This window comes from Siphateles boraxobius, unplaced genomic scaffold, assembly GCF_051911475.1.
Source record: "Siphateles boraxobius isolate OS27281-9 unplaced genomic scaffold, OSU_SipBor_1 46, whole genome shotgun sequence".
NCBI lineage: Eukaryota > Metazoa > Chordata > Actinopteri > Cypriniformes > Leuciscidae > Siphateles > Siphateles boraxobius.
In genome coordinates this window covers 3,203,836-3,348,014 of record NW_027509097.1, presented here as the reverse complement: position 1 = coordinate 3,348,014, position 144,179 = coordinate 3,203,836, and the positions used below count along the sequence as shown (strand labels likewise).

At 38.7% G+C, this 144,179-nt stretch overlaps 1 protein-coding gene and 2 long non-coding RNA genes across 3 annotated transcripts; 1 reads left to right on the top strand and 2 right to left on the bottom strand.

Moving 5' to 3' along the window:
• Positions 1-29,978: 29,978 nt before the first annotated feature.
• Positions 29,979-86,746, top strand: cdh10b (cadherin 10, type 2b (T2-cadherin)). The gene is made up of 12 exons (XM_077200315.1): positions 29,979-30,222; positions 37,029-37,367; positions 57,857-58,151; positions 63,782-63,901; positions 66,491-66,658; positions 67,909-68,096; positions 68,818-69,071; positions 73,590-73,726; positions 74,177-74,295; positions 74,486-74,594; positions 75,561-75,812; positions 85,513-86,746. The coding sequence occupies exons 2-12, from the start codon at positions 37,170-37,172 to the stop codon at positions 86,001-86,003; spliced, it is 2,331 nt and encodes a 776-aa protein (XP_077056430.1). The 5' UTR covers positions 29,979-30,222; positions 37,029-37,169; the 3' UTR covers positions 86,004-86,746.
• Positions 54,579-55,675, bottom strand: LOC143710249 (uncharacterized). The gene is made up of 4 exons (XR_013194498.1): positions 55,595-55,675; positions 55,158-55,277; positions 54,838-54,985; positions 54,579-54,704 (listed from the first exon to the last, which is right to left on the bottom strand). It is a non-coding gene; the product is annotated as an uncharacterized LOC143710249 (long non-coding RNA).
• Positions 79,388-127,736, bottom strand: LOC143709705 (uncharacterized). Its single transcript, XR_013194390.1, has 4 exons — positions 127,369-127,736; positions 98,928-99,052; positions 80,045-80,087; positions 79,388-79,944 (listed from the first exon to the last, which is right to left on the bottom strand). It is a non-coding gene; the product is annotated as an uncharacterized LOC143709705 (long non-coding RNA).
• Between the last annotated feature and the right edge of the window lie 16,443 nt (positions 127,737-144,179).

Genomic DNA, 144,179 nt, shown 5'->3' with positions numbered 1-144,179 from the left:
GACTGGGCCTCTACACGAGGCACAGTTGACACGAGGCATTTGGAACAATGCCTGAAATCTGCTCTTTTAGAAAAGAGAGTCGCAGCGGCGAACACTCTTATTGCTTGTAAAAGGATATAGTGCGCCAGATGGCACATCAGAACAGCGGGCTGAAGGCGGTGTCGAGTTGAAACAGGAGCCTGCGTCATCAGACTGCTTTGCAGCTGTGCTTGTTCCGCTTAAAGGCTTTTCGACGGCAGTGAAGAAGGCTTCTAATCCGAAGGTCAGCGAAGTGGAGATTCAATCTGGTTTTATGGCGAGAATGGGGCCTTATATAGCTATAAGCCACACCCAGGGCACGAAGCGGCCTGATTGGTTCGCGCGCATGAGCCGCCTCGCCATAGGTTCGTGCAGTTGCCGCAGCACAGCCAATGACCGCTCTAGACGCTCAGCCTAGTGTCTGCTGTGCTTCAAAATTTGGCTTCAATATTCTCAAGAAAATTTTTTTTTTCCCACAGCGTAAGCTACTTACGCAATACGAGAGATGTTTCGAAAGGGAACAAAATATTAGGAACATAAGAAGAGTCAATTATTTTCATGAAGAATTCAAAGAATGCAAAGAATAAGGGAGTTCTTATAGTACAACTAGTAGAGCCTGGCAACACCAAGATCATGTTTTTGATCCCAAGGAAAAAACACTAATGAAATGAAAAGTAAAATGTATGCCAAATTCATACATAAATGATTTGAGTTTCCAACTACTTAAAGGGATACTGTAGGAAATTACATAATTTAAATTTTTAGGTTAACTATCCCTTATAAAGCCGGTCAATGATGTGATCAAACATTTTCTATGTTTCCATTAGAAAAAACTAAAAACATATAAACATAAATGATTTCAAAATGTGTGTCTGATATGAAAATGTTTTTCAGGTGTATACATTTATACAAGTTATAAAAAGCGCCAACAAAAATATGTTGATGATAATGACGACAACGCTTTTGGGAACATTGTTCTTCCACTATCCCTCAAAATGTAATTTTAGAGTTTCAAAACTCAGGTGGTTGATACAAAGCAAATCACAATGGCATTCACAGAATAACTTTGAAATAGTCATAATAGCCTTAATTTGGAAAGCTTTTCAATTGTCCAGGAAATGCATGTTTTAATGTGTTTATTGAATTTAGTGAATTAATTTTCTCTATTATTCAACATAAAGCCCTTAACATATTATTGCCTTATTTGTTGTAGCTCTGCAGTAGATACCAGCTTTTACAATGGGCCATGAAAGAATGGGTGTCTACATTATAAAACACTGCAGCAGTCTGGAAGTTAAATTATCACTTTGTCTGTTCGAGAAATATTGCACAGTTGTGAAGTTATAACTGCAGGTAATTCATCCATTCATATTCTGCTCTCTATATTTGGCCTTCATTGTGCCTAGGAAGTTATTACCTTCTAACAGGACTTTGCATATTTGTTTAAAGTGAAGATATAGGAAACATGATTAACCATGGAAAAGATTTAATGTAAACCAAACCAAAAGCAAACTTTTGGAGGTGAAGGAGGAAATAGGAACACCAACAATAAGAATTTCATTGCATTTAAAAAGCAACATAGCATTTAGTATTTCATAGATGTATTCATATAGAGAAGCACAGTTCACAGACATCATTTAGAAACACAGAGATCATTAGTCTAGGTGTTGATTTAAAAGGTGCTGTGAGTGAACTCGGATGTTTTTTACTAAACAAGCATGGGCTGCTACCCTGACTTTATGATGTTTACAGATTGAATACGGCTGTTGCAGATGAGAAAGGGTTATTTTATGCTGAAAAAAATAAAAAATAAATTATGGAATATTATATCACACATCTGTTTTTGTGCTCAGTGTTGGTTTGATAACAACTTGTGGGTAATTTTCTTTCACATGATCCAGTCTGTCCAACATTATGAAACATTTTAATTAAGTGATTAATTAGTTTGGATTTTCTAAATGAACCACTGTAATCCATATGGTGCCCAATTTATCCATGCTAAGAAATAATGAGATCCATTTTTAAATAGTGTGACAGTAGCTCAGCTCAGTGTTCAAAATAGTGTAGTTTTTCAGTAACTAGTATTATGAGTGTTGTGCACACAACCATTCAGCTGTGCAAACCGAGTCAATGATAACACATTCTCCTAAATTGTCCACAAATAATTGGTATGTCCTTTTCATTTCAGTTAATGAGTTCATAGATTCTGTTTGATACAATAAGATGATTAGTTTTTAAAATCAAAATCGATAAGTAAGTCTTGATTGGTTTATTAAAAAATACAATTTCATAAAACTATGTGAATCAGAATACACTAGCATCATTGGAACAATATGGCGGCAAAGACATCATAACATGGAAGAATTCAGATGTTTGAAACCTGTTTATGCAGCCAAACATCATGAAAATCATTCCAATCCGAACTTCCAATCTTAAAAAAAAACAAAAAACTGAACTAAATTTTTCCAACCGTGCTGACTGATAACAGCTTAATTTACCAACCAAATGTACACAGACCAAACTACCAACAACAAAAGCTTAGCCTTCTAAATACAGTCTTTCTACGTTTCGACACAACTGGAGTTGACTGAATTACCTCCGCCTTCCCTTTTAGCAGACCACAGATATCAATACATGATAAGCGATCCACCTCAGAACACAAACCTGCCGATTGTTTTCAGCATCTTTTATTTAGGGACTCATCCAGTGTTTCTGTGTGAAGGTAGGACTCGAAATCCCGCACTTCCATGCTTTATTGTAGTTATGATGTCAGGCCCTGTTGGGAATTCACTCACCTCTGTGGTTTTGAGTACATCAGATAAGGAATGAAAATTAATAATTCATTTTTTTTCATTGCATTGATTGCAATTGATGCTGTTATCTCGGATATCCAATACCATTTATGTCAATGATCAATCAGCTTGATGATCAACATCTCATATGTTCAGTCATGACATTGTGGGTCACAATGGGAAAACGAGATAACCTAATCCTCTTCCTTCCTGTACATACAGGAACTCTACATCCACAAATGCGGACATGCGGATTGGATGTCAACATTCATTTACAGCGTCCCTATACCTCCCTTTCTTTTTCCTCTCTTCCATCAGTCCTACACAGATTGTGAAGTAGTATTTTCATCATAAGCAGCAACAAGGGAAATAATCTAGTCCCAGTGAAGGTTACTGGCAGTAATAAAGGAGGAAAAACCCTTAGTCTGGAAATGAAGCATTTTCTAATCAAAGACTCCACACACCTCACTACTGTGCATTTAACTGAGGATGTGAGAGAGGGCAATGCAATCTCATAAAGAAACAAACTTCAGTAATTTTTCTCCTGAACCACCGCCATATTTAAATGTTGCTCTAGTGCCGGATCAAAGGAAATTATTTCATCATTTATTCACATTCATGTTGCTCAATATCAGTATGATTCTGTCTTTTGTGTGTGTTTTTTTAAAGAATATTCAAAATACACCATAAAAGGGGTCCATTATAATTGTGCACCACATTACAAGTCCTCCCTAAACTCCCTAAACCACTTCTCAACAATATAAAAATATAATACAAAAAATATAAAAAAACCACAATAATTTTAGTTACTAAACACTATATATAGATATTGACACCAGAAATCCGCACAGAATAAACAGTTATGATGTCCAAATAGTTAAATTGGTCCAAAGACCAATTGTCCAAATCAGTGTATCAATAAAACCTGCATTTTCTGTAAAGCTGCTTTGAAACCATATTTATTGTAAAATGCTCTACACAAAAAAAATTGAATTGATTTTAATTATCCGTCTTCTGTGTACATTTTATTTCAAGAATGTTTGCAGATCAAGTCTTCAATGCAGTTGAAGTTCCAAAAAGGACAAATGCACCACAAAAGTAGTCTATTGCAATACAGTGCAACAGTCAGGTTCCACAGGTAAAAGCTCAATTCATTTTCTCCATAGAGAAATAGATTCTTAATGATAACTTAACTAAGTGTTAATGTGTTAACTCTTGATAATGATAACTAATGATAAACCAGTTTAAAGACAACCTTACAATTGACAACAAAGTTGTTAATTGAGAGTAGCTTCTGCCATCAGCACTCATCATTTCAACTTATTTTTTAAAATATTGTTTAACAGAGGAATGTTTGTTATACATACACACACACTGGAACCTTTGTATTTTTTCAGATTATAAAATACTTTTTTTTTTTACTTCAAATCAAGGTTTGTGATCTTATGATTCACCTCGTGGCTGGTTGGCTTGGTTCATGGATTATAACACTTTAACAAAGACTTTTTAAAAATGCCTATGGGAAAAATTTATGGAAAAAATACTTGGAACCTACGCTGCTGAAAAATGTGGATGAGAACTGTTGCGCGCTTTATTTTGTGTCCTCCCTAAACCTGACCACTTCTCAACAATTAAAAAATAAACAAATATATTGACTAGGGATGCACCGATATGAAAATTTTGGCCGATACTGATAACCAATAATTCTTTATATTTGAAAGACGATAATCAATAAATCAATTAAATAAACTCAATGTTCTATGAACCTAAAATGATTTGTAAACAATTGCAGTAAAATTTTTAATTCATAAAATACATACATTTTACTTAATTGTTTGTCTGATCCTCACATGAAGCTATCTACATCTTCAAAAGACTTTGAATATGGCACACCAGTCATGGCCTACATTTATGGTGCAACAATGGTGTAATTTTGAATTAAGTAATTACTTTTTATACCGGTTATAAGTGTAGAAACTCAAACATATAATAGCATAATATAGGGTTATAATAATAATAATAATAACAAAGTTACTTAATACTGTTAATCCTAACACATACTGCAGTTGAAACCAGTTTCCTGTTTTGCATCATGCACAAAAAAACATTTAGCTTATAAAACTGCCCTATGGGAAATGGGTGTTTTTGTGATGTGTCTAGGCATGATCTCTGGCTTTTACTTAATCAAAGGATACAGTAAACATACATCCATCAGTCATAACCTTGCCATAAGTGTCAATTATTTTCCAATGCAATCCTCTGATTGCATCCCATTTTAGAGGACAGAGAAAGCGAGAGAGAGAAAGGAGAGAAAGAGAGACTAAAATGTAAATTTGACCTTTCTTCATTCTCCAAATCTGATCTGAGGTCAGTGCTTTATCTCTTGTAACATTTATCTGCATTCAGTAATGACCTTCCTATCATGCTCTACTGGAATACTGATGGGACTTAAACTTCACTAGCTGTCAGAGGCCATGAATACTCACACTAAACATGATCATGTCCTGCAGTATGTAGAGCTGTAAAAAATACTGACTAGTCCCCATTATGTCAGCAAGCACACAGTTTTCAGTATCTGGTAGCCTAATCTTCAGCAATCCTTTCCGCTTTTCTCTATGAACACTAATGGTGCTGTTTCAGCTCATTGCAGATGATGCCATTTTGTCTTGAGGCTTAATCTCTTATCATTTATTTTCCTCACTCTCTTTCTCTGCAACTGTGAGTAAAGGATGTATTTCTGAAGTATGTACTATGACAAGAAATCTAAAGATGTGTTATATTTTTTGTAAAAATGAGGTGACGGAACAAGTTTACAAATGCGGGGCCATCGTGTTGATGCTGCTGGTCAAGTCAGGTCAAGTCACATTTATTTATGTAGCGCTTTTTTACAATACAGGATTGTTTCAAAGCAGCTTTTCAGAGATAGCAGGAACATAATGCAAAAAAGTTTGTTTCCAGAAGAAAATAGCATCACAGTCAGTGATGTTTCATTTTTGTTTAAATAAGTTGGTAATTTATATATATATATATATATATATATATATATATATATATATAAATTACCAACTTTTTTTAAAAAAGCACGATAATTAAACCGTTAATCTATTCTCAAAGTTGGGTTGGGATCATAAAATAGCTTTTTCGAATATCGTTATATTTTCGCGCAATTCCATGTGTAGCCTAGTAGTATATTTGACATAATTGACACCACGCCTACTGTCCTAGATCGCGCTGCAGGGTATTTTCCTGTCAGGGACACATACTTTCACATGTTACGTTGGGCGACGTTCCTCTCGTTACTTTATTTTAATGCAATTACATGTTGTTAAATGAGTTTATTCCAAGCGCGTTGTATCTTTTTATGGGCATGGGCGATGCTCAATTTACAAATGAATCACTCTTTTGAGTAGATTCTGTTCAAAGACTTCATCAAACAAGTTGGCAGATCTGTCTAAATCGGTTCGCGATTCAGTCTGAATCTGTTCAGTTCCTCACACACTGAATCGTCTGAAGCGCTTTCAATCACACTCGACTCGGATTCGTAACAGGAAGATTTAAGAACATCAAGCGCGTTGGATGAAGTGGCAATGGATCTACAGTTTAGTCTAGTGAAAGCAAATCTGCAAATGCATCATATTTTTGCCAGCGATGAAGATCTTTATTAGTTGAACATCTTCGTAAGCTGTCTGTGAATGAATGATTCCACAGGACGAGATTTCATTTCATTCAGGTAATACATTTTAAAACCAAACAGATTATTACGCCACGATAGCACTACTAAAAAGTATGACATTATCCGTTTTTTGGAAATACACATTAATTTATAGGCTACAAAAAAAAAAAAAAAAAACGCTTCAGAGCGTCGGCGCACTGGCAAAGGTTAAATACAGTAAGCTACCATTGTGTACAGTTTATGAATTGAACACCCGCCATCCCGCGGTAATGTGTGTGTGTGCATTGCGCAGGGGCATAGTCACACAAATAGTTTACATTGATTGAAACTAATTTGTTTAAAAAGGAGGAGGCTATTACAGGTGTTCTGACGATTCATGCTACCCATCGAGATGTGCTACTTACTGGTTATGCGCATGTGCAGACTAATTTTTCTTCTGCTTTCCACGCCCATAAATCTAATCGGCAGAATTCAAATGAGCCATTTTAATCTAGATTAATCTAGATTAAAAAAATGTATCTATGCCCACCTCTAATATATATATATATATATATATAGCTGCTCTGGAGTAAACCTTGATGTCATTGTCCAACTCAGTTCAGTTCTTCTATAATAGTGTCAATGCAGAAAGGTAAATATTATTGTTGACTATTGAATTAATTGTTACATTTAATGTCCCCAACTAAGCAAGCCAAGCCAATGGCAACAAAGGTGAAAAAAGGCGACAATGGCAAGGAACCAAAAGGTGACAGAATGGAGAAAAAAAACAAAAAAACATGGGAGAACCCAGGCTCAGTCGGGGGGGGCAGTTCTCCTCTGGCCATTGAATGAACAGTGTATGATTATGATTCAAGCAACATTATAGGTCAGAAGTCATATTGGTTTGGAACAATCAGAATAATATCCAGTTCCAGCTAGTTAACCTAGGCTGCCCAGTCACGGAACTAATTAATATGCCTGAGAAAAATCCTTTATCCTCTATAAATGCTGCCTTCAGGTGCTATCGGAAATTTCCTACTTCCCACTTCTGAAATCATGATTACGAGCCTGTTGCATTCAAGTGTTTTGTTGTCAGAAAGAACAGGAAACATGGAGGACATCGGATTTATTCTCACCTATTTATTGTGAAAATCGTATTAAAGCCGAAATTATATTTAGCGTCCCATTCGTTGACAGCACGGTTCATATGGTTATCTAGACAGTCAACTTGCTGACGATTCTGGAATTTCGGTCAAATACAGGCTATTTACGCTGTGTATAATACACTATGCATCAAATGTTTTTCATATATGTAAATATGCACTACTTTAATGACAAGACAAGGAGATATCTGTTGTAGAAAAAAAAAAATTTAGAATACTATTCAGTCACAGCAGTAATCGTTTTCCCCTACGCCATGTTTAAATAATATATCTCTATATAAATCAAAATATTGTGATTCTCAATTAGTTCATTCAATATCCAGAATTGTGCAGCTCTAACATGAAGGAATTAAAATGCTGAAAATAATTAATTATGGAATGCCAGTAAATGAAGCACAGACCTAAACAGGTTTTCTGTGAAATCACAAGTGCCTTGAAAAAATCTATATAAATCCAGCATGCTTGAAAAGCAAGAATTTGTCCAAAAGATTTGGTTAACTATTGCTGTTCTCCATCCTTCAAATGAAATAACACTCCTACTGGGTTTAGGGGCCATTTGGAAGAGCATCAAGTCTAACATTATGCATCGTAATGACAAATAATCTACACTCTGGTCAAAATTGAAGTAAATTGGTAGCTAATTGAAGCTGAGTAGATGACTGGAACCCATCCAATTAGATCTCATTACTTCAGCATTCTCTTCATTTTGTCCTCATTGGTGTGCAAATTGGAAGCTAATGATTGTAAGTTTTCATATGGCAGGTATGTTTAAAATAATAAACTCAACTTGGTTTACAGGACTAGCATATGCAAACAAAAGTTTGACTACTCAAGACTACAGTATATTCCCAAAGTGATAGACATGCTTGCTGATGCAGTAGATATGTTGATATGAATTATCAATCATTATTTTCTTATACCCTGAAGAGAACATTCTGGACAAGCTACTGCCAAAATGTCCAACATGACAATTTCCATGAGACACATGTCATCATAAAGCCATGTCATTTTCCCGAGGCTGGTTGGACTGCTCTTGATACGCTCTCTCACAGCAGACTAATAGTGGTTGACAGAGTCAATGAAAATAGATTTGTTTTTCTGGCCATCTAACCTAACTTAAGAGATGTTAGTCATTCTTACTGACTATGGTAAGGAATTAACAAATCTGATTCTTTTGTACAGTATAGGGCTCGACAACTTGTCAGGGAAAAGTGGATTTTAACTTGCTGGACAAGTAGCTTAAAACTGTAGTGACAAAAATAACTAGCCTAAGCATCAAAACGCGAGAATCATCCTGATTATATTTACTTTTAGTGTAAACAGCAAATGATAATGGAAAGTGTATTTCTGGTAACAAGGCCATATGATAGGCCTATAGTTAAGTAACATTACACAGCCAAGGGAGCTGTTTTATCATCACAATTGCAAATGTTACATTGATTTTATATAGGGATGTCCCGATACCACTTTTTCACCGATACCAATGCTGCAGCTTTGGCTATTTGCGATAGCGATATGAATCCGATATTTTTATTTTATTCTATTTTATTCTTGAACTAATACTAGGCCTAATAAAATATATGGAATCACTTTGCTCAATTAGCAACCTAAAAACATCTCACTCAAATGGAGAACAAATACTTCTCCAGTATATAGTCCACAACAACATTTGATTATGAAAGACTGCCACCCTTTATTCAAACACAAAAAATTAAAAATACATGCAGGCAGGCTACTTCAGTAGGCTATTTAAAGCTACCAACAGGTTTAAAGTTAATCATTAACAAGCTTTAAAATTACCCATTGATCCGTATACTTTTGCGTTCATTCGTTTTTCTTTGTTAACCCGTAAAACGGAAAATTAACGGTTGTTGTATTTTTAAAACGCAAAGTTGAACACCAACTTTTTAATTTGAACTGTATGCACACCAAAAGCTGCGCAAACAAATAAATATTGACGTAAGTTATATATAAATAAGTTATTTTCTGTATGACCAGAAATGATAGAGTATTTTAAGTTGTTTCCACTGTTGAAAGGAAATCCGAAGTGTTCGCGCCCGCGCTCCTTGCCATGCAGTGCGCGCTCCACACTCTGCACAAACCCTTGCTTGGATATGCGTCAAAATCTTGTGTAGCCTACAGTTTACAGCCTACGGTTTATAAACTGAGGAGACGGATTGCAAAACCGTGTTTATAGTACACCGAAGGTAGTGGGATACAGTGTCTGTTGTGAGTTTAGGAGGCATGTCAGCCAGAGAGATGATGTGTGTGTGAGAGTGAGTGAGTGACTACTGCTTGCTGAACAGAGGGTCGCCGAAAGAAGGATCTGACATGCCGGTGTTTCGGCTACAAAAACCCGCTGAACTGATCCGAAACCAACCCAATTTTTATCCACCCGCCCAAACCCATTTTTTTGCCATATATTGCAAAACCGAAAATAGGTATCGGATCATATTTTTTTCTCCCCTCCGATCTCCGATCTAGCGTTCTGGGCCAGTATCGGCATGATACCGATGCTGTGGATCGGATCGGGACATCCCTAATTTTATAGTTCAGTTAATATTAGGTTACTTACATTTTAGACACAATATTGAATGTTTTTGTTCCATTTCACAGACGAAAATGGTTCCAATGGATTGCAACACACAGTGCAGTGTTTTTTACTGAATGATACAGCCTTTTCAACTTTTTCTTACATTCTAACTTTTATTTAAAGCAATCTCATAACATTATTTATTGCAGTTGTAATTTTGCAGTGGAAATTATTTAACTTGATTGGTTACAGACAATTTTGTTGATCAAATGTAATAAGTTGACATTGTAACTGTCATGGTGTGGTTTTGGCAGAAGATGAGGCAAAAGGCTCAATACAATTACTTTTACTTACAATTAACTTAATGCAGGATAACACATGCTAAATAGGACTAAGAACAGACAAAGACTGGCTGAACTGAAAGGAACTAAATACAGACACTGATGAACAGATTAACAGAACCCAGGTGACACAGATGGAGCCCGATCGCATGAAAGTGCGTATCTATTCAACGAATGTTATTTCTCGTGCCATTTATACACCAAAAATAGTTTTTGCGTGCATATGTTACACAGTTATGATTCACACTTTATGGCGTGTAATACGCACGCAGTCCCCACCCTAATCCTACCCAAGGGGTTTTCAGTGGGTAGCATAAGCATGCTAAAACCATTTTTGCCGTATAATTGGCACGAGCAATAACATTCCTGGTATAGATACGCACTTTGATGAGATTGTCTTGCACAGATGATAATTAACTAAACACAGGTGGAACAGATGAACTGAATGACAGTAACCATAGAGACAGACGAGTGGTGAGAAAACAGAACAAAGACATGTGACTGATGAAAACAAGATACACAACGGCAGATGAACATAACAGTGACAATAACGAGTTAGCTCAAAGGGGAAATATTAATAATAACTCATAACTTGTTATGATTAATTATGAATATTTGGGTCAGTTAATTTGGTTTCACTTTATTTTGATGGTCCCTTTAACACATTCTGTTGTCTATAAGAAACATTGCACCTTCATGTCTACTAACTCGCATTAGAGTATTAGTAGAGTATTAGTAGACTGGTAGGGTAAGGGTTAGAATAAGTTGACATGTAGGTGCAAAGTTACTTATAGTCAGTAGGGTGTCTGTTGGAGGACCATCACAATAAAGAGTTTGCAGATATGAAGCAGATAGTCCACTAATACTCTAATGAGAGTTAGTTGACATGTAGTTGCAAAGTTACTTATAGTTAACAGAATGTTCAAAAGGGACCATCAAAATAAAGTGTTACCGTTAATTTTATTAACTTGATGTAGCTAAATTAATAGTAAAATCAATGAATCAGTGAATCACAACAAACTCTTTTGATTATTCATTTATTCTAAGAAAAGGGTATCTTTCATGGCCACAGAAAAATAATTATTTCTTAGTATGTATAGTGCTTAGAGCATGTAACAAGATCAAGATCGTAAAATGAACTTTGTTGCAAGCAGAGAATCAGAACCAAATATGTATTGTGCACAAGCTTTATTAACTACATCACAAACATGCATACATACATCACATACATACATACATACATGCATAAGTAAAATGGTGAGTGACATAATGAAACTGGAAGCAGGAAATTGAACTATGGAAAAGATCCATTTATCTATGAAAAGAACCATCATCTTATTATTCACAGAGCACCTAATAAAATGTATACTTGCATGGCCTTTGCAGTGAAACATTTCGTGTGAAGTTCCTGAAGAAGGATTGTTGATGGTCCCATAAGTCTTAATCGATTTCTTTAGCGTTGACTGAAAAAGTGGTGATGAACTTGTGTGGTTGGTTTGACACTGTTCCCCTGGCTAGACTGCAGATTGTGGCCTGCCGGCCCTGGTCCGGAGAGGACACGCAGAGCAAACAGAAGAAGGGAGAATGTCGGAAGAGTTGATGGTGGGAGTTGCGACAGACTTCTTCTGCATTGGATGAAGGTGTTGTGCCAAACTCCTGAGGTTGTCCTTGATTCTGTTGCGGTTGAGAGAGTCCTCTCTCTCCTGAATGAGCACATGCCCTGGTCAGGCCCCGCAGGACAGCAACCCGAACGTACAAGAAAAGGCCAAAGAGATGGAAGGGCTTGTGTAGAAGCCATTTAAAGCCTGAGAAAGGGCCCACCTTTCAGGGTTGGCTCAACCAATAAGAAAGAGGGAATTTCAAAGCGGGAGATTTCTTTGTTGGGAGGATTTATGACGCTATCTCAAGTGTGGTTAGACATATGTCTTGGCGGTTGTGTCCATTTATACTCAGATAGATATAACAAACATAAGTTTATGTTAGGTTTCCATTTCAAATCACATAAGTACTAGCAAAACAATGAATTTGGGTTTGTAAAATACACACTGATGTCCATGGAAGCGGCAACAATAATCCTTTAATTACACGACACGTTTTATTCATATACGATATACACTGAACAAAATTATAAACGCAACACTTTTGTTTTTGCCCCCATTTTTCATGAGCTGAACTCAAAGATCTAAGACTTTTTCTATGTACACAAAAGGCCTATTTATCTCAAATACTGTTCACAAATCTGTCTAAATCTGTGTTAGTGAGCACTTTTCCTTTATCGAGATAATCCATCCACTACACAGGTGGGGCATATCAAGATGCTGTTTAGACAGCATGATTATTGCACAGATGTGCCTTAAGGCGTGCATACACTGTGCAATTTTCGTCCGATTTTGAGCCGAATTCTGACTCGTGCGACTCTTTTTCGAGTCGGGCTGATTTTCAGCTTTGTCCTGCGTCGTTTGTCATGCAGTGTTCGTGCAGTGTACAGGGAGAAAAGAGAGGCGATTAACTTCTCCCGATGAATTTCTGGCATGTCACGCTCCTCGTTACTATATCGCACAGTTGAAGCAGAGCTAAGAACCGATTGCCCTAAACTCAGTGTTTTTTTTCCCTCACTGTGCCTGCGCGAAAACAGAATTTTAACCATTTCAATATGCAGCAAAAAATAAAATAAAAAAAAACGAAAAGAGGGAACTCTTTAAGTTCTGTAGTTCAAACTAGAAACACATTACTGTTGCTTACCTCCAGTTTGTCCAGTTGTTACCCATGTCTTCCAAGCTACCTGCGATGTAACACCGTGCCTCTGTTTAACAAATTAATAAAAATGTTTTTGAAATAAACCTGTTTTTAATTTTCATTGATGACTAATTACTGCAGTGTTGGGACATAATAGACTGTTAATATAATTATATGCCTATAATTCATTGTAATCGACCTAAATGTTTTAGACAATTTTCAATGAGGATCCTCATTGGAAATTGTCTAAAACATTTAGGTCGATTACAATGAATTATAGGCATATAATTATATTATTATTATTTTATTATTCCTCGAGGAGTAAGCTTCTATGTAATATTTTATTATCCTCACAGCTCTTTGCGGTTATTGTGTGGCAAATAACCATGCATTGCGTGGCAAATTAATTATAATAGCAGATCAATTTAATAATAAAATTAGCCTTCCCTAATACAATATTACTAATAATAATTTAATACATATATTGGAAGTGCTAAATCACCTTGATATTGATAGCTGATACTTGTTTTGACAATATGGATACATGATATCGCCTAGGCACAACCCGGCACGGGGGTTTATCGCACATATTGCACACGTGTAGTGTGAGCAGTCAAGTCGCAGCTCGACGTTCGGACCGTATAGTGTGAGCACATAAATCCTGAGCTTTGGCTTTAAATCGTATGCGATTTACTCGTTCAGTGTGAGTAGGAACCTTGCTGAAATCGCACAGACATTGCACAGTGTATGGCCGCCTTGAGGCTGGCCACAAAAAAAGGCAACTCTAAAATGTGCAGTTTTATCACGCAGCACAATGCAACAGATATCGCATGTTTTGAGGGAGCGTGCAATTGGCATGTTGACCGTAGGAATGACCACCAGAGCTGTTGCCCGTGAATTGAATGTTCATTTCTCTACCATAAGCCGTCTCCAAAGGCGTTTCAGAGAATTTGGCAGTACATCCAACCGGCCTCACAACCGCAGACCATGTGTAACAATACCAGGCCAGGACCTCCACATCCAGCATCTTCATCTCCAAGATCGTCTGAGACCAGCCACCCGGACAGCTGCTGCAACAATTGGTTTGCATAACCAAATAATTTCTGCACAAAGTGTCAGAAACCATCACAGGGAAGCTCATCTGCATGCTCGTCGTCCTCATCGGGGCCTCAACGTGACTGCAGTTCGTGGTCGTAACCGACTTGAGTTAGAATATTTTAAACTTACGTGTGAAAAGGTAAAGCTGTGTTGTCAGCAAGTCGTTTCCCATCGTGCTTTTGATCAGCGCAGTCAGAGGAGAGCAACTGTGCCTGACTGCAGAACCGTCACAAAAGAGTAATACGGCCCACACACAGACACATCTATAAACGGCATGCATTTCATGGTGATCGGTTCTGTGCAGATTTTGTTGATCTTAAACAAACCTTTGACTTGAAACGGCCCTGTGCAGACTGATCGGTTTTGACATCAAAGTACAGCGAGAGTGCTCTTATCACTCTCACAGTACCTTGATGAAATACACCTATTATTTTTGAAAGCATTTGTTGATTGAACGATTTAGTTTAAAACTGCCATGTGTTCATGCCTCAATGAGCCAGTGATTTGGAAAGAGTCGGTTGAGTTAATGATTACATAACTTACTTTAAAAGGTCACTTGATTCTTTCCAGAATGGATCAGTCCTTTTTTAACGATCCGGTTAAGTAATGATTCAAAGACTCACTTACAAAGACAGCTCTTGTCGCAATATAGTGGATATTTTTTCACTGAAAATCCCCATTTGTTGTTCATAAAAATGAATGAAAGACATCACCAGTTCTGCATAATAAAATGCAAGTTTGAAAACAAATAATGGTTGTGTGAATGTGTGGTTTCCTGAAACCGATACAGTGTGAAAGACTTTACACTCACACTCACAGATTCAGTAACACTCATAGTAGCTCTCTGTCCGCGCGTGTGGTAAAATGATGAGAAGCCTCAAACCGGGTTATTTACAGGTAAACATGGCAGTGATATATGAGTTCCATCTCACACACTTACGACTCTATTCCACATTATGATAGATCACCTCCTCCAGATTCACATTGTCCTGTCAGTTATGACAGTAAAAAACGAGGCGCACCAAAATAAAACAAACCACAATAATCCACATATTCCAGTCAGCTATAACTGTAACAAATGTGGTGTGCTAGGAACACAGTCTTGATCCACAGTGAAAATTTAAAAATACTGCCGACAATATGTTCCTACTGTCTTTACCTCACTTTGTCTTTTTCCTGCACAGTGTGGAAACTCAGATGAGGAGCCCTTTGTAATAAAGACAGTTCTGAGACAACAGCTGTTATCAGGATTGTTGATTTGTTGCTATAATGGTGAGTGTTGCTATCCACAGCCCAGTTTTCACAATGACAATAAATGAACATTTCTCTTACAGATAATCACAACAGTCAACTTCATACAAAAAAATCTCTGTTACTTTTGTATCCCTCGTTCCCTGAAGGAGGGAACAGAGACGTAGTCAACGTGTCGACTGATTGGGATCACACTTAGGGAGCCTGTCCTCTTCGAGTACTGTTAAAATGAGCCAATGCACATTGGCGTGCGAGATATGCATCTCACAATTCGCCTGCGGCGCGGCTATGAATACGGAAGTGGATGCACGCACCAGTTGTTTTTCGCTGAGGAGCCGAGTCAGCGGTGTCCAGCAATAGTGACGACAGGACTACATCTCTGTTCCCTCCTTCAGGGAACGAGGATTACATACGTAACCGAGACGTTCCCTTTCAGTCACTCATGTACGATGTAGTCGACGTGTCGACTGATTGGGATCCTAATTAAAATGCTTCTAGTGCAGCCACGACAAAGTGCCTGGACAAAAGTTCCTTCTGATCAAACCGCATTATTTGAGGCGGAGATGGGACAGGGCTTAGGCCAGGGAAGTCACTGCTGTTCCGCAGGATCACTGGGAAAGGTGCCCTCTCAATGGAAGGAAGGGACGCTGCGGAAGCCACATCCTGCCCGAAGGTTGGTAACATGTGGAGAATACATATATGGACTGGGCGGATGACCGGGTAGTACAACATATGGAATGTCACTGGGGTGGATCTGGCTTCATGTGAAGGGAGCCCACGGGAAGCAGCGGTTCGACACATAGCCTAGTTTTCTAGCAAACTTGATAGGCGTCGCCCAGCCCCCAACTCTATTTAATATCTGTTCAACGAGGCACTCTGTGTCAACGCCTAGGAGGGAGCAATAGTCTCACCTAGGAGGAGCTCACCACCCAGGTGGGCACGTGCATCTTGGGAAAACTTTCTCATCAAAATGAAGGCAACCACATTTGGGCCAACCTCTGCTTGGAAACAGACTTCCTTTCTGCTGGTCTCCAGAACAGACAAGAGCTGGTGTGAGGTCCAGGCTTTGCACTCTGAGCAATAAATAGATTCCGTGTAATAGAATCGCCAATAACTAGGGCACATTCAACAGGATTCTCAGTGGGTGTTTCCCTGAGTGGGGAGAATCTGTTTGCTATGGTAATCTGAATGGAACGGCAGTGTTTTGTCCCGCGACTACAGCGTCTCACCGTCACCCAATTGCCCTGCTGCACGGGGTCTACAGCCGGAACCGAACAATGTACAGTGTTCACTAAGCTAGTCGCATCCAAAGCAGTATCTAAAGCCCTTGCACTCTTACAATTAACCTCAATTAAAGTTTGGATTTGTGTCCCTAGTTCTGAAATCTTCTCCGTCAGCCTGACTATCTCCCTGCATTTATCACATGTAAATCCTGTGCTGACAGAGAAGGCTATGCTATACATGTTACATGAAGTGCAAGTGACAGTATAAATGCAATTTCGCTGACGCTTGCCACCTGGCTTGGCAGCGCCTGGAGTTGGCTGGGCTTCCCTACTGCGGCCGGCTCCATGCTGAGGCCTGGCTGGAGGCTGCTGGAGTGGCAGCAGGGGAACACCCTCGGCGACGAACAGGCGGAGGAACTGCAGCGGGCCACCGGGGCAGGATGTGCCAGATGGCCTCCGTCTGGGCTTGGGTGGCAGAGAACTGTTGGGGGCAGTTCTCTGCCGCGTCGCCGACCAGCCAAACCTGGGAAATTGGGGAGACCAGGAACCAAACCTTGTCCGTATCCGCCATATCAACCAGGCTGAGCCACCGATGGCGTTTCTGAACCACTAAGGTGGACATCTCCAGACCAATCACGCACAACACTCATGCGAGGGGGAGGTTGGATGCAGTGCGGTGCTCACCTATGAGCGCACGGTCTGGGCTTCCCCTGTAGCAGCGCCATGGGACGCAAAGAGGAGGACGGCTTACCCACAGGCTTGTAAGCTCTGTCCGTCGTAACGGACGATAACTCACAGGCCTTAGGGGGGAGAAGAGGATCCCCTTCCAAAAGGCAGCAGCCGCCAGACACAGGTGCACCTGTTTGACCACTTGTTTGACCACTCCACTGGAGGATAGCTTCGCAACCCTTCACAGCTACTCCGTCAAGGATAGTGAGGGGGAAAAAGCTATTCAGGTAGTTTCTGGCAGAGAAAGGTGCCGTCCACAAACTTTTAAGCTCTCCATGCACTTCGGGAAAGAAAGGCACTGCTGAGTCGTCATCTCCAGAGGCCAGCTCACCCTACGTCGAACGTGAGTGACCGAAAGGGAACAAACCTCTATCCTGCACAGAATGACCATGACATTACACCAAGATAATGTTTGTTTTCTATAGACATAATAGGATGTCAATAACATCCCAGCTAACAAAAAATAGATATGTTTGTTTTGCTAACGTTACCATTTAGTTATGAAAACGTTATTTTTAAATGTCTTCTGAACATTCAAAATGTCATTTTTTTTAATTGCTTTACAAACATTCATTGGTTATACGAAATTTAACAGACTATTTAATTTTGTTATTTTTTGTCAATCATTATGGAAATATTATGTTCTCTAACCATTCTAATACAAGTAGTAAAATCTTTAAAATATTAGACGGATGTCCAGCTAAAATGCTTCAGAAAACGTTAATGTTTCAAGAACATTATTAAAGACCAGATCATTTTGAACGAAAATGTTATTAATGTTACTGCAAGAATATTTGCTTATAATTTGAGACAACCTTTTCAAAATATTTGCCAAAGTTCTGAGAACATTCCCTGTTTGCTGTGATAATATCTTTGAAATATTATATGTATTTGACAATCAAACAAGATCATGGTATTTTTCACAGTACCATAGATTTACCATCTCTAATAACTTTTTGTAAGGGGCATTTATCTTGTCAGGCCCACCAGTTGCTCAGCAGTGTCAAACAAGTCAATAAATATAAAATTATTCTTGAGATTTTTTTTGTAATTGCTATGTGCAAAAGCTTTTAAAAGACTAAAAATACTTCTTTTTTTTTTGGTCCACTCTGCCATCTTCCCTTCAAATGTGTTTGATCTCTACAAATAAGCTGGTCTGACTAATTACGGAGTCAGGATAGTTTACAGTTGAGGTAGGTGTGTGTCGGCCCCTTTCAGTCATTGTCCTCATGTGAATGTGAATTGACAGCTGAAGGAAGGTTGAAATGAAACATGCCTCACCGCCGCTGACGGTGCTGAAGATGAGAGGTGAGGAGCTCAGAGAAACATGCAGAGACACCAGAGCGCCATTCATTTTTCCAGCAGCGCTTGTCCTAATGTTTCTTCTGCAAAACTTGAGGAGAGCAGACATTAGTCAGGCATAATCTCCATGAGAAGGCCTGATTCTCTCCTGGTGTCACATAATCACTGTAGTGATGTGCTGTACACCAAAACATGGCTCTGGTAAAGTTTTAACGAGGGCAGCCTTGTAAGCGAAACAACACTTGAGCATGTGATTTCTGAAAGGTGTGTTTTTGTGTTGACATCTGCAACATTGTTTGAATCGCACTTTAATTGAATCACTTGCGTCAGTGAGAATCAGACAACCAATCTTAAAGGACATACAAGCCATTTAAATAAAACATCTGTCATGACTTGCACATCTTTAAACAACTTTAAGTTTGAAGTTTATCTCATCTCATAGCAACATTCAATTCAGTTCAATTCACATGTTTTTAAATAGGCCTGTATAGGCCTATACATACAGACATACATACTAACATATGTCAAAAAGACACTTTAGGTAATTTTAGAATATCTTATTTTAAGCCAGAGGCATTCATAACTTATTTTCGATCCCAGAAACCCCCTGGAGCACTTGACAGCCACTGAAGCATCTGGTGACGACACTCCAGAAATCTCCCAGTAGCCAACAAAGACAGTGGCTGTCCTTTAGGGTCTATCGCCATGCCAACCATGTCTTTACAGGATTATCTCAGCATCTGGGTTGGTTTACTCACATGGAGGCAATCCTCTCTATTAATCCACACAAGTTGAGCAAACCAAAGGTTAAAGAGCTAACTGCAGATTCACAGATGATTTTCCCTTAACAGATTTACAGTGTGCAGATTTATTATAAACCAATTTTGAAAAAGGCCTATCGGTTAACGCACATTAGTCCCGACACATTGAGCAGTAGTGCTCAGGCTTTCAAAATCTCTTGATCATGTCTCCTATAATTCAAGAAAAAGTTTTAAAAAAAATTCTATTAGATAATTTTGACATTGAAGGCTGACGTGATTCTGCACATAAGTCCGTACCATCATACAACAATTTGTGATTTATAATGGCTCATAACCAGCCACTTATGCTGTGTTCAGGACAAGGTTGTGAATAAGGAATTTTAAGCTCAAATGGAAATCCTGTTTGTAAACCATTATACCTCTTAATTTTACTTTCATTGTATGTATGCGTTCATTTATTTGTTCACAAATTATTTTTTCTATTATTATTTACTAATTCATTTCATATTAATGTTATTTTAGTTGTATATACTAGTATAGTATTTATTAATATTTGAATTAGTTTTTTATTAATTTAGAAATGTGCTTTTGTCATTTTTATTAATTTTTCTTAATATTTCTGTGTATCTTTCATTTCTTTTTTATTTTTAATTTCAGTTTTAGCAATTTTAGTTCTACCATAAAGACTCGGGAGATATAATGATGTAACAAAGCATTCATTTATTGACAGCCCAGCAAGCAATTATTTACAAAGTTCTATGGTGTAGGCCCTGTCCGTAGTTCATAATCCGAGGGTAGCGGATCTGCATTTCCTGCCTGAAGACGAAGGCAGGGGCGCAGCCGACCCCCAAAAGTTGGTGGATTATGGATCCACCGGGACGGGGCCAGCCCACCCCCAAAAAACAGTAACAGAAAGTATGCCCACCGGTCGTGAATCCTGTGGTTCCTGTAACATAGAAAAGGGAGTTACCATAAAATAGCATGATGAACACTAGATGTGGATATCTCGTAGGCATATAGCTTGATTAGACAAGAAAGCCACTTTAGTTTTTGTAAAAACTTTGACATGTAAGGTACTACATGGAACCGTGGAATTATTATTTTTTTTTTTATATATATATTCATGCATTTAGCAGGACTTTTATCCAAAACGACTTGCGTAGATTCGATGTTCCTTTAACATGATTACCAATTCCACTCCCAAGGACACCCAGAGATAAGGTATTGTGTGGCATTGGACCATACAGAACAGTGCCACATTGGGCCATAAATAGACAGGCCTCATTAGACCACACCGAACAGTGCCACATTGGGCCATACATAGACTGGACCACACAGAACCGTGCCACATTGGACCATACATAGACAGGCCTCATTGGACCACACGACCATGATTGACCACAGAGACGTGGCCTTGATGAGCCACACGGCCATTATAGACCACAGAGACAAGGCCTCGATGATCCACAACGGCCGCTTATGCCACATAAAAGACAAGGTAGGACTAGACTAAACACGTAAAACGAAGGACAGCCAGCCACTTTTATTTATTTATTTAAAAATTAAGCAATGAATGCTACAAGGCCTTGGTAGACCACACAATACCTATGCCCCGAAGGTCCACTGGCCAACCATAGGCATCTTTTAAAGGACAAGACCAAGCCGCTAAGGCCACATTTAGACAAACAACACAGAGACAACGGCTTCTAGGCCACACTGAACCTATGCCCCGAAGGGCCATGCGGGACAACGACGACACCTTGCACACGGTCTCTCTCTCGCTTACCTCTCTGCCGTGCGCACGCGTGGTTTGAAGCACAATATCTGTCTCGCATGCATGCTCGCTCTAGATAGATTACGGGATATTTTTACTAATTTGCGGTATAACTAGTCGATCATGAGTGGCTCAACAGGGTAGATATATAGATAAACTCATCGTTCAGGCATTTGACTAACCGGGTTGACACTTCAGTGTGAGAAATCGGGGGTGTGGCGTGAGACCGTGAGAATTGGGTCAATTGCGTGAGTCTCACGCTCAATGCGTGAGAGTTGGCAGCCCTGCCATGAGCCCAGACTAAGACAAGGTCGCACAGAGAAAACGGCCACAAGGGTTAAGGGCCAAAAGGCCACACGCAAGACAAGGCAACATTGTGCCACAAGGCCTTGAGACAAGGCCCGCTGGGCCACAAGGCTGCTAATGCCTCACGGATACAAGGCCAACGAGACACAGCCACTAGGCCACACAGAACCAATGCCATAACTGGCCACAAGACCACGGGACAAGGCCACAGTAGGCTACACGGTCACAGTAGACCACACTGAACATATATCATACTCTTGCATTATCATACATTTATTTTTTATTTTGTTCAAGACCATAAAGGCCACACGGGACAGGACCACAATGGCTACTACTGCCACAATGAGACAAGGCCACACTGAGACAAGACCACTAGGCCACACATAGACATAGACACCAGGAAAGGTTGTGTGTTACAGCGACTGAATATATTTTATAATATTGTATATCTAAATGTTAAGTATAAAAGGTCCTTAATAATATATATTTTAAGTAAATATGGTGTAAAATAGTTGTTTGTGAAATTACAACACTTATGTAAATATGTAATTTACTGCCATTGTAGAGATATACTACGCATAACAGCCAATGACCAACTTGCTCTCTTTTAGCTCAGCTTCTTTCCTTTTCTGATATAGTCTTTTTTTATCATAAATGTATACATTACCAAACACTGGTGAGTGATCAGATGTTATGAGGAGTGCATAAAAAGCCAGTTTAATAGTTTAATATTCTGTTACTCTTAAGCTTACTTTATTTCTATTCAGTTACGCAGTTGTTGGTGAGTATTTTTCAAACTGCCCATGTGACCGTGAGACGACGCTGATATTATTAGATTACCACTGCACTGTGGAATATCAGTAACGTGAATCTTTGCTTACACTTTGGAATATCAGTAACGCGAATCTTTGCTTACACTTTGTTTCAAACATTAAGGCGAGCTATCCGGCCCTGTTGATTAAAGCGTTGCAGTCTGCAGATCAGCAGTTATTAGGAACACGCCACATCAACGTAGTCACCAATTTTAACTCTGCCGCTGGTGTAGGAAGCAACTGAGTAGCCAAGTTTAATATTTACCTGAATACTTACCTTACCAGAACCAGGAAGTACGACCATATTAGCCCGGTTCTGTCAACACTGCATTGGCTCCCTATTAAACATCGTATAAATTTTAAAATATTGCTGATTACTTACAAAGCACTAAATGGTTTAGCTCCCCAGTACTTGAGCGAGCTCTTAACGCATTATAGTCCTTCACGTCTATTGCGATCTCAAAACTCCGGCCAGTTGATAATACCTAGAATATATAAATCGACTGCTGGCGGTAGATCCTTTTCCTATTTAGCACCAAAACTTTGGAACAATCTTCCTAACATTGTCCGGGAAGCAGACACAGTCTGTCAGTTCAAAGCTAGACTAAAAACACATCTCTTTGACCTAGCATTCACATAACACTCTATAGCCTTCTATAATTCAATATTAGGCTTCTTAGATTAGGTCAGCCGGAACTGGGAACACTTCCCTCATATCCTGATGTACTCGTTACATCATAAGAAGAATGGCATCTACGCTAATTTTAGTGTCTTTGTTTATCCCGAGGTTTTCCCGCAGCCTGGTGGATCCAGGCCGTTTCCAGATCTGACGAAGGACTTTCGCCTGGACCCGATGACAATGCAGTGCTGAAGTACCAACTAGCCTCTACCTATGGAGGATCCCTATACCACTCTACAGATAACGCGTTGTGGAATTTTTCGGTTCGCGTACCTACCCAAAGTGATAAGATAAAATAAAAATTCTGCATCAAAATTTATAGACAAGTAGTTTGTTTAGGCATGGTTTGTAAGGAATTACAAACCTGCGCACATATATTCAAACGCACATACCTATAGAATCAATGGTTAATGCGCATGTGAACGCCATCAGCGTCTATCACAGGTTCACGTTTAAAGTCTGTTTAGAGAGAACGGTGTCGTCTTAGCGGCCCCTAATTTAATAACAAATGATCATTTAGACGGAAGTGAATCAATCAAAACTAACTTTAGCTGGAAAAAACATTTTTAAAGAGCCACTATAAAACCAAACCAATCTCTGTTACCTTAAATTATATGTTTATCTCTGTAAAGCTGCTTTGAAACAATCTACATTGTTAAAAGCGCTATATAAATGAGGATGACTTGACTTGACTTGAAGTTTAATCATGGTAATTCGGGACAAATTCATCGTCGGAATTGATAATCGTAAACAATATGCGTTTCATTTTATTTGAATATTTTTCATTTTAGTTAACAACAACAACAACACGGAATCTGAGTGAATCTGCTTCACATTATTGGTTAAAGCCTTTAAAGGAGAACTCCGGGCAATTTTTAAGTTAATCTTGATCGTTAGACCTTTGTGAGTACTGACTATAGAAAAAAAAACGAACCGGATTGGTGCTTGCTACGCGGAGCTGCGACCGCGAATGCCCAGAGCTCCCACCCAGCTAAAACGTCAGCTATGGGGGCATCGACATAAAGAGCGTTTTTGAACCTCTTAACAGACACAAAATGCAATTAAAATGTCTGTCCAACATGAACAGGGACCCTACATGTGAACAATATGCGTTTAGCAACTTAGCCATTGTTTCAACTCACCTAAATAGTCTTTTAGACGGCAAGCTGTAGTCTCGCGCTGCAGTCCCGTGCTGTAGCCGGAAAAGGTAAACAATGTCCAGGTGGGAGAAGCGTTGATCATGTGCGACGAGTTATGATCAGAGTTGCTTACAAGTGAAGAAGATATGGTTCATGTTTGTGCCTTTCCGAATTGTGACAACAGAATGCGAAAATATAAGAGCGTATATTTTCATCGTCTTCCTTTCCATGACCTCGAGATTCTGCAGTTTGTGGCTAGTTGTATTTCAACTTGATGTGCAAACTCCCGTAGAAGTACTACGCGCTAAAGATTACCGCATTTGCAGTGAACACTTTGACAAGGATGACTACACACACTCAACACAGCGGGGCCGTTTGAAGAAAAATGCCATTCCATGTACGAAGACTCGTCGCACATGATCAACGCTCCTCCCACCTGGACATTGTTTACCTTTTCCGGCTACAGCACGGGACTGCAGCGCGAGACTACAGCTTGCCGCCTAAAAGACTATTTAGGTGAGTTGAAACAATGGCTAAGTTGCTAAACGCATCTTGTTCACATGTAGGGTCCCTGTTCATGTTGGACAGACATTTTAATTGCATTTTGTGTCTGTTAAGAGGCTCAAAAACGCTCTTTATGTCGATGCCCCCATAACTGCCATTTTAGCTGGGTTGGAGCTCTGGGCATTCGCGGTCGCAGCTCCGCGTAGCAAGCACCAATCCGGTTCGTTTTTTTTTCTATAGTCAGTACTCACAAAGGTCTAACGATCAAGATTAACTTAAAAATTGCCCGGAGTTCTCCTTTAAGCCGATTCAAAATAGATAACTGATGGTTTTTTTTTGTGATTTCATATTAGAACCAGCTCATAAGACTCTCTTCTACTGTAGTGGTTAGTGGTTTGCTCTGATGATCGGTTCTGTGAGGTATGCACAATAGAGAAGCATATTGACTGAAACCTACAGATATTATGGCCAATCATGAAAGTCGACATTGCGCAATCAACCATATAATATCCGGCTGCATTTTTACTATAGGCCTATATAATTTTTGGGGTTGGTGCTGTTTTGCCTCCTCGGGGCTATGAGGACAGCCCAATAGAAATATGTGTTGTCTATTTATTGTCTCTGTATTATTCTGAGGCTCCCAGTGATTCTCTTTCATTACATCCAATTCAGACTGCAAGCACAGCTCAGCTAAAACAATTTCTTTAGCCATGGACATGTCGATTCAGTAGCAGCACGGCTGAGCAATCCAGGAACCACAGTCCGTGTATTTTAGTGCAGCATTTTATCCTAATGTAGTAGACCTTCGTGAATAATTAGATTATATTTCCTTAATATATGGTACACCATGTAACTTTTGGCCTTTAGTAGTTAAAAAAACAAACTATGCATTTTGCGGAAGAACACTGTTTTGGTTTTGCTTCGGGTCTGTGTGACTGTTTATGAATATGATTACACATATGGCAACTTATCTGTTCTATAAAATAGCTTAATCGCCTGTTGAGTAATAAAACATTTCAAATCCCCCAGTTCTCGACATCTCCGAAGAGCCATTGATTCTCATTTTATCACGAGGTTTGCCACATTGTTTTTTTTTTGCCAGCAGACTCTCCTGTGTTCTGACTGAAAATTTGTTTAAAGTGAACGAGAACTGACAGCCTGTGACATACACAAAAGTTCACAAACTTCATATGACTCATATGCACTCGCTTTATTCATCAGAGAGCGGTGAAATCCAAAGAAAGCTACTGTGAATGCCCTTTTGCTCTTTTTTATGGTCTTTGACATAACTATGTATCAGTTTCACTCAATTCACATCACTGTCTTGTGGGCGTGATCAATAATGCTCATCTGTGGTTGGCCACTTCAGAAAAAAAAGGCTATATATATATATATATATATATATATATATATATATATATATATATATATGTATATGTGTGTGTGTATATATATAAAGAGAATATAAAACAGCTGAAAGCACTGCTGTATCCACCCTGATGACTCAAATCATCTCTCTGTCTCTGGCATTTCTGTTTGTTTATGAAAATAAATGTGTGTTTATGTGAGGGGAAGTTAATGGTGCCCCTGGAGTGTCCAGTAATAAGCATAAAGGTAGAGTAAATGTAATTGGGAGAATGTAGTAATAAGTGTAAGTATCTCTGCGTGTGTGTGAAAGTGTTTATATTGCCATATGAACTCTGCGTTAGCGCTCTCCTACTTCATCAGTCATGGTCATGTAATTCCTGTGGTCTCAATTTCTCATGCACATCTGCATTACTGTGCTGGCCACATGGTACCTTTGTTTTTAATGGTTTATTTTGTATTGTATTTAAGGCCCAATAATGTGTCATTAGTCAGAGAGAGTAAATTTATGACATTTTTAAAAAACTTTGGCCCAATACTGCCCCCTACTGGAGACATTACACACAATGACTGTAACCAACGACACACTGAACTTCTTACACTTGAACATCAGCAGTGATGAGATGAATTGGAACAAAAAAAGTAGAGTCTGTTAAAGCTCTGAGATCTACTTTTGGCAATTTAGAAAAACCTAGATCACTACATGATGCAAAATGACAGTGAATCCGTGAAACAGCAGCAGTGCCCCATGTGGCGATTTATTCCACTGAATACAAAGAGATTAGCTGAAAAATGTCTGATTTCAAATATATAACAGTTTTGAGCCTAATCAAAAGCAAATGTGTTCCTTATAAAAACGGCTTGAAGCCAAGACATACAAACTGATAGAACATAGAAATCTTTTTTTTTTTTTTTTTTTTTGGCACAAGTAATCTCCAGAGCTGTGTAGGTCTCCCAGCATTCCTCTCAGGATGAAAATAAACCTTATGTTTATCTCTGTAAAATACTTCCAAAAGGCTTTGTCTTTCCCTTTTATCACAGCTATGGGTTCATAAACAACACAAGTGCATACACACATTCTGTTTAAATTACAGAAGATGAGGACTTGGCACTACCACAAAGCAGTGTTACGGCACACAGACTGTGTTCATTGAGCCCATCACTGCCCTCAGACCAACCTTTCTTTCTTTTTAGATGCATTTAAAACACAATCCTCACTGAAGTCTTCTGTGTGCCTTTTGTAGATTTACCCTACTAACACTGAGTCCTAACCTGGCTTCCAGCAATGAGTAATTTGTCAGTCCTAACCAAGTGTGATATTGCCGCACAACTACTGCCGTATTTGCTTTATATATATATATATATATATATATATATATATATATATATATATATATATATATATATATATATATTTCTTAAGTATATTAAGTATTAATAAGTGATATATGATTGCATTTATTTGAAGAAAAATACATAAAAAAAAGAGTAATACTGTGAAATATTATTACAATGTAAATTAACTGTATCCTATTTTAAGAGATTTTAAAAGAAAGTAATTTATTCCTGCGATGGTAAAGCTGGATATTAGTCAGCTGAATATTAGCTGAATAGAGTCTTCTGTGTCATCATCTTATATTTATTTTTTGAAAATTTTCATTCTCTGATGAATAGAATGTTTAATGGGATACAGTAGTTCACCCAAAAATGAAATTTCTATTATAATTTACTGTCATCAACCCTGTCATTCCAAACCCAAAAGAATATCATTCATCTTCGAAACACAAATGAAGAGCTTTTCGCTGAAATCTGAGCGCTGTCTGTCCCTCCATCGACAGCTACGCAACTACCACTTTGACGCAACAAAAAGCGATCGCTTTAAATGATGAACAGATTTAATTTAGGTTTTTATTCACATATAAACATTCAACTCACACATCAGTTGTGGTAAATGGAAGCTCAAGCATGTTCGCTTGATGTACGAGAACCAATGAGGTTAATTCTCGTGTTTGCGCATCGCATTTGAGCTTTCGCAAGAACCAATGAGGTTCATTCTTGTGTTACGCATCGCGTTTGAGCTTTCGCAAGAACCAATGTGGTTCATTCTCGTGTTAAGCAGCACGTTTGAGCTTCTGGAAGAACCAATGAAGTTCATTCTTGTGTTACGCAGCACGCTTGAGCTTTTGCAAGAACCAATGAGTACCTTCTCATGTTACGCATTAAGTTTGTGCTTCTGCAAGAACCAATGCGGTTCATTCTCTTGTTGCACAGCACGTTTGAGCTTCTGCAAGAACCAATGAGGTGTGTCAAGCAAGTACTGAGCATTTGTTTATTTGTTAATAAAAGCCTAAATTCAGTCTGTTCAATCTCAATCTGGACTAAACAGCTAGATTCATATGGATTAATTTTATGATCTCTCTGAACAGTTTGATGCGAAAAAGTGGTAGTTGCGTAGCTGTCAATGGAGGGACAGAAATCTCTCAATTTTCAGGTAAAAATATCCTCATTTGTGTTTCAAAGATGAAACGACATGAGGGTGAGTAATTGATGACAATTTTTTTTCATGTTTGAGCCATACATTTTCACATTGATTCAAGACGGATCTACAACTTTGGTACGGGTCAATATATGTCAGTCTTTCATGATTTTAAATCTCTCTGTCAAATGCTCTGGTAATATATATCTCTTAAGTTTGTCTTTGTGGCATTTAAAAAAAAAAATCCAGCTTTTCTCCATCGGTTCGTTTACTGTGAGGTGATGGACTAATACGAACCGGAGGAGAGAGCTGGTAATGACACTCCCGCTGAGTGCCTGGACATGGTCCACCCCACCCCCATCTCCTACCTCACTTTTGCCTCTCTCCTGGTGTTGATTTACTTATTATGGGCTCTTTCTCCTTCATTCCACTGTCATTGAACCCTGATTAGATCAAGCTCGGATCGCTTTGGACAGTTAGCATCGATGAGTCCATCTATCAAGCGACTTCCATAAGCTGTGGATCGCTACCGCCATCTATTGCCTGCGGTTCTAACGCCCATGGCCCTCATATCCTTGACCTCTTCCCTCTCGCTTTATATCTCTCTCGGCCGATGGCAGTGTATCTTCCTAACCCCCCACCCCCCCCACAATCTGTGGCAAGCGAAGTCAAAACCGCAGCTCCAGGGGAGTAAAGCCTCTTCTTCTCTCTCTACCCTTCTTTTTTCTGCTGTCTTTCATCGGCGACGACTGAGTGGCAGCCAATCATGGGCTCAATCCTGTTGCCACAATCTCCCTGACACTCAAAAAGAGAGGGAGAGAGAGAGAGCGAGCGAGCGAGAGAGAGAGAGAGAGAGAGAGAGAGAGAGAGAGAGAGAGAGAGAGAGAGAGAGAGAGAGAGAGAGAGAGAGAGAGAGAGAGAGAACAGATGAAAGAAAAAATAATACACCGACAGACACAAAAGGAGGTAAAAAGACAAGTAGAAATCAAAAAGCATTGGGAAAATTTAAGACAAAGGGACTAGAATAAGAAAAGAGAGAACAGTCAGACAGCTCTCTCTCTCTCACAGAGTAAGCTTCAGGACAATGTTCAGTCTTACAGCGAAAACTAAGAGGGAAGGTGACAAGCGTGGAGCTTATGCTAAGGAGATATAGAAGTTGCCTGAAAACCCAGCGGAAAACAATGGAGTATAGACAACGAAGGTAAAACCCTCTCTCTCTCTCTCTCTCTCTCTCTCTCTCTCTCTCTCTCTCTCTCTCTCTCTCTCTCTCTCTCTCTCTCTCTCTCTCTCATCAGTCCCTCCCTCCCTCTCCCTCTCCGGCTCTGTTGCTCTTGTGCTCTCTCGGTCCCACTCTTGCTCAGACGGATGAGGAGAGTCCGGAAAGAGAGCAGTCATGTACGTAATTTTCTCTCTCGCTCGCTGAATCTAAAGGTTATCATTAAGACAAATGTGCCCTGCAGAGTGGTTGCCGTGGAGATCATTTTATACTGGAGGAACTATTTGATTAAAGAGTGGCTAAGACGGATTTAAAGCAACTGAGAAAGACGTGGCAAACGCGAAAAGAGAGTGTGAGTACACTGTTGATTAGTTTCTTTTGCAGGTGGTTTCAAATAATATGCGTATGATCTAAAGAGATAGTTTAGTCGCTTTTGAAATGACTCAATGCCATATTTACAGTCAAGGACTTTACAGGATTTATTGAGGCTTATTGAGTTTATATTGTAGAAAAAATCCTGGGTAGGAACTGTTAAAACTGTTTTTGTGCTGTGTTGTTGAATTGTTGAACATCTCTAGACGCTGCATTGCTTCTACTTTCAAAAGATGTTTACTATTCTTGTTTGCCAATACAGAGGCAAAATGATGTCATTTTAGATTAAAAGGCTTGTTTCATTATTGCTTTTATGATAATTTTTGTTATTTAAAAAAAAAAACTGTATTTCTACACCCAGGTAAGATTGTTATAGGTGCATTAAAAAATAAAACATTAAGTAAAAGATTTGTCTAAAAAACTTCATACTGGCTGGCTGCACTCCTCTGCTCTGCAGTAATTTTATTTGACAATAGCTGTTATGAATCCTGCAATTAAACAAATGCTTTTGCTTGATTCTGATAAGCAGATTATTGCTTTGACCTGTGTGTCATCTGGCAGCTATTTTACAGGCAGCCTCAGTTTGAAGATAAACGATGTGCGTGTGTGTGTGTGTGTGCGTGTGTTTGCAAGAGATAGAGTGAGAGATGTACTGAAATATTTCATAAATATGTATTGCATTGGACACAGCTAGAGTCTACCCCACTGCTCATGCCTAATCACTCACTCACTGTTTTTTTCAAACACACACACACACACACACACACACACACACACACACACACACACACACACACACACACACACACACACACACACACACACACACACACACACACAAACGCACACACACACACACACACACACACACACTAGGCTTTGCTGCTGTTAAATACAGCCGATCAACTGGATCTCGGTATTGGAGGTCATTAGTGAGTGTGGTCATTATTGTCCAACACAAATTAACCTCTAGAGTGCTTGCTGCATTTCTGCGTTCTAAATTAGCCACACTAATAGCATTTCTTTCAATGCAAAACGATTCACTTGGAAACACACAAAAGCCTGTGAATAGAAGATCTGTCACTGACAGCATACACATTTAGGAGACAAATGTCTTGGGAGATCTTTCTTTCTGGAAAGATACTTAATTATAAAGATTATAATATCTCTGTATTTTCTCCATGAGATTAAACAATACAAATGGAGACCCTCTGCTTCTCAGATTTTTTCCCCTCTGAGAAAAACTTCCTAATAGTCTCTCATGGAAGAGATCTCAACAATGTCTAAAACATTGCTCAGATTTGCGAGATTTCAAAGTCAGAAATTTAGATATGAACTTATGAAATTTTGAGCTATTCACAAAAATTGTATAGCTTCACTCTATCACATCAAGAACTTTAGAGGTGCTTCGTGTATAACACATTTTATGGGATCGTTTTATGGCTTTAGTTAAATTATTTAATTGTGTTTTAATGCATTGTTTATTAAAATGTATGAATTAAGCAGCTCGTAAGACACATTATTGTTAGAATTTTTTTTTTTTTATTATTATTACCTGTTAAACATTAAAGTATTGTGAAATTATTTAAGACATTTCTCCTTATACATATAACCTTTTTGGAATTAAGTGTTCTTTTAAAATTTAGTCAAGAACCCATGGATCCACATAAGAACCTTTTTCTCTAAGAGTATATTTTGACTGGATGACAAAGGTGATGCATAAAGTATTTTCACTTTCTAAATAAAATCTGCCCTAAAATTAATATAAAATTGATATAAAAAATAAAAAAGGCCAATCAGAATCCACTTCCGAATCAGAATTAAGTCTTCAGTACAAAATCATTAGCATTTATTTTTACCCTTTTAGACTGAAGACATATGATATACACAGGGAAACAGAGCGAGACTCAGATACAGAACTTTCAGTGTTATCTGAGAGAGAGTTAGCTCCACCAAGTGGCTCAAAATTCTGTGCTAAGCAGCAATGAAGATCAGTCTTCCTCATGTTGATCTTGAATCTTTTTAAGGCGTCATGACTTTACTTTCACAAGCAAACATTTAAAACCCTACAAATCCTGCTGCCACAAGCCCCAGCCCTAAATTTAAAGTGATGGAAGGGCTCTGCCATATTAAATGTTAAAACAAAACAGACTTAGCCTCCATCTTTATCTGACAATGGCAGAGAGATTGATGCCCTGCAAGTAATCTGGACAGACCAGGAGGCTGCTTCGATTGTGAGATATCAGACAGGCCTTGGGCAATATTTCAATCTTTTACACCACATACAGTCTATGTATTATTAAGCAATTAGTTAATCCTGTTCCCAGAAGTTCTCCCGTCAAACTTATGAGCTGCATAAAGTCTCTATCATTTAAAGCTTGAGATGTCAAAATCTCAAGGTCAAGAAAAAAAGAAGCACCAAAAAACTTTACCCGAGCAATAATAAGCACGACAAATGCACAGACACAAGCTGCCGTATCCCAAATATGGCTCCAGACATCCATCAGAACACAGTCAGGTGTGGACAGAAATAACCCAGTTTCCCTAAATGATCCGTGTCTGATATGGTCTTAGGGGGAATATTCTAAGGAGAGAAAGAGGAGGGGGTGGGCGGGGGGGTGGGGGGGTGTAGCATGAGTGAACGAAGCCGTGTTGAACTCTGGCAGATGTATTCCCTAAAGACAACGCTGCCCCAGACTGCTTTTATAAACCTTGGGAGAAATATAGCAGTACCTTGCAGACAGGACAACGGCAATTACATAGACTATGGGTCTGTGTTTGCGGTAGCGGTCTGATCCTGCAGACTTTAGTGGTGTATCACTGTCAATCAGGCCTGCAAATTACAAAACGTGAACTTTGTTGTACGCCTGCAAAATACCGCTCTGCACAGGCACAAAATGTTTTGCGTGTCACACAGATCAACTGGGTCATCCGTTTGCAGATTTCAGAAGGACAACGCGCCATCCTCCCTGCCAATTAATTCATAATTATATAGTATTACCTCATTATGCCTCGACTAGCATATCCACACACTCCTAAATTCACATATACACACTAATTAGACACTCTTAATAGGACAAGTGAGAAGATTCTTCCTCCTCGCTCGACTCCCTCGCGCATCCCTCGTTCCTCCCCTTATATAGTATCAGGGATCCTCCCTTACAGCCTCTCATAAACAAGTGTTCAATGCACTAATCAAAGTGAGATAATTACGTGACAGTCCTAAACGTCTGGCAAGAGATTTTTTTTTTCTTTGTTGTATGGTAACAGGCAAAATACTAATAAAAAAAAGATTCACTGGCCTAATGCTTAATAGGCATGCTGTATCAAAGATTAATATCCAGAATGCTATTAAACCTCAAGGACAGCCTTGAATGATAATTAGAAAATGCAATCATGAGAATCACCACGCATAAATTGGTGCACACAATTGCGGGCATTTTTTCCCAGAACGTTCTTGCCATTGCAGAGGAAGGGCTAAACTAACATGAATTATTATTTTTATTTTTTACATTTTCTGGCACCCTGTCCTGCAGTCATCATAGTCATCACAATTTCCTGTCTGGGCCTTTTTACAAGTGTTAACATCTCCCCGGCAGAGCTGGATATAAACAGCACTTCTCACTCCATGAATATGTTGTGTAAACTTCCAAAAACCTTGTACAGCGTGTGATTGGATAACTCAACTCGCCATGCCTAATGAAAGCAAAAGCAGCCCGAGGAGGTAAACGTCAATTATTAAACAACACTTGTGAACAATGAGAACCACAAGTCGTTTGTGCAGTAAACATATGTGTGGATACGAATTTGTAATGGCTTAAATCTCATTTCTCAGATTGTTTAATAATCCCATGTTCTCTCATGTAATCTCAACAGCATCTTAAACTGTGCTTAATGTTGCCAGCATACCAAAGTCTCCAATAAAAAGTTTAATCAAATTCTTCCAAAACAAAAGTAGCTATCCTCATTTAAAGCTCTACTAATATATTTTAAGAAAATACCAAAATTGGGCATTGAGACCTAACTCTATTGAGAACTCTAACATTAAGAACATTAAATCTGAGGTATGCAAGAGTAACGTCTGAACATCAAGGGGAACATCATTTCATCAGTTCTACAATTTTAACCACACATGTCTGAAAAAGATTTAAAAAAAAAATCTCAAACTGTGCTCACATTTCACACTTTGAATATACCAACATCTGCAAAAAATAAATAAATAAAAAGAAATGGTTCTGATTTACTTATGCTATGCTATGTTAATAATTGTCTATTATGGCTATTAATTTCTTCTAAGGGATTTTAGGATAATCATCCGAGACAAAAAAAAAATATATATATATATATATATATGTGTATATATATATATATATATATATATATATATATATATATATATATATTTTTTTTTTTTTGTCTCGGATGATTCTCCTAAAATCCCTTAAAAGAAATTAATATATATGTATGTATATATATATATATATATATATATATATATATATATATATATATATATATATACTTGAATGAAACGTAACTGAGAACTCTATTAAAGGAGAATAATGTCAATTCTAAAACAGCATTCAGAGATTTTAGCCACAATTAATGTCAGCAAACTTGAGGAAACTTAAATAATAATAATAATAGTAATAATAATAATAAACAAATACATAAAATACATAAATAATAATAATAATAATATGTTTCTCCTATTTCTCAGATTTTTCTTTTGAGAAGAACATTAAGATACTAGACCAAATTATTATGAGTTATCTGTGCTGCTTTCCACATTCATTTTATAACTCTATACTCTTACTGTATGTGAAAAAAAATATATTTGTGGCTATTTATTTAGTTTAATGTTTTTTTTTTTTAGGGACAATCATCTGATAGAATAAACAAAGATACTTGAATGAGACATGAGTGAGAACTATGTTAAATCTCCTGAGCTATAAAAGGACAACATCTGACTGGATTAATGTAAAAATTTTAAACAGCGCTCATGAATTTGGATCCGCAATACATTTCAGCAGACTTCAGTAAAATGCATGCAATAAAGTACATAAAATAAATGTATAAATAGTAATAAATGTATTCTGGTTCTCAGAAATCTGCAATAGACTAAACTGATTGTGCTGCTATCCACATTCATTTTGTAGCTATACTCTCTTACTGAATGCGAACAATTTGTGCTATTTTTATTTTTCCGAAGCAATTTTGGAAAAAAGAGAGAACTTGAGAAAATAGAGATGACATTGATAGATAAATGACACATCACTGAGAACTGAATTAAATCCATCAGTGCTATGAGGAGGGGAGCGCCAATTAGCAGACTTCATCAGGTTTTGAAAGAGCGTTGCAATAAACATGCATAAATCAGAACTCATTTTTATTACTCTTTTGTCCATCCTCGCCCTTGAGCTAAGACCATGGATGGAAAACGTGTCATAGAAACCTTCAAATCAATCAAGTCGGTTGTGGACCATGACACTGACAGATGAATATTTATCTGTCCGTCAAGGTCACGCGAGACTTGGGCAGGTTTTTCTATGCCAACTGCTGATTACATGCTTCTCTATGACCCTTACTCCAAAATCAAATGTGGGCGGCACTTTTCCTACACATACACAAGCCGTCTCAGTTTTTGCAAAAGTGTGATTCATATACTGGATGTGAAAGGCTCAGAAAAGTCATGTTTAATTCATAAAGACCTCTGCAGACCTACCTAATGTCAAAGTTCTGACCTACTAGCTAACCATGAGCTGCATTGAAACATATGTCTGAATGGAAGATTGGGCCACAAAAGGCCTCCTCTGCTGGGGCTGACAAAATTCATTACTCGCATTAGCGAAGCCAGTGATTCCACAAATTACAAGTAGTCTGCACACTTTCAAACACTGCCTAGTGAATAATTCCTAACTTCATCCATATCTCATTAAGTAAATTATTGGATTCGTATTCACAAGACAATGTCATTTACATGCATAACTTCAGTCACATCAAATAGAACCAGAGCCCTAATTTGCTCTTAGACAAAGAAAGGAATGGCTTTGTTCGCTGAGATGGTCCCGTTGACACTGTGTGTGTTTTATTTCTCTTTTTTTTCACCCCCCTTTGCCTAGCTTAGCCTCCACTTCTTTTCTTTTCTTTGATTCGGATCGTTGAACAAAAACGCCACAACATTATGAATCTGCTCCTCGTTTGCTTGCAAGACCCCTGGAGACGTTTGCCGTAATGAATGCCTGTCAGGCTAACCTGGCTCCTTGGCCTTTTCCTGCAGACGCCTGGAAAATGGGCTTTCGTCAAATGAGGGAAGAAAGATTTATTAGGATTAACTTCCAAAAGCCAATAAATTATGCATACTTCCTCCAAATTACCTATCAGAACTAGTCCTAGAGGAGAGCGTGCTTCTGTGAACCGCTGCTTTTGCTTCTTTTATGCTAGTTTGTGACATAGAAGTAGAAGTCCTCAGCATTTTTCAGCAGTTCGAGTTTGCTATCGACTTGCTGCGTTTTGGCGGTAACTGCAAATCTATGCCGAGTGAGGAAAGTAAATGTTTAGAGATGTTCAAGCTCAAGAAATTCATCAATTAGAGACCACCAAGTGACTGCTGTGTGCTAAAATCACTTAATCAATTAATATTAATGATTCGTTTTCTAGTTAGCCAACATGACTTTTAGTCAGCTAACATACATTTACAGAGTGTTGTTGTAATATCTGGCACTTGACCCAGAGGTAAATTTGCAAATGAAATGCTTTCTTAAAGATCTTTTCTCTCCTTCACAGGCCCCAAGAAGACATAATTGAAGAGAATTAAGGATAAGATGCCCCATTTCGTCGGTCCCACTATTCAGCAGTATCTTCAACACAGAGCTCTGTTTCTTAATTGATTCCTTGTCAAGGACTCTCCAGGAGTGATCGGATACAATGATAATCAATCAAGTTACTTTCCTCCTGTTGTCCTGCTTGCTGGGCTGGAGCAGTGCACTGATCCGGCCGGTGCCTGGAATTAGCACGTTGGATCGGGATGGACAGACTCTACACCGCACTAAACGAGGATGGATGTGGAATAGTTTCTTTCTCTTAGAGGAGTGGACAGGAAATGGAAAACAGTATGTCGGAAAGGTAAGAGCTGTTACTCTTAGGGTTGAAGGAGCTGCAAATGTTGGGTACAGGTATTATATATATAAGCAAAGTTTTATTTATTTTTACCCCCTGTGAAAAAATTACTTGGTACAATGGACACAATCCCATGATAATGCATTGGTTGTGTTTCAAATGCCTTACAATGCAATTTAAGTGGAATATAAATCAAACAGTACCACTAAATTAGCATGTTTTTACCATCTTTATCATGGTACTTTTTCGAAGCGCCATTTTAGGCTGTTAGCACAACAAAAACATATAAAGTGTATTTTATGAGTGTACTTATAAAGTGACTATATTTCAAGCCATGTGTGTGTTTCCTTTATTAGTTCAAACAGTAGAGCATTGTGCTAACAACACCAAAATTCTGGAATCGATTCTTAGGGTTTCTTTCAATTTATACAATGGATTAAAGCAATTGCCAGATACAAAAATGGGAATCAAACCTGTGACTGTGGAGTTGCTAGCATCATGGGAATTAAAGTATAAAATATGAGCAGTTTCAGTCAGTCTGACCATTAACACACAACACAAACAAGCACAAAGTGTCAGTTACGAACATGACTCACGAACATCAAATTAACTCATACCTAGCGGATGATGCTTTCAGCATGATAGCTAATGATGTATTAGAAGAAAATCAATGATAAAAGGCTATTACGATGAATCGATGTGTGGGATACAAAGAGCCATAATAACCCTCTTTATATTAATGACCACATCCTGATGTTCCAAAACAGAAATTATTGTGTGCGTATTATTATTAACTCAAAGGCTTACAATATAACTGTGACCTGATAATAGCAGCTGATGTCCTGGCTTTCAACATGCATGAAAGATGCATTTTAGCTAAGATCAACTCGGGACATGAAACAGTTGAGAGTCAAACCTAGACGTGCCAGTTGTTGAAATGTGGGCCTACCAGTGCAACATGATTCGGTTAAAATCAAATGAAACTCGTATGGTGTCAGATCAGAGTGCAAAGCTTGTCAGGCCACCGGCATCAGACAACAGAGACAGCAGTAACAACCCTGCTGCATGCGATGAGGGGGCTGGCGCAGCCTGTTGACGGACAATTTTACGTCAAAGACTTCAGCTTTCATCATCGCATTCACTGTCCACAAGTTAGTGGGATGCTTTGGTTGGAGAGATGAGTGGTAACATAGACAGATCAACATCTCTTCCCCTTATGGTGCTGGGTTGTTTTTGTAGATAATACTGCAAGAAAATAAACATGCGAGCGCACGGAAAAAGAAAGGCGAGCAAGCAAGAGTGGGTGAGGAGAAAACAATAAATCAATCAAAAACGAGAATGAGATTTCGCCCTCATAGAGTTGCATTTTACGTGACAAGGCAACAAAACAGCGCTGACTGGGAAGAGTCCATCGGATGAGGAAGTGTCAGACTCAGCAGTGTCCTGGCCTCTTTCCCAGAGCTTTGATGCTTCTCTCTTTTCTCTAGCTCTTTTTCCTTCTATCTCTCCCTCTTTTCCTGGCTGCTGCGTTTCTCTGGCTTGACAGCAATCACATGCTTTTGGCCCGCTTCTCATCTACCGTCCACTCCCGTTCCCAATTAAAGTGCCAGAAAGACACAGGGCTCCCATAAATACTGTAGGAGGGCAAGGGAGAACGAAACGGCCACATGCTGGTTAGGGGAGACCACAATGGAGCGACTTGATCATCGATTCCATCCATTTCCCACCATTTCTTACTAGTGTGTGTGTGGGTGACGTGTTAGATCTTTTGTAGTCCAATAGATGGGTACTTAGAGCCCCAGCGAGAAGCCATCAAAGCCATTGATGTTTCTCCTCATAAAGATAATTCAGCATCCTTTACAGAGCATGTGGTATACTATATTTATGTCTATCCAACCAAGGCCTCCACTGGCCCCCCGACACAGACAAGCCCTAAAAGAGGATTTATTTTCCAGTGTGGAGCCAGAAATAATCCATAAAATGGGAAGAATATTTCCAATAAAACAACAGTCCACTCATCGCTTGCTTCAGAGGTCTTGTAGTCTATAACCATTTGATGAATTCATAAGAAACATCTACATATGGTACAACTAGACAGTTCAAGCTTAGTTCAACAGTAGTTTTAAAAGAAGTTAGCTACACAACAAGATACAAACAACAACTATAGTTAACTACATAAAAAATATATATGTTTTTGGCATTTATATAATATAAGCTGTGGAGTTTTCAAGTTTAATTGGTGGTGTTTCACTTGAGCAGTATTTATATTCAATTCACATTTATTTATTTGTATGGCGCTTTTCACAATACATATCATTTCAAAGCAGCTTTACAGAAGATGCATGAGTCCACATTACAATTTAGAGTGATCTGTTCACAAGAAGTTCTGTATTTCAGAAATGTACATATACAAAATCACAGTTAGCAAAATTAGGTTTTAGGTATTAATTTAACAATGTAAACATTCAATGCCGAAACAATAATCTCATTGAAGTAATGAATACTTTTTTGTTCATAAATTATTATGACATTTAGAAAAATGTAGCATTGCATGTTGATTCAGAGTTTGCGTCATCTGAAGTCTTCGCAGGAGTTGTCGCCGTCTCTTCATAGGTGTTGGGCATCTGCAATCTTCATAATAGGCTTCATCCAAACTGGAGCTGACACACTCTCTAGTTACCTCAAGATGGGCATCCCGAGATAAAACAGAGAAACAAATAGAAAATAATTTGCGTTGCTGCTGTTCATAACATTAAGCAAGACTAATCATGTGCATTTGAATTGATATAACTGTATAAGGTTAGGAGATGCATTATATGAATATAGGCTAACGAGATGCGTCTTTAATCTAGATTTAAACTGGGAGAGTGAGTCTGAGCCTAGAACAGTGAGTCTGAGCCCTGGAATCATTGCTTTATACGACATAAAGCAATGATAAAAATATACATTTACAAAAAAAAAACAAACACACCAATAAAACCAAAAAATACCCTTTATACAAACAGAAATAATGAGCCATATATTATTTTACCTGTATACACACACACCCCTAATAGTCACTGAATAATTTGCACAGAACTAACACTGCAACTAGGATGAATATTAAACTGAGAGATTCAATATTAGCACTAATGCTCCACAGAGCAAGTATACTATAATTTATAATTTAGTTAGTCCATGATATGTGAAAACAGCTACTGCCTTGAATTAATATGAAGCCGCATCAGGCAGAAATGCAAAATAAACAGGATTAAAGAGCCAGTTTTCTAAATGTAATTTTGTGATGACTCAAGCTTAAAACTACTGAGAAATATTTCACATTTTAACAGCACATACAATATGTGTATAATAGAGAAAACTCACAAACCAGAAACATCCTTCTGGCCATCCACTGGTCATTATGACCGCCCAGGCACCGTGGCCCTGTTGTGCAGAAAGAAGCTCAGAAGTGCTGAAGCCCGCCATGCATTTTGCCGCTTTTGTGTCATGAGTTTGATGTGGGGGCAGCGGCTCACATGGCGTGCCATCAGCGCTATTGATGTGAACAAAATCCTATTAACCTTCTCCAAGCCCCATAATGCATTGTGCAAATAAACCCATTCCCGTTTTCCCGGTGAGTTCTCTTCTTCTGTCTACCTAACCCTTTTGATCCTCTTCACGTTAATACTCGGCGCTTTAATAAAACAAAGAAAGAAAAAAAAAATAGAACGCCATAATTTTGATCATTTTTGTAAGCATTAATAACGAGAAGGCAGTAATGGCTCACATTTGAATGTTTAAATATTTAGCACAGGTTCATTAGGACTTGTCAGGATTATAAACTCATCTGAGCATGGAAAACCACATCATGAAGCGATAGAGGGGAAACTCAACTGCGTGTTAATCTGACAGTTGTAGCACTATTGCAAGTAATTATGTGATGTATTACATCAATTCTAAATATTACGTGTTGCAACATAATTACATGATAACATAATTCTGACATATATATATATAAATCTCTTCTAGCCTTAAACGACATTCTTACCGAACATTCATAACATATAAACACAACACACTTTTATGTTAGATGCGATCAATCACGATTAATGGATTTGACAGCACCATTTTTAATATCAATTTACTATACTTCTACTGCATTTTTACATTGATTTTTTATAGTAGTTTTTCTTATTTTCAGATATGAACTTGTGACCTGTCACTCCTTAACTAAAATATTACAACTGTATCAATATCCAGAACCATAGTTTTTTTTTGTAGTAATAATAATAAAAATTAGAAATTATTTTTAATAGAAATTATGTTTATAATTACTTCTACTGCAATTGTACTTTTTGTTATTTTCGTTCTTTACTCCTATTTTTATTTTCTTGTTCTTTGTTTTGACTTTTTACTCTTTAACTATATTACAAATGTACCAATATCTGTGTAACTCCATAGTTTTTGTAGTAAAATACTATTAGTAATAGTAGTAATATTGATAATTCATTAATTATTCATATAAATACAACCTCAGTGACAGCATTAATAGTCAAAGCAAACATAATGAAAATGTAAACATTTCAATTGTTTTCAGTTATTTACATGTTGATGGCTTTTTGCACTAGTGCAATCCCGGTCTCATTATACGTCCACCAAGGACAGTTTTGTTGATTTTGCATACTTCAAATAATACTCTGAACACTCAGGGGTCGTCTAAAAAATGCAAACAATATTCAAAATACAAAAAATCTGCTATAAAGCACACTGAACGGGCTGGACAAAACCTGATACAGATCTTGCACTCCCCCCACCCCACCCCCCCCCACACACACACACACAATTTCTGTCACAGCAAAGTCAGGCCTCACAGGAACCTCCAGCTATCTTAGTAGTTGCAGTGCGTGTCCTTATCCACTCAAATGAACCAGCAGAGTCCGCAGCCAGCAGAGGAGATTAGAAGAGAGAGAGAGAGAGACAGCTTCGCTGAGTTTGGGTTCATACGCTTTTCAACTCCTGAGAGAGTCTGCATGCGTAAAACTCCACGAGTGACAGAAAAAAAAAGTGTAAAAACTACAGAGTGAACCGCATGGCCTTATGATTAACGCCTAACATTGAAATCACAAAAGGGGCGACCGGGGTGGGACGAGCAGCGAGAAGGAGATTGCACTGCAGTGTTTGTGTCGAGTTAGTCAACTTGAATGTGACTCGGTCCTACTCTGAGTGAGCTCAAGATATACACAAAGAAAGAAGGGGGGGTACATAATTATTCTATATCCGTTCTGGGCCCAGGCTCTCATTTTCACAATCTCCTCTCTGCAGTACTAAGCAAGTGTTCACCACCGACCTGACAAGAATTGTCAATGATTTCTCCCGTGCTCGACTGACAATCCCTCTGTGTGTGTGCAGGGGATTTAATTCCTAAAGCTGCTCCGAGTCAAAGGCTAATTTTGTGCTATGCGAATTAGCACAGGCAAATGAAAGCAAGGCCGGGATAAATCCACGCTGCCTTTACTTCATATTCAACTGTCAGCTCATTATAATCAAGAACATCCTTCAAAAAATAATGGAAAAAGCACACGTTCGCTTGGAATGCTGGCACGCTCCATGTGTTTCTCCATGTTGCCTCTTTGGGGACACGGTCGGATTTTTGACTGGCAGAGATTATTTAGGCAACCTCACGCCGGAGAAATATTCCTGCCAATAAACAAAGGGTATCTGTTCAGGATTGCCGGTGCCATAGAGAGCACAGTGTTGTGCCAAAAAGTCCTCCCAGAGCAAATGAGCAAGTGATCAGTATTCAGTGCCATGCGGCACTCTCCCTGTAGTGCATTTAAAATTAACAGAGGGATTGTGGTTAGGGTTGAATCAGGATCTATGAGGCCGAATAAAATCGCTCATATTTTTCACGAGTCACTGCGAAAGGCCGCCACATGGCCGACAGACACCTTATTCTGAAATATATTTTAATTTGTTCCCAGCAGCCCAGAGGTGCTTTGCCTCTTTCTTTTTTTTTTAGCTGTTTTTTTTTTTTTTTTTTTGCTGGCAGTAATTAGGACACCCCTAGTCTTCCAGTGTGCAGCCAAATGGAAAACATTGGCTACACTGTGGAAATGAAACATCTGGTGTATTGTGATATAGACCTGTTGGAAAATAAATAAATAAATGGGGTTTACAATCAATTAGGCAAGTTACTAAGGTGCCTGCAGCTATAGTAATCGTACATGTGCCGAGTGTTCATGATAGGCAATGCTTTTTGTCCAAAGCAGCGCAAACAACACACAGAGCAAACATAAACTTGTACTTTCAGGCTAAACTAAATGTTTGTGTGAAGCACCGTGTTAATTTAACTCTACACTGCAAAACTATTATATTTCAGTACACATATCTAAATATTCTTAAATCAGAATACATTAACCTACTTGAGAAGCAAAATACATGAGATATATAGTCTTGTTTTCTGAAAATAAATAAATAAGGTGTTTTAGCATAAAACAAAAATATATGGCAGTGGGGTACGAAAACTACTCTTGTTTTGTCCAAATATAAACAATTGTGAAGTTTCCCCCCAAGAAAAAACAACACCTCATTTCATAAGTCGGATTTCTAGCTGGCGTATTTTTTTTGCTGTGTAATCTACTGTTTGTTGATCTCAACCCGCTGCCCTCACAGGTCCATTAAGCATTTTACAGGTCTGCCTGAATTTGTTTGCACTTAGCAAGAAGAAACACGCACAGCCCTAGTGGCAACTTTTCAGAGTTTTCAAATGCGTTATATTTAGAATGAAGCATTTTGTGTTAACGACTTAAAAAGCACTGAGACTTGAAAATTACTGCTTGTAAACACCGTCAACGTTAATTCAGGCTCTTCATTCTCTGCGTAGAATATTTCCTGTTCTCTGACTGCTGAAATAATATGCAAAGGCTAAAGACTCACCAGCAGCACTTTATAGAACAAGACAGGTTGTTATGAGACGCATTATGCCTTTGCTAAAGCCGGGCCAAAAACATCTTTCATACATCGTCTTCATTCCTGCAGGGATTTTCAGGTTCGACCACAGTCCACCTCAAATTAATGACCTAATGAAGCCTGTTGTTGTCGTTCAAGCGTGTATTTACCTCAGAGATTAATGCAATGTTTTATGTACACCCTTTAAAGCGCGAGTAGACGCTCGCCTGACAAATACCAATTAGCCCTGAGAAGCTGGGGTTTGTATTGGCTTTATGCGGTTGTCTGCTTTCATTGCATGTCTTTGTCTCAGATGTCTTTTTATGGATTTCAAACTCACGTCTGTGTGGGCCATGGTAGCGCTGGAGGATTTCTTCACAATAAAGGACATAGAGAGACTAATTATGGTGCTGTCAAGGGATTTTATACATAGCAGAGATGAAAATGGAATCTACATCTTCATATCGGCTTCCTCTGGTTACAACTAGCATGAAAGTCCTTTTCCAGAAAAAAAACTCTTTGGAGGTACAACGCACTTTGTTCTGAAATTAATGAAAGACAATTAAAAGATGATTAACAAATAAGTGTCAGAGGTTTAGCATACATTGACATACAACTTATAGGGCTTCAGATGTTCATTTAAAAACATCAAGGTTGCACAAGGGTAGATTTCAGACTGTAGCTGATGTGATCTGTCATGCTTTTCTGTCTGGTTTAAATGTTAACTCTGCCCTAAACCGTGGCAAATGTTTGAGCATTGAGAGGACACGCTCATGTCTGAAACCTTGTAGTTCACTATCAACATTTACGAACAATGATTAGAAGTACAATATCTCCTTTAAGACTAGTGAGTTATTGGAAACTGTTATGTAATTCATCACTTTATACCTAAAATATAATGATTTTGAATCCCATGGTGAAAAAACTGAATCATTTTGATCATTTGTAGATCCTCATAACTGCTACATTAATTGCTAATTGCTACAGCAATTGCTACTTTGCCTCCGCTAGTCTGCTAACTAACATTACAGTATTGATGTTGTATTTACTGTAGCTTTTGTAAGTTCTTGCTTTTGTAAGACTGTTCACTGCCTCTTAGGAACATTATCCATGATTAATCTATGAACAAATTTTCTGACAAATATGATTAAATGGTGGATAACATTGTATCTACAAAAAATAAAAAAACCTCTGACATGTCCACTGAAATCTGTGCTTGCTCAGTCCGTGCTTGAAATCCATTCAGCACAATCCTCTTGTTCGTTAACATTGTCAGGGTCTGAATCGGGCTTCAAATGTTTTGAAATTGACGCCATTGTTAATGTTTACATCTGAGTAGAGTTTGCGATTATGAAGGGGTGTGACATTTCAGTGCTGCCAATCACAACACGGTGGGCTAGCTAATCAATTCTTATTTTGGAAGGGGGTTTCATGAAAAAAAAGTGTTCAACCAGACTGGGGAGAGATGAGCTGTAATAATGTTGAATATGTGAAAAATAACGTGTTTTTGGAACAATCAAGCATGAAAACATATTTGATAACACCCGAAAAACAAAATCAAGATTTGTAAAAGGGGATAATAGAAACCCTTTAATCACCTGTTGATTAATAATAATAAAAAAGCATATCCTCGTCACTTTTATAACATTTCAAATCCATCAGTTCTCGCCATCTCCAAAAAGCCAAGCCAAGCCAATGTTGATTCTTGTTTTAAAACAAGTTCTGTCGTGTTCTCCTTTTGCTAGCAGACTCCTCTGTTCAGCTTTCTTTTTTTTTTTAACGAATGATTTAGCTGCTCTGTGTCAACTTTTCTATCTCATTGTGACAACTATCCTATGCCACTCCCACACCATCAAAGTAGCCAGAGCAACTTGTCTCTTTTTATGGATATGATGAGACTCGCACGGGCGAGAGTGTATGCAATTTCCTATGAAAACCATCCCGTCAGGTCTAAATCATAAACACTTAAAACAGGCATACCATAGTGAATCAGGGTAAGACAAAAACACATTTTGGAAGAAGGATTGATGATGTATTGACTAATTATTACAATTTAGTTTACTTATTTTTTCAAAAACAATTGACATAGTGTACCTTTAAAAACAAACATTCTTCATATTTGACATTTCCACCGGAAAAAAAATTAATAAATGCATCTTGAGATGTCATATCTTCCCAAAAATTGGTTCAACCACCATTACACGTGGGTGTAGAGTCGCTGGCTGTAAATATGTTGAAAATAATTAGATCTTATCTCAAGTTATTTATATCTGCTTTGGCTTTCCTGCATGCTGTGTCCCTCACTCGCTCCGTCACTCAGGAGAATGTGGACCCATGAGATAGAGCGCACAAACATTTCATTAACCACATGCTAATGATCGCATGCTAATGTTTGCATAGATTACTGGCTTGGAGCTGAAAGCAGAGACATTCTCTCCCTTCGCTAACTGTGCCTGACAAATTCTGGATTTATTTATTTGGACTTTTCCGTAGTTCTTGTCGGTTACTGTAAACATTGAGGTTTGTCATTTTGTCGCAGAAGGTTGATTACAAAACTGGCTTCATGGAAATCAAGTACATGACACTTGTGAAAAGCATGCAAATGTTATATTCTTAAACATTTAAAATTGCATTGTGGTCTGTCTGTCTGTATTGATGGATTTCTTTTCTAGAGCTGGACTTACCAGCTCACTCAACCAAAGTGCACTACTATTTATATAAAAAAAGCCTTTTATTCCCTACACTGAGAAAGAAAAAAAATAAATACAGATGTATGATGTGTGCATATATCCACTGACCCACAAAACCCCTGGAGCGACAGAGTCTGCAGTGTCTGGTAGTCACAAATGAATGACAGCACACTGTGTTTACAAGATGGGGAAATTAGAAAGCATACGGTACTACATCTGCACTCATCTAACATACCAAGGCAGCATTTTATTTTAATTTCACTTTTAAAAATAAAGGTTCATCCATTAAAACTTCCCGCTGCACAAAAATGTTGTAGTGGAAAAAAGGTTATTCATACTACCTCCCCAAATAAACGATCTTGGGGGAACCACATATTGTTCTTTTAAAAATCATTTTTTGGTTCTTCTTGGCACCTTTATTTTTAAGAGTGCAGGCTAATGAATAAAAATCACAAATAAAAGTGTTTGTCAAATGTTCAATTGGGCTAATGATCTGATCTCATTGTTCGTTGTCTAAACGATTCTGAACATTGTATTTTCAATCATAATTTAATGTTAAATTGTCAATATTACAGTTTTTGCATCATGTAGAAGATTAAATAGTCTGCTATAGTTGTGGTTTCCAAATCAATACACACAGTATTGTATTTGTAGATTGTGTAGTAGTATACACTGCTGTTGCATTAAAAAAGCAAACGTTTGGGGGTCAGTAATATTTGTTAATGTTTTTGAAAAAAAGAATCTTATTCTCTCCAAAACCTGTACAAAATACAGTAAAACAGTAACATTGTAAACTATATGTGTACAATTTAAAAGAGCTGTTAGGAATAAATGTATTGATTCAGCCTTCAGTGTCACATGATCCCTCAGAAATCACACTAAAATGCTGATTTGGTGCTCAAGAAAAATATATTTTTTCAGGAATATTTGATGAGGCACATCATTTATTTGAAGTAGACACCTTTTGTAACGATGTAAAAATACTCACTGGCTCTTTTGATCAATTGAATGCATCCTTGCTTGATCACATATGTTTTGATTCTGAACCTCAAAGGCCAGAACACACGCAATGGATATGAACTATGAGATGTACTATGGTGAAGGTTTGCCTCATGAATATCAATCGTTTGCATGACTGGGCAGTCTAGAAAGGTTACCTAACAACGTCAGCATGGTCAAATTAATATTCATGAGATTTGCCATCGCCATGTCATAACAACCACAGATTGGACTGCAAATGTAATGTCCATTGAAGCATTTCAGTAGATTATGTATTTTAAAAAGAGAATATTTCATATTTGGTCTTTTCTTGCAATTTTCAGGCGTACAAACCTGCATATTGTTGATCTTGTAAAATGGGAACGTGTCTTAAATTGTCCACATTATTTGACTATAATTTAACAATAAGCATTGACATTAGTTTCTCTGAACTTTCTAACGCTGGAGCCATGTCTTTTCTAGGGAGAAAACAATCCATACATAATCCATTGTGCATATGCTAATATAGTGCATTTGTCAGGTGTCAAGTACATGCTCTTTACAAGATTTATTGGATTTCAGCTGAATACCACTTTAAAAAAAAAAGTATTAAACAAGCTTTTAATAGCACTACAACAGTGTGTGAAAAATGTGTTGTATCTACCATCTGGGTCTACACATGTTGACGCTGTCACATGTTGCCAAAACTGTAGTTTTATACATATTTCTGATATTTGAAGTGTCAACAAATTATTGTAATTTAAACTGTGGTTATGCTGTAAAAATATGGATAACTGATACGCTCCATAATGCCTGACGTCAACCTATCAGATGAATTTAGTGAGGGAGCGGTGTATGTATCTCTTCTCTCACTGTGTCAGCAGTGACAGCATAATCCCAGGAGAATCCAAACGATCAATAGAGTGTGAGCCAACTCTGAGACTGGAGTTTACAAAAGTAATCAAACTTGTGTTATGTGTGTCACTTTTAGACAGCCAATTCTGACATACTGTAAGCAAAAATCTTTCTGTAAACAGTAGCCTACAGATACACTTGCATAAGGTGAATAGATGTTTGGAATTAAATCCATGGCCATTTCTTATCCAGAAATCAATATATCATCTTGTAGCAATTTTCAGGGAAGAAGGAGGCGGGAACCGGCGAACAATCAAATAAACTTTATTTAAAATAAAACAAACAAACCAAAATACCGCCAGCAGCCCCTCGCGGACGACTGCTGGCTAAAATAAAACACAAATTCAAAAACTAAAACACAAACCTGTTCCTCTCTCGATCATCAACGTCGTCCGTCGCTCCTCCTTTATGCTTCCGCTCCTCCGTGAGAGATGCGAGACCGGTGTGCTTCACAGGTGTTGCTCATTAGAAATCGCACCACCGGCCTCGCGCCGTTCTCTCACGTCCCTCGGCCGTCCTGTTCGCCACACATCTAAAATGACAGTTTTATAAATGAAGTGTAATGTGGACTATTATAGTTTTTTTTGTGTTTCTTGTTGTGTTAAACTATCTTCATTAAACAGCACAACCATTTTTGGTCCCAAATCAGCATATTAGAATGATTTCTGAAGGATCATGTGACACCGAAGACTGAGTTAATGACTGCTGAAAGTTAAATTTTTCCATCACATGAATAAATTCCATTTTTGATATATATATTAAAATCTAAAAAGTTATTTCAAATTGTAATAATATTTCACAATATTACTGTTTGTATTGATTTTTGATCAAATAAATGCAGCTTTGTGGAACATTAGACTCCTCTTTCAAAAGCATTAAAACAAAATCTCAATCTAAAGGATTCGTTTACCAGGTCGAAAATGGGGCTGAAAATATGACAACCAAAAATGATGAAATAAATGACCCTCTCTGTTTCGTGTCTGTGTTATAATGAAATAAAATTAAATAAAAAAAGAAAAGAAAAAAAAAACAGTAGGCATACTGATATAAATTTGTATAATTGACTCATCAGCATGCTGATGTGAATTGAAAAGAACCAATCAGAAAGCCACTGGGGAGGCAATACAACTCCAAATGCAACATTTTAATGAAAAACCTTTTAGTTGAAAAGAAGAGAAAAAAATGGTTCATATTCCACCCACAACCCATATATATTTTTTATATAAGGGAGTCAACCCCCAATAAAGTAAAAAAAAAAGTAAAAAAAAAATGTGGTACTCAAATGACTCATTTGTTAATTTTCCATACAAATAAAATAAATGGGAAACTCAGCCTTCTATCTTAAAAAGGGCACAATGACACAAGGACAATAAATTAGAAAAAAATACTTGGTAAATAGATAAGTACAATCATTTTGTTGATGGACATGCACTTGTTAATGCTGATGGTGAGGAATTACAGTTTCGACATCTCATAATCTACCTTAAACTGAGTAGGGTATCACTGAGAAACGTCCTGCTCGAGTCGTCCTTCCGATGTAGGTTCGGGTTGAATGAATGACTAGTTCTTCCAATGTTTCATCATCGGGACTCGCGCTCGGATTGATATGGTAAAATCAACGTCATCGTTTGTTACTGTGTTTAGATTTCGATTTTGATTTCGACACACATGTTGTACGCGGTAGACCAATCACAACAGACTGAACTGTGTGGCCAATCAGAGCAGAGTAGCCTGGGCAAAGGAGGGATTTAGAAAGATTGATCAATCTGACGAGTCGTTTGAGGATCATTAAAAATGTGTTGATGTGCAAATGTTTTTTTATGAGAAAATTAAACAGTTTTTTGACCTTTGATGCATGTAAAGCTGTTGTAGGAGACTCCAAAACAACAGGAAACTTTAAAATAGCATAATAGGGGCACTTTAACTCACTGAAAATCTTGACATCTTCAATTTGCAAATGAATTTTCCTATTGAGTCACATTTCCTCATTGAATCAGTCAGTCCACAAACATAAAAGTTCACCAGAAGAGAAAAATATCAGTGAAATTCAGCAAAATGCAGTTTGTTATCCACACAAAGCTATCATATGACTTCTGAAGTCTTGGAACATATAGTGCACAAATCAAATGGACCACGGTTATGGTGCTTTATTGATATTTATAGGTAAATAAATGAAAGAAGACCAACATGTTCCTTCTCTTGAGGTCCAAAAAAAAAAGAGCATAAGGGTTGGTACTGACATGAGGGTGAGTATATTTGTAACGGCATTTGGTTCCATTTTACTTTGCAACTTCACCAGACTTAAAGCGGCACTATGCAGGATTTCTGTTTTTGTCAAACAGCGATCCCTAGAGTCGCTGTAGAGTACTTGTATTTAACGTTACTGTCGTAAATACAACTCATGCAGAGCGTATCTGCACTCACGGCCTCTGCACTTCATAATAATAGAGTAGCTTACCGCGTTAGGCTTACCTGAGCCTAAATGCCAGATGACACCAATAAAGTGTATCATGTACGTCGGATTATTTCGTAACAATGTCCGTTATGATGTTGTTAGACATGATTATTGCAATTTATCATAATAGTTTGCAAATTGCGCTCATTTACACTATTTACAATGTGTAGGCTTATTTATGTCCTGATAATTATGTGAAATATTGACAACTGCACTGTAAAAAGTAATAAGTTGACTTTACTAAGAAAAGCTGTGGAAACTGATTGCCTCAAAATTTTCAAGCAAATTAGTCATATTTTTTGACTTGATACTACTCTCTACTACTTTGTAGAGTTAACTTGTGTATTTGTAGAGGTTACCATAAAACTTGAGTACAGGTACCTTAATAAACTCAAGTTTAGGCAACTTACAAATTTAAGTTGAGATTTGTAAGCAGAACTTAAACAAAACAGTTATTTTAACAAGTCTGCTTGTTCATTTTACTAGAGGAATGTGTGGAAACTGATTGCCTTAAATTTCTCAAGCAAGTTGTACTCAATATTCTAAGTTGAGAATACCAAGAAAGACAACAGATTTGGCAAAACACTAGAATGTTTATTTGTTCAACAATATTAATTTTAAAACATTACTTGGCCCGCCAACAACATTTTAGAAATACAGCACATAATGCATTCAAGAAAAAACAAAAAAATAAATACAATAAAAAGATCAATGTTTCTTTGTTTTTAACATCTTTACAAAGTGGTTGAAAGCAGAGCGTGTAAGTCACAGAGTTTGGTACAGAATGGCTTGTGGCCAAGGGACAAAATCACTCTCCGTATGAAGTCGAATGTGCTCTTCAATGCTGCAGGATAATCTTAAGTTTAGAGCATAATTTAGTCCAAAGAGCAAACACATTGCTTGTGGAAGATTTTCAAGATCATCCACAACCACCGTACCTTCCAAAATGATTGCCGTTGTTGTGGCATCAAGATGCAGGGAGTAGGGTACGGCAGCGGTTGCAAAGTCCTCGGGAATCACTGTCAGAATACCTATTTCAATGTTGGACATATCTTCATTGTCATCATAGTCCTAAAAATGGGAATAGCATATAACAAAAATGAGGTCAAAGAAAGCCACAAAACATCTTTTAAAGGGATAGTTCACCCAAAAATGAAAATCTTGTCAAAATTTACTCACCCTCAAGTTGTTCTAAACCTGCATGAGTTTTTTTTTTTTTTTCATCTGTTGAACTGAAAAGAAGATATTTTGATGAATGATGGTAACCAGACAGTTAAGAGTAGCCATTGACTTCCATAGTAGGAAAACATACTATGGAAGTCAATGGCTACTCTCAACTGTTTGATTACCAACATTCTTCGAAATATCTTATTTTGTGTTCAACAGAAGAAAGAAATTCATACAGGTTTGGAACAACATAAGGCTGAGTAAATGACAGAATTTTTATTTATGGGTAAACTATCCCTTTAAGAGCACATACTCATTAAAATGTAAAACTAAATTAATAACACTGTATTATGTCTAAATGTAAAGGCGTTTTCAAATAGGACACAGCAGTGGATGCAGGGGGGAATACATACATCAAACCACTGCATGAAAAAACAAATAAAACTGAAGTCCAGTTATATAAATTAAAACTATCAAAAATCTATTGTCTTTCTTATAAATGTTTTTTTTTTTTCATTTCTTTACGTAATATAAAATGTATCTTCTTACAGTCTTTTTTCCTCTAAATTCTTAAAGGGGACATATCATGCTAAAACCACTTTTTTAGCCCTTAAATGCATTTTGTTGTATATTTGGAGTGTTTAAAAGTGCAGAAAAGTTGAAATTATTCTCTTCAGGTGTTTCGTTTATATCTTTATATTCTGTTTTGGTCTTATTGTTCACCCAGTTCAGATTTTTCTGTTTTCTATGACGTTTTCTGAACAATTACGTCACAGTATTTGCAGCGGAACTACCAAATAAGGACATTGACTACCGGCCCAACATTACGATCAATCCGCCATTATTATTCCTCGCTCCGATTTTGTAGTCCAAGCTCAATGATGCAGAAGTGTCGAGAGCTCAAGTCAAAATGTTCGGTTGTTGGATGTAGTGACCCACACGCTTCGTTACACCGTCTCCCAGCATCAGAACCTCTTCGAAGTGCCTGGTTGAGTTTTATTTACCAAGGAAATGTTCCCACATCTTTTGGTAAAGTCATTTTCGTGTGCGCGAAGCACTTCGACGATTCCGACTTCAACAACCTCGGCCAGTATAAAGAAGGGTTTGCCGATCGACTTCGTTTGAATGAGGGGTCAATTCCATCTATCTTTGGAGACGACGAACAGATCACTTCGGTAAGCTGTAAATATCTTTAATAAAAATAGTTTACTTTCTTAAAACACATGGTGGTCATGGTTTAGCAGTGCCTTCGTATTTCTTTGTTTTTGTTTTTTTGAAGTAACGTTACATGTCTGAAGTATTATTGTTCTTGAGTTTCATCAATGGTCATTTAGCTGCTGTGTTTTCTGATGCTTTTCTAAACGTATCATATTATCCATACAGATTTTTAATATAACTTATATTTTGTTTTGTGAGTGTTAAATTGTCGTTGTAAAACATACAGTATTGTAGCAGTGGGCATGGATGGCGAAGTTACTGTAAATATAGTTACATACCATTGAGATACATCCATATGCAGACGTTGTTCTTCAGGTTCGTCGTCTATTTGTTCAACTAGCTCCGGGTCCGGCTCTGGCTCGAACATGTAAGGCTTGATTGACAATTCTGTTGTTGATTCCGTTGTTGACATTTTGTGTGAATATAAATGTTCTGTGACGCTATAAGATCGTATATCACTAATTAAACTACAAAAATGGCCGAACGGGGTGGAGTTAAACCGACTGTCAACTCAGCACCCTGGAGAGCGGGCGGGGTGTGACACAGCTCCTTTGCATTTAAAGGGGCCGCTTCAAAACGAGTCACTCACAGAAGCACATCAGAAAAGGAGTAAAATAGGGGCCTGTGGAGCTATAATAATGAGGAATTCAGACCCAAGAATTGCAGTTTCGCTTTATATAGACCACAAATGTATGTTTTATATGTAAAAAGGAAAAATTTAAAAGCATGATATGTACCCTTTAATTTATCTTTCACTTTCTTTTCTCTAACCCTTACTTTGTATCAGTGTCCCGATGAGTGTTTTTCTTGCCTTCATAACTCTTCTTGCCAGATATCAAAACTGTTTGAAGAACAGTTTGCCTGTTAAATAAGAATCACATCAGAGAAGAAAATACTTACAAAACATGTCTTGTAAAAATCGGTGGGGTCCTCTCCGAGAAGGAGTGGTAGGCCATGATGAACGGCTGTTCGTTCCGCATTGATGTTGGATTTCTGCAAAGTTATAAAAATTGATATTGAATAGAGCTCATGACACTAGCACAACACAGAGCAAAAAACAACAGCAAAAGCTACATTTGTTTTTCCATCGAAACATAATACAATTGTGATATGTCAAGGAGCTTACGTCATTTTGAATCTGCTGCAGAATCTTCTTAAGTTTGGAGCCAATGTCTCCAGCTTTAGCCTTGAAGAATTTGATAAAACGTTGAGTGAATCTGTCCAGTTCTTGAATGAATTCAGTTTGCAGGTTTTGCCAGATATACAGCATGGATCTAAAAAAAAAAAGAAAAAAAGAAAGAAAAGTAGGACAAACTGATATTACAAACTGACTTTTTACTGAAGAAAGTAAGTCCTAGTAAGAATTAAACACCAAAAGTGGTTAATGATCAATTTGTTTTTTAAATGTTCAAGATTAAATTATATAGGAAACCAATAAAGACTCACCTGACTCTGTGTGAAGAGGGCTGGCCAAAATAAGATGATAACTGATTGTTAGTTACACTATCGTAATTAATGCATCATGTTATTCATTTCCATGTGAACGACACATGAGCCTCGAACTTTCTAGAAAGAATGAAAGAAACGTTATAACGTTAGGCCGCACAGAATTTTTACATACAATGATAAACCCATAACTTATAACCGATTAACACAGCTTATAAACTGTAGCTGCTACATAAAACAGTGTTCAATAAAAATCGATTTTTGCAATCTAGCTAGTAATTTGTTAAGCCATTTGTCTCAACTGGTCTCATTCGACATAAAACTACTTCAGTGTGCCTTTTCCTCTTACTGCACAATGAGCAAAATAAATTCTGTTTTTATAAGCAATACAATGACATTAAAGTTGAAAAATAGTTAAAGTGGCTAGCATAACTTACCTAGTTTTGCTGCCGCATCCCGAACACGAGATGAAGTTCTTCGTCGATGTCGTGTCGTCTTCTTCAACCGTCCCATTGCGTAAATGCGCAAATTGCGCATGCGCGAGACGAAAATGCATTTAAGAAATTAAAAGAGGAAGAGTTGTTTCGTCTATGCTGAAACTTAATAAACAACGAACAATAACTATATCAAGCTCTGTTAATAAAAATATAAAAGACTCTGAAGCAGCAGCAGCCGATGGGCTTGCAAATACTCTTTAATCTTCCCAGTTATTTTATAGTGTGAAGGAAAAAAAGATTCCGAACCTTTAATAAATAAATAAACACGCATGTGTGTGGTGTGTGCGCGCGTTAATTGTAGGGTATTTACTAAAAATGTTATTCATTTCATTATTATTATTATTATTATGCAAATTATGTGCTCCAGAAATTTGCAACAGTGTGAACATGCCTTTAGTACAATACACTTACCAATCTTAAGTACAATGTACTAGATTTGTTTAGTTTAACTATTGCATGCACCTAAAAGTTCACAGTACACAGTATAATCAAGTTAAATCAACTAATTTTCCAAAGTAAGTTAAATGCACTAGTTTTTCTTAAGTAGAATCAGCAATTACTTTTTACAGTGTGTTCTCATGATAATCGCAGGAATCAACTTTAACAGTGAAAGCCTGACTGAATGGGACTCTGGGCGAGACGACCACCATTCAAATCGAAAAGAGTTATATAACCATTCCAATAACTCCGAAGCTGTTCAGTTGAGCTAAAAAAAAAAACTGCATTGTGCTGTTTTAATGTAATGAACTGCTAAGGGAGGATTTAGCATGAAAAAATAAATAAATAAACGGTTACATTTTATTTTAAGGTGTCCTTGTTACAGTGTAATTATACAATACCAATTAACTACTTGAACGGGTTAGGACTAAGATTGCAGTTCAGTTTAGGGTTTTTGCAACTGGTTTTAGTAAAGTAAGTATATGTAACATGTGTAACAAGGACACTGTAAAATAAAGTGTTACTAGAATAACTAATGTATGCCTTATTGCAACTGCTGTTTGCAGTAAACATGAAGCAAAGTCACATTCACAAAGATTTTCCCCTTACAATTGCCTATGCCAGGACATAAAACTACTAAAGAAAAGATAGCCATTTCTCTGAGCAGCTTTCAAGTGTGCTGTTAATGCAATTGTGTGTGGAATGGATACCTAATTCAGTTTCAGGACGGAGAGGAACACTTGTTTCACAGTGAAGCAACCTCCAAATTGAGGTTTTAATTGTTGCGTGTCAAATTATCTACATCCTGATAACAGTGGTTAGAAAATACTCTAAAATCGTTTCCAATTATAGTGTACATTTAACTGTAAGTGGACATATTATGAAATTGTAGGGTGCAATGCTTAGAATGTCGCTCTTATAATGGAAGATGTTTTTTTCTTTATTTGCTGCTTCCAAAAACAAATGACTGTTTTTGCAGTCTCTTCCAGGTGTTGATTGATCATGTATTAAATATGAAACATTTTATGGCACCTATGCTGATTGGATATTTTGTCCAGGACTGTATGGCTGGCCTCTTCAGGTAAAATCCTAATCAGGAAAAAAGGGGAACTGCAATCAAATGGAGAGGGCTGCCAGGCTTCCTCTTGTTGCTAAGAGACAGGTGTAAAATGAAAGTTCTGCTCTGAAGGAGCGTTTTGTGTAATTGTGACTGTTCTGAACAAAAACAGGTCATATCTTTCCTCCACAGTGTGAAGGTACAGGAGTCTATTGACAGTTTTCTGAGATATGTGCCATATGCCGTCAAACGCAGAGCTTTCTATGCAGTAAGTTCTGCGCTCCTGCAGATAATGACTAGATCGCCATTCGCCGCTCTGTGTTAGCTATTGAAAAGGAAAAGAATTCTGAAACTATTACTGATACTGAAGTGAATTAAATAGTCCAAGTCAAAATTTTTGAGCTTTACCCACAAAGAAAATTAAACCGACCAGGGCCTTTGAGAAAATTCCCATTCACATATTCATGACTCATTTAAAAACATTGCTCAAGAAACACATTCTGACTTTGGCCAGAAACGGCTTTTAGAAAAAACGTTTAGAAAAACGTTTAATTTCTGTTTCCATTTGCACAAGGTTTATGGCCACCGCCTGAACATTTTGCCTTGACAGACTGATTATATTTGCAAACAATTTGCCAGTCGCACACTAAGAAAACAGTTAATTAGGGAACTGTTAATTCCAACAAAACTCTCTTTGCTCTTTTAAGCTTCACTCAGACATGGACACGGAAGATGGACATGTGAAGTATGTCCTAACCGGAGACGGGGCCGGAACTGTTTTCGAGATTGATGAGAACTCGGGTGATATCCATGCCACCAGGAGGCTTGACAGGGAAGAGAAAGCGTCGTACACCCTAAGCGCAAAAGCCGTCAACAAAACCTCTGGACAGGATCTGGAGAGGGCCTCGGAATTCATCATCAAAATCCATGACATCAATGACAACGAGCCAAAGTTTGCCAAGGACACCTACGTGGCCAGTGTATCTGAGATGTCGAATGTTGGTGAGTTGCTGGCTCAAGTTTTAAAGGGTTAGTTCACCCAAATATAAAAAATTATCCCATACATCAAAATTGTATAATTCATAATTTGGCTTCAGAAGGACTTTATTAACCCCATGGAGCCGTGTGAATTACTTTTATAAAGGATGGATGCGCTTTTTTGGACATCCAACAATCAGGTACTATTCACTCCCATTTTTAAAGCTTGAAGAGCCAGGATATTTTTATTTTACATAACTGATTGTGGTTGTTTAGCTGAGAGAAGACAGTCAGGCTTGAGGGTGAGTAAATTATGGGATAACTTTCATTTTTTGGGAGAACTAACCCTTTAACCCATAACATCTTGTAATGGGTTGTACACAATGCTCATATAGGGTTAATATTATTTTCGCATTTTTCTAAAGACATGTACAGCATTAACATAATAATAGCATCTACAATGTTTTTTTTTTTATTTATTTATTTTTTTTTTTTTTACTTTAGTAACATATTTACAGTCCCTCAGGTTGGGACTGGAATTGCAGTTATATACTTGGAATCCATTTATCAGTACATTGTGGAGATATGTTATTCAAAACTGTAACCAAATGGCAAATTTATTTATAAATGAAATCAGAAGCTGTCTATACAATGATGACGATACATGTCTAGACAAATGTAAATATAATCACACTTTAAATACAAAACTCACCAATACATCAAATGAGGACTATTATAAAAGCAGTGCTTTTATGCAGATTTTTACATCCAGGTGCAAGTGATTTTCTACATCATTAAAGGCAATCGTACACTTACTCGCACAAGAATCTTGTTTATGCCAAAGTGCTTCCACATAAATGTCCAATGCAAAAAATTATATGTGAACACTAAAAAAAACAACAACAAAAAAACAGGCTTTACAAAACGTTTCAGAATTCGAAATGATGATGTGTTGATGATTATCCAGACAAACTGGATATGTGCTTACAGAGCAGTCAAAACTGAATCCAAGTTTCTTTCAGCCACTTAATCAACGCTGATTTGAAACTATGACAAACATTCAACTTCACGTGATTTGAGGGGGGGGGGGGGGGGGGATAAAGATCTTACAATATCCCGTCTGAATTCATTCAATTATCAGTGATTTTAAACTCATTAAGAGCAGCAGAGAGAATCAAAGTAAATGACTGGGATGCTGCAAGCTGAAATCAATTACTCTTCACGAAGCAACAAATTAACCCGCAGGTTTATCTTGAATGAATCAAAACTCATTTGCAGTTCCGACAAAAACAAGGCAGCCGTTTTTGATTAAAGATTTTGTGCTATGATAAGATAATCATTGTGGATCTTAATCATTGTGACCCGGCAAATAAATAAAATATTAATCACTAGGAAATGAGGAAATTAAGCTTGAAGTGGTCCTGGTACCTGTTTGTGTTTGTCAATTCATAAAACACTGTTTGAGAACGCTTGACACAATGTCTTTGTCAAAGGTTACCAGAGAGGTATTAAATCAATGTCTGTGTCAAAGGTTACCAAACAGGTATTAAATATTTTACATTTTAGACACATTAATAACATAATTAGAGGAGAGTGGGGTAAAGTGTGTCAGTGGGTGAGATGTATTGCCCTCTAGAGCACAATCTTCATCATGCCACCATCTATTTAGGGTGCTTTCACACTGACAGTTTAGTTCGAAATGGGTCACGGTTTGCATAAAACATTTGCAATGTGAAAGCTGTCATGCAGACCCGGGAGCGCATCGGGGTACTGAAGCCGAGACTTAGGGGGCTTTTACACTGGGCTCGTTTGCTGCGGTCCGAGCCCGGGCGCGATTGTTCCCAGCGCCCCCCGCAGTGTTGGTCTGGTTTCACACTCAACTTGATTCTATCGAACTCTGGTGCATTTGCGTGCATCTTACGTCATTGCAAACGTGCACGGCGCATGATAGAAAACACGACGTGGGTCAATATATTGTGTTTTTTTTATTGATTTGGTGCTATTATTCATAGCTGAGTAAACAACACAGGTTAACTATGTGTGTGTTTCACATAATCTGTCTTTCCGCTGCTTGCAAATGGACTCTTTTGAGGAGACAGTGGATTTCCATTAATTTGTTGCCCTGATTGCACGCACTATGCGCGAATACACTGCAGACTCACTCTTGCTTGTATCGAGGGTAAATCTTCATCCCTTACGTGTGTATTATTTAACTAAATACATCATAATCGGCTAAAACGCATGCGCAGGATACTTTACTTCCTGAACAAGTGCGCATCCGAGTCCGTGTTGTTTTCACATACACGTGAATCGCAGCACGGTTCGGGAGCAACCGAACTCAGACCACCTCCTCCAGGCAGTCTCGAGTTCGATACCCCAGTGCGCACCTGGGTCCCATGACAGCGTTCACATTAGCGATTTTTCATGCGAACCATGCCCCGTTCCGAACTAAACTGCCAGTGTGAAAGTCCCCTAAGGCTGTGTAACGAGTGTAACAGTTGGTCCAATGTGGCTACAATGTAATATCATACAAGTATAAATTCCTTTTTAATCGATTATTAAGTTAAAGCAGCATAAAGCCAGCTTCAGGCGATATATTGACCCGCGCCTATCACCCGTTTTCTATCATGCATGATTTCTATATTCTTTCGGCATGTTTGAGATGGCGTAAGATAGACGCAAATGCACCAGGGTTCGACTGAATCAGGTTGAATGTGAAACAAGACCAACGCTGCAGGGGGCATTTGGACTCGAACCATAGCAAACATGCCCATCTGAAAGCCCCCTTAGAAATGGTCCATCTTATAAAGATGCTTGTGATTGTGTCCTGTGGTTTCAATCAATCAATCAATCAATCAATCAATCGACCAATCAATCGACCAATCAATCCCCACGATTCAACCCCTTGACATGACATTATTTTCCCAACTTTCTTTGAGAGATCATCATTCTGTGGCTTTATGTTGTAGATACTTTCTAATAATTGCTAATGATATATGAGAAATAGCATACAATTCGGAATATTAGTTATCATATTATTTATTCACATTTTGTTATAGACAACTTAAGAAAAGGTGTCACAGCTTACCCCAGACTAGAAAATGAGCTTGATTTTGAATCACCTGAACATCACCTGAAACCAAAGTTTCAAGGTTTATGGTAGTTATGGTAGATGCCATAACTACACAATCTGGACAAAAAACAAACACAAAACAAACATCTTTCTGCAGTGACCATTCAGAAGTAGCCGTGTAGTCTGATGAAATTTTAATGAAAAAGTTAGCGAGCAACATACTGTCACAAATCACAAAAATGTCATTATATTATAGAAGATGCTTCACCAGTACCCAATATTTTTTGAAGCATGAAATTGACTAATATTTTTCCCTGTCTGCTGCCTTTTAAGTCACAGCTCAGGATAGTCACTAGTGAAGGGTTTGGGACTGTATTCATTCTTGAAGTGCCATCAGCCAATCAACACTATTGTCACATCCTTGTCATGACATTTTCAATGCAACATAAAATAAAATGTGTTATTAAAGTGTATAGGTATTCAACTTTCTGTTAAGTTCTGAATGTCTCATCGGAGAGTATCTTAATGCAGCCGTGTTTGTTAAAAGATGGATCCCTGAGGCGTGAAACACTACCAGTCATCCTTTCAGACAAATGCAAGACCCACTCCAGGGACTCTCAGTTGGATTCTTGCATTACAGTGCCTGATCTCCTTTATGTCTCTGCCGTCGAGAGTCTCAAAGCACCTGTGTTTTACTAGCTGAGAACATGCAATGTTGTTTTATTCAGATGCTTCAGAACATGATACATGTCAGATTTGCTGTCACTACTGATATTTATTTCCCTCACACATTTAAAACCACGTCACGTTACAGCAGTTAAACTGTGGGCAGAGTTATTTATTCAACACAAATCTGGTAACAACTGTCTTGTAAATGGACCACAGTCTTTTTCCCCCCAAGGCTTTTGCACTTGAAACCGAAGCTCAACCTTTCTTTTTTCCGCTTCTCTTTCCGGCAGCCCTTTCATTTCTTTATTTCTCCGTGGGGTTGAAAGTTACATCATCCCCGGCACTCCGTAACGTAAATAGGACACCGTGCTCGTTTGACACTTTGCTTGAGCTCTTCCTTTCTCCCGCCTGTGTACCAATTCACTAGCGTCTCTGCTTGCCAAACCATGAGGTCACGGTGGCACTCGCGTTTAAGCCGAACAAACCGCCCATGTGTTGCGAACGTGCCTGCCGTTAATCAGATCTGGCCATCCATGAAGTCTGAGACTCCGTTTCCCTCCGTGTTATCGGAATGGGATTGGAGGGCAACAGATGTTTCCGCATTCATTAGTATTCTCCGAGCCGTTCAGAGAGCGAATGGCACTCGGCAGAGGTCTTGTTGATGCCAGGGACGCCGCTGATCCATGGCAGAAACAACATGTGCATTCGGTTTACATACAGAGGTGAGACTGAGAAGCCGGCAAGTCACCTCTAAAGTCTATTCAGAAGAAAGAACTGTAAGATGTCAGTAGTACACAAATGAGAAAGGCGAAACCTCATAGGAAACTACTCACAGGAAGCTGTGACTGTAATGGAAAGCGCGGCTGTTGGCCACTACGAATGAGGAGTGATTTTGCCCTTCATGTGGCAGGACAAAAGTTGTTGTCGTTATATATATATATATATAAATGCACTAACACAATCATTTCCCATATTACATAAAATAGATAAAACTGCAATATTGATCCCCATAATATTATTAAAAAAAATACTGTACATAATAAGAAAAGCAACTTTGAATTGATTCACAGAAATAAATCAAACTTACCAACACTAATGCCATTTTTTGTAACTGAAGTTTAAATCAGAGAAGCTACTCATACCTCTCTGTATAAATACTTTCATACTGGCGAAGAGTAAAATATTGCAAAATTACTTGTGATATATTGTGAATTGCCTACATAATCATTGTGAAAATGTATTTTACTGCCCTAATAGCACGCTATAGCCAAATTTAAGCAGCCAGATGGGTTTGAAATGAGTTTTTTTCCCATTACTATACACCATGGCCATGGTCAAATTTTTGAAAAGCTTTTCATATCAGAGACTATTTTTTCCCCCTCCCACATCTGTCCAAAGCCATATCAAGCTGAAACGAACCCCCTAAAATCATGTTACTTCTAGATTAATTGGTGTAATTATAATGTTTCTTTGAGCAGATTATTAGTCTGACGTTTGCCAGCAACATACAGCAGATTCCATCAGAGCGGACAATGAATGGGATGACCCAGTGAGAGCGGGCGAAAGAAAAACTACAATTAAAGATATGTCCATCTCACCGTGCAGCTGGAGTAATTATGAGACTAGGATTTAGATAAGAAATACACTGAGATAAAGAAGATGAAAGAACGAGTGATCATGCAGTCGCTTTGATCATTGCCTGCGCTGGGAGGGTGTGGGTCTCTTAATATAGGATATTAGCGAGTTTTACAACTTGGAATTTGTCGTTCATGGTGCACCTTTAGGATGCACTGCTTTCATCATGGTTGAGGTTTTAATACTGGATGTGGGGATCATGTTTTACACTCATGTTAGGGCCTCTTTGGAGCTGAAATACCTCGCTCTATAATTCTCTTTTGCCCTCTCTCTCAAGGTGCATTTGTAATGAGAGTTACAGCCACGGATGCAGATGATGAAGCATATGGAAACAGTGCCAAGCTGGTTTACAGCATACTGCAGGGTCAGCCATATTTCTCAGTTGAACCTGAAACGGGTAAGTTGAGCATGAAATAACAAGCATCATTTTAAATAATTAAAAGATGGGGTACAATACTTATAAGGTGATACATATTTTCTTACATGTTGTCGGTGAATCGCATAAAGCATGTCAAGAAAATGCCCAGGCCATATTTCACCCTAAATCAGAATATTTCTACAACTGTCACGATTACCAGTGAGAGTGCCCATCATTACCACTAGAGGGCACTCCACCCCGAACTTGCCATTCCCTAATGAAACTACATTTCCCATAAATCTCTGCCTGGACTCATCATCCCTGATTGCATCCACCTTTGTCTCATTATCTTGTTTAGCTCACCCCATATAAGCCTGGTTTTCTCATTCATTACCTGCAAAGTCTTATTTAGTGTTACACTACAATTCCGAGCGGTCTCCCTGGTTTCTGGATTACTCGCCTGTTCCGTGGATTACTCTTTTGCCCGTGTTCCCTGTCTTGTTGTGCTTGTTATTGTTTGGACTGATTACCCGGTGTTTATGACCTTTGCCCATTTTCTACTACGATTGTGGATTACCCTTTCAAATAAACTGCATTTGGTTCCTCAACCTTCGTGTCTCAGAGCAGTTTGTGACAGAAAGGGTAATCCACAATCGTAGTCGAAAACAGGCAAAGGTCATAAACACCGGGTAATCAGTCCAAACAATTACAAGGCAGGGAACACAGGCAAAAGAGTAATCTACGGAACAGGCAAGAAATCCAAAAAACCAAGAGATTTGCAGTGTAACAGTGCTCAGAAGTGCAGTGTAACACTAAACAAGACTTCACAATTAATGAATGAGAAAACTAGGCGTATATGGGGTGAGCTAAACAAGATAATGAGATAAAGGTGGATGCAATCAGGGATGATGAGTCCAGGCAGAGAGTTATGTGAAATGTAGTTTCATTAGGGAATGACAATAGTTTGGGGTGGAGTGCCAAGATGGTAATGATGGGCACTCTCACTGGTAATTGTGACAACAACAAAGGAATTATATTTTGCATTAAGGCGAGACACGGCAGGCAAAAACCTCTTTTTTTTTACTGGTCAACTTTGAGATTTCGGGATGTTTGTCTTCAATAACATATCTTCTTTCAGACTTGTGGTGAAAAAAAGTCTGAAATACACATTTAGGTCTTTATTTTACTACACTTTGTCTGTTTGCGTCTGTAGATTTCTCATGAATTCATCAAAAGTTGGTGTTTTAAATCATCCCGCTGCTCCGCGATCGCGATCTGCACCCTCTCATCACACACACCATTAGACAGCTCTCCCTCTCCTATACAATGTTGACGGATCCAAATATGGTCATTTCCTTTTTTATCAGAAACCAATCGTGAAAGTAAAAGGGGGGATTTAACTCTAAATGCGCAATCTCATTGGCTGATGCTAAATCTGCCCGTTTTCTCAAAATGACTTTTCTCTCATACTCCAAGTCCGAAATCTCCACTTCAGTAGCACCTATATACACCAAACTTTCCAGCCTTGTACCTAGTTATATTATGAAGACATTTACAGATTTGTAAATATATTATTCCTAGCCTGATTTATAATACATTTTATTCCAAAAAACATGGCGAAAATCATTTTTTTAAGGCTATTGGTAGTATATTCTGATTTACAGGATAACAAAAGTAGATATACATAAATCCCTCTGTAATTGTTTCCCATCTAATATGTGAACACAATGAAAAAATAATGTTGAACCTGGCTTTATCCAATGCTCAGATTTCATTTTTTTTAAATATATGGAAATTAGTGCATATTTAATTAGATAATGCATAATTTGCATATTTAAACATTAAATTACAGAAAACTTGTAATACATTTTTTTTCTCATCTTAATGTAGGCAATCAACTGGGAAAGTTTCATGGTGATATCTGCTAGTTAAAAAAAAATACCCTATTCACCTGTAGTGTCTCGCCTTAAGAAAACTAACACAACATTTACAACATTGAGATTTTTTTTTGTGTGGAATTTTATGTTTGAGAAAATTAACAACATTTTAGCACCCAAATTACCATTACTGCAATCTGTCTTGAAATTGTACTATTCTCATTACTTCCAATTATGACTCTGATTACTGTATACAGTATTTTGCTGTATTAAAGTAAAAAATTATATATACAGTATATTATATTATTATATATTATATATATATATATATATATATATATATATATATATATATATATATATATATATATATATATATATATTTATATATATTATATATATTATATTATATATTATATATTATACTATTATATATTTTTTTCTCACATACAATAGTTTTCTATCTGCTTTACTGGATTTGGTACAATTTAAGTGTGTTGCTTTTATAAAAAGCACATACATTCTATTCTCATCTTCTAATAACCTTATCACAACATAATTTGAAGATTGACATCCATTCAATTAAAACTCGCTCTTTCAAATACCCCAAGGCTGGGAATTAATTTCCATGGTTATGTCCCCCACCCCCCACGTCCAACCTTCTTTTTTAGCGTGACATTAACATATAAATAATGAAGTCAGAGAAGCTCATTAGATAGCACCTAAAACCTGTGTCCATCCATTCTGTCAGGCATCATAAAGACGGCACTTCCGAACATGATCCGAGAGAACCGGGAGCACTATCAGGTGGTGATTCAGGCCAAGGACATGGCTGGACAGATGGGTGGTCTCTCCGGGACCGCTACAGTCAACATCACCCTTATAGATGTCAACAACAGTCCTCCTCGATTCCCACACAGTAAGAACACAAAATATCCACTCTATCTATCTATCTATCTATCTATCTATCTATCTATCTATCTATCTATCTATCTATCTATCTATCTATCTATCTATATATCTATCTATATATCTATCAATCATCTACTTTTTGATCCACAGGAATACATTCCCCTTGCTCTAAATCTTTAAATAAAATAGTTTCATGTACTAAATGGCAATAATCTAACACAAAAAGCAAAGCCTTCTGCTCAATCCACAAGAGATCAACTGCAAATAAAGCAAAACCGTAGCAAAAACAGACCATTGTTGGGTCACATGAAACTAAATTATGACTAATTTTGATGCATATTACATAAAATGTATTATTATATGGAATTTGATGGAAGAAAAATGGTACTGAAATGTCTAGAACAAAAGGCACATAACAAGCCCAGCAGGTTTATATCAAATGAACAAGAGTTTGATTGCCAGTCAACAATTAATAATTGATGCAGTCTAGATTATCAGAGTGTTTATGAGCAGAATTGTGCCTGGACTTGCAAATAGACTTCAACAAAAATCAGCATATGTTGATTTTTTGAATTGTTCATTTTTCGCATTCCTCCGCAAGTGATATTTCATAAGAACCGCAAGCATGTACGCTGTGGTTCAGTTGAATTATCATAGAAATGCTTGGGGTCCATTTCTCCTACTGACCAGGATGAGTCACAATATGAACCCAGATCAAAATCTCCACAGAGAGAAGCTTTTAGAGTGAGAGAGAGAAGGGTGGATGGAGGATGGGGGGATGGGGCATGGGGGATTGGGGGGATAGAGAAAGGAGGATAGAAACTAGAAAACAGAGAGATGTGTAGAGATAGAGAGAGAGAGAGAGAGAGAGAGAGAGAGAGAGAGAGAGAGAGAGAGAGAGAGAGAGAGAGAGAGAGAGAGAGAGAGAGAGAGAGAGAGAGAGAGAGAGAGAGAGAGCACAGCGGAAGCTTCATTTGGGGTGATAATCCCTCTCTCTTCGCCACAGTCTCAAATCCAATACAAGAGCCACATCAGAAACAGTTTCTACAAACTGGGTTTAAAAAGAACTTTCTCCAATGGCTCATCGGAGCCGAAATTCTATTAAAGAATAACCACTGAGAGGAACCACTGCTTTTCCCCCGAGAGAAGGATAAACAAATAGACAAATGCATGCTGAAGCACCCCGCTCGAGAACAAAGAGTTTGTACAAACACCTGACTGTTTACTCAATTGATTTATTTTGCTGTCCTTTTCCAGGTACCTACCATCTCTCCACTCCAGAGTCGGCCGAAATCGGATCATCGGTGGGCCGGATCAAAGCGTACGACGCAGATGTGGGGGAGAACGCCGAGATGTGGTTCACCATCCTAGATGGTGACGGGCAAGATGTGTTCAATATCATCACAGACGGCACCAGCCAGGAAGGAGTGATAACAGTAAAGAAGGTAAACAGGCCCTATATCTAAAGTTTTAAACATGAACTGTAAGTCGCCAGTTAGAAATAAAATCTGCACCATGCCACGGTCTTTCCCTCATTCTCATTTTCTCATTCTTTCATACGCGTGCACGCGCCCATACGAAGCAAAGTGCTTAGAAAGTAATCCCCTAAATCGAAGCCTTCGTGTCCTATCAACTTTACAAAGGTGCTTAATTCTATTCACAGCCCAAAAAAGTCCCTTTTTTCCTTTTGTTGGGTGCAGGGATCTATTTGCCTGCTGAAATCTGCCTATAGCTTATTTCCACTCTCTGTCAGGTCAGGCTTTGACGAGGCTCAGGCAATTATGCAAATCTTATTGCTTAAACTAGAATAAAAGATAGCTACTGAAGAAGACCTGAATGGGCGAAAGGTAAAAGATCGCACCTTGAGTCTTTAATCGTTTCATAATTAAAAGGCTGCATTAAAGCACGATACCCTGCCTTTATAAAAAAAAGACATTCAACGTTAAAGAAAGGGGATAGTGATAAGCACACTTCAATGAACGTTTCCAAAAACGAGCTTTAGATTTGGAAAAGTTTAGGACATTGCTAGAGAATGACGTAAATCTGTGACCGAATAGACCTGAGCTGTAACCGATCAGAGAAGTATAAGCCTTCCTTTATTCAGACAAGGGCATGAAGAATGGCTTAACATCTTATATTTCTTCTTTTAACCTTTCTCCCATTCAGCAACTAGATTACGAGAGTAAGAGGTTATACTCACTACGGGTACAGGTGACCAACACGCATATAGATCGACGCTTTGAGCACCTGGGGCCTTTCAGCGACACGGCGATGGTGCGAATCACTGTCACGGATGTGGACGAACCTCCGCTCTTCAGTCGGGCTCTGTACATTTTTGAGGTGGACGAAGACACCCCGGCCGGCAGCTCACTTGGCACGGTGTCAGCTCGGGACCCTGATATAATCAATCACTTGGTCAAGTGAGTAACTATTAGTTGGTTTTTACAAACATCACAAACCCTTACCCAACTAATAAAAAAAATAATAATAATGTAAAAAATGTATATGTATAAATGTAAAAGGGGTCACAACCATTTTCACCTTCTCATTGGCCCATTAGAAATACATGATTTTAATGCTACTACTCTTTTCACATTTCTGGGGTTCTCATAAGTCATAGTTTGGTAAATGTATATCTAATACCTATAGTGGTGAATGGAAACTATAAGAAATATCATTTTTGTTTTACCATTTGCTCCAAAAAAATAAATAAATCATGATTGAGTTTATATGAGTTTCGAAAGGAGGAAAAATAAATATTGAGAGATTGATTACGCTGGTCAGAAGGGAGAAAGATCAAATTGCAGTCACTCCCTCAGACGTTGTGTTAGAAACACTCACACAGCAGCATTAAATAGTTTTCTGTAATTTAATGTCAAGGTCATGTAATGCAAAGTATATAGTGTTATAAATGTATATAGGCCTACATGTTTTTAAAACATGAAAATATAAAAATACTTGTCTAGGTTACAATGTGGAATCTGTGGAAATGTATCATCACGGTCTGTGAAAAGGGTCCATTACCAGAATTTTCACCCATTAGGCATCATTAACTTTCAAACAAAGACGATCATGTTGCCGCATTCTGCGTGACGTCTAGTGATTCACCCAAAGGAAAATTCTTGGCTGAAACCAAAAACAGTGATCACATGTTGGCTTATTATTTCATACATTATGCAACATAACTGGACTTAAAAATATATATAATATGTACATAATATGTAATATAATTACCGTGTATTTCAAGCTTCAAAAAACTCAAATATTATTTTTATTTGACATTCTTAATAATTATTTATTAATTTACACAATATAATATAAATATGATGTCAATAAAAATAAGCACAATATATTTTAGAATACAAGACTGGTTATGAACACAAATGTTAAACACTAAACAGTATTATCTTTATTTCAAATATTATTAGTAATCAATATTACTTCATACATTTAGAGTTTCTGAAATGTGCTTCTTTAAAAACAACAACAACAAAAAAAAAACACTTACATATTAAAGATTAAGCATGATATGCACGATGACTCGCACGATGACTCGATTCTGCATGATATGACCCCTTTAATGTTTTGATGTTTGTGAATCTGATGCTCATACTAGCTTTGTGATGCACTTGTTTTCTGTCGCACTCATTATATTAGTTTCATTACCATCCAAAGGCTTATTTAGCTAATAAGGAGGCTTCTGTCAACAGATAATCTTAGCCAGTATAACAGGCAATTTAATGGTCCAGTAGATATTTGAACAGAGGGACTCTTAAATGCCTTTGAATATGAATCTAACAAACAAGTGGCTCTTTTCACTCACCTTAGACACAAATCAGAGGTGCAACATTCAAACAAAACCTAACATCCAACACTTGGGGGTAAACAGCAAAATGCCACCAAGAAAAATGCTTCCCAAAGCATCTGAACATGAGGTTCATTATGGCATAAAAGCAGAACACATCTTTACCTTCCACATTTTAGTTGTTGATCAGATTTTTTGTGCTTGGTTAAATCCAATCCATCAACATGTTCCCAAGCGTGCTGGTGTGTATGTGTGTAAAGGCGAGGGAAAAGCAAATTATTCATGGGGCCTCAGTTGGTGATTTCCCTCCGGAAGTTTGGCAAGATGAATACAGGCGCTGTTTTATCTCTCCTCCCCTCCCTTTCTGAATTCAGACTTTCAGAAAGTCACAAAGTTGATGTGAAAGAGTGCGTCTTGTCTTTCGTCTCCTGTCCGCATGCACACTATGAGCGATTGTCTGAAAAGCCTGTCCTTCTGGCTTACTCATGCACGTCACACTCAGTTGCATATTTAAATGTCAGCAGAATATGTAAGCTGACATTGATAAATGAGTTTAATAGGAAAGATTTCCTTTTCTTATTTCATGAAAACAAAAGGCAGGGGATCAACAGAGTGATTAGCATTCAGGCTCTTTCAAACGAGCCACTTCAAAATTCAAAACACGCAATATGCAGTTAAGGATAATTGATAGTTGCTAGTTGCAAGGTTTTCGTCACAGCTGCCTATTCATCGCATAACACATAACTGATTACATAAAAATTAGCAGTAACTGGCACTGGGGTACCACTATTCTGCTGGGATAAACAGCATTGCTGGTCTTCAGGTTTTGAATGCTACTGTGCTGGTGTTGCAACAAGATGTAATCAATGTAATCTAAAATAATTTAGAATATAATTTCATAAGTATTCAGTACCCTTAATATGATACACTCCAAATAAGTAAATGAATGAATGAATGAATGAATAATCACTGACATAGTTAACTGGTTTTTGAAGTAATCTGAAATCATCTGTGTGTAGTCAGAGGTTATTAAATTATCTGTGGTATAAATACACATCCATCTTTAAGGTGTAACATTGTGTCGTTGTGGCGTAACTTACACCATTACAACACACAACGCAAAAAGTAATTGAAAAGCACAAGGCAGGGGATGATTTCAAGAAGACTTTCGATGTCCCCTGGAGTACAGTTAAAATCAATAATTAAGAAATGGAAAGAGAGTAGCACAGCTGTAAATCTACCAAGAGGAGGACGTCCTCAAACAATGAGAGATCGTGGAAGAAGGAAATACTGAAAAAGATTAAAAGCGGCAGTGCCTCAGATTGGAAAGACGATCGACAACTGTTCTTCACCAGTCAGAGCTTTATAGGAGAGTGGCAAAGAGAAAGCCACTGCTAAAAAGCTGTCATATGACATTTTGGCTATACAGAAGGCATGTGGGAGACTTTGAAGCCAGCTGGAATAAGGATCTCTGATCTGATGAGACTAAAATTGAGCTTTTTGGCCATTAAAATAAACGCCACGTCTGGCGTAAGCTAGACACTGAGCATCAGCAGAAACTCATCCCCACTGTGAATCATGGTGGTGGCAGCATCATGCTGAGGGGCATATCGCTTCTCTGCGGCAGGTCCTGCAAGGCTTGTGAGGGTAAAATGAATGCAGCAAAACATGCATAAGTCCTGGAGGAAAATCTGATGGGGTCTGCAAAACACCTGCAGGAGAAGATTTGTTTTCCAGCAAGACAATGACCCGAAGCAGAAAGTCAAAGGGGGGGAAAAAAGAAAATGTTTTAGTTGCCTGGAGTGGCCCAAACATTTATGGGTGGACTTCCACTCATGATCTCCATGCAACCTGACTGAGATTGAGCAGTTTTTAAAAGAAGAATGGGTAAAAACTACAGTGGTTGTGTGTGCAAAGTTGAAGGATGTTTACTAAAAAAACTGACTTGTAAACATACATACTTGAACAAATTAACGTTGTGCATCATTCAAAATTGCAAATCAATTTCTGAATTTGAACTTAATTTGAATTCAACAGGTATAAAAATAAGTATAATTTGTATGATGCAATTACTTAATGCATTTATTTGAGTTGCAGTTCAAGAAACTTCACTTCCTACCATTCCAATTCAAGTTCAACCTCATGTGGGTGTGGCTGATTCAATTGGATTTCATGAACTAAAAATAAGCCAAATGCATTTTCCACAATTATTTTGTGCTTAATAACTTTGTAAAAATGTTCCCATGTTGGCATGAAATAATAATTTTCTGTTGAACACTGTCAAAAAGGCAAATTACATCCTATGTGATTCAAAGCTGTAAAACAACAGCACATAAAATGGTTATTTTATTATATGGTTACTTTAGACATTCTGTTGACTATATGTCACGTTGCACCTGCATGTCAACTAACTTTCAGTAGTGTTGTAGTTGAGTATTAGTAAACTGTTAGGGATAAGGGTAGGGTTAGTAGAATAGCTTGATATGTACTTGCAAAGTTACTTATAGTCAGTACAATGTCTGTTGGGGGACCATCGCAATAAAGTGTTCGCAGTTATTAAGCAGACTGTCTTTTTATACTCTAATAATACTCCAATGAGAGTTAGTTGACATGTACTGTATGTGAAATATTACTTGACTAATGTCTAAAGGCGACCATTAAATAAAGTGTTGACCAAAAAACTTCCAAGATGGTGAATAATTTTTTTTAAAGTATTTTTAAGTATTTTAAAATACTATTTGTTTTTCTGGACCAGCATGGAAATTCAATATCTGGTCTTTTCAGCAGGGTAGTTTGTAGCTGTGGTGTTAAAAAGCAGAGGTACAATGTTTGTTGTGCTCGGCATGTAACTAACATTAATGCCTTTGACTAGCTCAAATTTGTTCTCTAATAGAGATGTCAAATCAAATACATCCTGCCGTTTGAAGGAAAATTAAACTAGTCTTGGCTGATTTATTTTGGCTGCCTGCACAGGCACTGTTCTGGGCCCTTGATTAGGGGTGTGTGATGTACCCGTATTCACTTCCTGGGCCATGTTTACAGCACTTTAAAACACTGAGGATGTTCCGTCCCTGTGCCTGGGCATAATCAGAGATCCATTGTCTTGCATTCATTACCGTCATTCTTGTTTCAGATACACCATTGATCGCCACACAGACCTGGAGAGGCTGTTTAACATTGATTCCAACAATGGGACCATCAGCACACTGCAGGCTCTGGACAGAGAAACTTCCAAATGGCACAACATCTCGGTCCTGGCGACAGAACTCAGTAAGTTTGCTTCGTGAGCCTTTGCTGGATTACTGATATGAAATGGGATAATGCTGCAAGGTTTACTTTCAACAATGTGGAGAGACATCGCCTTTCAATTTCAAACTGTGAAATAGTTAAGAGGTGAAATTCATTTTAAGTGTTTTTGTTTGTTCAAACCTGTGAAAAATAATGTGCAACAACGTTATCTCAGGTGGACTGAAACCTCAAGAGCCTCAAGACATTTTCAGAAAGGGCTAAAACCACAACACTGCAATAAATAACTGATGACAAAAATCAAACTGTCAACTTGAGTTGTGGTTTAATTCATGTTTTCTCCATTCTCTTTAGAAGAATATATGCCTAGGGTAAAAGGCTGAAAGACAAATACAGAGAAACGAAATTAGACCTCTTGAATGCAAACTGAATATCTTCCAGAATTGCTGAAACGCATTAATCATTGGCGTCTAGGTTCTGCCCTGCAAACCAGAGTGCCGGTGTTTATCAGAGTGCGAGACGTGAATGACAATGCGCCTGAATTCGCCATGTTCTACGAGACCTTTGTCTGTGAGAATGTCAGAGCCGGTCAGGTATGCTGCTTTTTCATGTTTATTCATTGTTTCACGGAAATATTTTACTGGACGCCTCTGCTTGCTTTGTTTCTTCCACTGTTCTATAGAGCTTCAGTGCTACATTTATGATTAGGATGGCTTTGTTATTCTACACAGTTCTATTTTAAGTTAGAATGAAGTGAATAATCTTGGCTTATTATGTTTCCAGCTCATCCAGACCATAAGTGCTGTGGACACTGATGAACCTCTTGTCGGGCACAAGTTTGTTTTCAGTCTAAGTACCATCAATCCAAACTTCACCATCTTCGACAATGAAGGTAATTCAATGGGAGCCTATTTTTGCATTAGAATAAAAAAAAATAAAAAATATATGTAAATGCATGATGTTTCAAAATAAAAAAATACAGTGTAAAATATAACTCAAACTGTTATAAAAATATTATATTTATTTATTTATGTATTTTTTTCAAATATAACTTTAAATACATTTTAAATAATACATAAGTATAATATATAAATAAATAATAATAATAATAATAATAATAATAATAAAGTCACATTGTGGATACACACGTTCAAAAGTGTGGGTAATATTTTTATTTCAAAAGAAATTAATACTTGTGTTCAGCATGCCACATTAATTTAATCAAAAGTGATGGTAAAGACATTTCAAATGTTACAAAAGATTTCTGTTTCAAACAAATGTGATTCAATCATCAATACAAGTTGAAATTATTTGCAAAAAAATATACATTGTGTAAACTTGTGTAAACTCGTGTAAAAAATGTAAGTATATTGTTAGAAATGAACTCACATATGCAAAACACAAAGCCACAATTAGGAGAAATAGTCACCATTGTGAGAAATAAAGTTGCACTTGTGATATATGAAGTCACACATGTGAAAAAAGTAAGAATTAGTTAGAATAGTTATTTATATAGTGCCACTAGAGGCACAGAAACACATTACCTTTAAATTAGATAAAACTCTTCATTATTGAGAAAATGTTTGTGTTTGATAACAGTCTCAGAATAAGGTATAGAACACTAAAGATGCACATCTATGATGCTGGTCAATTAGTCGCAGACCTGCATTGCTGTCACTTAAGCAAACTCTAAATGGTGTTTTAGTGTATTTAATATATTATTAATCATGATGCCAATGATGCAACAATTAAACTGCTAGCTAAAAATACAACTCAATATTAAAGTTTTGCAAACAACACCGTCCATCTCACAGAACCTCGGTTACTCTCTCTTAATCTTGATATCCTTGTCTCGTAGACAACACAGCGCGGATACTGACCCGCCGGGGCGGTTTCAACAGAAGAGAGATGAACTCATACCTGCTGCCTGTCGTCATCTCAGACAACGATTACCCCATCCAGAGCAGTACCAGCACGCTGACTGTCCGTGTCTGCGCCTGCGACCGCCGTGGGAATGTGCAGACGTGCAGCACTGAAGCCCTGCTGCTCTCAGCGGGACTCAGCACCGGAGCCCTGGTGGCCATCTTACTCTGCATTTTAATACTACTCAGTAAGTGTTGAATTCCTGTAAATATACATGATTGGGACATGCTTAGCTATTTAAAAACATCAATTCGGCCCTGCATGGTGCCTCTCTGAACAGGGTGCCCCTGGGCAGATGCCCAATCGCCCATATGGTTAATCCGGCCCTATTTTAAGCCACCCTGAACCTGTACTAGCATCATTTTTGTTTACTCTAATGTGTGATATGACACCTCATCATATACAGTGCACTTTCTCAAAAGAATTTCATAGACTATATAAATATTTATCATCTATTGCCAAACTATGCACTGATGTAATACCATAGAACAAATCCACCAAAAAGTACTGTGGCTCTGCAGTGCAATCAAAATGGCTCAAACAGAGATGAGAGAAATGTGTTAAAGCTGCTTCTGTTGTTATGTCTTACCACTTCAGGTCATAAATGGGATGTTTCTGTGATTGAGTCCTACATCTCTGGGTTGCACTCAGAACAGGGTTTGTTTACTCAGAAGGCACTTTAATCACCTTCTGATGAGTTGGAGACTGTACTTTGGCACAGTGTTGTGATTGGCTGTGGACTTTAGAAGTGGCAACACAATATGTTCTACACGTTCTTGTGGATCTGCAAAGTGCAAACCTCTATCAGAACTGGCTGGTTTATCACAGTCTTTGTTTACCAATCTTAGGGCTAGATTTACTAAACAGGGCAAATAAGCGTGAGAGCGCAATCCCATACAAGCGATGATGGAGTGTGAAGTTCTTTGCGTGATCTACTGACGACGTGCAAATCAAAGAACACAGACACAGCAGGATAATTTCCACAATGATCAACACAATATACCAAGAGCAGGGCAAATTAGTGCCTGGTTTAAGACATGCTCTTCTCTTTAAATACTCTCATCATGCATATGCAATAAGGTCAGCCACAAAAAAAAAAAAAAAACCTGGTCCACACCTTTCCAGGGCTAATGTTTCACACTGTATCTTTTGTAATTTTTTTATGTATTTTTTTCTCTGGCGCAAGCTGTTAGTAAATTTGGCACATAGTTTCTAAAGGGTATTTTAAAATCCAAAGATTTTTAATTTAATTTGACACACCAGTCCGAAGTTATTTTAACGCTTCACAATAAGTTTCAATATGTAAAGGTCAAAAGTGGATGGATGGATAATGTAGACACCAGAGGTGGAAGTGTAATAAAATATTCTACTCGAGGAAAAGTACTACTACGTCAATGAAATTTTACTTAAGTACAAGTAAAATTACCGGTCTAAAAATCTACTCAAGTAAAAAGTAGCTCATTTAAAATGTACTCAAGTAAAAGTTACTGAGTTTCTTTTTTAACAGTGGGGGGTGGGTGAACAGTGGGTGGGGTGGGGGGACTCTCCCGTGTAGGGTTGTAATGGTATGATATTTTTACAGTATGATAACGTCTCAGAAAATATCACAGTTTACAGTATTAATCAATTATTAAATAAACGGTATTATTAAATCATGGTTATTATTATTATCATCAGTTAAATTTAACAAATGCTTTTATTATAACAAACTTGAAACCATTTGTTTGTTTTGTGTATTAAAATTTCATTAGAACATGTCTAATCAATTCAATTCATAAATTGATAATGAATTAGATTAACAACTCATTTTTAACATTAATAATTTATAAAAAAAGATTAAGAATAATATAGTCTTATGAAATGTATTTTATTCAGAAAATGAATGTTTCTTTTTATGATTTAATCCAAATATATTATCAAAAATGGTGGCAATCAAATGAAAATTTAAACTTGTGTCCTTTTATTTTTTTGGGGAAGAGCTGCAAAAAACAGATTTACTAAATTAAACCATGGACAAAAAAATATATGCCTTAATTAATGTTTAAATAAATTGTATTATTATTGTTGTTGTTATTATTCTTATTTTGAGAAGTACGTTCTATTGTATGCCTCCAATAGTAATATATTTCTGTCATAATTTCTCCTAGTTAAACCAAACTTTTATTTTGACAGGTTGTAGTGAAGACCTGTTTCAAAGTGTAAGCCTGTTTGACAATGGTTTTCTCAAATAAAATGATGAAAATGCTCAATAGGCGTTCTCTCAGAGCAGCTCTGGAAATGTTCATGTATTCATCATGTACTCAAATTGTTTGTGAGACCCTGAAAACACCACGCATACTTGAGTATGTAGTAGACAAAGCGGAGCAGCTCTTTCACACCGATTCACAGAAACGCAGAACAAGCAGGTTATATATTTACAAAGCAGTATTTTTCGCTTAAATATTCACAGACCATGTCACGATTGGATTTATTGACAGTTCTACTTTCCATGTATTCATCCTTCCATCATTTTGCGTGTTTTACGTGACGTCTTCTGCGTTATGCAAATTCCATTTTCATGACTGGATTCCGGGATTCCCTCTGCATCACGTAAATCATTCGGCCTTACTTTATAATCGGGACATACCTTTATCTGCAGGAGGGATGGTGTCCTATGTATCCTCCTTTTGCAGCCACTTTGTGTCCACATTTTTTGCAAATTGGATATCTATCCTCGAGGTCAACCACACTTTTTTACATCCAAAGTATTTCCATACTGGCCATAATTCGCTTCATAAAAATTCGAGGGCGCTTCGCTTTCAGCTTCAGCTGGGTCTGCGTCACCTTTTTTGCGTGTTTGTTCTCCCGCCCTTCAATCAATGCAGTAGTTTCCGGAGTGTGATTTTTTTTTTCTCCCTTGTATTATTATTTTTTACTCAGTATCGGATATGATTTCAAATGTAGCGAAGTACAATACTTCAAACAAAACGTACTTAAGTAAAAGTAAAATTGCAGATTTTAAAAACTACTTAAAAAAGTAGAAGTACACAAAAAAACCGACTCAAATACGTAACGCGAGTAAATGTAATTCGTTACTTTCCACCTCTGGTAGACACAGACAGACAGACAGACAGATAGATAGCCCTTTCACACAGAGATTCCGGAAAATACACGGATAGATTGACATGGGATTTGACCCGGGTTCGTTTGACTTTGGTTTATTCACACTGCCAGTGATTTTCCTGGAATCAGAGAGTGCGTTCACACACAACCCGTAAAATTCCCGTAAAGACACGTGACATCGATGCGACATGTAATGTCTCAGCAGCGTCTATAGTTTGTTTATGAGCTGCGATTTCTGCAAACCACGCTTGTGCATTTTTGTCTCTGATTCGATCACAAACTAGCGCATTACGTACCATTTCACGCTGGCGAACGATCCCGGATTCAGCACCATCGTTACGACACGGCATTGATTACGGCTTTTGTTCACACAGCGCGCGTTCCGGGACTGAACACGGCAATGTTACTAGGTCCCCAACCCGGGATCGATCCCGGCATCAATCCCGGGTCGTATTTGCGTTCACACAGAAGGTGTTCTGGCAATTTCCCGGGATCAACGCGCTGTGTTGAAAGGGGCTATAGATAGATAGATAGATAGATAGATAGATAGATAGATAGATAGATAGATAGATAGATAGATAGATAGATAGATAGATAGATAGATAGATAGATAGATAGATAGATAGATAGATAGATAGATAGATAGATAGATAGATAGATAGATAGATAGATTTTTCTACACCAACAGTGCTTGTTCAATGCAGTAAATGCTCTTATATTTAATCACCATCTCAAAACTACACTAAAGATAAAACACATCTGCCCTGAGGACATGGACCAAAAATAAACACTTAACATCTCAGCGATGCGTCTGGGGAGCAGAACATAAAGTATCCTGACCTCTTGTCCTGCTCTTCTGATGATGCAGCACAGTGTGGGCCATGCAGCATCCTTCTTGTGATGTTTATTTTTCATTTATTCATTTTTATTTAGAATTTTCTCCAAATATTTCCTACAGACAATAAAAAAGTAGGGCACCCCATTAAGACATTACTGTAGGTGCTCTCCCTCTCTTTCTTTGCTTTTCTCAGAAAGTGCAGCGGTGTGGAAAAATAGCTTTCTTTATTAAATGTATGCAATTGGCAAAAAGGCCTTTATGTTCTTCTGAGGTTTAAGTAGGTCGCATGCTACATCTTGACATCCTAAAACACCACTTGTGCAAGGTAATGCGGTATGAAAGCGCAGTCGGTTCTGAACAGCATGTGGCTGTGTTGTTTCTGTAGAGGAAAAAAAAATGTTGTGCTTAAGTTAAAACATCCATCAATAAGTAATAGTTGAAACTGCTGGTGAGTGCATCTCTCAAGTCTCCAGTCTAACCTGAGGCAATCCGTCATCATTCAGCATTTGTCTCTATCTGCCTCTGTTTGAATGGGAAAAAACGAAATATTTTAAAGGACTTCAGGTAGACTTAACTATGTATTATTCATGCTGGCCAAAGTGGTTTATACAAATTTAAGATGTACCATCTATTTTGGAATAAAACAGCAATGCTGTAAGTAAACATATTCAAAAAGCTGTTACTCCAACGTCTTTCCCAGTATTTCAGCTATGCTGTGTGCCGGTCAAGTGTTTTAACGCTGTGCTCAAAGTTCTAACACATTTAACTTTGACACTGTGTTTCTCTGACATATTGAATACATGACATACAGTATGCAATGATGGGTCTAACTTTTAAGTTTCTGATTTTGCTTCACTAATGATGGAAAGCAAAGCAGCAAGATGTGCTTAAAACGACCAAACTTCATGAAGACAGCTCAAATGCTTCATAATTTATTGTTTTATTACGTTTAAGTCATGGTGCCTGAGTTTTTAAACCAGTATTCACCACAGCATCCAAAGTACTGTTTTTCTTTTATTTTTGCTGTGCATTAAAGCTGGTTTGCACTTATGTTGTTTTTACATTGAACTTATATTTTAAAACAATACTACTACTACTACTACTGTACAAGCTACTCATAACTCATAAGTAGTTGAAAGTAGTAAACTTTACAGTTACATTTACATTACCAAAGTCACGGTACTAACAAGTAAATCATCGCTGCCCGATGAAACTCACGTATGTCCAAACCGGTTACTTTTCAGGAAGTGAAAAAAACACTGTAATTTCAAAAGCAGTTGCATACTTGGTACGGCATCTTTAAATGTAACCATATTCTTGCCAGTGTAACGATATAATCCACATTTGACCAAAATCGAGTTTAATAGACATACGTGTATATTTTACAGTAACGGTGGTCGATACGCGTTCTTCCGATCATTCATTAGAATGACCAAGTCGCGTTTCATATTGACAATGAATAGGCTACGCTCAGTTTATTAAATAGCCTACATCATAGTTTATTAAATACGCTCAGTTTATTAAATAGCCTACGTCTCAGTTTATTAAATATGCTCAGTTTATTAAATGTCTCTTGCAAACTATGAAGGGACAATGAATCAATACACTGACATGGCAATGCTAGACTGATACCTTGTTTGCACAGTCCTACCGTAATTCTGTGAATATATAATAAACTTGAGAACAGTTGTCAAAAACAAACGTTTGCTGATACTTTACCTCACAGTGTTATTCGGCTATCCAATGCTGAGCTTCCAGAGGCGCTTAAGATGAAACTTCACGAGACCGGCGAGATGCCTCCACAGGGTGGGAGATACGCGGCGTGATTGACAGCTTTGACACCAAATGTATATACGTGAAAATCAGATGACATGATTTCACAACTTTCCATTGGTCATTTAGATAATGTGAAGCATACTGTATACGGAAATGAACCTGGACATTCTATCCGTCGAAAGATCTCAAAATCGGCCAAATGGACATAAGCGGTTTTCCTCGGACAGCAACGAAATGCAACATTTTAACATTCATGTTTACACATCAACACCCATATTCAGAAGTCATAATGTTAAGTCATAAAGTCACTAATGTTACTGATTTAAGAAACCTAATTGAAAAATGTTTCCATAAAAAGTAAACTAAAGTATTCCAGGTGCATCGATCCAACACGAGCTGTGCATATATATAATTCATGCTGACTTTAAAGGGACAGTAAGTACAGTAAAACTGCATGTTGAATTCAAAATAATAACAAAATATGGTGCAATAAACCTTGACTAACATTATAAGTGAAAATTAAGAACATGACCCCTTTAAACTCCCCCCCCCAAATGATATGTATACGTTTTACACAACACAGACAATTGTGTGCCGTGTGTTCAACCACTTCTGCCATCTCATATTCTGTTGTTCCCCTGCACAGGCACCATCTAGTCCACCACTGATCCTCTCTGGGCAAACTTGATATGGATATTTTTCCCGTTATCCTTCTCCATTTGCAGTATCTTCCCCTAAACCCGTTTGCTGGCTCTGAGTGGACAGGTTACTGAGGACAGAGCTGTTACAGAATAAACTATTGCGTCCTTCTGCTATTCTCTTTCTCTTTTGTTCTCAGGCTCTTGCTCTCCACTTGCCCCTCATTTTACATTCTGTTTGTTGGATCTTTTTCTGATGAGCTGGCTAATGCAAACCCAAGAAAATACACTCTTAGAAAAAGTAGCCGGTTTACGCGGCCAGAGCGAGAAATATCCGCATCCAGCCCACACTCTTTTACCAGTGTTTCCCTTCCAGATCACAGAATGAGCCCAGCACACACCACAGGCCCCCAGGCTGGGCAGAACACAGCATGTTGCCCCCCACCGTTCCTTCTTCATAATTAACACCTGAGTGGGAGGCAGGGGTGAGCTCTCCGATTACCTGCTGGGAGGAGAGAGAAGCCACTGAACAGGAAAAACAAGCTGCAAACTACAGCACCTGTTCCCTTTTTAGGACCATAATTCCCTCCTCTCATCTCTATAGCTCAACATATGAATATCTTGTGAAGATTTCTCCAAACAGTTGTAGCACTTTTGCATGTGGCATTTCAGCACAAAAACCCGTGCCTTAAACAGTCGTCTGATTTTTTGCACAATTTATAAAATACATAACTTTTTTTTTCCTTGGAAAAAAGAAAGAAAGTACTAAATCAAATATTATATGTAAATTAATTGTTTTGACAAAAAAAAAAAAAAAAAAAAAAAAAGAATCCCAGTCAAAGAAATATTGAACTGCAGTTTAACATGCTATGAATCTAATTTCAATTGAATTTGTTTCACTAAATAATGTTTGATTATGTTTCACCTTATTTGTGAAATAAAATCGATTGGATTATTAAATAATAACTCTGTGAATTATGAATTATTAAATAATAATAAAAATATCAACAAAAATATGCATCTCATCCCAGGAGACTTTTCATATACAAAAAAAAAAAAATTATTAAATAAAAGTATGATTATTATTAGTTGTAGTTATTTTTTATAATTATTATTTTTTTTATTCAATTATCATTGTTATTTATTTTATTATATTGTTATAATATTTTTAATTATTATGATTATTCTCATCATCATCATCACTCCATGCACATCCTCATAAAAAATAATGATACAAAAAAAGTCTTAATGCTGTACTTTACGTATGTGCCCTCTGGAACCTTCAAAAAATGATGCATTCAATTATTATTGTTATTATTTATTTTATTATTATAATACATTTTTATATATTATTATTGCTATCATCATCTCTCAATGCACTTCCTAAAAAAAAGCAAGAGAATAACGCAATGTCTTTTTTACATATTACACAATTTTGAAAGGTGATTGCTCCAGGCAGTACTAAGTTTTTATCTGCATTACGGTGCGTCTCTCTCTTCTGTATTCATGAGTACCTTAAGCGCATGAAACCTTTTGAAACACACTCCTTCAGCGAAGCTCTGTCTGTAGTGCTGTGCGATGCTCACTGGGTTCTTATCGGGCTTGTCTGCTTTAGCCATCCAAGAACAGTCTGTGATTCTTCGGCAGTCCTTTCTTAGGCAGTACTTTCTTCGGCAGTCATTTTATAGTATTTTCATATTTTTTTATAATTTTATTTGTAGAATTTGTATTACTATTTGTATTACTATTACTTGTTGTATCTGTATTTGTATATGTGCACTGGAAGCCTCAGTACCATTCCTTGTGTGTGCAAGCACACTTGGCAATAAAGCTCTTTCTGATTCTGATTCTTCTTGCTGCAGTGATTGAGATTATGCACGCTTTCTCTATACGTTTCTCTGAGCAGCCACAAACTAGTTTGTCTGCTTTTTTTAGCTGACTCAGTGTTTCTGTTTTCGGTGACTGTGAGACTTTCATTGTCCTAGGCATCGATTGTCTGGGATGTCGCTGATTGAATTAACTAAACTTAATCATAAGGTCTCATTCTTTGGTGAACTGTGTATCTTGCGTGTTGCTTTAGATATTGTACTTCGTATGGGTTTACAATGCCACAAGCAAACTAAATTGGTTTTGCTTGTGTGTTTTTTAGTTGTGAGCATGCAGTTCCAACTGAATGATTGAAAAACTACTTTGAAACTGTTACTTATTTCAAGTAGCTTATCTAGCTCAAGTACAAGCAACTAACTAAAAGTATCTTCTTTTTTAATTTAACCAAAAACATTTATTCCTCATCCTGCACTGTACAAAAAAACATATTTTTTAAAGCTGTAAATACCTATTTCAGCCTTTCAAAATGTCATGTTTATTCAGTGTTACGTGCCGTTTCTGTTAATTTTTATGCAATTAACTAGCAATTTGTGAGTGAATACTGATTCAAAGCCATTTTTTTTAAAGTACTCAACATTATTATCCAAACAAATACTCGCTAGAATGAGAATGTCCTTCACCCTGAAAACTTTTAAAGACCGCCTGTTGTGAAAATCAAGTTGTTATTGTTGTTTATGTGTCTATGTGTTGTTTTTAATATGCTTTAAGACAAACACATTCAAAAGTCAACACCATGGCTGAGTATTCTCTCTTTAAAACTGCAGTGAACCAAAGACAGTCTCAAAAACAAGGTGTGAAATCGCAGTTGTTCTCTACATCACAAATATTTTGTAGCCAAGTATGTCACTAGGGGGGCGGGGCTTTAGCATATAATAAACTGCGATGCAGGGGGTCTCAAGAGAAGCAAGGTTACACTGTTATATTTTTCTGCTTGAATGAAAAATCGGGTATATTTAGCAATATAGCGAGTTAATTATTTATATGATGTATATAACAATGTTATGTTGAATTATGCCTTTCTCCACTTGCGTAAGTTGTTCAAAGCGTTTCTAAGGATTTAGATTTTTAGAAGGCAGCTGTCTGACTCTGAGATGGTGAACGGGAACATGGTTTATATAACATTAGCAACACATCATTAGCTTGATAACGCAATAAAGCAAAAGGCTTATATGAATTACTGTGATACTGGTAAGATTAGGGTCAGGTGAAGTGGTATTAGTAGTTTTAAGGGTAGGTTAAGGTGTAAGGGAAGGGTCAACAGTGTAATTACAAATGTAATTAAATACATTAAGTACAGCTGTAATTACATGCAGCTATTTTTTAAAATATAAGTACAACTTAAAAACATGTACACAATACGTCCATTGTATCAAATTATTAGCTTCAATGTAGGTACATAGCACTTAAAGCCACTTAATATAAAGTGGGACCATACATAGTTTTTACATTTAAATGAAATAAAAACAATAACATGTGTTAAAAGTGGCATATTAAGACAAATGATCCTGCCGAACCTGTAGGAAGCACTGCTCTAGTGTCAGGTGTCTCAGTGACATTCAGAAAGCATGACTATCACAGAGCTTTGTTCAGCTTGATTTGCACCATGCTGATGATATCATTCTGTCCGTCTGCCTCTGTCTCCATAGTGATTGTAGTATTGTTTGCGGCCCTGCGGCGACAAAAGAAAAAGGAGCCCCTGATCATCTCAAAAGAAGACGTCAGGGACAACGTGGTCAGCTACAACGACGAGGGCGGCGGAGAGGAGGACACACAAGCCTTTGACATCGGAACTCTGCGGAACCCCGAGGTCATCGATACCAACAAGCTCCGCCGGGACATAATGCCTGAAATGCTGTTCCCCTTCCGCCGCACGTCTCCCATCAAAGACAACACGGATGTGAGAGACTTTATCAACGGACGGCTGCAAGAAAACGACTCGGATCCCACAGCGCCCCCTTATGACTCCTTGGCCACCTACGCCTACGAAGGCAACGGCTCTTTGGCGGAGTCTCTGAGTTCTCTGGAATCAGCCGTCACCGAAGGCGACCAGGAGTTTGAGTATCTGAGTCACTGGGGTCCACAGTTCAAAAAACTGGCGGATATGTATATAGGGCAGGAGTCCCAGAGAGAGACTTAAAGCGGATATGCAACACAGCACACTTAAATATATCTCAGAGCACTAAATTAACATACACACTGAATCTCCCTCTGTTCTCTGCTGTGTTACGCATATTGACGAATCAATGAAGACTTGAACATTGCGATCAACTACTTGGAACTCTTCTTCACATAGACATTCTCTCTTCTCTTTAACCTCTTCGTCTACTTTAACTTTGTATTCTTCCACTTCTGGTGTCTCTCTCTCTATCTCTCTCTCTTTCTCTCAGCCTCTCTCTCTCTTTCTTGTTTCCTCCTTCAAAAGAATCAGTAAAGATGCCTTTTAAGATTAGGGATTTGTTGTAATCAATGGTGTGGACAATGTGTTTTATAACCAAGGTGAGTGATAGTAGCTTTCTACACTATCGATGTTTACGGCTAAAAAAAACACAAAAATAAAATTTCAAAAAAGCTTAGCTTTTATTGCAGACCACGTCTAAAATAGGTGCAGTATGTGTATAATATGTTTTACAAGTATGATCATTATGTAAACTACTTGATATCTCTGTTTATGAGGCAGTTTTCCTGTGGAAGGTTTATATGGGTTCTGTCATACTGTGGATTCATTTCAGAACATAGAGTTAGAGCTGTACAATGAATTGTGTACTTGTAGAATATCAGTCATTCTGTTCATGTTGTTTGAATGCTGTCGCATTGTTTTATACAGTATTTATATTTTTATACTTGTTTTGATAATAAAGTTTTTAAAATCTTTTCTCTCCATGTTTGCTCTTAATTTGAAGCTGCATTGGATTAAACAATTTGTAATGTATATTGTTGGACAAACATTTGCGAGTGCACACACACACACACACACACACACACACACACACACACACACACACACACACACACACACTATTAGTGAGGCCATTGCGTAGACTTCCATTGATTTCATATCAGGTTAATGATATTTTCTATCGCCTAAAGCTACCCCTACCCCTATTTCTATACATACAAATAATTATTAATCATCCAAAACATGTCTTAACTAGTGACCAATAAAATGTCCTCACTAGTTATCTATCTATCTATCTATCTATCTATCTATCTATCTATCTATCTATCTATCTATCTATCTATCTATCTATCTATATATCTATCTATATTTCTTACATGCAACAACATACATTTAATAAAAGTTAACTGAAATACGTACAATAGCTGCTATTTTTTATATAATACAGTTACGCTTGGGTCATCTAATCTGTATTCGGTTGAAGTTGAAGCATCAAATGAAACGTCTCATACATACACTTTTTGTGTATTGACAGCTTTAATTATGAATATTCTGTACAAATCTTCATATTTAAATAGCCAGAACTGGAATCTTCAGCCACGGTTGACAAGTTTGCGTACAACAACAACTTACATACAAATACCTATGAATACTAATGCAATCCTACATACAGAAAAGTTACCTCTCTTGAATCATCCCCTTAAATAAACCTAACAGCACAGCGATAAAAAATGACGAAAAACTGAAGTCATTAACTAATTAACCAATAGAAGGGCTGTCATTCGAACTCAGCTAATGATAGTTTAAAGTTATAAAGGCATATGTTAAATGTACTGCAGTGTCAATATGGCCTGCTGCATTTAATTAAGGGTTTGATGGATTACGACACATACTAATTATCAAAAATGTATCTGCAGTCTGTGGCTGTATAGTCTAAATGAAGTGTTTCTTCAAACCAAGGTTTTTTTTTTTTTCATTCAGGATATGAGCACGATACATAGATTATTAAAAAAAAAAATGTGATGTTGTTATTCGGATATTAGTTTGTCCACAGGCAGCACCGCAGCATGTCTGTTCTCATTCAAGTGTAAAGGCCTTTGGTTGCGGTCATGGCCAACCTGAGGTAGAGTATAATTGGCATTTTATTTCATTAACTCTAGACCGCTATTACATGGGTAAGGTTAACGGAGAAATAAGCATCTATTAGGACTGGTGCTGCCCTCTTTTCCATCCTGACCTTGAATAGCTCAATAATAATAATCGTTCTTTTGACAATTTAACTATTACAGTCTTTTCTTAATGCCACAGCATTTCTCATTTTCCGCCTTCCTTTGGAGGAACTGTACAATTTGTGACCTTCACTTCCAATGATAGGCAGCAGCTCCCAGTGTATATAGAAATTGGTACTGAAAATAAAAAAATAAAAAAAAAATTTACTCCATCTGCACACTGTCACTGTCTATTATAGGGATAGAAGATGCAAAGAACTAATCTGTTTCTATACGCAGCTCCCAGGTCCATAGTATTTCTGTAGGTAACTTCACAACAAAACAAATCTGAAGAAAAAAACAACACGCACAAAAAAAAGAACTCATTAAAAGACAAAAGACATGATATCCCACAGTTGCACATGACAAAGTAATTGTGAAGACTAGGAGAACGTTAAACTGCTGAGAGAGGCAGAAGTACGAATGAAGACATTTTGCTTGTGCCTGCACAAGTTACCGAGTCATACGTTTGGTGGAACCTTTTATCTTTCCATGCTAAAACATTGTTCAGTGTTCACCTCCCCCAATCCCCTCTTGGTGGAACTACACTCTCAACCCTCACTTCAAATAAAATGGAAATTGCTTAAAAGGCAGAAAAGTTTGTTAGGAAATGCATTACTTGAATTAAATACAAACGCTACAAACTTGAAGAACAGTGTGACTGTTTTTGCCGTTGCATTAGAAGCCGCCAATGCATTGTAGCGTATGAAGGTTGATCTCGGATCAGCTACAAATAATCATGTTCACGAGGCTATTAAAATCAAAGGGTTAATCTAGATTAGTACATGTAAGGGTGGTGATTGTAATGGCTAAGACTAACACTACCAAACAAATGTAGCTTTGTGTGTTCAGCCTCAAGTAGGGTGACCCAGAAACATCACAGTCCTGCCATGCCACTGCGCCCTTGAGCAAGGCACTTAACCCTACAACACTCCACAGAGACAGTCCCTCAAATTAGTGTTCTGTAAGTCACCATGGATGAAATTTGTCTGCTAAACAGCAAGCAACCTCAATATTCCCAAAATGCACATCCAATTTTGTGCCTTTTCATTTGATATGTAATTAAAAGTAGGCAATATTGAATATCATGTTTAGATTTATAGTTACTAGGTAAATAAACAGCATGCCGTTAGCAGTTGCTTTTCTCCAAAGTGAATTACAGTAGACTAATTACACGGACAGACCCCTGAAGCACCTGCAGGTTAGACGCCTTGATCAAGGGCAAAATGGTAATTGCTCATGGACCAATCCTTGATAGGTTCAAAACAGCAATTTTCTTTTAACCGTAACACAAAAACGTTCCTATTCTGAAGTTTTTTACATATAAAATAACCTTTTGAACTCAGGTGTGCTCACTTCAAAACTGAATAAAATAATAAAACCATGAAATAAATAATACAAATTTAAATAATAAAACAACAAAAATAAAGTTTATATGATTATTTTATTATTGGTTTTGTATTTTAATTTCGAAAATTTAATTATAAATATAAATAAACACACATTTACTATTTTCTACATATTGAATGGCAGATAGTGCACTATATACATGGGATAGCGACAGTGTAAATATGCTTTCTATTGGGTCGAATAAAGTCTGGTTTCACGTTTTTATGCGAACTGCCACAGCTTCAGTGACAAGATAGCACAGAGCGGATCATATGCATTCAACTATTAGTTCAGGGCTGTGCACACTTATGCAGTTAAGTTATTTGAGGATTTTTTTTTTTTTTTTTCTTGGAAATGTGTCACTGTTTTTTAGTGGCATTGCATAGGTTGTAAATTTACATTAAACGTGTAAAAGATCTGACATGATTTATCCTTGTTTTATTACATTACAAAAAACAGCTTTTTTAACGGGTGTGTAGCCTTTTTATGTCCAATGCAGAACACATATATAGTAACCATACTTTTGGTCCTTTGGTCACTGTTGTATTTTTATATTAAATGATGGACCCTTTAAAATATCCATGGATTGAGGTGCGGTTCAGCTGAGATTTCTTTTGTGCAGGTGTGTAGAGGCATATTTTTACTACTGCAAAACACTGGCCATCTCACATATATAGATTTCACTGTGAGGCAGAAGAGGGGATAATCATTTTCCTCCAACACTCACTCCACAACTCAATCTGAGCCGACAATGTAAATCTACCCTCACTCTACTTACAGTAATGCATCAAAAGTGTGGATATCACTAAATGAGATCCACTTTTCATTTGATCAATAGCTCCTGACCTGCAATTTGTGGAGATATTTTCTCTGCAAAGCTACCATGCAGACTTCCATTTTAGCTCAGAAGGGTTCTTGTTTCTGCAGTCTCTAAAAAAACATAATCTCCCAGCAGTCAAAGCTGAACGTTGAGCGTTACAGCAAATGCAAAATCTAGCCATTCCACTGAAGGAGCCACTTATCTATTGTATAGAATATCATCTCTCTCCCACATATTCTCTCACGTACAGCATGCAGATCAATCAGAGAAACGCCTGAAGGATAAACATAATGAAATATACGGTCTCATTGTAATAGATCAAATTCCAAAATGAAGGGTTTTAAATCTTACTTTGTGTTCACATATGCAAGTACACATATGCACGTATCATAAATAAATATAATGTTTCTTGCAGTTTACATAAAATAAAGATTGTTACAATTACAACATATATTCATTTCAATTCCGCAATGGATGGATATACATGTACCTTAAGTAAAAAGTGAGAACATGCCTCGGTCTCCCCATCCCCAGTATCCCTCTGTGAGATCTCTAACTCATTAATACAATCATTGAGCCTTATCTACTAACTATTAACCCCATTGTACATCTCTGAATTGAATGTATCGGTGTGGTTCTTAACCAGTGAAAAGGGAAGAAGGCTTAAAAAAACATGCACACTAATGGAGGCCATTTAATCAAATCGAATGATGCCATTGTAATCTGACGATGTAATATTAATTCAAATATCAATGCAGATTTAATTCGCCAGCCAAATAATTCTCCATTTTAATACTGCGAAAAGTAGACCATTTGTAACGAGGAAGTAATTGGATACTGCAGCAGCCATGTATCCGAATTAAAAATCACAGCATGCGTGACCCTCGCACGACATCTGAATATGACCAATGAGTCACAGAAGGACAGTCACACCTGGAGGGTTTGTTGGTGTGTCCGGCTGTGTTGTTGAACTGTATTTTGCACTGTTAATAGGGCACACAGCGACCTGATACAACTATATCTGTAAATTAAACCTGAGGTCAAGGTGAACCGAGACCAGTCGAGCTGTCACTGCAGATTACCCCTTCCTGATGATCTAAGAAGAGTCTGAAGCTACCGGGCAACCCACTGCCAAAAATGTGTCATTAAAATCTGAAATGACCAAGCCAGATCCTCTCCTCCTCCTCCTCATGCCCTTATCTTTCAAAAGAGGTGCGGGCATTTTTCCACAGCGCTTCGAGGTAATGTGCTTATAATGGATGTAAGAATGTTGCTCTCCGCTCACGTAGACCGTGTCTATTTCTCATGAAGCCCTAATCATCAAACAGTCTACTGCCTGAATACGACCGGAGACCATTTTAACATAATGACAACAGGGAAAGTTCTGCCATAGTAAATTTTCAATCTAATTGAGATCATTTGTCTTCGATAACGTTTCAAATGAGCCTTAATGATATTGAGCAGCAGACAGTGTCACATTAAAAGCCTCTAAAACACATGTGGAGCCGTCATTAATTCTTCAATCAAAAGAGAAAAGTGCAAGGCACAACGCTTCCATTAGATTGCTACAGCATGGAAATGTCTGTCAAAGTCACGACTTTTTGATTTCTACGCATATTCACCACCAACGGGGTGAAGCTTGACGCGAGGCTTGACTTTTTTGTTGTGGTGGAAACAGTTTAATCACAGCATTTAGACTGAGTAGGGGACCGGGCGTCATACAGAGAGCTATTTGGAGAGACCAATGACCCATGGACTGCAATGAACTGTGGGAAACGCCTCCAGTCCATAGTGACACCGCATGGTTGCTGCAGCAACATGGCATGAAAGATGCTCACACACATCCATCATTCCGATGAAAGAGGCCGATCAGAGAGATGACACTAACACGCTTGTATATTGTCTTTTTTTTTTCTCATGTGGCATCGTAAACTAGACGTACATCATAAAGAATAACACATGAAAGTCGTTTCATTTATGTCTTGCTGGCGGTCTGAGAGTTAACTTCTGGCGGAGCGACAACCGTCTTCAATAAGCTGTCAATTACAGCACGGATCCCAAACTCAGTAAGCTGATGGGAGGATTAGATTTGATGTAGGTTTCTTATTACCGGAGGCCATTTTAGAGTTCTACTGTAACTTGTTAAGTCAGCAAGGACAGAAATATGTGAACACCTTTTCTCCGCTGACACCTGATTCAGTAGCGTCAGCCTTCTGATCAAAGTCACGTCAATGAACGCGCGTGAAACAGCAGGTGTGTGATGGTGACCCAGCAGGCTAAAAAGAGATCGATTGTCATGTATCTCTTTGATACTGCGTGCGTCTTAAAACTGTTGCATCAGCGTTTAACATTCGCAGCTGGTATTTCTTCTCGAGGCTACAGGCTCTGAGACTCAGCTCTGCTATTTTCTTCTTTTCTTTTGGACTTTGCAGCATTAAATGCGATTCTTCTGCTGAATGCGACTATTTTACTATTTTAAAGAGACCCAGCTTCTCACAGAACTTTCAATGATTTTCATAACAGTTCAGTCAATTAAAAATTACAGTTTTGGGTAACACGTAATTGAATTTTTGCAATTACAATTAATTTTACAGTGTCATTATTACATATGTTAAATGCAGTTACTATAGTAATAACTACAAATTATGCATAATTACATGCTACTAACCCTAATCCTAACCCTATATTAAAGGGTAACTAAACCCCTGGTCAGAGCCTGACTCCACCCACTGGCAATATTTGAAAAATGCTGGAAAAGTGGGCAGAGCCCAGCGGAGGGGGGCGTGCACCTGAGATGCATCTCTTTGTATGGAATCTGCCTACATCACAAACAACCGCTGCGTCACGAACCACCGCAACCACCAATAGGAAAATTCAACTGCAGTAGCCACCGTTCAACCTGAAGAGGGCAGCACTCAGACGTTTTTAAACCATATATTGTAGAATTAAAACACTTTAAACCCAAATGTCAAAAAAATTGCTAGAATCAATGAAAAGCCTTTATGAAGCTCCATTCTTACAGATCATTAACTAAAAAAAGTTTTTTTAGTGTTAAGTTACCCTTTAAGTACATTCAGTTACTTAATATTACTCAAACCTTAAATGTATAATTACAGTGTAACAAAGACACCTTAAAATAAAGTGTAACCCACCATATTTTAGTGTCTTTGTGTCATGTTACATTAAATAACAGTAAATTATGCAAATGAAATGCAACTAACCCTCAACCAAACACCTAATCCTACCCTAGCCCTTTAGTAAGTATATGTCGTTATTAATATTACTCAGTACTTAAATATATAATTACACTCTAACAATGGCTCTTTAAAACAAAGTATAACCAAATTTTGTCTTTTTTTTTTAAACTCACCCTCATGATGCTCTTAACCTGTAGGACAGCCAATACTATTTTTTTTTTATTTTTTTTTTACGAAAGTCGCTTCCTTCCATGGAATTACAATAGGACTAGAGCTGTAAAGAATCAAACAGGACATAAAAAGCATTATAAAGGTATGTAAAATTGGTGCAAATGCAGTATACTCCCTGGAAATATTGACATTTATTCATTTCAATTTGTTGATTACAGCAGTAGTAATGTCCGTTTTGTGATTGAAGCATTCTTCGAAGTCAAATATGTTCAATGAATCAGTTAATTTGGTTCACAAAAAAGGAATGATTTATTTACAAGTCCGACTGATCGTACTGGTTTGCAATGACATGACAACAGAATGTGTTAAAGGGACCATCAAAATAAAGTGAAACCGAAACTTTTATTTTTGAGTAAACCATTCCTTTAGCCCTCTATTGCACATAAAATGAAAGCGATTTATAGTTAAAAAAAAAGTTTTATTCTGTTTTCTTGTATAAAAAAGGAACATAACTAGAAGTGAAGGCAAAATTCAAAAAAGCTTAATAATTGGGAGGGAACCTTACCTGGACTACAAAGAAAATTAATTAATTAATTAATTAATTAAAAAAGGATTGTAGTTATTTTAACATTTTTAGTGACAAAGAGTGATGTAAAATTACTAAAAGTGTTAAAATAGAGAATAATTACATTATTTTACACATGTATATTACACTAAACATGAGCATAACTAACCAACAGAATGATACTTAAAAATACAATTCTAAAACGACTGCAGCCCTGTCTACTTCACCTCATCCATTTCGCTGTGGGACAATGTTGCTTCTAGACAACAAACACATTTAAGCTATTCCTCATAACATAAAAAGCATTTTTTGACTCAAAAGGATTTAAACGTTTACTCACCGATAAATACAAATGATAGTTTCAGAAAGAAGTTCTCTATAGTAAAGATGTGCTGTCTTCGCATGGTGCACTATGCCAGAAAAAAAAAAAAAAAACATAACAGAAAGTACAGTGACCAAGAAAAATACGACCGTAAAAAATAAAAAGGTAGTTCTTTTGTCTTTGGAGAATTTCCCAAGAATGAATCGTGCACACTGATAGCATTTTTTATTTACACGGACAATTCACTAAAGGAATTCAGGTAAACACCTGCAAATCAGGTCAGAGGTCAACCGTGATCTAGCATACTTTACTGGGGCAGTGCAGCATCACCTCACCACTGCTGGATATTCCTGCTTAGCATGCTCTTCTCCATCATTTGATGAATTGATATAGCCATGATCACTATAGAAATTCCATCTCATTTAGACAAAATTCAGTGTATTGCCTGCTTTATTGCTTGATCAAAATAAATGAAAATAAAACAAAATATATATATTTTATTTAAATGCTTGTAAATGTAGGCATCACAACCTTTTAATGCACAGTACGAATAACAGATGCGACTATTTCCCTATAGCTAGAGAGAACCAACTTTTCACAGATGCTTTTCATATAATAGTTCACTCAAAAGGAAAATTTTATTATTTGTTACTCACCATCATGTCATTCCTAACCCATAATCCAGTCTCCATGGAAAACAAAACAATAAATTCTGAAGAAGGTACTCTTTTACAAATCATTTTACGGAGATAGCTCCTTTACAAGCAAAGGGACTGGAGTTGTCAAGAATCAAAATTGCATGGACATAAAAGCACCATAAAAGTATGATAAATTTGGGCCAAATAGCTTGTGCACTATGACAAATTTATTTGAAAGATCACATATAACAGCTTTATTAAATTATATCATAGTGATTTGACAAAATAAAATGGTCATATTTTACTGGCACTCAAATTGTTCCAAACCTGTATGATTTTTTTTTCTTCTGTTGAACACACAAAAAAGATATTTTGAAGAATATCGGTAATAAAACAGGTTGTGGGGCACCATTGACTTACATAGTATGAAAAAAAAGAAAAAAAGACTATGGAAGTCAATGGTGCCCATCAACTGTTTGGTTACAAACATTCTTCAGAACATCTTTCTTTAGACAGGTTTGGAACAACTTGATGGTGACTATCCCTTTAAGTTAAGTGTAAACGAATATGGTAAATGAGCATGCACAATTAAACATCCAATAAATAAATAAATGAATAAATAAAACTCTAATATTGGTTAAAAATCAATATATTGTGCATACCTATTTCTTTGAGGGCATCATGTAATTGCATAGTAAAGTTTTTTTTCTGTTTTTTTTACCCATACACTTTGAAAAAATAAGGTTCTAAAAGGGTGAAGAACCATAGAAGAACAATTTTGGGTCCCACAAATAACTTTTCAATAATCTCAAAAACCTTTTACCACAAAAAAAATAAATAAACTTTTGTGGAATGCAAAAGTTCCACGGATGTTAAAATCTTCTTCACGGAACCATCGCTGCCAATAAAAAACTTTATTTTTAAGAGTGTATACAACATTGATCAAATGCTCCATACAAAAATACGGTTGTTGAATGGGTTTAGTGAAATATTAATAACATATCTAACCACTTGTAGATGCACAATGACTTGGGAGGCAAAGGGCAGATTATTGATCATTAATGCACGTCTTATTTGATGTGCCACGACAGGTTAAAAAGGGTCTCTTCATAAGACATGAGAGAGAAAAAAAGAGCGAAGACAGCAAGGAAAAGATTAAAGAAAAGGACTCTGAAGTTTTACAGGGTCGTGCCACAGGCAGTAAACAGGTACTCTAGAGCGAGCTCAAGGGGGCATGATGAGTGGAACACAGCCCAGATGTACAATTAATCATTTGAGTCATGTGGCCCGATGTCCCGCAGGATGTACTCATTGCTTTTTAAAATCCATCTTAAAAAGCAGCCCAGCTCTCCAGAGACTTCGAGGGTAATAGTCAGGTAGGGGCTCTAGAGGTGTTTGCCTATGACGATAGAAGCCTAACAAGCTGCGTGGGGCACTGGAGGTTATGGGATTCTGAACCAATTTGGGATAAGAGCTTGGTGGATTTGCAGACACTCAGAAAGGTCTAATGGTTATATATTTATAAATAACAGCAATATATGTTTTCATCCCTGCACTTAGTAGCGGTTTTGTTGTGGGTAGCGGTAAGAGTTGTCGGCTCATAAGTGATACGTTCTAAAGCCATGTAAAATAAAACTAAACGTGATATATCTTCTTAAAGACATACTGCCGTGGGAGAGGCACGATCTAACTATATCATATCATGGGCATTATTGAATGCCACTCTTTAAATGTAATTTACTCCATAAAAGTCCATAAATCTAATTTACAGAAAACTTGCCAATTACTCCACGAAAGAAGGCACTTACAGGGAGTCGGTGCAAATGCTTTCTGATAAAGCACTTAGCATCTCCATAAAACCGCTTGCCAATGAGAAAAAGCCCTGATACTTTACCTGACTGAGCTCATAAAAAGATTTTATATTTGGCACTTTGGTAGATTTGCGAGGCCTCGTGGACCTTGACTCGAGCTACTAGCGAGGACTTCCTGACCTGGAAGACAACATATCTAAAAAAAAAAAAACCACACGCTCTTTCAAGCCCTTGAAAAGAGCACAACACAACCCCCAACCTTGGCATCGCTCAGTTACTGCTAGTCTTGCTCACACACACCACTTATAATGTCATCGCAAGCTTCATTACACAAACATCGGCAAAGAATGAGCCACATAAGCATCAAAACAGCATTTTAAGCGACAGCCATGACCTCATTCGGCACTGCGGAATGACTCTGAAGCATTTAAAACGGAGCTGCACGCCCCACTATATTGTAATGCCCATTTCAGACAAAATTCAGAAGAGAAGTGTTAATGGTTACACAATTTTTGCATATTTTGGCTCCATCTGGGTGATTTTCTTGGGGGAAAACTGTAATTGCCATTCTTGAATGCGGGTTGCCCGCCTCTTTTGAGCGGCAGTAATATGCATCCATCATATCTCCCGTGATTATGGGAGCTGCAGATGCCAGTCATGTCATTTCCAGCTTAATGCTGATGGCATGGTCTTCTCCCGCCGTCAATGTGTCATTTGGGAGGTTTAGGAAGGAGAAGACGAGCAGGAGAGAAGTGGTGAGGGCTGATTTAGATAATTGCTGTTTCAGTTGCCAAACTGAAGGCTTGTATTAAGTGTCCTACCCAAACGCAAGGGTACGAACAGCAGAAGGTAAATAGCTTTGAGATTACCAGCTTGTTTTTATTTTGACACACCTCTACGGGTTTGAATGAATGACAGATTGTACTCTAAGGCGATAGCTACATAAATTAAACAACACTGTTTAGTGAAAGCATTCACGCAGTCTTCCAGAGGTGTCTTGTGCATCATAGTGAACATGCTGGAGTAAGTGCTTTTAGACTAGCAAACATGTCAACGAAATGACAACGGAACTAAAGTCCAGTTTGTATATGGTCTGTATCATGATATCTATACCCCTTTCATTAAGAACACAACAATCGTGTTGTTTAATTCCATGGCACCATCTAGTGGTTAATGGTCCGTTTGTCCTGTGTCTTTCACATAGGCATGGTCTATTTTTGTATTTTTACTAAGTAAAAATGCTTAATTATTAGGCAGTTTGAAACTTCACCCAGTTAAGAAAGGTCATTCTTTTTTAATGTCATTTATTTACAAATATTTTATTTATAAATGTATTATTATTCACATCATATATCACATCATATAGAGATAAATAATTACATCAGAAATTAAGTTAATTATTACACCCAAAATGTAAATTTATATTACAGCTCAGACTATTGCTACACAATATTGTAACACTGATATTAACATATTTCTTTAGAAATATTTACAATAAAAAATGTAATAAAATAATAAATGTGTGTGAATTTGTAAAGAGAAACTTATATGTACAACATTTTTTTTTTCATATATAGCTGTTTTTTAATATATATATATATATATATATATATATATATATATATATATATATATATATATATATATATATATATATATATATTTAATATAACAGCTATATATATAACATCTTCTTATATATATTGCTAACATCTTCTCTGTAGCAATACTGCCAATGTTGAAGTCTGTGATTGCTTAACATTTCACGTTTTACACTATTTTCACCCTCCAAACTAATCTGCATATATTTTCGTTGAATCTTTTTAGGGAACAAATATCACATTGAAATACTAGACCTACATTTTAACGCACAACAGATTTGGGCGTCCTTGACTTCTTATGCTGAGTTCAGCAGTTACTTGGTGCCATCTTGAGGTGAAATTCTGTATGGTGTGCAAACAATGCCACACGTTACCAAGGTCACCTGAACATCTGCCGCCACGTGAGAATGCCATGAGCATGATGAAATATCTATGAAACATGATTACTGCATCTTGGCCTGTAGTATGACACCTCTGTTGTTCACGGTCATTTTGGAAAGTCAATCATCTAAATAAAAAAAGAAGAAGAAAAAAATAGATGATTTAGTTAATTAAAAAAAAAAAATTCAACTGCACCTGCGTTAAGATTATGTAAAAAACATTTCTGTTATATATGACTTAAGTGTAGGTGATAATAGAAGTTCTCAGAAACTCTGTCACTGAATTCACATTTCTGTGCTTGCTTCAAGCCACAGAAGAGAGGTCTTATGTGACTTGTGTTCCTCATCTTTGTCAAGAATGGAATCCTGTGATGGCACTATTAAAATTGGGAAAATATATATATAAAGATGGATGACCTAGAAGACAACAAAACGTCACCAAAACAATCATATTAACAATTTGACATTTAAACAAAATAAATCTGTCAAAACCCCTGGAAATGATTTTGAGGTTGTGGTAATATACTTTTATATTTAAATGTCATTTAAAATGCCTGTTTAAAAAAAGAAAAAAACAAAACAAAAAAACTCTTTTAACTTTCCCGCGGAACCCACTGATGCATTACCGATAAATTAATGCTCTTAAATAATGTAGTTCGATTAATGGGTTTAAATAATTTAGTTTGATGTACCAGAGTCACCATTCACCTACACAAGTCCCAATGTCCTACACCTTTTTTTGCAGCCCGGGATGTTGGTTGTCTTTAAAGACCCTCCAACATGTGCAAATACCAATACTCTGTAATGTTCCATAAAGGGTTTTATTGGCATTGATGGTTCCATGAAGAAACTTTAGGTTCATGGGACATTTTCATTTCACTAAAAGGTTATTTGCTGCAAAAATCCCTTTTTGGGACCCTCACTTCTAAGAGTGTAGTCAGTAAAATGAATTTGTTTTGTTTACAGACCAATAAGTAATTAATAACATCACTCACATAATTTGCCAATGCAATTCACCAATTAAACAGATTTATATTATTAAATGCACAATAAATAAATACAATAACGTAATAAATATATTTATATTTGTCATGAAGCAACTTACACAGACACTCAGAAATGTAAGTGGCTGCTGGCAAAAAAAATACTAAAATTAAAAAGATCAATTAAATCCTTATAAAGCAGCCATTTAGACCTACGGATGACTAGAACCGCAGCCTTGATGAGAATGAATTTGGGTTTCTCCTTGACCTAGAAAGCGGGTCTCTCATTTCATCAAGTGCCTCAATAGATTTGTGCCCAACCATTCATGAATATTGCGCTGCAATCTTTCAACTTGAAAGGTTCAGAGGGCCATGGCCATGGGTTATGACAGTCTTTTATCTTGACGGATCGAGGTTGAAGAGAAATTATGGTTTCTGCAAGGTGCCAAAAGCTGGTTCTTCTGCCGTAACTAGCCAGGGTTTTATGCTTTGCCTTCTCAGAAGAATTTTGGGAATTTAAATGAATAAATCTGCAATTATTATGCCTCTCTTTGGGAAGGTTAAAATGGATTACTCTTAATTATTAATTTGTCATTCAGCTGACACTTTCATCCAAAGCAACTTGTAGTAATCTTATTACAGGGACAAATCCTCCTGGAGTATCCTGGGGTTAAATGTCTCGCTCAAGGACACATTGGATTGGCTCCTGCTGATTGAACGTACAACCATGAACTTACAAGACTTTCAGGATATTCCACCACTGGATAGGTGTTTTGCGAATGTAATATTCACAACATGGAGGAAATAAAGAACAACACAATACAGAGGGGGAAAAGAAACCACACACACACTACATTTACTAGTAAATACACTAACAGTTGGATTTAAACAGTATAAATATTATTATTATTTTTTTTAAAGAAATACATACTTTTATTCAGGAAAGAGGTATTAAATAAATTACAAAGTGACAGTAAATACATGTATATAATATTATAAAGTACTTCTTTTAAACGTTCAATTCATCAAATAATCCCCTTTAGACATCCTTTTGACTGGAAGTAACGTTGCACCTACATGTCAACTAACTCGCATTAAAGTATTAATAGAGTATTAGTAGACTGTTAAGGGTAGGGTATGCAGAATAAGTTGCAAAGTTACTTATAATCAGTAGAATGTCTGTTGGGGGAACATCGAAATAAAGTGTTAACAGATATTAAGCAGACAGTCTACTTATACTCTAATGAGAGTTACAGTAGTTGACATGTAGGTGCAACGTTACTTATAGTCTACAGAATGTCTAAAGGTGACTCTACTGAAACACTGTATCATGGTTTCCACAAAAAAATATTAAGCAGCACAACTATTTTTTACATTGATAATGTTACACGGGCACAAAGTCAGTAATGGCTGCTGATAAATAACACTTTATTTCGATAGTCCACTTTAGACATTCTACTAACTATAAGTAACTTTGCAGCTACATGTCAACTAACTGTCATTAGAGTATTAGTAGACTGTCTGCTTAATATCTGCTAACACTTTATTTTGTTGGTCCCCCAACAGACATTCTACTGACTATAGTAACTTAGCAACTACAAGTCAACTTGTTCTCCTAATCCGAACCCTAACACCTAAACCTAACCTAACAGTCTACTGACAGTCTACAACAGTCTACTAATACTCTAATGACAGTTAGTTGACATGTAGTTGAAAAGTTACTTTTAGTTAGTAGAATCTCTAAAGTGACTATCGAAATAAAGTGTAACCTAAATGGGTCATCCATAGGAATAAATTACATTATAAAATATATTAAAGTAATAAAGTTATTTTAAATTGTTTTATAAAATTAATTTTTACTCTTACTTGTTGAGCATAAGAGATTTCTTAAAAAAAAAAAAAAAATCAATGCCAAAATTTTGCAAGGTAGTGTTTGTTTTGAATACTTGGTCAGAATGGTCATCACATGTCACTTCATTTGAGGTCATGCTGGAAATCCCAATTAATGCTTCCTTCACATGCTATACCGGATTTTTCATAAATATGAGTTTCCTAGTTAAAAATTGGACACGAATGCCCTCTCAAGTTGTATTTACCACTGCACCGTAAAAATAAGTTGCTGCCTTACCTTTTTAAGTCCAATCAACTTAGATGTTTAAGTCTTTTCAACTTAAAGTACATTAAACTGACTTAAAAAAATTAAAATTGCTTAACTTTTAAGCAATTAAAAGACCCCTAAGCCTTAAGTGCTATTTGGGACGAGAGCAGAGTGCACTCGCATGCGCATGCGCGTGCGGTTTGTGTTTGTGTTTGGAGCTCCGTCGAATTGATTCATTAATCCTTGCTTTTCTTCTTTTCAACTAATTTATAAACAAGCACTTTCTATTTTTATATCATGGGAACTTATCCTCGCTACTATTCCTTATAAAAAACAATCGGATTACTTTGATATCGCTACTTAGATCCAACTTTGCGAATCTCGGCTACTAGCCTTTAGTCCGCTAGCATTTCACGCGTGGCCTCGCGCCTACCGACCGTCTTATTTTACACCCGTTTCACTGAAAGGATACAGGTTATATCCAGCATTTCACTCCTAAATTAGTAGTGATATTGGTAGTATCACTACTAATTTACTGTTCATCTGTTATAATGGCGAACATATCGGATGTGTGTCTAACGTTACCTCTGAGTGCAGGTGAGGACACATTCGAGCTGATTTCGGTACGATTGGAGCTGGAATCGGTGGAGAAACAGATCCGTGGTCTGCTGGAGAAACAAGCCGAGCTGCGGGATCGGCGATCAGCGCTTGAAACGTCACGCGCCGATGCTCATAAGTCAGTGGTTAGTAACTTTTTGACTCCGACTTCGTCTACTCCGTGCGTTTCTCTGCCCAGGAGGACGCGATCATCTCTGGCATCATTCACTCCGGCACCGACACAACACCATGGACCCTGGGTGATCCCACAGCGAAAGACACGAGCCAGGACCAGAGCAAGAACCTCTCCGCCCCTCCCGGTCTTCGAGATCTCCACCCGGAACCGCTTCTCCCCCCTTCGCGAGTCGGAACGCGACGACGCCGTGATCATCGGCAGTTCCATGGTCCGTCATGTCCGCGCTACCTCAGGTAAGGGTACGGTGCGCACTCACTGCTTTCCTGGTGCTCGTGTTCTTGATATCGCCGCACAGGTTCCCGAGATCCTGAACGGTGACGAGCGCGTCGGAGCAGTAGTGCTGCACACGGGAGTAAACGACATCAGGCTGCGGCAGACGGAGGTTCTGAAGAAGGACTACAAGAGCCTGATCGAGACGGTACGCAGCACAGCGCCTGAGGCAACGATCATCGTGTCTGGACCGCTTCCCACGTACCGACAAGGACAGGAAAGGTTCAGTAGATTATTTGCACTAAATGAATGGTTAATGTCATGGTGTAATGAACAGAAACTGCTCTTTGTAAATAATTGGAATCTGTTCTGGGAGCGACCTAGGCTCTACCGTGCTGATGGCCTGCACCCCAGCAGAATCGGAGCGGCGGTTCTGTCGGACAACATCTCCAAGACGTTACACACCATATGACTAGAAAATCAAAGTCCAAATCACAGTCTTTGCTGTGCCAAATTAATTGAAATAAGTAGTGTAGAACATTATATAGAAACTGTGTCTATTCCTCGTTTAGTGAGGCCATATAATAAATCTACTGTAGGATCTAGGGAAAATCTTATTGTAATTAAACCTGAAAATCTAAATATCAGTGAACAAAAACAATTTCTAAAACTAGGTCTTCTAAACATTAGATCGCTCACACCTAAGGCGGTTATTGTAAATGAAATGGTCACAGATAATAGCTTCGATGTACTTTGCCTTACTGAAACCTGGCTTAAACCAAATGATTACTTCGGTCTAAATGAGTCCACTCCACCAGGATACTGTTATAAGCATGAGCCCCGTCTGATCGGTCGTGGCGGTGGTGTTGCAACAATCTATAGAGATATTCTTAATGTTATTCAGGAAACAGGTCACAGGTTTAATTCATTTGAAGTACTTGTACTAAATATTACGCTCTTAGATGTAAGAAAGAAATCCCTATTATCTCTAGCCTTGGCTACTGTATATAGACCTCCAGGGCCCTATGCTGATTTCCTAAAAGAGTTTGCAGAGTTTCTCTCAGATCTATTGGTCAATACCGATAAAGCAATAATTGTTGGAGATTTTAACATACACGTAGATAACACAAATGATGCGTTAGGGACTGCGTTTACAGATTTATTAAACTCTTTTGGGGTCAAGCAAAACGTCAGTGGTCCCACTCCCCGTCTAAATCATACACTAGACTTAATTATATCATATGGAACCAATCCAACTGATATAGATATTATACCGCAAAGTGACGATCTCACTGATCATCACATGGTAACTTGTATAATACGTACTGCTGAAATTTGTCATGTTGCGCCACGTTATCGACCAGGCAGAACAATCGTTCCAACCACTATAGATAGATTCTTAAATAGCTTACCTGATCTATCTCAGCTGCTCAGTGAACCCAAACAAACAGATGAACTAGAGGAAATGACTAGCAGTTTGAGCACCATTTTCTCTAGTACATTAGATATTGTTGCACCAATTAGATTAAAAAAGGTTAGAGAGAAAACTAAAGCACCTTGGTACAACAGTGCTACGCATGTTATCAAGAGAGAAACTCGTAACTTAGAGCGTAAATGGAAACAAACTAATTTAGAGGTCTTTAGATTCGCGTGGAAAGACAGTATGTTACGTTATAAAAAGGCTCTAAAAGCAGCCAGGGCTGAGCATCTCCACAAACTAATAGAAAATAACCAAAATAATCCAAGGTTTTTATTTAACACCGTGGCTAGACTAACAAATATACAGACATCACCAGAGCAAAATATTCCGTTACAGTATAGTAGTAATGATTTTATGAACTACTTTAATGAGAAAATAGAAAGCATCCGTAACACAATTGTAAATGTACACTCTTTTATGGTGTCTTATGATTCAGCCTCAATTATCGCCCCTCTGGAACAACTACACCGCTTTACAACTATAGGACAGGAAGAGCTAAATAAACTTATCATTGCATCGAAACCAACAACATGTTTATTAGATCCAATACCCACTAAACTACTGAAAGAAGTGTTACCTGTAGTGGAAGAGCCTCTTCTCAATATTATTAACTCGTCTTTATTTTTAGGTCATGTTCCAAGAATATTCAAGCTGGCAGTAATAAAACCTCTCATTAAGAAACCGCAATTAGACCCAAATAACTTAGCAAATTACAGACCCATTTCAAATCTTCCATTTATGTCTAAAATACTAGAAAAAATTGTGTCCGCTCAATTGTGCTCTTTCTTGCAAGAAAATGAGATATATGAAAAATTCCAGTCGGGATTCAGACCGCATCATAGCACAGAAACTGCGCTAGTTAAAATTACAAATGATTTACTTTTAGCTTCTGACCAAGGCTGTATCTCAATACTAGTTCTACTCGATCTAAGCGCTGCGTTCGACACTATCGATCATAAAATACTCCTGGATCGACTACAAAACTACACTGGTGTTCAGGGACAGGCATTAAGCTGGTTTAGATCGTACTTATCAGACCGTTATCATTTTGTCTGTTTAAATGGGGAAAAATCAAAGATAACGTCAGTAGACTATGGAGTGCCGCAAGGATCCGTGTTAGGCCCTCTGCTATTCTCAATATATATGCTGCCACTTGGTAATATTATAAGAAAACATGCAATTAATTTCCACTGTTATGCTGATGACACTCAATTATATAATTCATCACGGCCAGATGAAAACACTAACTTATCAAATTTGACAGAGTGTCTCAAAGATATAAAATGCTGGATGACACGTAATTTCCTGCTACTAAATTCAGATAAAACGGAGGTATTACTTATTGGTCCAAAAAACTACCCACAAACTCACTTACAATACAACTTTAATATAGAAGGATGTCCAGTTACTTTATCCACTACAGTAAAAGACCTGGGTGTTATACTAGACCGCAACTTGTCTTTCGAAAATCATATTTCATATGTTACAAGAACAGCCTTTTTCCACCTTAGAAACATTACAAAGCTACGTAACATGCTATCTGTTTCTGATACAGAAAAGTTAGTTCATGCATTTATGACCTCGAGACTAGATTATTGTAATGCTATATTAGCTGGCTGTCCTGCATCCTCAATAAACAAGCTACAGTTAGTGCAAAATGCAGCTGCTAGAGTTCTTACTAGGTCAAGAAAATATGATCATATAACACCAATTTTATCATCTCTACACTGGTTACCTATTAAGTTCCGTATCAATTACAAAGTACTATTACTGACCTATAAAGCCCTAAATGGTTTAGCTCCTGTGTATTTAATGGACCTTCTATCGCCCTACAATCCATCACGTTCTTTAAGATCACTAAATTCGAGGCTTCTGGTCATTCCTAGGATATCTAAGTCCACTAAAGGAGGAAGGGCGTTCTCACATTTAGCTCCAAAACTCTGGAATAGCCTTCCTGATATTGTTCGAAGCTCTGACTCGCTGTCCCAGTTTAAAACTAGATTAAAGACGCATCTCTTTAGCCAAGCATTTACATAATGCTTACCTTTTATACCACTGCTGAATCAGATCAAATGCATTTAATATTATAAAACTTGAGGAGTCTGTAGGTTATTTGTATAAGTTGCATAGTATTTACAGTCATTACGTTCCTGTGTATATTGCGTGAATGACGGGTGGTTGGGTAGATATTGTGTTTTGCGGTAGTTGGTATGCCATACGGAACCGTTGCCACTGAACCTGCATTAACGACGACAGTGGGGCTCGACAGCCTTAGTCAAACGGGTCGGCGCGTATGGTTGGGTTGCGGAGAGATTGTGAGATTGTGGTTGGGTCTCAGCAGCAGGAGGGATGTAGAGGTCAGTAAGCAGGGCTGAGTTGAGTGGGGGACGGAGGGGGGCCACTCTGGGACGCAAGAATCACTGTCTTCATGTTTTTTATCATTTACGCCCGTGTTATGGAAATCATTATGAACAGCAGCTACGCTAATTATTTTCCCCTTTTTGCTTTTCTGCTGTTATCTCGGGACGCGAGTCCCGAGAAAAACGGCGTTCGTCAGCTCCAGTTTGTATCCAGCCTTTCACAGAGACTTCAGATACGCCAATCACAAAGCCTGTGAAGAGACGACTCAACACCGGCGATATGGACCCTCTATGGTGGACGGCACTGATCCTCAACAACTCGTCTCAACACCGGCGTGATTACTTGGACTTCCAAAAGATGGAAATGGATAAATATTCTAAATGTTCCGATCCAATCTGACTTGTAATGCTGCCCGAATCATAAATCATGCACTGTTCCTTCGTTGGCCAGAGGAGAACTGGCCCTCCGACTGAGTCTGGTTTCTCCCAAGGTTTTTTTCTCCATTCTGTCACCTGATGGAGTTTTGGTTCCTTGCCACTGTTGCCTTGGCTTTTGGCTTGCTTAGTTGGGGACATTTAATATTCAATAATATTATTGATCTGCCTTGCTTAAGGTGGACGTTGACTCAATTTTCTTTTAGAAACAAACTCTGTTATATTATTTTCATGTTATCACTGTGAAGCTGCTTTGATACAATCTGTATTGTAAAAAGCGCTATATAAATAAAGGTGACTTGACTTGACTTGACTTAACTTAAGGTGATGAGTTAAAGCAAATAAAATATATGTCATAACTGGAAGCCCAGGGATAATTTTGATACCCAATTTGCCCAGTTGGGCGTGCCATAAACATTAAACATTGCGGAGGGGAGAACGATTACTGCTGTGACTACATAGTTTCTTCATTAGTTTTTTTTTTCTACAACAGCTACATCACCTTGTCTTGTCATTAAAGTAGTGCATATTTACATATATGAATAATCATTTAAAGCATGTTGTATGTTATATACGCAGCGAAAAGTAGCCTGTACTTGACCGAAATTCAGAATTGATCTAGATAGCACGGCTGATGTTTATATGGTTGTCAATGAATTGGACGCTAAATATAATTTTGGCTTTAATAAGATTTTCCAAATTAATATGCAAGAATAAACCTGGTGTCCTCCATGATTCCAGTTCTGTCCGACAACAGAACACTTTAATGTGACAAACTTGTAATCAGGACTTCAGACTACTGCTATTCTGCTAAACAAAGGCAAAGTGACTAGATATTTGAGGTATCTCAGACTATGACAGATGGGTTTGGCTCAACTATGCTCAAAGTATGACAAAATTAAATGAATGATAAAAACAGACATTTTCTCAGTTGCAGTGTTGGTGCCGCTCTTTAAAAGACTAATCCTTGTTCTGGAAAAAGCTCTATCACTGAAATCCCTGCAAAACTGTTGAAACTACAGGGTGTGTTTGAACCCCCCTGTCATTTCAAAGGAAATAGAAGAGCACCTTCTCCCAGGAGCCTCAAAGCTTCCTAGCTTGAAGAAAATCTCTAGGGGGGCATCAGGGTCACAACAACACAAGAGGATTTATATTCTATATTTGTGCATCTATACTTTTTTTTAGGATAACGTCATTCCACCTGACACCAATGCCCTAAAAGTCACCTGAGATACTTGGCAGGGTCACAACTTTTAAACAGACGTTCTTTCACTGTAAATGTAAATATGTTTTCCTCCAAATTAATACAATGTTGCTATATATTAATATTAAAAAAATGCACTCAGGTTCCTATATATTTAGACCTTAAAAAAAATATATTTTTGGCCCTGAAAATGACTGTTTAATCCCATATAATCCCATATTTGAAGTCCCTCATATGCATATCTCTATAATGAACAAAAAGCATAGGCTACAACTAGCAGTTCATGAAGTGAATTAGATGTTGATTCAACGGCTCTTACTGAGTTCAGTAAGAATTCCTCAGATTGAGTCCAAGAGGTAGTTTGAGAGTCTTTTCAAAAGATTAATTAAGAGATCGATAAAAATGTTCCCTTAACATTATTTTGTCGATTCTTATCCATCACATTCAGTATGACACTGTAGAATTAAGTTGCGTAGGAAACACTGAGCAAGTAACAATAAACATGCGTGAAGACCATTACCTTTTGTCACGACCCTGGTAAAGGAAGAGCTAAAGGACAAATGCACTGAGAAAAAATTGTGTAGAAACAATTTTCACTCAGAAATTTCTATTAAATTCATAATAAAATTATTAACCAGCCAGCATTTTGGAAAAAAATTGCTAGCCAGTGCCCGCATTTTTGATAATTTTGATAAAGTTTCATGGCCCCTAGACTATTTTGTTGTTGGAATATCTGAACATGTAATATATCAAAAGATGAGACCCTCTGCTTTTAAACAACAACAACAACAACAACAACAACAACAACAACAACAACATTTTAGATGAATGCATTTTCTTTTTTTAAATCAACATTTGATTGTGGGAAAGTTTCATAAAAAGTACCATTTTGAGCAAAAAGCTGAGAAAATCACATATTTGTCAAAGACTATGTCCGGATTCAGAACAATGATCAAAACACAGATGGAGTAGATTAGGTCCATCAACACCCCCAATGCTTCACAGTCATATAGCTCTAGCCTGGTCCCACCAGACTCTCGTACATTTCAATTCATTTGTACATAAGAGTCTGGCACTGCTCCATTGACAAGCGTTAACTTCCTTGTAGGCGGGTACTCTATTGAAGTCTAAAACCATTGGATCTGCCCAGAGTCACTCTGAATCTACCATAACCAATCCCTACGTTTGGTTGTGACGTATGCCTAGCGATCGCCTTAGCCAACTCATTCACCACTAACGGAACGAGCTGGAAAATCAAACTTTTCCCGAACCCTGACATCATGGCCACCAACAAAACTAAGCAAAGATTGATCTAGCTCCGGCTTCAAGTTCTTGATATTCGGCAGCGTTGCCACAACGGCCCGAATGGCTTCGCTCGCATCTTTCTCCGCTGCCATTACTGAACTACAACTCAAAATAACACACAACATCAATGCCATTGTAAAAAATTGATCGGAGAAAACCAAAGACGACAGCACAATCCCAGACTAGTACTGAAGGAAAATGAAAATTGAGCAGAAGTATATAGGAGGGCAGAGGCAGGCTCAGGGTTCCTGCACACTTTTTTAAAGTCAAATTTAAGGCTTTAAGACCTTTTTAAGACCTGAAGAAATCAAAATAAATACCGTATATTAGGGGTGTGCAATATTGACAAAAAATATATCTCGATATTTTAAACGTTTTGTTGACAATAATTAGATGATATTTTACTGATTGTGTTTTTGTGCTGGTGCCATGGCTGGTTTAGGCCTGTTGTTGACAGCAGACTCATGAAGATATTCAAATGTTTCATATTCTATGCAGTGGTCAGTTCACAGTAGTGACAGAAATGATTAATTAATGTGCAATATTTGCCACCTTAAATTGATTACCAGGGGCATTTTCACCTATATATGGACATTTTTTCTAAACTTATTTAGAGTTATGCATCACCTTTTATGTCAAATACTAACATTCAAATTATTCAAATTAAATTATACAGTAATTATACTTATTTATACAATAATACTTAGTTAAACAATAATTATACAGTACCACCGTTACCAGTCAAATTAAATCATTTAATCAAAATCCATCTTTGCAGTGCAGAGGTGAGACAGAAGCGGCATCAGAAGTGGCATTAATATTTACACTCCATTTACAATTGCATAAATACAGCTATGAGATTATTCAATATTTAAATATGAAATTATTTCTAATTTTAACGTTTTTAATTAAAGGGTACTTTAAATATGAAACTAAAACCGCCAGTAGGCGGCGGCAAGTCACTGTCTTAATACCTTAAGCGAGTTGAGGGAGTCATTCATTCATTCAACCGATTTGTTCAAACGGCTGATTCATTCGGGAAAGAAACAAGTGATTGTTCATTGAATCGTTAAAATGACTCGTTCAAAACGTGGATTTCAGTCAAGAAATCATCGCTGTCTGTTGCATTGAGACTCTGCTACGGTTTCATTTTAAAATTCTAGTCGGCGAAATAAAGGGAAAACAAACAATATTGACAATAGGGTGTCTAAAAAGACAAAAACTAATTTGGGGACATAGGCCTACCTATAACTGCACACATCACGCAGTGAAAGCACGAGAGACAATTGCAATGTCAGCTCACAGTGCATCGTACATCATTAAAACAATGATTACAATATCATAGTAGACAATACACATCGCACACCTCTACGCACATAAAGAATGAACTTACAACTGAACTGACATTTACCAACTTTCTTCTTGGTAGAGGAGACAGGAGACAGACGTTATTCTGCCGCGAATGTGATGCGAATTATCACGTGAAGAAGCAAATCCACAAAGATAGAATTATAAAAAATAATACTACGCTAATTAGATAATTTTAATTTGGAAAACATTTAGATATGTCTAAGTCGAACTGTCATCTAAAATTTAAGACCTTTCATAAGTAAAAAAAATACTTTATAAGACTTTTTATGGCCTTATTTTAAAAATCTAATTTAAGACTTTTTAAGACTTTTTAAGGATCCACGGGAACCCTGCAGGCTACTATAGCTCGTCCTGGGTCGACATTTTTATTCTGTTACTTTAGGCAGTTTTGATTTTTATGCTGTTTAATGTTGATGATCACATTATATTACATATGCCTCTGCTTACATATGCTATCACTTGTTTCTGCTTCCTCTTCGCTTGTGTTTTGATCAGGAGATTCTGTTCTCTTTCAGAAGATGCATAATAGCACGGAAAGCTGGAAATTTCCATCAATGGCGAGGGCAGACTTAATTACAAATACATTATTTTACAGTGTGCTGCTCAGAAAAAAACAAACAATTTTTTTCTTGATTGGCAGATTTTTTTAAAACTCAAATCTGCCTTATTTTGTTGTAAAGATAAGTATTACAAATTTATTCTACATTACATTATTCATTATTCAGTGAACTTACCCTTTTTTCAATTCCAAAGTGCCACTGTGAAGAAAAAAAAATAGTCATTATTACACAGAAAGTAAGTTTCAGACTCCAATGTTCTGGGCACATCCACTTTACCCAAGATCATCTCTACTTTGTGCATCCAAATGGCCTTGTTTCAAGTTCAATAAAGCAGCACGAACACAGCAGCAAGCTTACACAATGGAACATGGCCTTTTACTGCACCCTCTGGGTATCCATTTAAGAGACTGCATGGGAGAATGTCTGATAAACTGTTGTATGAACCACCTTATCTCTTCCAGCCAAGACCACAGAACAGATAATATTACAACAGAGATGATCCCTTCACCAAAAGCAGCCAAACACTAAAATGCACACACATACGCATCCCAAAACATCACACTGAAGGTGTTATTGGTCTCTCCAGAATCCCTCATTTACACACACTCAGTACTGCATTGTTTTCCTCCACACCAATTTGACACATTGCTTGGAGAGCTGGATGTGAGACAACAGGACGATTGTGTGAGCTTTGCCCCAGGGTGGGCTTTTGGACTGGGCTCTTGTTGCTTTCTTACGTGCCAATCAATTGTGTTCATGCAGGTTTCAATGTAGCATAAGGATCTGTAATATAGGCTACAGAGTGTTTGTATTTAAAAATGCAAGGAAGATGAGAAATAGCGCCAGAGAAAGAGAGACATTGACATTTCTACCCGAAAGCTATGAGTCATCTATGTGCAACAAAGAGTATAAAATGAATCTGTAATCATATTCACATTAATGGACCCAACAGTTAGTCAAACAACCGAAGGGTTAACAGTCACCCAGAATACACTCACAATCAAACTCTATTGTAACTATACCGTAATGTAGCTCAAACATGAATTGGGTCTCAGGTCTGGAAGCAAACAGAATGGCTAAACCGACCGTCTGCTAGCTGTCTCACGTCACTGAGGTCACATGAATTCCATCGCATAGAGACTCTTTCACCTAGATATCATCATATAGAGACCGTGTCTGTTCCCCGAATTAGGAAATACAAAAAACTCCTTAACCCATTTAAGGGTAAAAATGTAATTGATGTTCAACAAATAAAAACAAATGATAAAAGCTTTGGTTGCTGAATATTCGATTCCTTACTTCAATTCCTGCACTTATTGTTAACGATATGATCACATATTATAACCAGATGTGAAGTGTTTGACAGAAACCTGGCTACAACCAGACGATTATATTACTTTAAATGAGTCCACCCCCCAAGATCATTGTTATAAACATTAGCCTAGTCTGAAAGGCAAAGGGGGAGGGGTTGCTGTAATTTATAGTAGTATATTCAGAATTACAGAGAAGTCTAGTTTCAAATATAATTATTTTGAAGTGTTGGTGCTTAATGTAACACTATCTAGTGTAAATGATAACTCACGTTTGAGATTTGTGCTAGCTACTCTATACAGGCCACCAGGGTACCATACAGACTTTATCAACGAATTTGCTAATTTTCTATCAGAGTTAGTACTGGCTGCAGATAAAGTCCTAATTGTTGGTGATTGTAATATACATGTAGGTAACGAAAAATATCCATTGGGATTAACATTCTAGACATTCTGAACATTATTGGAGTTAGACAACATGTGTCAGGACCTACTCATTGTCGTAATCATACTCTACATCTAATATTATCACATTGAATCAGTGTTGATGCAGTTGATATTCTGCAGCAGAGTGATGAGATTTCAGATTAATACAGTCTTGTGTATACTTCATTTAGCCAAGGCTTCAAAGCCGACTCCATGTTACAAATAAGTTAGAACTATCAGTTTTGCTACTAAAGATTGCTTTATTAATAGCATTCCTGATCAGTTTCATCTCCTCAGCATCCCAGATAGCTTAGAAGAACTCAATATTGCTACAGAAACGTTTGACTCTCTCTTTTCCAGCACTTTAGACACAGTTGCTCCTTTGCGCTTAAAAGAAGATTAAAGAAAATAGTTGTAGTGTTGGTTCAGTGTGGGTGTGATGGAAGAAGACAAGGGTCGGCATAACTGGGACTCGTACACGATTTTATTAACAGAGTTTTTGAACAGGAAATATGCGCGAGGTGCGCCTTCACCATAGAACACTCTATAGCAATGTTCAAACACTCTTAAATTTCCACTATTTTCCACTATTAAATTAGCTCAGTCCATCAATTCTCAGTCCTTTTCTGTGCACAAGCTCCCAGTCCTTCTTTCTCCCCGTTCTCTCACTCCAGCCGGCTTTTATGCGATCTCCCCACCCCAATTACTGCAATCAGAAGCAGGTGATCGTCATTTTGCACTTGACCTACTTACCCACCGCTCGGTTCCGCCCTCTCTCTCCGCTACGGACTCCGCTAAACCACGCCCCCCGTCGCCACATACCCCCACCGCCCGACTCAGGCCGGGGAGCCATCCGGCCTGCAGCCTCCCCCCCCCCCCCTCTCCTCCTGGAGAGGAAGTCAGCCACAGCCATCTGTGCACCCGGCCTGTGGATCACCTGGAATTTGTTAGGTTGTAAAGCCAGATACCAACGGGTGATCCGTGCGTTGGTATCCTTCATGCGATGGAGCCATTCCAGGGGAGCATGGTCCGAACAGAGGGTGAACTCCCGCCCCAAGAGATAATAGCGGATGGTGAGAACGGCCCAACTGATGGCGAGACATTCTTTCTCAATGGTGCTGTACTTAGTCTCTCTCTTAGAGAGCTTACGACTAATGTACAGCACTGGCCGCTCTTCACCATCTATCTCCTGGGACAGGACAGCACCCAGCCCCCTGTCCGAGGCGTCAGTCTGTAGGGTAAAAGGGAGAGAAAAGTTAGGAGCCTGTAGGAGCGGTCCACCACATAGAGCAGCCTTTATCTGGGTAAAGGCCTGCTGTCACCGCTCCGTCCACTGGACGGTATCTGGTGCTTCCTTTTTAGTTAGGTCAGTCAGCGGGCTAGCGAGGTCCGAATAACCAGGCACAAACCTTCTGTAATATCCCGCTAGCCCCAGGAACTGCCTAACCTCCTTTTTGGTCTTAGGTCTCGGACAGGTCGCAACTGCTGCCGTCTTATCAATTTGGGGACGCACCTGTCCATGACCCAAGTGGAAACCCAGATACCTAACTTCCACATGCCCAACTGCACACTTCTTTGGGTTGGCCGTGAGATCCGCTTCCCCCAACGTTCTGAGGACATCTCGCAAATGCTGCATATGCCGCTGCCAATCATTACTATAGATGATAATATCATCCAAGTAAGCAGCGGCATATGCAGTATACGGCCGGAGAATTCTGTCCATCAGGAGTTGGAAGGTCGCTGGAGCCCCGAACAAGCTGAAAGGAAGAGTAACAAATTGGTGTAATCCAAACGGCGTTGTGAAAGCGGTCTTTTCTTTGGATATTGGAGTTAAGGGGATCTGCCAATATCTCTTCGTCAAATCCAGTGTCGAATAAAAACGAGCGGTACCGAGCCGATCAAGTAATTCGTCAACCCGCGGCATTGGATACGCGTCGAATTTCGACACAGCATTCACCTTGCGATAATCCACACAGAATCGGACCGAGCCGTCGGTTTTAGGCACTAAAACTATCGGGCTTGCCCAATCACTGTTGGATTCTTCTATTACCCCCATGTCCAGCATAGCTTCTAATTCATCCTGAACTATTTTCTTTTTATGTTCAGGTAAGCGATATGGCCGGCTACGCACTACTACGCCCGGTTCGGTCTCAACGTGGTGCTGCATGAGATTTGTCCGACCAGGCAGGGGCGAGAACACATCCACAAATTCTGCTGGTAAATTACGTATATCAGTGAGCTGGGACGGCGAGAGGTGATCTCCTCCAACTGCCAGAGCGAGAGATTGAGACTTTGAGCTCGCCTCTGGATCCTCCACCCCGTTCACCACCATCGCAAACATCACTGACTCCGCCTCATTCCACTTTTTAAGGAGATTGAGGTGGTAAATTTGATGTGCCCCTTCCCTATCTGTTCGAATGCCCAACAATTCGTAAAGTTCATGAATGGTACGTGACATAAACGCCGTGCCCTGGTCGGTGAGAATCTCTTCCAGGATTCCCACCCGGGAGATTAACTGAAACAGTGCGCTTCCAACGCTCTTCGCGGAAATACTGCGAAGCGGCACTGCTTCTGGGTATCATGTTGCATAATCCACTAGGACTAATGCAAAACTATGCCCCCGTGCAGATCGTTCCAATGGCCCGATGAGGTCCATGCCAATTATTTCGAAGGGGACCTCTATTAAAGGAAGGGGGCACAACGGTGCTTTTGGGGTGGCCGGTAGATTCACCAACTGACATTCACGACAGGACGCGCACCACTTGGGCATGTTCTCGTGAATGCCCGGCCAAAAAAATTTCATTAGACGATTCAGTGTAGCTGCCTGCCTACACGATTCAGTGTAGCTGCTAAATGCTCAGCCATCGGATTGCAGTGAGCCGCCTGGAAAAGCGTTTCCCGGCGGCTCTTTGGTACTAATAACTGAGTTGTATCTTGCTTTGATTGGGCGCCCTGGGTCACCCGATACAACTTATCTTTTATGATTGCGAAATAAGGATATGAAAATGGCCAATCTGGGTGGAGAGGCTGTCCGTCGATTGTACAGACTTGGTCAAACGCATTTTTGAGCGTCTCGTCTCACGACTGTTCCAAAGGAAAGTCATCACGCTCTGAGAGTGACATTCTCTCAACAGCGTTCCGTTCCTCTGGTACAGGCACAGATGGCCCCGGCACAGCCTCTTCAACCTGATGGACCGCTCTCTTCCCCTGCTTCCTTTTTCCCCCAGAAGCACCCGCACACAAATGTGCCAATAACACTTTAAACCCCGGCCAATTAGTCCCCAAGATTAGCGGGTGTCGGAGGTGCGGGCTAACGGCCACCTCCACACTATGCTTTTGGCCCCGAAATTGAATAGTGACTGGCATTAACGGGTAATCCACCACCTCCCCGTGCACACACCGAACCTTAACCATGCGAACCTTAACCACACCGAACCTTCTATCCAATGCCTCTGGTTGAATCACGCTTTGATGGATAGAGGTTTGGTTACAGCCTGAATCCACCAAGGCCTGATAAGTACCCCCCTTAATACTCACTGGTATCTGGTACAGTCCAGCTTGATCGGGGACGGCCTGCGGTGTGTCTGGGACCCTGACCAGCGTCCCCACCTCCGCTAAACCACGCCCCCCTCGCCACAATAGTCCAACGCTGTGGTACAATGAGCACACTCAGGGCCCTTAGGATAGCAGCCAGAAAAATGGAGCGCAACTGGAAGAAAACTAAACTAGAAGGGTTTTTTTTCTCGCATTTTAATGGAAAGAGAGCACGGTTGCGTTAAGAGAGGCCTTAAAAACAGCTATATCTGCTTATTTTTCAACCCTATTAGAAGAAAATAAACAAAACCTTAGGTATTTATTTGAAACAGTGACTAAATTAACGAAAAATAAAGCTTCAACCCCAGACGTTTCCAAGTAGCACAGCAGTAATGACTTTATTCACTTTTTTGCTTACAAGATTGATAATTGTAAGATAGAGAAAATTATAACTATGCAACCGAACCATATAGTACAGTATCACATCAGACAGTGCATTGGAGTCTCCCAGAGGAAAATTTTGATTCATTCATTGCTATAAGAGAGGAAGAATTTTCTAAACTCGTTAAATCATCTAAATCGACAACATGTATGTTAGACCCTATACCGACTATGCTATTGAAAGAGATGCTTCCAGAGGTCATAGATCCTCTGCTTAATATCATTAATTCATCTTTGTCAATAGGATACGTACCGAAAACTGAATACCGAACTGAGTACCGAAAACGAATACGTAAACCGCTTGTTAAAAAAACTCAACTTGATCCTACAGAATAAGTAAATTACAGGCCGATCTCGAATCTACCTTTTCTGTCAAAGATACTAAAAAAAAGGCAATATCCCTCACAACTATTTTCCTTTTTAGAAAGAAATGGTATCTGCCAGGATTTACAGTCAGGATTTAGATCTTACCATAGTACTGAGATAGCTCTCATTAGCTCTCAGAGTCACAAATGATTTTATCTTATCATCTGATCGTGCTATCTCTCTATTAGTGTTACTCGATCTTAGTATGCATTTGATACTATTGGACCACAACATTCTTTTAAATAGACTCGAAAATTATTTTGGCATTAGTGGAACTGCATTAGCATGGTTTAAATCATACAAATCTGACCGTTATCAGTTTGTAGCAGTAAATGAATAAATATTGTATCGATCACAATTCAGTATGGAGTACCACAAGGCTCAGTACTAGGACCGTTGCTGTGCACTCTGTATAAGCTACCCTTGGGAGATATCATTAGGAAGCATGGCATTAGTTTTCACTGTTATGCTGATGATACTCAGCTCTATATTTCTTCATGCCCTGACAAAACTTACCAATTCACAAAATTAACGGAATGCATAGCAGATATATATATATAAAAAAAATAAAAAAAAACTGAATGACTAGTAATTCCCTACTATTTAACTCTGAAAAAAACTGAGATTCTAATTATTGGACAAAAAACTTCCTACTGTAAACCTAGAATACTGTCTAACACTTGATGACTGCTCTGTCAAACCTTCGTCGTCGGTTAGGAACCTGGGTGTGCTCTTTGATACCAATCTTTCATTTGAAAGTCACGTTTCTAGTATCTGTAAAACCGCATTCCACGATCTTAAAAATATATCTAAATTACGCCATATGCTCTCATTGAACAATTAGTTAATGCGTTCATGACATCAAGGCTAGATTATTGTAATGCTCTTATGGGTGGTTGCCCTGCACACTTAATAAATAAACTACAGCTGGTCCAAAACGCAGAAGCTAGAGTTCTTACTAGAACCAGGAAGAATGACCATATTAGCCTGGTTCTATCAACACTGCATTGGCTCCCTATTAAACTTTAAACTATTAAACTATTCAATTTTAAAATATTGCCGATTACTTACAAAGCACTAAATGGTTTAGCTCCCCAGTACTTGAGCGAGCTTTTAACGCATTATAGTCCTTCACCTCTATTGCAATCTCAAAATTCTGGCCAGTTGATAATACCTAGAATATCAAAATCGACTGCTGGCGGTAGATCCTTTTCCTTTTTAGCACCAAAACTCTGCAACAGTCTTCCTAACATTGTCCGGGAAGCAGACACACTCTGTCAGTTCAAATCTAGACTAAAACACATCTCTTTGAACTAGTATACACACTACACCTTATAAACTTCTACAATTCAATGTGAGGCTGCATAGATTAGGTCAGCCGGAACCGGGAACACCCCCATAAATCCTGATGTGCTCGTTACATCCTAAGTAGAATGGAGTCTACGCTAATATTAGTCTCTCTTTTTATGCTGAGGTTTACCACAGTTGGCCGGATCCAGGCCGGATCCAGATCTGATGAAGGACTTGCGTCTGGACACGAATACAACGCAGTCCTGAAGTGTCAACTAGTCTCTCCCCTGTGAAGGCCCCTTTCTCCCTCCCTTTACCCCTGTACAGATAAAACGTTGTCAAAATAGTTCCGGTTCACATGGCTACTTGGAAGCGATAAATAATTCTGTGAATGAGGAGGCGGGAGCGTGTTTAGGGTTTTCTGTTAGAACGGTGTCGTGTAAGCGGTCCCTAAGTTAATAACTAATGATCTTTGCAACGGAAGTGCTTAGCTGGACAATAACTTGATTCTAGAGCTGCTGTAAAGCCAAAACAATCTCTGTCACTTTAATTTCTTATCATCTCTGTAAAGTTTTTCACTGTAAAATTTCACTCCTTTGAAACAGTCGTTAAAAGTGCTATATCCAAACAGCGGAAGGTGACTTAATGGCTGGTAAATCACAGCTCTGCTGTTGTTTAGGAATCTATGGCATTTTTTTTAGCTATTCAGTCCATGCCGTGTCAATCATTCTTCCAGCATGTTTTTATTTAAAGCAGAACTAAGTAACTTTTTTACCTTAACCGAACAGCTTTGGAGTCATTGTAATTTTTATATTACTGATTTCGTGTTGAATGGTGGTCGTCTCGCACCCCCCTGGTGCCTGTGAGCCGCAAAACCACCCTTGCAACTTTGGGCTGGCGGGCCTTCGGCCTCAGTGTTAGGAAGTATCGTGTGATATCAGGTCTCGCGAGGTAACAAATTGCTTTACGGCACTGCACGCGTACACGCCCCCATCCAGGATACGGCTAGCTATAAGAACAACTATCGTCCCATGGCAAAGCTGGCATATAAGAAGCAGAAAGCTAGAAAAGCATTGTCGGAGGAACAGAGAAAGAGGAAATGGCAGACTGACCGAGCGAGGAGTCAGACACGAGTAAACATCGGACCTGCGTTTTTAGAATGGCGAAAAAAACGAAGAAAGCGCGTTCGGAAGAGTCTAGAAAAAGGTAACGAGAATCTGACAGCACGAGGAACCGGACAAGAGTCCCACTCTAACAGTCTTTCACTGTTGAAGTTGATTCCTGCGATTATCATGAGAACAGTTGTCAATATCTCACATAATTATCAGGACATAAATAAGCCTACATGTTGTAAATAGTGTAAATGAGCGTAATTTGCAAACTATTATGATAAATTGCAATAATCATGTCTAACAACACCATAACGGACATTGTTACGAAATCAGGGCTCTCAAGTGTCACGCATTGAGCGTGACAGTCACTCATTTCGGTCTTTTGTCACGCTCTCCCGCCACACATTGTATTTCTCATGCTGAAAAACTATTTGTAATATATTTAATATGCCAAAACTCTGGCCGCGCCGCTCTCACTGTGGAACCGGCAGGAATCAAGCGCGTCTCCTCTGGTGTTGTTCGTCGAGCTACACAATAACCAATCAAAAAATAGCACTATTGTATCTGGGTAAGATTTAACGCAACAACCAATGACAAAAATGTATCTGTCAGCTGGATGTCACTCTTGCCTGTTTTCAAAACTTGAGAGCCCTGCGAAATAATGCGACGTACATGATACACTTTATTGGTGTCATCTGGCATTTAGGCTCAGGTAAGCCTAACGCGGTAGGCTACTTTATTATTATGAAGTGCAGAGGCCGTGAGTGCAGATACGCTCCGCGTGAGTGGTGTTTACGACAGTAACGTTAAATACAAGTACTCTACAGCGACTCTAGGGATCGCTGTCTGACAAAAACAGAAATCCTGCATAGTGCCGCTTGTAAACTTAAAAGCATCGAGATTTCAGGTCCAAAAGCCAAAACGTTCACCGAGACCTAAAGCAGGATGCCTAACAAACACAGAAACAGATGCTATGTTTTCTATGTTCTGTAAGCTATTAAGTGTGGTTGTCTGTGGTAAAAAATATCAAATAACTAAATAGAAATCTCTCTCTCTCTCTCTCTCTCTCTCTCTCTCTCTCTCTCTCTCTCTCTCTCTCTCTCTCTCTCTCTCTCTCTCTCTCTCTCTCAAAGCTCTCTGAGAGCTTAGTGAGTGTGAGCGTGTATTTGCTTATTTTGTGCTTCCTTATACTCTTTATTTTTCTTTTCTCCTCTAAGTTTGTTTATTTGATTTTGTATTTATCTTGTGTGTTGTTTGTTTGTGCTGCCTGCTTTCTTAGTAAGCATTAGGTGTGGGAATTGGCACAAATGTGATGATTCGATAGTATTGCGATATTTGGGCAACGATTCAATATTATTGCGATTCTCAATATATTGCGATACAGCAAGTATTGCGATTCAATTCTGCGATATTGCGATTTATGTTTATTCAAAGGCATTACAAAAAATGAGGAAAATAAGACCGCTCAACTCACTTTAAATGTCACATTTAATTCTGTAAACATTATCTTCGACACATTAACCGAAGTGCAAAAACTTAGGAGGGTAGTGCAAAAACTTGAAAACTTGTTCTTGAACATTCAGGATATAGGACCTTATTACAGGACAGGACGTAATTATTCTCTGAATAGGAGACCTCTCACATGAATGGTGAGCTCTAGACTTGCTACGATAGTTAGTGTTACATGGTGTCGCAACAACGGTTTAATCACTTGCCCACCGCGGCACCGCAACAACAACAAAAAAGTTTCAAGCGTTAAAAATATTCAACGCAATTACGCAGTATCCTACCTGTATTACACACACACACACACGCACACACACACACACACACACACACACGACCCACAGAAAAGACGCGCGTCAGTATCGAGTTCTCTTTCGGGCTTGAACAAACCATAACACACACAAATTATGCCAAAATGTCCGTTTTGTCGAGTGTCCTCATAAGAGCAGTCTTAAATTAGTTAAATACAGACTTAAATGAACATAGAGATTTGTGAGAAAATGGGACGCGTGTCAGAACGCGTCTCTGTCCCACATTGCACTGCATTAACGAATGTACAGCTTACGTAGCCTACGCTCAAAGGCTGTCCGAATTCGCTCATTCGTTTTCCTTCACTGCTTCAAGTGAACAGTATTAGTGGTCTAACTTATGAAATATGCCTAATAGGCCTAACTTAGTGAATGAAGGTTTAGGGGGCGATTTAAATAATAAAAGATCGATACTTGGCGCCCGTGTATCGATACTGTATTGCCAAAGAAAATATCGCGATACTATGCTGTATCGATTTTTTCCCCCACCCCTAGATAGCAGCTCAGGGTGGGACTGGGCTTGATGTCCTTACACTGCGTCACAGAGTCAAGATGGTATCCGTGGATTGTGGAGGCTTGCTGTCTGGGTGTAGAAGAAGTTGTTGGCCATCAAAACATTCTCCCTGCATCCAGAATGAGTAACGGTACCGTGATTTTTTTTTTAATATTCGGTGGAAAGAGCAAACAAGTTTGTTGCAATAGGTATAATCATTGACTAAATATTTACACCTGTTTTGCCTCTGTTGTTACCGTCAAAAAATCAGAAAAGTTACAATATTAAATATCCCTCCTTTTCTCAGTGATGATATTTTGATATGCTTTCATATTATGGAAAGTTGGTTTCGCCGATCGAAAAAAGATTGCGATCAGGTGCGAGTTTCCTTCATTGAAACATATTGTTTCATTTAGGAGATTCGCTTTTATGATAATCAAAGATGATGCTGAATTGGACTTGGCACTACATTTTTGTGTGGACGATTATGAATAGAGATTGTAACTACTATGAAATGCTTTGGATGTGGTAAATCCGGCCACTTAATCTGTTCATGTCCTGACAAGTTCAATAGTAATGCAGCTGGAGGTAGTAAGGAAAGTGCTACGACTGAGGAAGATACTGTAAAACCGTCCTAGGTCGGTCTGACTGAAGCAGTGCCGACCGTGGATAAACCTGCTGGGGAAGAAACATCTGTTGTGGGGCCTGTGGAAGCTGGTTCGAGCTCAACAGAATCCAAGAATGAAGGTAAGGATTCTTTAGAAAATTCTTTAGCTGCAGAAACTGGGTTGTTGAACAGTGATGTAGAAAACATGAGGGAAGATGGTGTGTCTGAGATAGAAACAGAGAATAAGATATTCAACAAAAAGGAAAATTTGTGGAAAAGATGAGTAGTGCAAAGTGTTTTTTATTTTTAAAAGTGGTTGAAGATCAGAAAGAGTCAGAAAGTGAAAGTGAAAATGTCTGATTCAAGTACAGTGTTGTTACAGAATGAAGAAGTAGAAGCAATGATGTTGATGACATAAAACGTTTTCTTAAAACTACAAAAAACAAAAGAGGTATGATTGTAAAGGAATATTTCCCTGATCTAAAGCAGTTCCATGACAAAGCCATTATAGCAGAAGGATGCCTTTCAAACAAGAAGGTTTACCATTTGAAAAAGATTGTGAGGAAAGTTGGCATGGGTTTAAATGAAAATGAGGACTAATATTATTAATCTGGGTTTGCTTGTGTTTGTTTGTTTGTTTGTTTGTTTGTTTGTTTGTTTGTTTATTTCAGTATGGCAGAAGTGTGTATTGCCTCCTGAATGTTAATGGTGCTAGAGATTATAGAACAAGAGGTGAGCTGTATGCAATTATCAAGCAGAAAAAAATAGAAGTCACTTTGATTCAGGAAAAACATAGTGACGTGAACAATGGAAATGATTGAATGAAGGAATGAGAAGGTTTAGGAAAAATGACATTTTTTCCACCACAACTCCACCAATCTCGTATCAAGTTGAAGAGTTTTTGAAGGGTATACTTTCAAAAGTGAGAGCACAAGTAGAGAATTATAATGTTGTATTTATTTATGTACCGAACTCAATTGATAGGACGTTGTTTTTAGATACACTATGTTCTGTTTTACAAGATGTTTCTAATGATTACTATTTATTTTTGGGAGGTGATTTGAATTGTACAGTGAGTAATTGTGACAGAAATCATATTGAACCCCATATGTTTTTTATACATACTTTTAAATTGTTTGGGCTGAGTACAGAACAAAAAAATAATATTTTCAATCAGTACAAAAACGGTGGGATTATGGGAAGGTACAGATTAAACAGTTTTGTATGCCCAAAACAGCAGCAAAGTTTTAAATAAGTCAATTAAAGACTTATTTTTGAAAATTCTTTAAAAAAAGAAAAATAGAATCAACTGGCAAAATTATTAGGGGTTATATCACAGAGGGCTTTGCTTTGGTCAAGATTTGTAAGTCTTGACTATATGGATGCACCTTCAAAGTATTTTTTTTTTTATCCTGAAAGGAAAAATGGACAAAAAAAGAAAATAATTCACGCTTTGCGATCGGAGGAAGGAAATATGTTGCCCAATCCTGTAGTGAAAGGAGGGCAATCTTTTTTATTTATTTTTTATGAGAAACTGTACAGAAGTGAATTAGGATCAGACGATATCAATGAGAGTGTCTTCTTCAAGGATTTACCAAAGGTGTCTGATGAAGGTAATGCAGAGATTTCGGGTGCGCTTGGCCTGGGACAACTGCATAAGGCTGTTCAGAGCATGGAATACAGAAGGGTGCCTGTAATTGAAGGCATACCAATAGACTTCTATAAATGTTTTTGGGGAGTTTTAGGAGAGAATCTCTTAGAAGAACTTAATGGTAGTCTGGACGAAAGACCTCACAGGGATCAAAAATTGGAGACCTGTTTCACTTCTGTGGAGTGACTATAAACTTCCTTCAAAGATTTTAGCAAACAAAAGCATTCGACAGGCTTGAACACACATACTTATGGGAAACGTTAAAAGCTTTTGGTTTTAGTAAAAGTTTTATAGATAAAATTAAAGTTTTGTACAGTGATTTTGAGAGCATACTCAAATGTATATGTGGCTTTTGCACTCCTTTTAAAGTTTTTAGAGCTGTGAGGGGTGCCCGCTCTCTGAAATACTATATTCGTTAGCAATAGAACCTTTGTTACAACAATTGAGACAAAATGTACAAGTTTTATGTTTTGTTTTGTTTTAAAATGTTTTAATTTGCCAAATTTATAATTAATAAATTATAAAATAAACAAATGTATTTACAATAAGTCTCTCTGCATATGCTGACAATGTTTTAGTGTTTGTTAGTCAACAGAGTGATGTACAGGTTTAATGACAGTATATGATGATTTAAAAAAAAAAAAAAAAATATATATATATATATATATATATATATATATATATATATATATATATATATATATATATATAGCCCCCCTTCAAGGAGCTGTTGATGAGAAGTTGGAACATTTGCTTTAGCAAGTTCTATGGACATATTTCCCAACATTTACATCTCTCTCTCTCTCTCTCTCTCTCTCTCTCTCTCTCTCTCTCTCTCTCTCTCTCTCTCTCTCTCTCTCTCTCTCTCTCTCTCTCTCTCTCTCTCTCTCTCTCTCTCTCTCTCTCTCTCTCTCTCTCTCTCTCTCTCACACGCGCTCAAGTACTTCCAAGGTATGAATAAAAAAGCCATGCACTACTAACTCATGAACAGCAGATGGCAGTATATGGCAAGTTACAAGTGCCTTCAGCAGAAAACATGTCCTACTAGCCTACTACAAGAAGATGTATTAGAACACTATTTATATTTCAAAGCAGCACATTCTAGAATGTTTTATTCATGAAATACTGTAAATGTCAGAAGATGGGCTCGTAGTCTTTTCCAGCAACTGCTTTCTGTTTTTGTTTTTTTTGTGACATGTGACATTTAGATTTCTGAGCTTTTTAGTCTTTCTATGCATGTGTTAGTTTAGCCTTGTTAAAAGACATCTTTGTTATGTCGGACCTGTTAAAGCCCCATACATTCAGTAGTCACTCTTCTAAGCTGTGCATTAATATATAATCCACAGCTTAGTCTTTTGCTAATAATGGTGTCAAGTGTAAAAATAGTGTCAAAACTAAAAAGCCAAACTAACACAGACTGAAAATACTTAGCATAATACAAATAACACCTTCACAGATAAACTAATGATTTATCCTACACCATAGTGCGTATGACGTGTGTACATATAGATATTGCCCTGTTTCGTATCCTGGGCAGGGAAACAAGGAGCCACATAGACTAGCCTCTGTCAATACAGACAACACAAATCATATCCATAACCTGCACCTGAGTCTCCATGACAGAACCTGCACTGAATTATTTATAACAAGCCCTTTCAAAAAGAGCACATATTATTGAGCTTTGCATTGATATATCGGTTGCCAAACAAATCCTGTCAGTCCAAATAAATGGCTCTTTTTCCGCCCCATCTTGCTACAGTACCTGCAAAATGCAGGCATTCCATATCAAGTTGTATTGAAGGTATGACATGTTTCTCAAGTTCTCCCGTGGCTGAGTGTCATGTTTTACATTAAAGTACCATGCATATTTAATGATGAACTCTGCACCGCAGCGGGGCCTTAATATTGACTGAGCTATTTTTAGCAGGCCTCTCAGACAGAGAATTATTTTGAGGGGACCTAACCTTAACATCGGCAAAGACAGTTTTTACATGGCCTACAGATGTTTGTGTTTGAAGCAGCAGTTCTTACAGGTCATAAAAAGGTGCCTGTGAAGATTCCGACATGTCATGAAGGTTTTTTTATTTGGAAAAATGCCAAGCTGTTTCTTTTGGTCAATGGTAAGTTAACTAAATGGCACTTCTGATTAATAGGTTACAAAATATAGGGCCTAAAAAGTCTATTATTATTATCAATAAGCCCTTTACCATCATAAACAGTTCAAGGTTCTATATATTTGAGAATGCATGGCTTTTGTATTGCCAATGTGTGAACAGCTTGTAACAGCATTTTTAAAACGAGACCTTCCCCGTCTTCCATGGTTGTCTATGAAAGCCTGTAGACTGATTTTTATGTTAAGGACTTGGGACGTTTTTGCCGGGAAAACCAAAAGGATGTGACTTTTATGCACGCTCCTGGGAGCCTCTTACACTCGACACATGAAATGAATGCTTATATTCAGGATAATTCTTAAAGATCTATTCTGTACTGTAATGTCAATATTCCATGCAAAGAAAAGGGATTAATTTAAACAATCAGATTGCCAGATCTATACAGTCTATTCTCACATACTTTAAAATGAAACTATATAACAACAATTACCTCATCTGTCGACATGATGCTGCCGGCGAATTGCCAGAGTTGGTGCAAACATCCACAAAGCTTTCAGATAGTGATCAGATGATCTTAACTGCTGCTTTCTCACCGCTGTCATTATGGTTGTGTGTTTATTTTGTTGTTGAGAGAAAAGCGTGCAGCACTACATATTCATCTAACCGTCGCTCTCAGCAGCGTGGATGGCATCTGGATGCTCTTAGCAGTATATCGCTGTAAAGGTATTTCCAACTTCTTTTTATTTCTAAGCGATGAACTTTGCCGTGAGTATTTCTGGGCCTTGAATCACGACACCCTCAGTCTCTTACGTCACATGAGAGCACGAGTAAAACATTGTTGGCTGCAGTTCACTTTACAGCCACTGGTGTCTCTAATAACAAGGGTTTATGAATTCAACATTCTAGGCTACATATTAATGCTAATATTACAAACTTTGTAATAGAGGGTTTGCACCTACGTCACAATTTGGTCAGTTACCCGGATGCGTGGCCATATTGGAGATACTCGGATGTAAACAACAGCATGGATTGCACTGTTCTGAACACTTTGTTACACTAATTTATGATGTATAAACTACGGTAAAAAACACATGGAAGCTGTGAAATCATATAGAGAAGGACTTAGTAAGCAAGAAAGAGTGCGGAATTTTGACAAACTAAAGTTAATATGTGGTAAAGATCCGGACGAGCTAGCTTCTCTAGCCATTACCGCTATTATTCCCTCTATTTCTTATCCAGACATAGGCTACGTTCAGATTGTCAGTCCAAAAAAAGCACATGAAATCCGTTTCAAGCTATATCCAAATGTGGTTTGAAATCCTATTCGAATCACATATCAGGAAATCCGCTTCAGTCTGAATGCTCTGATGGGATTTCGTGTGGTATGTGACTTTCTTACGTCACTTAAAATGTAGTTCTCTTACGAGAGGTTCTCTCGTATTGCGTAAGTTTAGCTTACGCTACGGGAAAGATTCATCTTCTCGAGATATTGAAGCCAAAAAATTATCCTTAATTTTGTATTCATTGTCAACGCAGTGCAGCAGCTAGCAGACCTAGAGCAGGCCATCTTGCGTGCTCATTGGCTGCCCTGCGGGCAACTGCTGCAGCATACCAGTGAGCCCGGCGTGACGTCACGCCCAATGAAGGGCGCCCGCGCCTTTATAGCATCATAGCCCGCCAGAATGGGCTTGGCTTAGTGTATAAAAGTAGGGGCTGTAGGCTGAATTCCCTGATTTTTCGTCTCTTCAGCGAGCTCTTCGCATCGCTGGATCTGAGAGAAGCCACCGCCGCCGTCGAACAGCGAACAGCCAGCTTAGGACAGCGCTGAGGAAGCCGGCCGTCTTCGCCACCTTCAGCCACCCGTGCGAGCTACGCTATCCGGCGACGTATCCTTTTGCCTTGCTATGTATATTCTAAAAGAGCAGCGAGCGTCTTTTAAAGATGCCTCGCACTTCCTGCGGCTCGTGTAGAGCCCCGCTCAGTGCCGGAGACCGCCACCTGATCTGCGCTCTCTGCCTGGGCCTGGAACATGCAGAGCTCGCCCTCGTGTCCAGGGGCTGCGAGCTCTGTGAGGAGCTTCCGCTGTCGACCCTGCGGGCTCGGCTCGAGGGCCGCAGCAGTGACTCCGCCCTCTGTCGGGCCGCGCAGGAAGAAGCGCCGTTCCCTGAGACAGCCGGAACCTGTGGCCACAGCGACGTGCTCGCCGGAGAACCTCCCTTGAGCCTCGCTTTCGCCTTCCCCGCCTCTCCTCACCGACGCGCAGCTACCGCTTACGAGCCTCACTGCCGTCGCTTCAGAAGATGAGGCTGAGGAACACGCCAAGAGAGACTGCTGCTCCATCCTAGCGGAGGATGTAACATAAAAACCAGGGAATTCAGCCTACAGCCCCTACTTTTATACGCTAAGCCACGGCCATTCTGGCGGGCTATGATGCTATGAAGGCGCGGGCGACATCACGCCGGGCTCACTGGTAGGCTGCAGTAGTTCCCGCAGGGCAGCCAATGAACACGCGAGATGGCCTGCTCTAGGTCTGCTAGTTGCGGCACTGCGTTGACAATGAATACAAAATTAAGGATAATTTTTTGGCTTCAATATCTCGAGAAGATGAATCTTTCCCGTAGCGTAAGCTAAACTTACGCAATACTCGTTCCCTCTCTAGAGATAACCGAGGTTACGTTAGTAACCGAGTATCGAACATGCTGAAAGTCGCTGCCGAAACAAGGCTGTTGTTGTTGCAAAGTGCCGGACAAGCAGAAAATTATTATTTTTGAAACTGGCACAGATAAGAGCGCGGAAAAAAAGCTGTGCATACCAGCCTCCTACTAGTAGTGGGAAGTTCGGATCATTTTAATGACTCGGATCTTTGAGTCTCGTTCAGCAAAAAAATAAAAAACTTTTTTCGAGTCATTTAGTTCATTTCGTTGATTTCAGCATAATATAATTAAAATGGCATGTTAAATATCCCAACACATCTAGTACTTACGAAAATGTTGATTAAATTTTAAAAATAATAAAAATAAACTATAGGGTAATGCAGCCAAAGCCAAATTATAAGAAACCAAAAGGTTTTATTAATTGATAAGTTGTTGGGTCTTAAGTTCAGACTATTGCAGTCTGATTCTGGTAGTTCACCTCACCTCCTGATCCGAGACGTTCTTTCCTTTGCAACTATATAATTACCAGGTTAGTTCTCCTCTCGTGTCTCGAGACGTTAGTTGTCGACTCGTCCGTGTCTGACTCTGATCTGTCTGTGTCTGCTGGGCCGACCGTGCCGTGTGTGATACAGGGCCGCAAAGAGAAATGATTAGTTCATCTTTCGAGTCTCAAGTTCGGGTTCGGACGGGTCCGAGTCTTTGGTTCTTCCTGTCAGTCCCATAGAGGCTATGCTCTCATTACCGGAAAGAGAAATGATTAGTTAAACTTTTGAGTCTCGAGTTCGGGTTCGGACGGGTCCGAGTCTTTGGTTCTTCCTGTCAGTCCATAGAGGCTATGCTGTCAGTACCGGAAAGAAAAATGATTAGTTCATTTTCTTCGAGTCTCGAGTTCGGGTTTTAAATCCTTTGTTCTTTTGTCACGTGACCGCTGGTATCTCGCATCAAATACAACATTAGATTCATATTATTGACTGCGTCTGAATGTATATTATTTTATATTTAGGAATTAAAATACAAAATATGTGCAATAAACATTATCTGAAAAATAAAAGTTCCATATTATTAGCCTATTGTCCCTGTCCGTCTCTTTTCTAAATGTTTCTTGTGCATCTGTGGTGTGTTTAATTATATATTATACATCAATTAACTACTATTATATTATACATTAACTACGTGCTTGTTTGTAAAAAGGTTGTGAATTAGAAGGCTATTCAACGAAAGACGTGGACCCGGCCGAACCCGAACTCGAGACTCGAAAGATGAACTAATCATTTCTCTTTCCGGTACTGACAGCATAGCCTCTATGGACTGACAGGAAGAACGAAAGACTCGAACCCGTCCCGAACCCGAAGACTCGAGAGAGATGAACTAATCGTTTCTGTTTCAAGTACAGATTTAGAACCCATATGTTGCGCAATGCGCATGCGCAGTCAACACAAAATGAACGAATCGTTCGTGAACGACACATCACTACCTCCTACAGTTCTGCAGGCTCAAGACGCAGTAGTCCAGCGCGGCGGCAACACATTTCCATGTTGCAAATGCAAACCGCTCCATCAACACAACATCATTGCCACATATTTTCAAAGAGCTGCATGAACACACAAATCGGATCTGAACAGTTGCGATACACAGTGTGGACATCATTTTGGATCAGATTCCAATCGGATACAAAGATATTCGGATTTGGACTGACAGTGTGAATGTAGCCATAGTTAACAACTTTACGTCAACATTTTAGCCATAGTCAATGCTTCATTTACACATGATGTGGCTAATGCTGTGCCTCTCTCAACCAGAAACGCCTTAATTCATCTTTCTTGCACTCTTCTCTTTAACTTCTGGCAGTCTATAGAACTCAAAATGCTTTTTCCCGGTGCGACCGATTGTTACAGACCAAAACACAACCATTTTTCAGCAGCAATAATCAGCCAAATATGCAAGTCCGTTCAGTTCTGGCATTGTTTACGTTCAGTGCCTCCAAAATGGCCGACTTCCGGATTGATGACGTGTAGTGAAAACGTACTCGGTTACTAACGTAACCTCGGTTCTCTCTAGAGAGGGAACGACTACTGCGCAATATCTTACGCTATGGGGAAAACCTCTTTTTCACAAGATATTGAAGCCAAAAATTATCCTTAATTTTGAATTAATGTAAAACGCTGTGCGGCATCATGCAGACATAGGCAAGACGGCTCGCGCGCCTATTGGCTGCCCTGCGGCAACAATAGCAGCCTATCGAGAGAGGCCCTGAGTGACGTGATACCCAATGGGGGCACTTCGCGCCCATTTTGTCATGTCCCGCCAGAACAGGCATGGCCTTGGCCAATAAATACGATCGACAGGCTGATACAAACTGGTTTACATCACTGAAGCTAACCAGCGCTGTTGTATGCACGGCAAGGTATGGCAGTACTTGTTTCCTCTCCAGAGAGAACCGAGGTTACGTTAGTAACCGAGTACTTTCTCTTACGAGAGTATCTCTCGTACTGCGTAATACCTTACACCATGAGGAACACAATGCAACACGCCGTGCGTACTGGGATCCGACACCAAAGTCCCAAGGGCAGTACCCCGGGCCCCATATAGTGCATAATCACCGTAGACTCACAGAGAGGCTACAAGCATCATTCCCCATGAAATAGCATCCCACAGGAGCTAGTTATGTTAACAGTGTTTTTTTCACGCAGACAGGGTGAATGTGCTCAGCCTGAACTGGGTATAAGTACGGGTTATTCAACACCCATAGAGCTGTTCTATCGATCAGTAAGCGATGCACAAGCAAAACTCAGCATTCTACGCCGGCGCAGCGGGGCAGATAGTACTGAATTCTAGACCGACAGCAGGCCTGCAAGCCGGGAACCTCTAGGTTATAAAACCTTGTAAATGTAGACGGCGAGGCCCAGCCTGCCGCCATACAGGTATCCTGCAAGGAAATCCCGCTAGACCACACCCACGACGAGGCCACGCCTCTCGTGGAGTGCGCTCTGACACCCAAAGGACACTTCAGGCCCTTAGAAGTGTAAGCCAGCGCTATGGCATCGACTATCCATCTGGATAGGCTCTGTTTTGATGCGGCCAGTCACTTGGAGCGTCCGTTGAACAAACAAAGAGCTGCTCAGTCTGTCTGAAGACAGACGAGCGGGATACATAAGCTCTCAGTGCCCTGACAGGGCAAAGGTGACTCGCAGGTTCGTCCAGAGCGGAGCCACGAGCAGCACTGGGCATCCGTTTTAGGGGAAAAGCATAGAGGGGGCAGCGGGGCCATACATGGGCCAGGACATCCCTGCTCTTGGAGAAAAGTTCAGACAGTGAGCGTTCTCTTATGATGCAAACAGGTCCACTTGCGCTCTGTCGAATGTCTTCTACACCAGTTGGATTGTATGCGGGTGCAGCGACCATTCCCTTGCTGGGACATTGTTTCTGGACATACTTTCTGGTCCCAGAATCAGGCGAAAAGCAGTGAAAGCAGGTTGTGCTGAGCCCAGACCAGGAGGCGTTCCGTCAGCCTGTAAAGGTTTCGGGACCTGACGCCGCCCTGGCGATTTATGTATGCCACCACTGACATGTTGTCCGACCGGACCAAGACGTGGTGGCCTTTTAACTAGGGACAAAAGCGCCGTAGCGCGTTGTCGACTGCCAACAGTTCTAGACAGTTTATGTGTAGAAGCTTCTCCCGTTCTGACCACTGGCCAAAGAACGGTCTGCCCTCGAGCAGTGCTCCCCATCCTGAGATGGAGGCGTCCGTGGACACCACCTTCACACTCGAGGGAGTCCCCAAACTCACGCCTGACTGATACCAGTCGGCTATTTTCCAAGGTTCCAGAGCCGAAACGCATTCCATGTCGACCTTGAGGCGAAACAGACCAGAGGTCCATGCCCGGGGTGGAACTCGCGCTTTCAGCCATAACTGCAGTGGGCGCATGCGAAGCAGGCCCAGCTGAAGTACCGAAGATGCGGAGGCCATGAGGCCCTTTCAGATCTATTGACATAAACCAGTCTCCCTGGTAAACTTGCGCGAGGATTTTCCTGGTTGTACGCATTCTGAACTAGCTCTTCACAAGCGCTCTGTTCAGCTGCCGTAGATCTAGAATGGGTCTGAGACCCCCGTCTTTTTTCGGTACCAGAAAATATCTGCTGTATAGTCCCTCTTCGCTCTGAGATAAAGGTTATATGGCCCCTTTGCTCAGTAGTTTCGCTATTTCGGCTCGAAGTAGATGAGATACTTCGTTGTTTACCGTGGTTTCGACTCGCGCCGTGTAACGGCGGGGACGTTGAGCGAACTGCAGCGAATAGCCTCTTTTTATAGTGTTCAACACCCATTCTGATACGTGAATCTGATACGAATGTCTGATACGACATCGTGAATAGCTAGAGGTTCAGTGTGCTGAGACATAAACACTGTGTGCGGCGGTCGTTGTCTGTCAGTGAGCGACTCGATTGAAGCTGGTGAAGCTGGCGGGCGAACCGGCGAGCTTTCACGTGCTGGAGAAGGCTCGGGGACCTGCTGAATACGGCGCTTTACGGCGCGACACTACAGCGGGTGGGAGTGCAGACTCTGAGAAAAAAATGCCAGGCGAGTCCCCAGAGTCACCATGGCAATAGCTCGCTCAGCGAGCACGAGAGCTGCATGATCCTTACCCAGGCGGGAAACGCAGATGAAATGGCGGTCCCCGTCGCTGAGTGCGGCTCGGCATGAGCCAACAGGAACGAAGCATCTTTAAAAAGACGCTGCTCTTTTAGATAAAGAGAGAGTGTGAGTCGCGACGACGAACACACACTCTCAGCAGAGTAAAAGGATATTGACGCCGGAAAGTGTAGCAGGTACGGCGGCTGAAGGCGGCGAGGTGAAGGCCAGCGACTTCAGACTCGAAGGCTCGTCCCGCTGAAGGCTTACTATCAGACGGCGCGGCTTCTCACTCCGGATCCAGCAATGCAGTAGTGCTTCGCTGAAGAGATGAAAATTAGTTTGTATCAGCCTGTCGAGCGTATTTATTGGCCAAGGCCATGCCTGTTCTGGCGGGACGTGACGAAATGGGCGCGAAACGCCCCCATTGGGTATAACGTCACGCAGGGCCTCTCTCGATAGGCTGCTGCTGTTGCCGCAGGGCAGCCAATAGCCGCACAGCGTTTTACATTAATTCAAAATAAAGGATAATTTTTGGCTTCAATATCTCGTGGAAAAGAGGTTTTCCCCCTAGCTTAAGTCAGATATTACGCAGTACGAGAGATACTCTCATAAGAGAACCCTTTTTTTCAAACATAAAATGTTAATTGTCATTTCAGAAGGTCGAATTAAACATTTGCTGTGTATAAGAATAGCTACTTTAATTGTATATTATAAACAGTTATCATATTAATAGAGGTATTGTAACAAAACACAAAGTTCTGTTGCTCTGAGCTTTACAGCTTATTCTGGAAATATTTTCTAATACATATGTTGGGATGCAAGCTCCAAAATTCAAGAAACTGCTACAGAACACAAATTGTTCCTTTTGACAACTTTAATTAAAAGCTTGCTTGCTTTTCTGTTTTGCATGCCCAATGGAATCATCTAAGTAAAAATAATTTCAAAATGTATTCTGAACATATTCATCACTTTTGCTTAATGTCACCCAAGTTGATCTAAACCTAATTGGGTCCATATGGACTAATAAAGTAGGATATAAATTTCAATCCTCGGGTTCATAAATCTTCTTCTGACTCAAACTCAACTAGGACTCCTTGCAATTCTCTCAAATACCGGTTTGGATGTACTGAAGATGAAAAACGTGAGGGGAATTGAAACCGCTGTCATGCGATAGGAATTTCCTGTTGTCAGCCAGCTTTATACAGGTTGACCAAGAAGTTTTGGCTAGGGTGGGTTTTGAGAGAAACAGGGTGTCTTTGTGGGCTGTTTTGAAATGAGCATTTGAAACCCCCAACCTATAAATCTAAGCACGTTGGTCAGTCTGTGCAGAATATTGATTTTCCTCATGATTTGCAGCTAAAAACAGTTCAGTAATATGTGTGAAATAGAAAAGCCATGAGAAAAAGTTGATCAAATGGCCTGAAAATGAGAGCCGTGGATGCATTGGTCACACCATTTGAAAATAAACATCCTCTCAGCATGTCTAAAGCTGATGACCTGCATGGCAAGTAACAAGGTGAACAGATTTTTATAGGTCCAGACATTGTGTTCCATAGGTTTCATACTGTAGCTTTTACCATCAGACCTTCAACAATGTAATATTAATTGGATGCGGCATGGATTAATTACAGTTTGAAGGTTAATGACTAACAAACATAGAAATGCAGTATTATTTTTTTTTGTGCTATTTTTTCCCCACAAAACCTGTGGAATGAAACCTTTTACTAAAAGTAAGAGTAAAGACTTCCACATTGTAAACATGTACCATGGTTTCCTCAAATATATTAAGCAGCTCAACTGTTTCAACATTAATGATAATAATATATATATCACTGAGCAGCAAATCATATTAGCATATTAGAATGATTTCTGGAGGATCATATGACATATGAAAATTATTTAAAATAGAAAGTAGTTATTTTAAATTGTAACAGTATTTCATGATATTACTGTTTTACTGTATTTTGATTAAATTGGTAAACATAAGAGACTTCTTTCAGAAGCATTAGAATATGTTACTGCAAACTTTTAAACAGATATAAGTATCAAATGAGAATCATGAGCAAGATTAATCATAGTTAGTTTAAATGATTACTTTTTCAAAAATATTACTACAAAGAGAATTTGTGGGCAGAAGATCAAATAAGCAAAGCAGGCAGACATAATGCAAAAACCTTGATGCACCAAAATATTTTAAAATAAAAATAATAACTTCAAAAAAAAATTCACTTTGTTGTAAAATATTATCTGGACCCTGGACAGATTAAAGTGTCCCCCCAAAAAATGGCAAAATACATTTTCATCAATTACTCACCCTCATGCTTTCCTTGAATGCTTGAATCCTCGTGTCGTTCCAAACCTGTAAGACTTTCGTTCATCTTCAAAACCCTAATTAAGATGTTTAATGAAGTCTGAGAGCTTCTCTAGACAGCTCCTCAACTACCACTTTGATGCTTCAAAAAATACATTAACAGATCATAAAACTAAACCATAAATAAACAGATGCTCAACCGAACCTGTGAGAACAAATCTCATTGGTTCTTGCAGAAGCTCAAACGTGCTGCGTAACACGAGAATGAACCTCATTGGTTCTTGCATGTCAAACGAAAAGCTTCTGTTTTCAACAACTGATGTGTGCACTGATGAATGTTTATACGTGAATAAAAGCCTAAATGAAATTGGTTCATCACAAAAAGCGATCAAGTCTCTTCATTCATGATCCGCTCAATTCATATGGATTAGTTTTGATGATAACTTTATGAACTTTTTGTTGCATCAAAGTGGTAGTTGCGTATAGAGGGATACAAATATCTCCGATTGCATAAAAAAATATCTTTATTTGAGTTTCAAAGATGAACAAAAGTTACGGGTTTGAGATGACAGGATAATTTTTGGGTGAACTATCCCTTTAACCTGTTTACCGTCAGCATTGGTGTTAGTTACCCCAGTTGCAGGAACACCACCGATACACTACTGAGAAGTGAGTATGATATGGATTAATCTATTGCACAACAACATGCTGTATTGTTTATAGAGATGTCAGCTTCTCTCTCTATGCCACTGTGAGTTTCCATTTGAGCTTTTATGTAAAATAGCTGGAGGGTAATGGCCTCAAATCTCTTTCCAAAACACACACAACAGCTGGTAACACTAAGCGCTCTGGTACAGTATAAATAACAGATGTTGTGTGTTCCAGGTAATGCTTAGAGGAAATTGGAACAATTCGTTAGGTGTTTTACACAGACTACCAGAAGGGCACACTGCTTTTACCATCAAGGCAGAAGATGATGAAGTAATTATTTGTTATATTGAATGGAATGTCTATAAAACCCACAAAGAATCTCACAATGACTGTAAGACAGTATTATATATAAATCTACTTGTGTGTGTGTGTGTGTGTGTGTGTGTGTGTGTGTGTGTGTGTGTGTGTGTGTGTGTGTGTGTGTGTGTGTGTGTGTGTGTGTGTGTGTGTGTGTGTGTGTGTGTGTGTGTGTGTGTGTGTGTGTGTGTGTGTGTGTGTGTGTGTGTGTGTGTGTTTGTGTGTGTGTGTGTGCGTGTGTGACAAACTTGTATGACTTTATATAGACAATTTGATACTTTATGATATGTTCATGTCCTTTTTGATGGTTGAAGTTTTGAAGTTCTACAAAAGTAAGTCAAACTAGTCAAAGTAAGTTTAGAACGACATTGAGAGTGAGTAAATTATGACAGAATTTTCAATATGGAGCGAACTGTCCCTTTAACAAAATTGGAATGTTGAGATGTTGAGAGTTTAAATCATCCCTGGGGCAATTTCCATCAACCAATAGCTGTTAGTAACTGTTCAATACTCCCAAAGAGCCCATATATCTGTAATATGCAATGGCATGGTTCATTGTGCATGGTTTATGTGTGTCCGTTTATGTGTTTACAGTATGATCTATATGTGTATGCCCTGGGGTACCTCTAAATGTGAGGGCAGTACAAGTTCAGTGAGCACATCTATTAGCAGTACGGTATATGTGCCTTCACTGATGCCAGTGACCCTTTATTCAACCTCTCCCTATAAACTCAACTGTGCTGGGCCCTTTCTCAACTGCTAAGTTTAACAATGGGGTTTGCAGTTGTTTTAGGTAATGTCATGAAATCTATTTAACATGGATATATCTAGTTTAAGCACCTGACAGAACACTTTAAGGTTCTATAAATAACTTTTGCTTTATATGGGATTCCAGATCTGACAAACTCTAGGGAGTTTGATATTGAGTTAGATTTGATATTCAGGGCCCGTAGCCATTACATATTTAAAACATAATATCCTATTCTAAACCTAAACTAATCTTGACAAACTATACATCTTTATATGCTTTTTAAAATAAATTATAGAGGAGCCGTAATTTATCAATTGCAACTAGAATATGTTCTTACTCCTAAGGCGTGTTCAGGCCTTTATTTTGAAACCTTTAGCGATGAACATGAAAAATCATGAAAGAATGGTAGAAACCTAAGTTTGTTTTCATGCCAAGAGTTCAAAAGATAATATCCATTCATTTATTTTTAGAAAAAAAGGTCTGAAAATTGTATAAATATGAAGAGAAAAATAATAGATTCATTATTTGTGATGTGGCAGGGAGCTATAACGCACGTGTTAATTAGAGGTTAAATTCATATCAAAATCTGCCAAACTTCCCATACTACATCTGAATAGGATGTCTACTTCGTAAATTGTATCAAAATTGTGGAAATAATGGTTCAGATCACTCAAACTAACATGGAGGCACCCATATATGGGCAGTTATGGAGTCAGGTTGTCACCAAGTGAAAAAGTTTGGTACTGCACCCAAACAAAATCTTACTGAAAGCTATTTTTTTGAGGTATCAACCTAAAACTTCCTCAGATGTTTGACTTTGATGTTCTTGTAGTTTTAGTGTCCAACATGTTTTGAAAGAAATATATTTTATATAAAATATTAATAATTACATTTTTACACTGTACATTCAACTCAAACTTCTATAACTTTTTTTTCTGTTTCACTTTCTTAATTTATTTTACTTCTACAAAAATATGGCAAATGTCTTTAAAACAAGACCAAACGTACATCTATATTCCAAAGCATTCTTGAATTATAACCATTTTAGTTTGGAATGTGCATTTTCATGTCAATTAAAAAAAAAAAAAGGGGGGGGGGGGTGAGGACACTTAAAGGGTTAAATACAAGTTTATGGGGGCATATAATTATCACAAAAATAGAGATGAAAACAAAACAAAGAATGCTTGAGTGTTAACCAAGATCAGTAATCAGGACTGCAGAGATGGCAGCTTCTTAATTACAGGCTGATTCATTAGTCACTGTCATTGTGAGGGAAGAGTTAGGCTTTACCCACAATACTCTCGTTAGCTTTATTTGGTTTATTCTATGTTAATACGATTTCTTAGGGTCTGTTTCATATTGCACTACACACATGAGCAGTGCATAAATTATATCAGCCATAAATTATAGTGCCTGGTCTTGTTAATCTACATTGAATGGAACCCGAAATCCAAAATAAAAGCTGTACTGGATACTTTCCAGAATTACTGAATTAAAAGTTTGGGCAAGTTTGGGCAAAATATAAATAGACTTAACGCTACTTGCAAGTATGGCAGTGTGAATTCTGTTACCTGTTAAAATAAATATGGAATAAAGCTGAGGTTTAAAGCTCAAGGTAAATGCTACTATTATGAGCAGGACTAAACAGTTCTGTTCACCTCCAGCAGGTCAAAATCAGCCGTACATTTAGAGTGAGATCATCTTCTCCTGTTTTATTTTATTTTTATTGCTAAGTACTCTTCACGTCAAGACCCAGATTTACCATTGGACATTAAGTGGCAACACAATAAGTCCTTGGCTTTGTGAGCAAGGAGATGTGGACTAAAATACACGAACACAAGTCACTTTATTAAAATACACAAAAATGAATGAAAACACAAACAGTACCTAATGCCACAGAGTGTCACTAAATACCAAATAACATTCAGTAAAGACAAAGAGGAAGATGGCCAGCAGAGATACCCCACACTCAATATCCAACACACACATACAAAGTGACACAATTAAACACACTGCGTGCAAATACACAAATCAAATTATAACCACGACCAACCCTTCCCGTTTAATGATCCAAATAAACAAAGGGAAGAAAATAAACAAACTACTGACATACAAATGCACTTACAAAATAATATTCTACATGTGTAATAAACAAAAGTACACATTAATAAACCAAAATAACCAATACACTTACTCAGGAACAGAATTAACTAAAGAAAAAAGCAGCAGTGCAGTCACACCAGTAAGTTTAAATCTCACCCTCAAATAAATTACAGGAACCCATGGACAGAGTCACACCTGCTGAACATAAGAAACAAAATTACTTAAACAGAATTAAAAACAAACTAAACTAAACTAAAATCATACATACCACAGGAGTTTCACAGCACTGTACTACACATCGTTACTCGCCTTATGAGATTATAGCCTCTTACAAGACAACACACTGGAAACATGCGAGCATGTCAGTCTCTCGTTAACAAAGATCACTTAAAATAAGGAATCAGGCAGCTATTGCAAGAGCCAGTGCACACCAGAGAGAAAACGTCTACGGTTACGTATGTAACCCTCGTTCCCTGAGTAGGGAACGGAGACGTTACGTCGGATGACGACGAATGGGGTTTCGCTTAGAAAGCCTATCAACTTCGAGTATTACAAAACGAGCCAATGGCAAAGAAATGCCATGGGTCTGCGGAATTTGCATGGCGTAACTCCGCCCCACCTCGTGGGTATAAAAGGAGGAAGCCGGCAGCAAGCAGATATGTTTCTTCGCTGAGGAGCCAAGACTGAGCTCAGGCGATCCCCGCGGTACAGCGGAAAGTGGCAGGCAGACGTAACGTCTCCGTTCCCTACTCAGGGAACGAGGGTTACATACGTAACCGTAGACGTTCCCTTTCGTTGTCACTCCGAGTTACGTCGGATGACGACGAATGGGGTTACCAGTCTAATCACGCCACCTTCTCAGCTGTCTTCCAGTGCCCTGCGTAAATCGAGATCCCTGTCAGCCTGGACAAAGGACTCCATATAACACAGGAATACCAAGGTACACTGGGAAGCATATCCCAAGCTAGGGGAAGTATGCAATTAATGCCAGCCCGGAGGGGGGGGACTTAGAGAATACACATATGACCCGAAGGAAGCATATGGGAAACACTGGGGTGTCCAGCCGCAGGTGGAATATTTCAACCCCAGGGGTGGCAAGGTGGCTTGCCAAGGGAAAGACACACGCTCAGAGAGGCTTACAGTGGAAATACACATGTGGGGGTCGCTCAGAGGAGGGACCATGCACACGGGAGGCACCTAGCCGACGCACAGGCAATAGACACTGGCGCCGACGTCAGGAGTGCTGGAGGAGCTCAGGGCTTTCGGAGAAGCTCACCTGAGAAAAATATCGCACGTATCCAGTCCGTGGAGTGGAATGGCGAGCAAGCGAAGACACCTGAGCGGGTCCGGTACTAGCTGGTTGAAGCGAGTACACGAGAGGACACAGGCTCCACTCGGAGATTATAGAATCTGGCGAATGTGTTAGGTGTCGCCCAGCCTGCAGCTCTGCAGATGTCTGTTAGCGAGGCGCCATGCGCTAGAGCCCAAGAGGACGCCACACTCCGGGTGGAGTGGGCAGTCACACCAAGGGGGCACGGTCGACCTTGCTGCTGGTAAGCCAAGGCAATGGTGTCCACTATCCAGTGAGACAACCTTTGCTTGGAGAGAGCCTTTCCCTTCAGCTTCCCACCATAACAGACAAAGAGCTGGTCTGAGGTCCTGAAACACTGCGTTCTGTCTACATAGGCGCGGAGAGCGCGTACTGGACAGAGCAGTGCCAAGGCTGGGTCTGCCTCCTCCGAGGGCAGCGCTTGCAGGTTCACCACCTGGTCCCGGAAGGGAGTGGTAGGAACCTTGGGCACATATCCAGGCCGGGGTCTCAGGATCACGTGAGAGTAAGCCGGCCCAAATTCCAGGCACGCTTCGTCAACGGAGAATGCGTGCAGGTCCCCAACCCTCTTGATGGAGGCCAGTGCAACCAGAAGCGCTGTCTTCATCGACAGGAACTTAAGCTCAACTGATTGCAGGGGCTCAAAGGGAGCACTCTTCAGGGCAGTTAGAACCACTGAGAGGTCCCAAGAGGGAACGAGAGGAGGACGAGGAGGATTTAGTCTCCTCGCTCCTCTCAGGAACCTGATGATCAGGTCGTGCTTCCCTACCGACTTACCTTCGATGAGGTCATGATGTGCGGCAATGGCGGCAACATAGACCCTCAGGGTGGAGGGAGACAGCCTTCGCTCCAGCCCCTGTTGAAGGAAGGAAAGCAAAACACTGATCGAGCATCTCCGGGGGTCTTCTCGGTGAGAAGAGCACCAGTTGACGAAGAGGTTCCACTTCAACGCATAGACGTGTCTCGTGGACGACGCTCTAGCGGAAGTGATGGTAGCCACCACCGCTGGTGGTAGGGTACTCAAACCTGCCTCGTCCCTTCCAGGAGCCACACGTGGAGGTTCCAAAGATCGGGACGAGGGTGCCATAGGGTGCCCCGTCCCTGAGAAAGAAGGTTCTTCCTCAGAGGGATCGGCCAGGGAGGTGCTGTCGCGAGGAGTACTAGTTCGGGGAACCAGGTCCGGTTGGGCCAGTAAGGGGCAACCAGAATGACCTGCTCCTCGTCCTCCCTGACCTTGCGCAAAGTGTGCGCAAGAAGGCTCACTGGGGGAAACGCATACTTGCGGCCCTGCGGCCAGCTGTGCGCCAGAGCATCCGTGCCGAGCGTGCCCTCGGTCAGGGAATAGAACTGGGCGCAGTGGGTCGAGTCGTGAGAGGCAAACAGATCTATCTGCGCGTCCCCGAACTGGTCCCAAATCAGCTGAACCGACTGGGGATGGAGTCGCCATTCTCCAGGGAGGGGCTGAAGCCGTGAGAGCTCGTCGGCTGCACAGTTCAGCGCTCCGGGAATGAAGATGGCTCGAAGCGACCTCAGATGCTTCTGACTCCATAGGAGGAGGTGGCGAGCGAGTTGTGACATACGGCGGGAGCGTAGACCACCTTGATGGTTGATGTACGCTACAGTGGCGGTATTGTCTGAGCGGACTAGTACGTGTTGACCCCTGAGCAACGCCCGGAAGCGGTGCAGGGCAAGGCGTACTGCCAACAACTCGAGGCAATTGACATGCCACAGCCGCTGGGGTCCTGTCCAGGAGCCCGCAGCAGCATGTCCATTGCACATGGCGCCCCAGCCCGTGGTGGAGGCATCTGTTGAGACAACAACATGCCGGGAAGCTCGAGCCAGGGGGACACCGGCCCTGAGAAAATCGAGGTTCGACCACGGGGTGAAGAACTGACGGCAGGTCGGAGTAACTGGTACTCGGAACGTGCCGTGTTGCCATGCCCACCTCGGGACTCGGTCGCGAAGCCAAAGCTGAAGCGGTCTCATATGAAGCAATCCGAGCGGCGTGACCGCGGCTGCAGATGCCATATGCCCCAGGAGCCTCTGAAAAAGTTTCAGTGGAACCGCACTCTTGCCCTCGAATTGTCTTAGGCAAGTCAGCAGTGACTGCGCGCGCTTGCTCGTAAGCTGCGCGGACATGGCGACCGAGTCGATGTCCATACCGAGAAAAGAGATCCTCTGCACGGGGCAAAGTTTGCTCTTCTCCCAGTTGACCCGAAGGCCCAGACGGGCTAGGTGCCGGAGCACTAGGTCCCTGTGTTCGCAAACCTGATCTCGAGAGTGAGCTAGGATCAGCCAGTCGTCGATATAACTCAGGATGCGAACCCCTTGCTCTCGAAGGGGAACAAGGGCCGCCTCGACGACCTTCGTGAAGATGCGAGGAGACAGGGCTAGCCCGAAAGGGAGAACCGCGTACTGGTATGCCTGCCCCTCGAAAGCAAACCGGAGGAACGGTCTGTGTCGAGGAAGAATGGAGACATGAAAGTAGGCGTCCTTCAGGTCGATCGCTGCAAA

What these genes read in the sequence shown, in the direction of transcription:
- cdh10b (XM_077200315.1), top strand. Translation starts at nt 37,170, where the DNA reads ATGATAATCAATCAAGTTACTTTCCTCCTGTTGTCCTGCTTGCTGGGC. An exon ending in GAAAACAGTATGTCGGAAAG is followed by an intron (nt 37,368 to 57,856) that starts GTAAGAGCTGTT and finishes TGCTCTTTTAAG; the next exon opens with CTTCACTCAGACATGGACAC. An exon ending in ATCTGAGATGTCGAATGTTG is followed by an intron (nt 58,152 to 63,781) that starts GTGAGTTGCTGG and finishes CTCTCTCTCAAG; the next exon opens with GTGCATTTGTAATGAGAGTT.